Source organism: Sinohyriopsis cumingii, chromosome 17 (genome assembly GCF_028554795.1).
Source record: "Sinohyriopsis cumingii isolate HCF-2022 chromosome 17, ASM2855479v2, whole genome shotgun sequence".
Classification (NCBI taxonomy): Eukaryota; Metazoa; Mollusca; class Bivalvia; order Unionida; family Unionidae; genus Sinohyriopsis; species Sinohyriopsis cumingii.
The window spans coordinates 23,028,397-23,152,200 of NC_142977.1; the positions used below are offsets into that span (position 1 = coordinate 23,028,397).

The 123,804-nt window shown below is 38.6% G+C and overlaps 2 protein-coding genes across 2 annotated transcripts; both read left to right on the plus strand.

Annotated features, from left to right (window-relative positions):
- The first annotated feature begins 1,489 nt into the window (after positions 1-1,489).
- LOC149777930 (uncharacterized) lies at positions 1,490-9,387 on the plus strand. The gene is made up of 4 exons (XM_089939043.1): positions 1,490-2,354; positions 5,392-5,477; positions 7,827-7,923; positions 8,433-9,387. Exons 1-4 carry the CDS (start codon positions 1,709-1,711, stop codon positions 8,684-8,686), a joined length of 1,083 nt encoding a protein of 360 aa, XP_089795169.1. The 5' UTR covers positions 1,490-1,708; the 3' UTR covers positions 8,687-9,387.
- A 29,721-nt stretch (positions 9,388-39,108) lies between these two features.
- LOC149777931 (uncharacterized) lies at positions 39,109-118,602 on the plus strand. Its single transcript, XM_089939044.1, has 4 exons — positions 39,109-40,446; positions 115,283-115,398; positions 116,814-116,910; positions 117,379-118,602. The coding sequence occupies exons 1-4, from the start codon at positions 39,186-39,188 to the stop codon at positions 117,627-117,629; spliced, it is 1,725 nt and encodes a 574-aa protein (XP_089795170.1). The 5' UTR covers positions 39,109-39,185; the 3' UTR covers positions 117,630-118,602.
- Positions 118,603-123,804: the final 5,202 nt, after the last annotated feature.

The window sequence follows — 123,804 nt, forward strand, 5'->3', positions numbered from 1 at the left end:
ATAGGTTTGACACATAAAACATTTGGCGTTCCATATTAAAGGTCAAGGTCACAAACAAAAGTTTAAGATTCTTTTAATTCTTTCGTTTCTGACATGTTAGAGCTACCGGAGATTAAAGAGTGAAGCTTCATGTACTTGTATATTATCATTACATGATTGTAATGTAGTCTACTACTTCAAGAGCAATATGTTCAAGGTCAAGGTCACGTTCAATTTTACTCTGGAATGAAACTTGGTACTCTTGTCATCAGTGACGGGGTGTGGGTCCTATCTTCAAGACTAACATTTTCGGTTTTCCATACATTTATTTTCCTTTCTATAACATTGGAGTCATTTGAAATCAAGAGAAAAGCAAATCTATACATTATTATTTTGTGGCTCCTACATTTATGTTCAATGTCATATCAGTATTTCAACAATTTCATGACATTTTTCTCTAGGATTTACAACCGTTTGTGATTAAGGGAAGAAACTTTAATATAAATGCATTGATCGTCCGTTGTAGGCATGTCGTGTACCGCATTAGAGTTCCTATAATTACATACAAAGTTTACGGTTCAAATATGAAGATTTATCTAATCTGTTGTTTAACTTAACAGGCTAAATGATGAATTTTGCTATACTGGTATATTTTCACAAGCATATGTGTTGCATTTCACATTTTGTGTTCTATTTTCAAGGTCATTATCACAGTCTCCTTGTTTGGTTTCTTTTATTTCTACCTGACATGAGTAACACTAAGTTTACCACAGGTCTTCTCTATTACATGTATAGTAGCAAGCTTTGACATAGCTCTATGCACAGATATTACGATTACTATCTTTGGCCCTATCTTAATATAGAACTTTTTCTTATTCTCGAACTGAGAAAAATCGGAATGACCTCTGGCCCTCCCGCAAATGATCGGAAATGCACATCGGAAATACTATATTGGCCGCAATTGCATATTCATGTAACTTTCTTGTTAAATGAAGTATTGCGACGGTACGCATCACTTTAACATTCATCGATTCAAAATATGCTATCTTAGCCGAAACATGCAAATGTCTCTGTTTTCAGCTTTCACGTTTTTAGATAAAGTTCTGTTATAAAAATCTTGACATTAAAAGGACTTAGTTTTGGTAGAGGTCATCAGATACTATTCCCATGTTAAGACTTGGCACAAAATTTTGTATAAAGTTTTCCGTAGGACTTTTAATTTTAGTACGGTAGTTTTCTTATTCGCCGTACATAAGCATTTCTGAAATAATCTGCTATTTTACAGGGAAATCCTCCTACTCACCCCTCTTATTTCTACTTTGCATCAATATTTCGACATGTTTCCGACTGTTCAGCATTCCTCGTTTAGGTCATTGATACACTTTGGTAGTTAAGAGGATGTAAAGGAAATAGCAGAAGTAATCACTTTCCTGCAGGCATGACATTGCCTCTTGATATGTTCGACGTATACGACAAGAGATATGAACGATAACGTATCATAGTTCAAGTTTATATACGCCAGAGATTAATCCCAGCAGAATGTAAAGTAGTAAGCATAGCTGTGAAATCGAACAAGTAAAACGTCAAGTAGGCATTAGCTGTACAAAGGTTTGTGCGTGTGTGATATCTAAAATACTCACAAAATACTATGGGAGTCTGTAAAAGACATAGCATCATAGTATCGACAAATCATTGAGTATAGTGCTGCCGACATTAAACGAATTTGAACATGCAGTATTTGCCGCCTATTGCTGCATTTGTATGCTTTATATCTTTCTTCGATAATGGGTATTTAACAGAGAATAATCTCCAGATGCAAGTGTCTCAGATAATGGAGGAACTGCTTGATCTGAAAGAAGGTTTTGCGGATTTACAGAAAGACATTGTATACGTGCGTAGAGTTTTGAACCAAGATCGTTTAGAGATACAAACACTAATTGGAAATCGCAACAAAACTAGTTGCCATTGTTCAAGAAGAGGTGGCATTGGACATCAATATGAACTCTCCACTCCTATCGCCGATGAAAAGTATGGATCATCATTTTCAAACTACGAAGTCGTTAAGAAACTCGACATGACTTTAAAAGGATTGGCGAAAGAAAAAGCCACTCGAATTAACTTTATGAAAACAATAGAAGCTATGGAAGAGACATATGGGCAAAACCTTTCAGATTTAGCGACAAAACTTGAAAATGTTGAAAACAATGTTGACAATAAAATCAGTGAAACCAATGACAATGTAGTAGCTTTCGGAATTAAACTCGAGGAAAAAGTCAGTACAATTGAGCAGAAATTTAAAGAAACTATGTCAAAACTTAACCAAACCTGTGAGAATCTGTACGAACAGGTCCAGACGTGGCATCTTGACCAAGAAGGTATGTAGGACGTGTTTGTCCTTCACATGCAAAAGGACGTTGTTATATACTTGCGTTTTTTGTCTTCAGATTTAAATACAAATTAACTAAACACGATGAAACATTAAAAGTTAGAAATGTAAACTTTATGTCCGATATCAGTGTATTTTTCACTGAAAGATATAAAAGTCTTTTTTATGTTTGATTCAGATTAGTAAACATACTGAATTCCCTCTATCATACTAATATTAAAAATGGACAATATTATTTACATATTTAAATATGATATACGTTGGAAAATCCCTTTTGCCATTGCACGTTCACGCGACGCCGTTCATCATTAGTCAGACAATATATACGAGATATGTTCTATACCGTTAGTTTCGTTCAACTAGACACTCGCGTGGCTTCCACGATGTACGACAATCAAGAATCTAGCTGACTCATTACCATTAGGTTTCACACGTCAGTTTGTATTACAGTTGCGCAGTGTCTTGTATACTTGTTACGTATCAAACGTCAAGATATATGAGCTAACCATCCGGCCTTTCAAAAGATTATTAATTAATCTCTAATCCTCTCGAACGGTGTGTGATGTTGTACGCGTACACCGAGCACTACTCTACAATACCAACTATCGCGTTCATCACCAACATGAATTATGCATGCACACAAACTATGCCTTTCTCTGAAATGACCTAAGCTGCACTGGTTGTTATAATCACGGGTGTTTGTCATAGGATTTTCCAGATTTTTGGTCACCCTCATTTTCACTGTTAGACGTACAATAATTTGCATAGACCGCTACTGATTCTAGCTCGATGTCGATCATTCGGAGTCACGTAAGAGTCCGATTGAACGAGACTACTACAACGTAATGTATGTAACGTGAAGCAAATGAATAGTTATATGTATTCTAGTCCGACTGTTACTGCTATATATTCCAAGTGTACTGTAACAATAAGTGTGACAATGTGAATCATGAATAGTTAATTATGCTGTATATTTTAAGTTAATATTTCAATAGATTTCTTGGAGATTTAATGTTACTGGGTTAAAAGTCATTAATTCTAGGTTAGGAAGTAATTTATTAAGCAGATATAACATTGCTTGTCTGCTATCAAACACAAACACACACCTATGTATGTATGTATGTATGTATTTATGTATGTATCTATTTATGTATGTATGTATGTATGTATGTATGTATGTATGTATGTATGTATGTATGTATGTATGTATCTATCTTGGGGTTTTGAGAAGTTTTGGTTTTAGTGTAGTTTACTCATTTTGTAAAACAAAATTTACTTTACAAAGCGCTTATGTAACAAGATAGAAAGGGTATATAATTATGGGAGAATATTGGTATCTGCGTGTTGAAAATTGCACAGTTAGGAAACCTATTATTGTTTATAAATACGTGTATTTAATGACATATTAGTTGAACACCATACATTCCTCTTGAAAGTCACGTTCTATCACATACATAAATACAGTTATTCCACATTCAAAATACAGTACTATCACAAGCAACATTTGAGCATTTGAGGAATTATAACTTAACGACAAGTCCATTAGAAACATGACTGATACTTCATACTGTTTAAATACTCAGTGATTTTCACATTTCAAGAGGCCGTTGGATGAATCTAACTTTTAAATTACCGCGTTGTCTGTTTCTGTAGGCAAAGTAAACTAAAGAAAGGCAAAATGCCCGCCTTTAAAATCCTTGATATTCAGTTGGAAACCTAAAAGCCGAAACGACAACGTTCTATTGATCATGTATACAAATGAATAAGTTTAATAATAATTACTACGTAGATAAACACCATATTTTAAATCTACTGATTTTTAATTAATAATAATTCGCCTTAAAGACTGGGCTTTACATGGAGGGAAGACGTCAGATTAGTCTATTGTGAGCATTCATATGTGTGTCATATTGTTTTAACATCGCCTTTCCAAGTTTGAGCTGCGTTTTGGTTATCTTATTTTCTTGCGTAAAATTGAAATTTGGGAACGAAATCTGTTGGAGCTGGAGGAAATAAATGATGATGGTAAAGAAGCAAATATTCAGGACACCATGCACATTTCGGTCTTAACAGGATTGAATTATAATGAGAGTTCGATTTTAGGTATTTCTCTCTCTCTCTCTCTCTCTCTCTCTCTCTCTCTCTCTATATATATATATATATATATATATATATATATATATATGCGACACAAGTTGAGTTATGATACAGAACATAGAATAGAGGATAGAGAATTTTAAATTCGTACTCTACGGAGATTCGAAGCCAGGTCCAAAAATTAACAGCATCCATCGCCTGGCCTGTAACCACTGACTCCTAAGCCAGCACAACCATGACACATCACCAAAAGGTGATGACACACTGTCGGTGGTATACGGACCTAGTAATTAACTCTCATATGTGCACACAGTTATTCTGGATTCTTAAAGACAGACATTAAGCTGTGGAAGAAAGATGGCGTAATGGAAATGTACACAAGAAAGAACAGACAGCGGTAACCCTGGATTCTACAAGTCAATGTTTGATATTACTAACGAAGTTTGTTTCATATATATATATATATATATATATATATATATATATATATATATATATATATATATATATATATATATATATATATATATATATATTCATAAGATACAAATAACATTATCAGTTAGAGGATATTAAATTCCTACTCCACGTAGATGCTATTTGTATAGTATTTATTATAGCTAATATTATAAATATGAAGTATTCTTTTGTAGTATTCAGGTATAGCACTTCCTATTCTGCCTGCTGTTTTGTCTAATGTATATATGTTGTATGTATGTATGTATGGTTGTATGTATGTATGTATGTATGTATGTATGTATGTATGTATGTATGTGTGTGTGTGTGTGTGTGTATGTGTGTGTGTGTTTTGTATGCATGTATGTATGGTTGTATGTATGTACATACGACAACCTAGAAACGGCTTCGTCCGTTTAGTCAGTTCACTATACTTAATCTGATGCATCTATTTTCACATGGGTATGCATCAGTGCCACACTGTGAGGATGGATGGAGAGAATTTCAAGCCTCGTGCTACTCTTTCATTCACAGTAACATGTCATGGTTTGCTGCTGAGGTTAGTAAGCAATCATAGCAATATTTCAAAGGAAGATCAATAGATTTTTCATTGGATTAAACAATGAATTTTTTTCGTAGAACAAATATGTTGATCACGATTAAAAACTATGACATTTCAAAATTCATACTTCTAGTACAACGAAATCCACCTAAGTTATTGGAATATGTGCTTTACATGTAATATTTAACTAGAAATTATTTGATAAAAATGGATTGATATATATTTATATTGGTCTCTCTCATCTACGATAAAAACCAATAATTGTATTTAGAGGACCAATAAACATAACCTTATCATCACAATATACCAAGGTTTAACTTTTTTTGACTTCGTCATCTTATTTTGAACCAATTCCTTTGGTATGTCATAAAAATCAATTCACACAGAGATTCAAAGGTACGTCATAGAAGAACAAACTAAAATGACAATATCTGAGCGATCAAACTCTTAACTGTTATAGTTGCTCATACCATCGGAAACGACAAGTTCTAAGACCAACGTTTATTCCATTTAATGTATCTACTTCGACATTGTATCATTAAATACATGAATAGTATTTATAGGTTACTGCATTTGTATGGGAAAATATGAACGAGTTTTGTGGCTGGAATACTGCACAACCTTGCGAGTGCCGTATATCCATCCGACAAAACGAGTTCATATTTTCCCATACAAATGCAGTAACCTTTTTATTAGATGCTCATTTTCTTATTCTACCTAAGGCTTACTTATATAAACAAAATACACTACAAGAAACAACGTAAATAAAGGTATGCCGTATTCCAAACTAAGTACACAAGCGGAGATTTATCATTACACAACATTATTACTACGCACATAACTCCGTCCAGATAAATTTGAACTTAGTCGGGCGCTCGACATAACTTTCGAAAGAAAATGGCTTGTCTAGTTAAAATTGAAATTTGCAGTCATATTGTGAATGAATGCGCATTGCAACAACTTTTCCATTTGATTTGGAATGAATATATTTTGGTATTTTGTTTCGATTCGACGAAAGTTTGTGGTTTTGGACTGGATTCATCTGTGCAAATTATAGATGAAATACATCGGATTGAAGCGGCGCGGGAGAAGCGTGTTTACATCTGCAGATGTGTTTCTGTTTCTGTCATTGAATGTTTGAAATCATAATGTGTGAAAAATATGAAGTCTTTCAATTGCAGTTATCAAAAAGACGCTATGGAATTTAATGCTTATTTCATTTTGGTGCAGTAAGAGGATGCAATTGCACTTATCATCGAAATTACAGCACAATTTCGAAATGTGTAATCCACATTGAAAACCTATGACATAGCTCATGTAATTCGGATTTGAAGAATTAAGAAAATACATTTTGAGGAAATTCAGGATATAAAACTGTAAGTATATTTTATTTTGCCATTCTTATCACCAGCTAAAGAAGAGAGTATATGACTTGTCACTTGTATGTTATTTGTAAGGACCTTATCTTGCGTTTGTTATATACTGTAGCTAGCCTAAATCCGTAACATTGTATCAACGCTGAAAGTGCCAAAGCAGCTGGCATGTGGCAGTCCACGAAATATCTGTTTTAGTTCATTCAGAAAGAAATTTAAACAACCACAACGTAAAGAGCCTCTTACGCGAGTGCACATGATCTGTGTACAAATCAAAAGTGGTAACGTCTGCGTCCATTGTTTGTTTACAATAGAAAGTAGTTCCTTTATGCACGTGAATGCTATATGTGTATTGTCGCGCGGATTCAATATCGGGTAATACTGCACGATTCTGACAATGTAAAGTTAACGGGGGAAAAAATGAGCATATAGTATGCAATATTGGTATACAAGACAATGGTACTTTAAGAAAGGTTAGAAAAGTGAATTCAAATCGATATAAAACTTATTTGTGTTGTGTTCATTTCAAAGAATTTGGTACACAGTTACTTAGTATAAATAGAAAAAGCAGAGAGATAATAATTATAATCCATCAGACCACAACAGTTTGAAAATTGAAAAACATAGAAGGAATGTCTGCGATATAAATCTTTTATATTCTGGATCTACGGAATGGATTTGAACTGCTTTATCTCCATTCCGGAAGAGCAGAAATATCATTCTTAGCTATTATCATTTAATACCTCTTCTAGATATTTTGCAAGCCTAGTTTGTTAGTTTGCATGCAACACTTTGAATAGTCTTGTCTAATAATTAAAATCTTTATTTTTATTGAAACTCAATGATTCTGCAAAAAGACACAATATACATAGTCTGTTGCACGAACAGAAAAGATCAAACGTCAAAGCTCGGAAGAAGTCTTTGAATCTAAAACGGAATTGTATTGCTGTCACTCTGATTTCTCTTTACACAGCAATACTGTCAAGTTTTCAGTTCCCACCTGATCCGGATAGACGATCCCACCGAGTTCCAGTTCATTCTAGGAGTACTTAATGAGTTGCATCAGACAAGTAAGTAGACAGAAAACTAACTCTCCTGTTTAAATATCAGTCATGGAAATCATAACAAAATGTCCACGATTCATTGTAAACATCACTTCCATAGATACCGAGTTTTGTGAGGTAATTTCCTTGGTAACTACCTAATGAACTTAACAAGCGTGAACGTTTCTGATGTTCGCGTTGTTGAATGTTTAGCATAAGCAATAGTGTTAAAGATAGTAATAGCACTATAAAACATCATATCGTATTATTGCTATTATTATTAGTATTATTAGTATAATAATAACATATAGCATTTTATCTTATATGCAATAGACAAATATCGGAATACTATTATTTATTAATATATGAATATCTCACCCTAATGGTATTATATAAGATACTATTTAATAGTACGAACTAAATAACAGTTTATAAGAATGCATTATAATATGCTGCAAACAGATTATATAAGATGGTAATATATTATAATATGCTAAAATAATACAATTACAATTTACATGTATTTCTGCATCAAGAACTGGAAAAGGGTACTCAAACTATCTCTATTTATTGGACGGCTGGAAATGACATTATGAAGGAGGGCCATTGGGTGTGGACCCCATGGAATGTGCCAATGAGATACACGGTCTGGTGGGAGATGGAACCTAACAACGTCTCAGGGCAAGAAAATTGTGCTGAACTATCATCTCATAGACAGTTCAAAATGAACGACTTGAATTGTGAACACAAAACTTTTTTCATATGTGAGATTGACAGAAAAAAAGGATAAGTATTTGCCATTCTACTGATAGATAGATAGATAGATTAGATAGATAGATAGATTATATTAGAACCGCTTATGTCCTCGATTCTTACCCGATTCTATTGTGAAGATGTTTGCAAACTTTGCAGATTTATATTTTGATACATAATCTTTTTGCCAAAAGTGAATAATTGAAATCTGACTGACAAATGTATGTGAAGATTTTATTAAAGCCACCTGCGCACAGTTCTCAAAAACGCATGTCTTAATAGATTGTAGATTAGTATCATAATTACATTTCAAAATACAAATATTTTTCCTCATTTCGATGCGAAACTATGTACATCCAATGTCAAGGTAGTATAAATTAAAATCGTAATTAGCTCTGACTGTTCTCGTTTTCTATGGTTGGGTAACTTTAATATCCCTCGAGTTATCAATTTGTTTCATTCATTTTAGCTGACTTTGTTTTCGCTTAGAACCTTGCACCAGTCTCATGAAATGCAACATTTTTATATTTCTTTATTCGAATTAATTTGAATTTCATCTTTCGTTTATATCGCAATGACAGCAAACGTTTATTGCTCTATGTTTCATTCCTAAATGTTCATGAATCTTTAATTGGAAGTAGGAAATGAATACAAAACAGCACACTATTTAAACAAGAGGATATTTATACAGGACATTCATGAATATAACACATTTAACCAAATAAAGGATCAAATGAATTGACTGGACATTGTATATTAGTCCACTTAATATGATTTATGTATATGATAGGGTTTAGAGTGTTTCTTCTTCTCTCAAATCGTGAAAATATCCAGATCCTTTCATTCTGACAGACGAGACGCTTGCTTAAAGGAGACCAGAAACCAATGGAAATATAGAATAATAATAAAAGTACTATAGCAGAAAACCTTATTCTGAAGTATCATCTGCGACTGTAATGCCAATATTTAAATATTGGCCTATCTTCTAGGAGCTGAATTTCCGTGACCTCGTATGCAAAATTTCAGCGCCTATTCGGTTACTTTCGGGATGTGACGTCATAGTAGCGACTCCAGCAGCCCAAGTGGGAGTTGCCAGAGTAAAAGACAATACCGTTTTGCGTTGCTTACGGGTGTAATAGAACATTAAGAAAAGCCTGTGGACATATTTTTTTTCCGAAAGAAAAAGGCATCATGAAAGAATGGGTACATTATTACAAACGAGTCGATTTCAAAGCAACACCATACAGCACTATGTGCTCGTTACATTTCTCAAAGGAATGTTACGAGAGGGATCATGAAAAAATAGCAGCTCAAAGATACGCAAATGCTAGGCCTAGACTAAAAGTTGGCGCTGTTCCAGACATACCTTTGGACATTTTAAATCCTGGGAAAAGAGTCAAACGTGTGAGTTACGAAAATAGGCAGAAGGACGAGTAAGTGACCGCAAAATGCAACAATCAATCCACATATCTTTTATCTAAAATAGCAGTGCTAAAAACAAATCTGATAGCCCTACACCCTGGGCCCCTTCTGGTTTTAGTTCCGGCCCATCCTGTATTCAAAGTGAGGTGCCCGTCAGGCTTGTCGAAACAAAAATTGCTTGCCTGAGGAAACTTTGATCGCGCTGGTGAAATGAGTAAATTTATTTTCAAGATGTCGACATACATGCCTTAACACGGCACAATCTAAATCAAATCACCACTGTCGTAGGTGAAATTTAGATTTGATTTTAATCAAATGGAAGCTTTGCTAAAAATAAGATTCTAAACCTGTCGTGTTTCGAGAAAACACAATTTTCAGTAATCTTATAAAAATTAAATTTAAAAAAAAAATGCATTGTATACATGTAGTATGCATAAACGGTAATCTGTATTAATTGGAACTGATATAAAACTATTCCTTGGGCAGCTTAAAAAGGAGCGATTTAAAGAAAAGGTCAAAGTTTCACATTAACTGTCTGTGAATAGAACGGGGGAGGGACTATTGACCCCCCCCCCCTTGCCCCAATGTGCGACCGCCCATTTGACGTGCCTTTTCTCGCTGTGATACGCCTTATTATTCCCCCATGGCAAGCCCCTTTTGCATATTCTGGTCAGTTCTGGCTAAATTGCAAAATAGCTAAAGTTTTGATTTAAGTACGCAAACAATAAAGCCAGTGTGACTAATGAACAGAATCCTTATCCTTGCATTGATCTTGTGAAAAGGACTGCCCTTCGGACATACTTCAAAGAAACCATGTTCGACAGTGTGTGTATGTGTAAGCACCAGCAATTGATTACCAAATAAACGGTGCCTATTTTGTTGTTACTTACGATGCCATGGACTTAATTTTAACAGTTCAAATCTGCAGTCACAAGTTACCGTACATGTGACAACTGTTTTTCTCACGTTTTATGCCCCACCTTATTTTCTTAGGTTTAAGTCTTAATGCATGTAACAGTGTTTGCTGATTAAAATATTTACTCAGAATTAGTTCTTTAGGGCCACATATACTGCATGGTATATTTTGTTTTATTCCTTGTAAGTTAATCATGGTAATTACACTTTTCATATACGGTAGAGGAATGTCAGGTGTTAACTGGCCGAGTTTCTTTGGCGGAAATGGAGATGCGATTTTGTTTGCAGAGAAAATTTCAGCGTGATCATTCATTTAAGCTAATTGGTGACAATTTTATTCTTTTAATTATTTTTTTTTTTACTATAGTACTGTTGTAGTTGTTTAAAAAATCTGAAATTTACTTGAATAATGTTTAATCTTCACGTTCTATTTACTGAAGAAGAAAAACAGAAGAAAAAAACTGTTGTATGATATTAATTATTTCGTCCAGTGCCGGGTTTAGACGTGTGTGCGTGTGATTTGAATTTTTAACGTAGCTTTAACAATTTTTCAGTCATATCGCTACGATGTCAGCAGTGTGGCAGTTTAGACTGTGGATTGCATACGTTATATTTAAAAATGGTTTGGGGTTGGGTTTTTTCTTCTGACAAATGAAAATTGACAGACATAATGTAATAATCGGGACTTCGCTGCGCAAAATTGAGAGATATTACGAGATCGGGATGTAGATGAGGAAATACCCCCAAAATCGGGAGGTTTTTCTCCCGGCTTGAGAGTTGACAGGTATGAACTGTCCGGGCTTGTGGAATTTCATTCAGGACTTTAGTTTATTTAAGTCACCAGCCCGGGGCCTGTGCCTAACAAATTTCTTTTAGTACTTACCAGTACAGTACATAAACTATTATATCAGACTGCAGATTCAACTTTTGAATGTGCAACCCAAATGTGGTCTCCTGTCTGCCTCGCTCGCCAATGTTTATGTTTGTATTCGAGGACTCGCTAGTATAGCGTCACGGTACCACGTGATCTGTCGTCTCATTAAAACTCGGGAAAACTCGGCAATTTACGGAATCGTGGTATCTTCCACGCAATATAATCACTACCCGCTTACAATATTTAATTTATAAACATTGCAGTCGAATTAAAATCTGTAGAGAATTACATACGTAAAAGGAAAATTTTGATTTCTAGTCTCCTTTAAGGTCACATTTTATCGGGCATAATAGCGATTTCATGTATATTGTAAAATGGTGATATGTTTGTTTAAATGTACATAGGGAAGTCTCTTAATATGTTGATAATACTTAAAAAATCTTTAATGGTATTGAAATATCTCTTATAGCTACATTAGATTAGTTACAAAAGTTCATAGAATGTCGGGACAACACAAACTCAACGTGGAAAAGACTAGGGCCGTTTTGATTGGGACATTATCAAAAATTATACTTCAATTATACTTCATTCCAATACATATAGACATTTAGTAATGGAACCTAATAATACTACAATTACATGAGTGAATAAAGAATATAATAATATACATGTGATGACATCAAACTTTCAAGTTTGCATACGATTTTCAGTATAAGATATAGCTATTAACTGTAGCTTAGTCTTTCTACATATTACTTAAGCACATATATGCGAATATAATGTGGTCTGCTGCAATGTATTTAGATGGTCTATAATAGTAACTTTATATTGTTCTTTCATATTTAAAAGCCATGAGCCAGACGATCCGGATATTTTATATATTGCGTTTGTATCTGCTCAGTATTTCTACATATACCTCAAGTTCAAAAGGAAATATGGTCCGATGCAAAGTCATGATTTGGTATGAAATAGTATCTTTACAGTGTACTTTCATATTGTAAACCAGGAGCCAGAGGGGCAAAGACGAACTTTGGAGACAAAAGAATTCAAAAGGACAGTCATAAAGTCCTAAAACGCACCTAATCAGTTGTATGGGCAGGGCACAGAGAACATGACCAGTCTGCAACCTGATAGAAAGCGTCAGTTACAGATCATATCACGACTACTACCACGACAATGAAAAAAGGTCATTTTTTTTATGTTAGATGCAGGATCAGACTACTCCTTCATCAACGCTGGGCATTTGGCATTCCCGATTATTATTTTTTTTAAGGACATACAAAAAATCGTTTTTCTCTTATTCAAAATTATATGACATGGTTTCCTATAAATAAAGTAGAAAAAAAAGGAAAAAAATCATTTATTGAGCCATATACATTTCTGGATGAGGGGAATTGACTCAGTGGACATGCATTAGCTGACGGTTCCATGGTTGAAACGATCAAGCACAATTCAAACGTCATGTTGGTTGACAGGTGGTCAAACGATTAACTATTCGTTTAGAAGTGCATTGGGTTTGGTGGAAGGAGAAGGGCTCAGTGGCGTCGCTAGGGGGGTGCGGGTGGTGCTGACCGCACTGGGTGACACCATCTCAGAGGGGTGACACCAAAATAAAAAATTGCAAATTTTACAGAGCAAACATATAAAATAACTATAACTTAACGTGGTTACAGTTCTTAAATACTTGTACCTTCTGACCTTCAATTAATTTGTTTTTGTTCTTGTCATTTTTATACTGTGGACTTATATTAAGAAGAAGAAATCCATGGTGGAACTCTGGAGGGGTGACACCATGAGTTTACCGCACTGGGTGACACCAACCCTAGCGACGCCGCTGGAAGGGCTAATATCATACACTGTTCTAGTCTGAAGCAGTCATACACAGGGTGGGGCATGATTTAATTATGATACCAATTATCACCACATTGAGGTGTCGATTTGTTTTTGATAAATGCTAGTCGACGGTAGCGCTTTTCCGGTCAATCAGCCAAGTAAGCCCAACCCACTAGACAACTGGGATAACGATTTAATTTCGCAGATCACAAGAGATAATACTTTCCTAACGTATTGGGGGCATTAGATTATGTGTTTCACCATTTTGACTTGAAATATTCAGCCAAAATAATTTATACTTACTTATCGTCTGTTTCAGAAATTAATAAGATTATGTCCAATCCAGATCCCAAGTCTCACTGTTTGGTAAACAAGTTCGTTTCAAGCGCTTACTGGTTTATTCCTTGAATTGATATGCGTTGGATTTTCACAGGTCCTTTGCTAAATTCTGATATGCGTGCCATTCCTTTTGTTATCCTATCTGGGTATTTTGAATGTTGTGCTCATGCTTCCGTTAATGCTTTGGCTAGATTGGCTAAGGCTGTCAGCACAAATATCACATTACAGCCACAAAGTCATTCATTTAGGATATCCCGATGACATGGACTGTTACAGGAGCAGTCCTGACATTTGAAATATAACAGCGGGCAGGCCCTATACTGTCTTCTTCTCGCATGGATACAGTAATAAAAAATGCCATTGCATTCTTGATGGAGTATTCCTCGATTTGGGCCCATGGATCCACAGTTAAAAAAATGTCGATTAACGGTAGTGAGACAGGTCAACTCTATTACCTTTTTCAGGACCCACGAATAATTCGCAAGGTCGTCAATGATAACTTGCAAAAGCTTGAAAATTGATGAATTGGTTAAATTTACGTGATTATGCAAAATATAAAAGGGCACGTTTGGATTGCCTGTTCCCTGAGTGTTGAAACAAAAATGCATGTTATATCCTGAAATTACGCATAGCCTTAATACGACATCTTTGTGCAGTGAAATGTATCTTAACATTTTTAATGACTGCTTAATGAAATTATCTTATTCTGTTTAGTAGAGGGAAGTAACTCACACCGGCTAATACCAAGCGCCACTTAAGCTAATATCACAGTTATCATTATGATACTATGACGTACGAATAGTGATGGGAATCGGTCAGAAATTCATAATCGATAATCGGTTCCACTTAACCAACTGATAATCGGTTACTAAGAGCAAATTTTAATTTTTGTTTGTTATACAGTTATATCTTTGATAAATAGTTCAAGATGTTAGTAAATGTACAGGAGTAATCTCTTTTAATGACATGTATACTTTAACCTGATAATATTACATTTTTGTCTATTGTGTTGTGTGTTATTTTTGTTCTACATTTTTGTTAAATGAACGCAACTTTTTAAGGCTGATAAGTCATATGACACTGAAATACTGCTACAATCCCCCAAAATCCTTTCATTCATATGTGATGTGTCTATAATTTTAAGTGTAGAAGGACATGGTTTTCTTGTTTGTCATTGTTTGCAAATACTACAAATAATGTTGCATTTAAAACTGAAACAAATCATCACAATGTGTTTAAATTTATTAACTCAACTATTTAACAACTTGATCATGTAATAATGGCTATATGTTCCTAATTATGAAACTTTGCACCTATGAAATATCATATGGTTTTATATTTGTAGTTGTGAAGGGAATTAACAAATTTCAGGTCAACTTTAGTGGTTGGGAGTTTTATTAACCTTTTGTGCTTTGCATACAACTAAAATGTAGTCTCCCTTTACATATAATCGATTATGGAGTTTCACAATCGATTATCTTATTGGTTCACTCAACCAAGTGATGATCGATTGTAATCGATAATCGGAACAACACTACGTGCGAAGCCCTTCCACGGTCAATTCTAAAATTATGAGTCAATAGAAATAGTTTAATTTTCACCTTGGATCATGTTTACCTTTCTTTCTAAAGATGTCATTTGAGTTCAATAGACTATCATGATTCAATGCTAAGAGCATTTCAAATATTAATCTGTAAAATTGTTGTATTCTTCTCTTAAATATGACTAAACTGAATGTTTTGAACATTACAATGTCATGCGTACTCTGTATCTCCGTCTTATTTGCTTTCTGCGTACTTAGCGTACTTAGCGTACTTAGCACTGTCTATTACGTAGAACAAAAAAAGTTTTTTTTTATGTACACATTGCATATCATTTCTGTGCTAAGAAATAAATTGTATAAAAATAACTATATTATGTCGTTTGTAGGGGTTTAAACTTGCTTTGATAGAAAACAACAAATGACACTAACTACAAAAACCCACTGAATGGTCTTGGTCGCGAAAAACGTGTTTAGGAAATTTGTATGAGAGAATATTAATAAGGTAATATTAATAAGCGTATTCATTTTTTATTATCCAGCTAATCTTGATACATCGCGGTTGGTACCAACAATCAGTCATTTGATATGCATCATTTTATACCAAAGTTTCCATCCAAATATTGATGCAGAAACTTAAAATATTTATATTAAAAATTTTAGAATTCATATTAAAATAACCCATTTTAAATCTGAAGCAATTATTGTTTTTTTTTTAAAATAAAGAAATGTTAAAAACTTCTAAACGAATTAATCTGCATGCATTTAAGACGGATAGTGTTTGCTCTAGAATGTTAATATATTTCAATATTATAAGAAGTTCTTCATGAGCTTGGCAAACAAACCACACACGGTTCTATTTATCAGAATTAAAGAATTGTGTTCTATGCCTTGAAAAAGAGATGCTTCGCAACCTGTTATTGAGCCTCATCATGTTATACGGGCGGGGGAACGTTAGCTCCCAGGACTGCATCGGATAACAGCTCCTCACCAAAGGTCCATATGATATTTTTTCAATAAGGAAATTAAATACGGGATTTCAAGAAAGGTAAATATTTTGTTATCAAATATAGTACATAGTTTGAAGTTTCTGAACTTAATAATGAAACAAAACTGAGCACATTTCTTAGCCAATGGCCGCATCTGGAAAGATTTAGTACACTACTTTTTGTTTCCCACCAGTAAGCTGGTTTCATGGCTGTAAAATATTTGTTGGTCCAATACTGAAATATGTGGAAATCTGTAGAGAGAGAGAGAGAGAGAGAGAGAGAGAGAGAGAGAGAATCTTTGGTGGATCAAAACCTTGAATTTGAATTTAGACTAACTAACCTAGAAGAACCAGAATCCTTATAATTACATGTATACACTTTCCATGGGATTTTTCTACTATGTTGCACGATAAAATGATATAAAGTAGATATAACCTGTGACGACGATTGACCGAATGGTAAATTCGTTGGAATACACGAATAATCATTAAGGCTCATAAACACATCTTATTTAGATAGCATATTGTCTGAATATGTCTCACCATCTCTCTCTTTCTCTCTCAGTCTTTGTTGGTAGCTCATTCAGCATGTCAGGTATACCTCAATTGTTCAAGATCTCGACCTCTCTCTGCATCTATGAAGTTACAAGTGACGGACTAATCTACACATATCTAAACAAACATATAGTCAGTCCCCATCTTTCCATTAGAACCCTCTCTCTCTCTCTCTCTCTCATAGTCGCAAGCCACATTTGAAGATTCGTGAAAAATGAATGTAGCAGTTTTTGCATATTGCATGCTACAATGTCTCTGGGTCCATATTGGCAAAACTTGCAGACAAACTTATCAACATATTAAGAGAGAGAGAGAGAGAGAGAGAGAGAGAGAGAGAGAGAGGATAAATACAATGTTATAAACAATAACATCAAAAATTATAATGACATTTGAATAACTATAAAAATATCAATGTTTGAATTACTTTTTTTAGGTTCGTCAGTGTAAATAAACTATTCCCCTCTCATTTCGATGTACACGTCTGTGACCGACCGGCAGCACATTCACTCTTTGTGTGTGAGCTCGTTTCGTCATTTAAATCAACTTTCATATTTATATCCAAAACACATCTGTCATTTATTTAGTCAAATTTATTGCAAATGGAAGCTCAAAAAAGAATAAAATTAGTAATTTCCAAAATAATTTTGAATAGTAAACATAGATGGAAAACTTCATTTTGCAGCATGTTACACTTGAATTTTAATTCAGTATCTTCAACGTTTGACTATTGCAATCAGACAAGGAAGACAAATCATTCTGTCTCAAATATGAGATAAGAAAACCTGGAGATGGATCATAGTAAGTCTCGATATGTTATGTTTGCTAGCTTAATTCCCCGTCCTAGGACGGGAGTCATGAAAGAAAAATTCAACATAAAAACAATAGAGTAAAAAACAAAAACTGGGATGTCCTAATTTAAACGAAATTTCGAAGATAAAATTATAAATGAAGTAAAATAATATAATTCAAAAAATGGGATGCGGCGAGGTTCTAACTCGCAATATCTTGTTTGGCAAATGTTACGGGACACACAAAAAGAAAGACAAATGTCGGTGTGGGTGTTTATGTATAAGATAACATGTTATTTATGTGATACAAAAAATATGGTTATCCTGTCTTTTGCTCATGTGATCGTTGTGATCTGTACGAGTCGCTCTTGAAATTTGGTGGAAGGTTTCGTTACCTCAATAGCCAGCATCTGTTTTGCATATCGTCCTACACTCGAGTGTCCGTACTTTGATTTACGACACCACCTCAAACAGGAAATAAAAGCGAAACCCTCATGATTTATTTCGATGTGATAAGCAGTTGATCCGTCCAGGTCATTTAGTAATAGGAGACAAGTATCCCCAAAGTTTATCTTGCTTAAAGCACAAGGTTTGGACGAAACAAAACCTTAGAACTTTTGAGGTAGCACAATACAACAGAGTTCGATTACACTACGATACAATGACATAGCAGAGCAAAGTATACACCATAAATACATAAATAAAAAGTCATACATTCAAAGTAGAAACTATCAGAACGCATTTTTACCTCTTCACTCAATATTTGCTTGCATTCTTTTCTTGAACTAACTTTGATACGAAATTGCTAGTACCATAACTTTATTTGTATCTCCATCTCCGAGTTAACTTAGTAATCTATATGTATTTCATCAATGTATTTAGATGTTGTTCCCTAGGTTACTACGTTAACTGCTTGCGTCATCTGCATGTGCTGAGTAACTAATGGTCAGTAACTCGGCAAAATATATCACAATCGTTCTTAATCCTGCAATGTATCCAAGATCATGTTAAATTGCAAATTCAATGTAAATTTGGCTGGAATTAATAAAAATGTAGTTGCTTAAATATTCACAATTCATTGATGTATTTTAGGTCAACGAGGGCTTATCTCTGTTGGATAATCGCACTGATCGGACATTCTATAAATCAAACTTAATACTATTTTAATTATTATAATCAAACACCGTGTTGTCTGAGTATTTTATGTGCAAGCCCGTTATACGTTGATCACGACCCATTACTTAAAAGAATATGCTAATCTCGAAGCTATTTTCAACGTTTTAAGAAGGAACTTTACAGATAATTTGCTCCAATTTAAAACAAAAGGTGGTTAGAGCCTACACAGTTTGAAAGTTGTTAGGTTGTAAGAAATTTGAGTATCAAAATTCTCTAAAAGATACAAATCTGCCAATGACTAAATCAACGATCCATTAAAGATTAAACTTGAACGCACATTTCGGTGAGAAAAAAAAAATAACATTACAATGCCTGATAGCTAACACTCTGTGCGAATTCCTATTTTAGACAAATACGCCATAACTCGTAAAGATTAAACTTGAACGCACAATTGGGTGAAGAAACATTATAATGCCTGATAGCACGCTGTGCGCATGCGTATTTTGGATAAATATAGGTCATAACTCGCCAAACGTGGTATCGTGCCAATGATTAAATCTACGATCTTGTAAAAATTAAACTTGAACGCACATTTGGGTGAACAAACATTAGAATGCATGGTAGCTAACATGCCGTGCGAATGCCTATTTTAGACAAATATAGGCCATAACTCGTAAAGATGAAATTTGAACGCACATTTGGGTGAAGACACATTAGAATGTATGATAGTGAACACATCGTGCGAATGCCTATTTTAGATAAATATAGGTCATAACTCGCAAAACGTGGTCTCAATTGAATGATTATGAAATTCATATAAATCCATGTTTACAAATCATTTGGTGCTGATGAAGTGTCATAACTGTATGAAATGAAAGGTTAGGTTTCATTCTGCGGGCTATAAGACGATATGGTTATTAATAATTACAAGAATAATAAAGCAGGACGCTGTAATGGTTTCTGGTTTTCTCATTTACGGACATATGGAGGAATAGGCTTAATAATGGATTTAGTAATTTCGCTTAAGCAATTACAAAAGGTGGAACAATTGGAAACTAACTAAACATCCCCAGCCCCCCCCCCAAAAAAAACCATACATTGTTTAAATACTCGCTCCACTACCCTGTGGACGACGAAATGCAAACGATAGCCAGGCACACGTAATGTAAAGAAGATACTTCATTCGAAATTAGGCATGAGGCAAATTTATTTTACCGGAAAAAAAACACGGATTCGAGAAATTCAGTTTTAAATAAAATATATATTTTCGATAAGACTATGATCTCTTTGACTCTTAGTGTATGCCTGACTAATTGTCTGTGGGCGTCTGTATGTCTTCATAGAACCACATGTATACTTACATGACCTATTGAGATCAGTATTAAACAGTTGGAAGTATTTGCATTTGTAAATTGGGAAAATTGTATTGCTCAGAGGTGCAACTGTTTCCATAATTTGATTACTACATATATAAGAAAAACTAAATCCGAATATTTAATAAATACCAAGCCTCCATTTAGTATGAATACTGTTATCTAATTTAATAGCGAACACAGTGAAGAATTAATAGTGATATATGTCACAGTCAGATGTGATTATATTCAACATATTCAAGTTTATTTACAGTAGCTGAAACTGAGTGCAAATTATTTGTTAATTAAATCGCTTTACTCGATATTGCCGACCATTTAGAGCAGTGTCTGCCCGTTTGAAGTTTAGCGCATATCACGTGACCTTGTTAAATGCTGCTTTAAAGTGTTTAAGTTGTTAAAACGTCTTCAAGGATTTTGTACTGTTCATATGCTTGTACTATTCATATTCTGTACTATTCATATTCTGTACTATTCATATTCTAAACAATTAAAGACTGACTAAATGTACTAGCCATTCGTTTGAGCATAATATAAAATGAAAATTTGCTAACGTAAAGCGAATAATGAATATTTCTTTAAGTATTTTCATCAACACGTTATACACCCGTTTCAAGGAAATATCACATTTTGGTCATTTCCGTAAGGGGAATGGGAGAAGAAAACATTTAATTGAGCTATTCATGGGTCCTAAAGATACTATGATTACACGCTTCCTGAAAGAGTTAAATAATCATTATGGCTTACAAATAATAGTGCAGCTGCTGTCTTCCATCTACACCGTTCCATATGACATTTTGTAAAACAGTTCAACATAAAAAGGTTTGCTAATCGATGTACTACAGTTTTAAAAGGCATATATTTACGATTCTGATCATCTTAAAATATAATTATATTTTCCTGTTTTGTTTGATATGGCAATAGAAGCCTTATAAACGATCTCATCTTAATGATGATTTAGACTGAATATTTGTGAAGATTCGGTCGCCATAAGGATGTTTTGATCGGCACAGTTGTATGCAAGCATTATGGCGACGTAGTATTACGGCAACAAACGTGTGTTTACGTTTAAAATTAAGCTTTATTGAATCAAACATTGTAATATGAATTAGAGCACATTTTGATGAATTCATATACAAATATTTTACAGTTACATAACACAACATGACGTCATTATGTCACCATAATAATGCTCTGTGAGCTAATGTTAGTTAGTTATGTACTCGTGTGTGTGTGTGTGTGTGTGTGTGTGCATTTTTTCTTCCCTTTAATTTTTAAAAGCATCCAATTCTCAACGCCATCATTATTGAAAGAAGTGCTCTTATCCTTTTTGAAGCTCCACTCTTCACACCGTTATTTCTCATATACTGTCAAAGACAGAATTATCGGTCTCATCGCGAGTTTACCTTTGTGATTATTTTCAAGGTGTATACAAGACTTCATTAAAAATGCTACAGATGCAAGTTCTCATCGGTTCGAAAACTAGAGGACTGCTTATCATACTAAACAATATATAAATCTCTGCAACACTACAGTTTATATTGCAATAAATTTGCTTATGAAAATCTGTCTTAATGGTATTCGGCTCTTCTAAATTTATTTTTAGTGATGAATCCAATATTTTACACTAAATAATATTTCTAAAAGAGAGGAATATGTAGAAGACACAGTCGACAAATATCTTCTTTGGAATGGTGTAATTTTCTTCTGCAATATGAACAAAGTTATCAAACGAGTGGGAATAGTACTTGGTTTCCATTATGAGTGCAATTGTATTCTCTTACAGACCTTTGAAGGATCGTGCAAGATCATTTTCATCAAGTCTTTGCATAATACTATTTGCTTCTACAACGATGAATGTTGCTTGTTTGTTGTTTAGTTGCTTAATAAGTGTCTAACGGTATGCACACACACAAAAGATCACTGCGGCCGACCAGGCCCAATATTTAAAGATTTTGAAAGCGCACCATTCTGATGTGTATTATTATTATTATTATTATTATTATTATTATTATATAGTGAATGCGCCTTGGAGTTTCAAGAGGATTGCGAGAAAAATAGATACGAATCAATATGGGGTTGTTATAAAATATCATCGAAAACTTGAGTATCGACTGCCAATAATGTTTCATAACTTAACGGCGTATGCCTGTGCATGTGGGTAAGAATGTTTTTTTGATTCAAATGAGCGATTGTAAATATCACGCTGATTTTGCAATGCAACAATCAGAATACTATGTCCTGATACTATCTTCAACCCAAATAATAATAATAATAATAATAATAATAATAATAATAACAAGGAAAAGGATGTTGTTGCTGATTTTCCTTTGCACTGATAATGTATGTTATACTGAGCATAAGTCATCTACTATAATAAACGAGAAAATTACGACATCACGAGCAAACTCTATATTAAGAGCAATGTTATGTATATTTAATTTCCATTGTTAGGTGGTTAGTTTTGTATTTATGTATTTATATTTTATTTTATGCTATTGATAACGTGGCATTATTTGTTAAACTTGACCTTTTCCAAACTTAAGTTTATTTTGCATCTGGCCTGAATTTCATTTTGATTTTGTAGTAAACATGTTTATCTCAATCTGTGTCTTGAATTTTAGAAATTACTTATAAATTGCTGGGTCTAAATGTTGTTTAATACACATTTTATATTATCACTTTAGTAATGGACTGCTAATTATAACTAAGATTTTATTTTATAACCATTATGAACCTTCCAGAATGTTATTTTCAATTAGGTAATGTTTTTAGAAAATAATAATTGTGACCCGAGGTCAGGCAGAAGACTATATAATCTTGGTACTGGAAAAAATATTAATTCGTGCTATAAGATCTTGAGGCAGAATCAGTTGTATTATATTGTGTCCAGTAATTAATTTGGGCTTTAATTTATTTCTTCAAAGTCTTTAATTCAAGTAGTTTTTCTCTCATAAACGTATTATTCATGGACAGAGACATTCACTAGGATTTATAATGACTTCAAACCTGGATATATACGTTTTAATAACGTTCTCGCCTCCTCCGTTTCGGGCATGTTGGATCCATTTCTCTTTACTTTTCGCACAAGTAATGTAGCCAGCGCAGAGCTTTGACCGAATATCGACGTTTGATATACTCCGTAGCTTGAGGGAGTATGACAGCCATGGTCTTCTGGGGCATGAATTGCTTGCGATACACTAAGGAGCACACTTTGGCAATGATACGGTGTTCTTTCAATGAATCTATCGCGCCGTGTTACATGAGCAGTTCTCGAAATGTTCCACAGCAACGCCGTAAAACGTCCACGTCGGAGCGACAATACTTTAACATTTCTTCATGAAAGTCGAAGAGGTCTGAAGCGTGAGCGGGGTTTCAGGCGTACAAAGCTTCCCGGAGTTCGGTGCCGTGTAGTCGGGGTCGTATTAGTCAGCTTCAGAGTGTGATTTGTATTGGATTATGATTTTTAGCATGGCATCAAAATGGTTTCAGTCATATCGCTACGATGTCTGCAGTTGCAGTTTATAGCAATGTCTAGCACTGCGGTATCATGCCGCAGCCATGTAGCATCATGTCCCATCCAGTCAAATTCCTTTTCTTCTTGTCATCCTGTTTCGATTGGTATTTTTAAATGTAGCATTCATGTGCCAAGTCCACGATTTGACGACAAATGTGTGCTTTGGAACTATTGGTACGTATGACTTGTCCGCAAGTCGAGCACAGTCTCTGGAGTTGGCAAGAACTTTTCTGCTGTGAACCGTGTGTCATGAGATATTGTTGTTAACACGTAGTGCTACCAAACATTCGCGGACAAGCCGAGCAATGCATTCATTCTTGTCCTTCGTGAAGACACTGTTTAGAGGCTAAACATCTCCGACATTCAGGGTCGCAATGAATGTGTTGCTCACGACTGTTATACACAAATATACATTTCTCAATATAATAACCAAATCCGAGGTATCCGGTGATACTTGTAATGGCATCGAACTGTTCTTCGTGATGATAGACGTGAATGCATCTTTCGTCTGGGAAATCGTTGCCTTGAAAAAGGAGAGGACCTCACACTTCCTATGGGTGCACTTTCAAGGTGTAACGTGGAGTCAAGATGTCTTGCAGTATTTTTCATTTCAGGAATATCACAGGTGTCTTGTAACAGACGTTCAGTTTGGCTTGGTCCGATTTCCAAATGTTCTTCCTATCTCTTTTCAGTTCTGAGGTATCGTTCTCCTCGGCACACGTTCGTCCCACCACAATATCTAGGAGTAAACACAACTTGTCCTGAATGTTGTTAATTTGGACGAAGCTGCGCTTGAGTATGCGATGGTCATCCTCAAATAACGTCCTTTTTCGGAGGAGAAACGCGGGTCACGTAAAGTGTAACTGTTCCATCGGTGATGTGAAATTGATTGCTGAATTGCCGAAAGTGTTGAATTTTGTGGATGACATTGGAAGGTGTCAGTTATGCAGGGCTGCTGAACTCGTTCCAAACGGGCGACTGCAAACTGTGTGACAAATGGAGAGTCTCATGCGATCTTCTTTGCATTGGCATTGCCGTTTCAGTGTGGTTAACAAGTAATCCCATACATCGGTGATGAACCCTTCTGCTTTCTCCATATGTACTTTGGAATTGAAATCTTCAAACTTCACGGTGTAAGTGTAATCCATAGTTCTACATTTTCTGGAGGAGCGTTTTCCGCCTCTTGAATGTGGTAGTACTTTTGGGGTGCTACTGGTTGACTTTCGTTTGGAGTAGACTCTCTAGGTCTGGGTGAAGACGTAGAAGGTGTCTATTCAGGCTCACCCATCATGTCTCCAAAATAATTGGCATGGATTTGAGCTAAGACTTCAGCTACTGTGAAAGGCGATATGTAACGTCGTGGCCTCTTACTTTCCTTCCCTTTCTCGTTGAAATCGTCTGGTTGTTTCAAATCTTAAAAAATGGAAGAGAGAGAGAGAGAGAGAGAGAGAGAGAGAGAGAGAGAGAGAGAGTGAAAAAAGGAAGAAAAAAATGGATTTTTGCTGATCTGTTGTGAACTTTTATTGTAGCTTCTACAAGAGAATATACCAGAAAGAAAACATATGTGTCTCTTGGTTTTGATGTTGATAAAAATAGGGACCTATACTCACGCATTCACAAACGTACAGCATTCATTAAATCATCATGAGAAAAAATGGATTTAAGTTTTACTTGATTTGGCAAACTTTGAGTAGTCACTCTCTTTTAGAAAGGTACCACGACCAAGTCCTACTTCTTTACCGGCTACTGTGGACAATTTGGTAGAGATCACTGATGCTGGTATCTCAGAGGTAGTCAGTGTAGAAGATGTACTATCTGGGATGGAATGTTTGGCTCGGGAAGGTCTTTTTCTCTTTGGTCGGGTTAAAGATGTCTGATACTTTGTTCTCAGACAACTTGACTCTCTCAAAATGTCTAGTATCACCGTGACAGTTTGTCTTGCACCGTCCTTCCTCTCTCCTTGGCACTTTCTCTTCTCTTCTTCTTTTTCCTCTTCTTCGTCTTCGTCTTCTTCTCCTTCTTCTTCTTCTTTTCCCTCCTTTCGTTTCCTTCCTGCCTTTTCTTCCCGCTGTTGCTGTGGAATGACAAAGGCTTTTTCTGCTCCTTTCTGCTGTTGTAAACATTTATCCGATTCTTTTTTCTGCCTCTGTATAAGATGTTCGAATTGAGATTAGTAAGGAGACTGTGGTGAAAGTGGTGGTATCTGTACAAAGTCTTGCGAAGAAGAGAGAAAATCAAGTAAATCCCAATTAGAATCATTCTGGAAGTATCACCGTGGTTGCGTTGGAAGCCACCATGCAATCACTCCTCATCTCCACAGCAGGCATACCCCAATTCATCGTCCTCATAGTTTCAGTCATGATCCAACAATGTCGCGTCGATTCACTGCACACAGACGTTAGCTCGCATATATAGGGTATGTACCGTCACACGTAGCTCTCTTCTGATTGGAAGAAAGACTGCGCGCTGTAACTGAATTTTGTAACGCGTGTTTGGATTGGTAAAATATGTCAATCCGTTTCGATCCGCCCTTAGACTATAATTACCCGTATCTTACCTAATTGAATTCGCTTGTTCTCATGACAAAATGTGGATAAACGTAGAGTTGGTTACCCTCATTTTGGGGATGCTGTTCAACGCAAACGATCCCGTGTATGTTACATCATCATGGCCTATCACAAAGATCACATATACTGCTTTTTAGGAAACGAAGGATTTATGTGGAGAGGCAAGGCTGTCTGAAGCGAGTCTTGATATACGGTCCGGATAGATAAGAACAGACTTAAAGACTTAATATTATTTATTTTCTTGGTTGTTCTCAGCGCATTTTTCGTGGTTTCGTGATGTTTGTTTTTGTGGTCTTGTCGTTTTGCATGTGTTGTAAAGTTTTGTGTTATCTAGAATTGTAAAGCGTATAGAGCTGTACTCCACATATTATCACTCTCTCTTTATATATATATATATATATATATATATATATATATATATATATATATATATATATATATATAGTTCTCGGTAGCTTTCACAGGTGAGAGTCTTTTGACCCATGACACCAAATCTTAAGATCTCAAGTTTCAAAATGAAAATGTCATGATTCAAAACTTAAATAACAAGGGGCATTTGTCCTTGAGTCATTCTCTTATAGCTGAGATAGTTTCTTATTTGTGGCAAAACTTATCCTCAAGATTTCCGGCCTCGTGATATTTTGTAACTGACACTTAAGATCTCTTAAAACTTTATGAGATTTGTTTTCCTTCTCTTCATAATTGTTACGAACTTTACGTTTTTTTGGAGTCTGAGGGTCGGAATGATTGTCACTGACAAGTCCTTTCTGAAACCGAGAATGTAAAGAAAATATATTTCATGAGGCGATGTGATTTAATTAATACGAGCCAGTGTATGAAAGTTTTATGACAGAAGATGTGTATATCACCTTCGTGTATATCACCTTCTTCCCTGCCAATATGTTCTAAAAACAAAATACATAAGAATTTTTAGTTTTCGTTAGAAGATCATTGAGGGGAGGCTAGTTATAGGATTCATTCTGGTTATTTATATTAAATTCCTTCATGGTTTGCTGTCCAGATATCCCCTTGTATAATTTTATGTTTGAGAGGAATAGAAAATGTCTCTTTTCTATGAGCAATATAATGCGTTAATGACAAAACAACCACGCTCAGTCCGCAAACAAATATCAAACTTCATTTATTCTCTTACTGGGCCTTAAAGTTGTTTTCTGCTCCCCAACACTCCTTAAACTCAGAGCCAAGTCATAAGTAGACAGTTTTAGAGCTAGTATTCCCGCATTTGATTTTTCTTAGTCAGGTTTTGCTTTAGTATTGGTGTCGGGAGAAACGTATGTGCCAGCAGTTTGACAAGTTTCCTTAATTATCCATCTGCAACGGTTTTGATGGACTCGAGATCAAACAAAATAATCAAATACAGAATTTCATTTTACTACCTCAAGTGGTGTTTTTCTTAATTTGGCTAGCCGTGTGTTAGCATAAATAAAAACCCCACAACTGAAAGGTTTACGTGAACGCATGGAAATCAAATCAGGTCATTTGCGTATTCATAAAAGTATCATAGCCAAATGACAGTTGTCAAACTTTAGTGCTTTGACGCAGTTTCTTCTCGGGCTAAAATGAATGTTATAAAGGTGGACATACGGAAGTATGTACGTATAAAAGGGTGGACATACAGTAGTATAGACGTGTAGACGGGCAGGATCAAATCAAAATCCACCCCCCCCCCCCCGCATTCAGTGCAGGTATAATGAAAAGAATTGACGATGTAAATGCAATTTAGTATGCGTGTTTCTATCTATATGTACCCTACCTTGTCTAATTACATTGTCATTTAGGTATTTTTTTTGATCAAGTTTGATCAGTAAATGACATGCTTGTTTTACAAACACAAATCTATTGTTTAGTCTTCTTGTGAACTTGTACAAATTTATACAGAACTGAGGATAAATAAATTGTAAGACATGCCGACTCGCTGTCTGTTTAAATGGATGTAACCATGTGAGTTGCAGACTTTAATCATAAATCCCAGTAGATTGTGATGAAACACAAATATGCATGGCGCATGTCTCACAATTACAAAAAATGGAATTTTTGAAGACTGATTTCCGGTACTCTAAAAAGTTTGACAACTATTCTTAATCTGATTTACTGCATCCCTGTCCTCAAAGAATAACTCTTAACAAAAACTTATAAAGAAGGAAAAGAATAATATGTCCTGGCTCAGCAAGAAGTGCCCGAAATCTAATAGTTGGTCCTTTATACACGCACTGTTCCACTGTGTATCAGAGCCCCAGAATGCATATGGATGATAAATGCTGGGATATATTTAACGTTTTGGTATTAGAGACAGTCATTAACAAAGATGCTATCCTGGAATTGGACGCAACTTGGCAAGTCATTGAAGTACACCAAACAGGTATGAATATAACTACTGATTTTGGAGTACACCGGAGGAAAGATATCGGTATGTTCATTCCTTTCCGTCAATCGCTACTTCTTGTGCTCTGCATGACAGAACATTTCGAATCCAGGATAGAATATTGTCCCATACTTTAAAAGTGGCAAAGATTAATTCGGACAAATTGCATGGTGTCATGTGGAAGGCTTTGGAGAAATCTGATAGTAGCATCAAACACATCACCAGAATTGAATCCTATGGCTAGGTCTTGGATATACAGGATGAGCTCTCTTTCAGTTGATTGTTCTTTGCTGAGCCATGTTGTTGTTTATATAGGAATTATGGAAAATTTGGTTTTCAGATGTGTGATAATGAGCTGTGAATTATATATTTAAATCCTTCGCATGCGACAAATTATCAGAGAAATTAAACGGCAGTTGGATGGGTTTCCTCTGACATACTTCTTATATTCCCAGGCAACCTGTGCATTATTCCGGTCATTTAATACCTGTCTTGGGTGATGGATCATTGCAGGATATGTGTGGATACGAGCTGCATGAATTGCCGTTCCACGCATATGTCAGTTGGGAGTATTGTCTGGACCAGTGACTTTATTAGGATATATATTCATGAAGAGCTCGTTAATACCATCTATGGATGCATAATATGAGGCATATCCTTTTGTGTCTGTGAAGATCGAGGCGAACAATCTTTGTAGTTTTTGTTTCATTATGCAGGGTTTAACACCATTATTCAGCAAGTACAGCTGGAATATTTGGTGTAAGTCATGTCGATTACAAATGTGTCATGTGCCAGATTGTACTACTTTTGCGCCCTGTGCTACAAGATTTTGTTATGAATTTCAGGCCTTTTTAGTGGAGGCCTCGCGTTTTAGCCAATTTTCTTTGCTTCTGCTCAGTTGGTGTAACTCTACTGATCCACGACTGGTTAATTCGTTAGGTTGTTGCTCTAGTATGGATCTGATATTTGTAATGTTCGTCCATCGTTAGTTAAGTAGTAATTGCAAAAAGAGCGAAATATTGTAATGCTTCAAGACTATATAAATAAGATAAACGTGCCAAGAACAGAAGAGAGGAGGCAGATGGGCATTTTATAATAATGCATCATAATCCAGAGAGAAAGGTTAGGAGACCAGCCAGTTTTTATTTAATAACTCCTGCAGAAACTAGAGTTCATTTTGACAATTCAGAACATAGACAGCAAGAACTGAAGAACATTATAAAGGATGCAATAACGGTATCTGATCCTAATGCAACTGATGTTCGTTACAAGGTTTGCAAGCACTTACAAGACTTACAGAAGACTTTGGAATCTGACAAAGGTTACACGGAGAAAAGACAGTTGGACAGAAAGCTGGTTGATTTTTCAGGGTCGCATCATTCCGACACTATCACTCCTGAACTGGGAAAGGAATATATGTCAAGGCATCATTGCCAGGCGTCTCACAAACCATGCTGGAGAAGAAGTACATCAATATTTCTGTTCAGAAATGTATAGTTCCAGGAGTATTTAGCTGCTTGGATCGTACAAGTGTTTTAACCAAGATCATCCGGGATGCCATGGAAAACAAAGACGTTCTCAAACCGTTGTGGTTCAGTCTCGCTAGTTCATATGTCAGTATTCCACACAAGCTGGTGACTCTGTAGAAATATAATTTACCTGGTAAATATAGGACATCCGTCAACTCTATCTCGATAAAAATGCCCTTCGCTGTTCTGAAAATACATCAGCATGATCGAGATTAGAAGTTGGTATTATAACATGCTGTACCATTTCAGTGGTTCTGTTTTCAGCCTCAGTCAGTCACCTTGTGGAGGCAGCCGTGAAGATAAGCCAATGACCGATTATTTGATATCATCTATGATATAAGAATTACATCCAAGTACGTTCCAGAATATAAGTGGATATTAGAAGATCTTGGACACCTGATGGGCCAGGAAATGAAACTCTAGCGATCGAGCGATCAAGGTCAAGAAGACTGGTTCGGAAGAAAGGAAAAATATAGATAAAGATTGAAGAAAGAAGAGGAAGTGATGCCATCGCTAAATAAACAATCATTTAAGACCCTTTTTAGTGTCTTAAAAACCTTCTGATATTGTGGGTGCGGCAGACATGAAGAGGCAAGCCAAATCTCGATGGAACCAGTTGGAAGAACAATGTCATGTATTACCAACAATGTATTGTACCAACTATCCTTTGAATATTTCTAGTGTACCAAATCGCACTGATGACCTTTGAAGCAGTTCAGAGAATGTTCAATATCTGTCCGTCCCAACGAATAGGACTGCCAACGATCAAAGATAGTATAAATTGTACACTGCAGGCAGCAAGCTTCAGTTGTCACTATCATTAGTAACAGATAAGATCAAGGTAACAAATGCCAGGCAGCTGATGATGTGATAAGATAATGCAGATAAGAAGGTGAGAGAGGCAGCAGTGGGAGTACGGATAGGAAGAATTGGGATGACAACAAAGTCAGAGTAACCTCTAATGAGAAACGGTGACATATTAGGCAAAGTAGCAACAATGGGACTGCAGCTGGAAAGTGTGAAAAGAACTACGTGGCAAGCAGCAATCATCAATGGGAAGCGTTCCTTGGTCAAGGAACAAGGAATTGTTTCAGAAGAGAAAACCGCTCATTTACGCTGGGAAACTGCGAGATCCAGGTTACATATTATATCTACATCTGGAGAGTTGATACTCGGTTTTGAATTAAGTTGAATGTATGCGGTTCTCCCTTCACCAGTAAGTCTCAAGGAACGATGACAAACCGTGGTCGCTAAACTGCAAACTTTGTGCGATACTAGCAGCTTTTGTGTACATGAGGGCAACATGCAATTAAGCTTGGACACATTGTCGGTATCGTTGACGTCATAATCATGTGTTTGAAGAGATTGCTACCAAGATCGATCTAGCCGGAAGAAATAAACGTCAAGTTGGAAGCGGACACAATTTCAACAACTTTTTAAGAAGCGACGAGATATAGAGGCAGGCGGCTTTAGCAAGAGGCATTTGGACAACAGCGCATGATTGGGAAATGCAGGCAGATCTAAACTGATAGGCGTGTTTCCCAAGGGACATCCGCGATACTAACTTCATACCTATTATTGTGCTGCGGGTCAAAGGTGCCAAGATGGTGATTTTATTACAACTGATAGTACCAGGGAAGTAAGGATATGTGAGACGAATGAGGGAAAACTGGCCCAGTATCCGCCAGTTATCAATGTGTTATAGCAGAAAAAGAAGGCATCGAATCTACCACTGGATATAGGATCTCATGGCACATACCGTTTGGCCAGTAATGGGAGGTATCTCAGTTACATGACCTAGCATCAGGAACATAGTTGGTAAACAGTCAACGTATGTATAATTGTTGATTGCTTAGATTCAAGTCGTAGAGAGCTTTTGGCGACTGGTAATGAAAGTGTGAGATTATTTATGCATAGTAAATGTGTGGTTACCACCTTCGTTTTGTGTGGTTAAAAGGTTTATTAACTACCATCGATATCGGCCATGATAGCTATGACAATTATCCCACCTCAATTGAAGGCACAATACCATTGCAACAATTAAGCATGGTTCGTTGGGGAACGAATACCTGTGCGTGTCTGAATCTCAGTTAAAAAAGAGTTGTGTGGAAAAAGGTTTAGTGACATATATTGCTTGGTCCACGCTTCAGAGAGCAGGATAGTAATGACAATACCACATGTTGAGCAAATAAACCAGCTTTTCCAGGAGGGGCAGATAAGAGATTGAATGTGGCGGTATGCTTGAAAGAATACTAGCCACCAAAGTCTGGCAGCCATACCTGTCAAACTAAGTCCTGAATACCGGCGACAGGTCGGACCCACCAGGGCAGACCACTGCCAAAGCTATCCCTAAGCGCCAGGCCGGGCTTCCAACCGTACTAGTGAAGCGGAAGTATGGTGGCACGGAGTCTTTGAAAGACTACCTCTCCGTGTTGACCATCGTGAATAATCTTAGAGCATGATCCACCACCTTCCTTAATGCCATGGTAACATAGCTCGCAGGGGAGCCTTAGCATGGAGATCAGCAACTACAGTGGCATCAAGTTTAGCAATGAGGTCTCATCTCGATAAAACTGCGCCAGAATAGAATGAAAATGTCTGGTCACAACTTATTTTTGTAGCCTGTCCACTACCGCCAGTCCTAGCTCATTCTCTCTAAAACCATCACCACGATAAAGCGCATCAAATATTACCTGTGGGAGGGTTACGGCTGATGATTTGTGAGGTGTGTAGAGGGTTGTGCTACATACAGTCGCCAGAATGCATCCTGGCGTGTTCTATCATCAGTGTAAAGAATACTGACAACCGATGTTTCAAGTTATTCCTCCTATTTTCCATACTCCCCATTACAAGGTAATTACATCCAGCAAATGGGCGACTTCAAGTTCGATGGGATCGTCTTCTCAGTTAAAATAAAAAGTGAGTTGTGTCAGTAATTTCGCGCTCCTCATCCCGGGTATCTCAGTGGGTAATTTTGGTTGCGGAAAAGATCTCTACTAATCGCGCATTAGAGAGAGCAAGGTCGCACACAGTAGACGTACTTTTATTATCTATAATGGATGTTGAAGCCGCCAAAAAGCCATTACCTCTCGATCAAGTAAGAGGGTCGGGTTGTGCTGTTAGGTGTTTAAGCTCTAATAAACAGTAACACAGGAAAAGTGAATACAACAGGCTTTGTAAAATTTAACAAATAATTTTTTCTCTAGAAAAAGATCATTGTAAAAATGAAAAAATAAGAACTTACGGTTTTAAGAATCAAATCCGAAAAATAATCTAAGAATAATCCACGAATTAAATTTTAGAAGTCATTATAATAAAATGTTCTAATGAACTCAAGTTCGAGTCCTATGCGAAGAATCCAAGATGGAAGGCGATGATGTATGCTGTAGTCAGTACTGTGCTTATCTACAGTTCCTTGTAGAAATACAAATAATGAAATTCCGGTGTTGGAAATCCGAATTAAATTTGTACGAAATGTCTTTCCAAAATTTCTATATGAGCACATCAAATATTCCAGAGAAAAATAATTATCTTTTAGAATCCAAATAATCTGAAGACAATTTAAAATAAAACTCAACTCAAATCTAGTCACAAACAAAACGCCTTTCTGTGTAAAGGTAAAAGCCCAAAACTGAGATCTCTCTCTAAGCATCGCTATTAATACTAAATAATGCGCAATTCTGGAAATTCCTGAATTGAGAAATAGAGGGTCACGAGATCATATTTACATATTAAATAAATCAAGTAGCCCTAGTATGACCTTGATAACAACCAATCAGTTTACTCCGAGAATAAAAATAAAATAAGCTGTTTACTTCACTAAACCTATATACAATTCTAGGGTTACGTATACAATACGGCCTCGATTCCACGATACCCATTAAAAATGAATTTAAAAATGTTGTTGTTTACTTGATCCCCAATCAAGGCCAGAAACTAGGTCGAAAATTAAAACAGTATTTCCAATATTAGACATTGATGAAAAGACTCAGGTCAAACTGAATTTTCTGGAAAATATCAAATTCCTAGTAAACAAAATTACATTACACTGACATATAATGAAATTAAAAAAATAAATAAAAAGATTTTAAAACTTACGAACAATTAAATTAAATCAAATATACATAACAGTGCAGAATACAGCAAGTATGAAGGCGAGAAACACGTATGCCAGAGCTATCTGATAGAGACAAACGCAAAAGATTGCGCCGGCATAGGCGAAATTTCATGCAGATAGCTGGACAAATCACCATATGGCCCAAGCACGGCTATCGTACACTACTTACGCACACTTAGGCTAATTCCGTGCACCACGATTGTTAAATGCACAAAAATCACAACATCCCCATGTATCAGATGGGTATTCTGCTCTATAGGCTACAACTCGAGGATGAAGCATTGAAGATGATATTACACAATGGGCTGGCCGGGGATGTAAATCCCTGCTGCCTATCGCGTTTGTTCTCTTGAAACGTTCGGACTGACCGATCGCTTTTACATCCCCGAGACTTCCGAAGGCAAAGGATGGCGCTAGTTTGATTTGCTGTTGTAAACAGTTAACCTAGCCCTATATAATAGCTATCACGCAAGTAGAAACCGAACTCATTCGAGTATGCGCCGAGCAACTCCACTCTTGCAAAATAATGGTACCAAAACAGTTGCTTAGCCTATGCGCGTTTTATCCGACCCTCAACGTTCTGTTCCCTGTGGATGCAGGCCTGGCCTAGACGCACGCAAACACTGCATTTGGCTAAACGGATCCGTCAAGGTTATTGGAAGACATTACTAACTTGCAACTTTCAAAATGGGGTTGAAATAAAAATGATCAAGGGCACGCGCATGGACAGTTTTCAATGCAATATTTATAATGTGTGTAACTGTTATCCACACAGACCCTCCTATTTCTGCTACTACTAAAAAATAACTTCTTCAATGCTTTCTTGTGAAGAGTCTGTCTACGTTCATTTATTTCCCCCATTTGCAAGGAATTGATGTGAGCAATCGTTTATCAACAGAAGGAATTTTAAACGCGGCAATACTACAAATAAGTTCCTTTTATCACATAATGACCACACATCCCGACAATGTAATGTCGTACTGTAGATATTTTATCCCGTTTCACACTTTATTGACAAAGTGAAAAGCCTTTCAAAGGCGACTGTTAGCACTTTACAAATCATTATTTATATCTTAAATTACTACACGTGTACCTAAAAATATCCAGAGAATGTACTAAGTTAAGAAAGTAAGGAAGGTTAAAGTGTACGAAATTAATACATTGCCATTGCTTCATGAATAGTTAGATTACGACGTCCATTTCTATAAACTGGCGAATTACTCAGTTTGAGAAATATCCTTCCACGACCAACTCCATATAATCCAATAAATAACCATGAACGTCTAACAAAGCAATAAATGGAGATGTGAATACAAATTGGAAATAGCTCATTGTTAAGTACCTTTAAGGGGGTATCCAGCCATATGTGAAATTAAGAGGTAATTTCACTATGAGTCTTCATATAGTTCGTGTATGTTTAAATACCTGTTTATCAACGACTGTTCCGTAAACCAAAGGACATGTCGTGTCATTGTGTCTGTGTACGTATATATGTATATGATGCGTTACTTACGAAGATGATGCTAATATTCCTATTCCACGGGAATAATATTATAATAACATTTGGGTTATAAATCTACCGGTCAGGTCCCGAAACGATATCCGGATCATATACTAACTTGCTTTCAGGTACCACAGTTCCTAAGGTGGCAGAACATTGGAATATTAATCCAAGACTCGGGCATTGATTACCAGCAAACGTCAGTCCAGTTAGGCCGCCTAAGTGTGCCCGTTGAAAAGCTCCTATTTTCCTGAATATGATATAGTCAATAATAGCATTGAAATGTCGTTAAAAGTAACCAGCCAGCATATTCATATATATGTCGTTTCGGTAGATGCAATAACAAGGTTGATACCATGGTGTTCTTTTATGTAATAATATCCAGGTCAAGTCACAAGCGTTACCCTCTTATATTTATCCTGGCATAAGTTTTCATGTTACAACCCAATTTGACTGGTTACAGATCTATGTGTGTGCTACAGAACAATACATTAAATATACACGGTCGATATGAATTTACTTATCCCACCTTTCTAAGTTCAGTGACGCGTAGGTGAGATATAGGTATTATTTTCGTTAAACTCAGAGCATTCAAAAGTTAAACATTTACTTCACATCTGATTCAACGGATAAAAACTATCTCTCAATTATGGAGATGGATAAGTTTATTTATGTGCTGCTATATTTAAAGCTAAATTCTTAACTAAATATCGGGCTTGTGTTAGGTACATCCCATTTCAACGGTATGATTGATTGAAGATATTTAAATACAATGACCACGCATTGAAGAAAAATTTGATGAAATAATAACTAGCGTTAGCACTGTGCATCTCCCAGTCACGTTATCGACCTAAATGGTTATCACTAAGTGAATTTGAACATAACAATAAACCTTATGATGCACGAACGCCGCACAAACATCAATTCAGAGCTTACAGAAAGACACCAATACATTTTCACATCCAGATGTCATTCAGAACATTGTATCTATACTTTTCGTAAGGCGAGTAAACTAAAAGTCACAGACGATGTTCAGTTAATGAGATTTGGAATAAAGAGACAACTAAATATCTGGGTATCGAACACGTCAGGTGTACAGTTCATCCTCAAATTCCTCTCATATTAACTAAAGGCGGTCACATGATTCCAAATCACCGATCAATTGAAACTTTCTATTGACTCTTCTTTGAAAAACCTGTCGTAGCCCTTTGCTGTCGTATCAGTTAAACGTCACATGAATAGGTGAGGAAGGCATTTATAAAGCAGATGTAAGATTCTTTGTCTAGTGTCATACATACATACATACATACATACATACATACATCACCAAGAAACAAAACAGACACATTTATGCGTGTTTGCAGTAATCCTGTATTGTCTCAAAATATACCCACAAAAGGTGTTTTAATTATACTGTAAAGCAATAAAATAGGATTGATGTCAAGGGCGGATCCAAATGCTGTTTAAGAATAAAAAACGCTAATTGCTACTGATAACAAACATTGGTGTGTTTTCTCTTATGTTTTGATGTTGCATACTTCATTTTGGTTCATTTTGTTAGAAACAATAAAATGATTCTCAGAATAATGCATGACAGGTAATGTTTTTCACTATTACGTCGGAAGTTAGAACAGACAGTCTCTAGATTGGCGATGATTTTGTTTAAGGTAATGTATAATCACAACCATTTAAAATCAAACGAGTAATAAAACACAATCGAAAATTAAATAAATTGCCACATACACATACTGCTGTATAACGATTCTAGTCAGATCCCTGACTGACCGCTGACTAATAACAGAAAAGAAGTGTTGTGAAATCTGCAATAAATATAACGCATATGACCTTGTTGTTATCATACGTATTTGTTTTTTCTACTTTCACGGATCAAAGACCTACGAATAGAAACTGAATAGCGCTATTGACGTAATGTTGAATGACCTCAGATTCATCTGATAGTTGTTGACGATCATTGGCACGGCATGACTATTAGGTACATTTAAGTAGCTGTATCACGTCATGGTATAAATAAGGTCTTGTTCTTACAAAATGAACTGCTCTATTTTCTGTTATATTTCTGGTTAAAATATAAGGATTCATTTTCTTGTGTAACGTATAGGCTCTTAAGTATTAATGGTTGAAATGTTCTATACTGGTATACCGTCGTTGACAGATGTGCTGCATTCCACATATTGTGTCCTATCTGCAAGGTCACAGTCTCTATGATATGGTTTCTTTTGTTTCTACATTATATTAGTAAAAGTAAGTTTGTCTCTATTACCTATATATTATCAATCTTTGAAAAAGTTCTATTCACAAATTTCAATCTTAGGTTCTGCCTTTCTCTAGTTCTTCTTTTTTCTTATTCTCACGGAATACGCTCGGATCCTGCCGCAAATGATCGGAAATACTACAGTCTCCGCCAATGCATATTCATGTACATTATTTATTAAGTGATATATTGTGACGGTACGCATCAATGACAATTTCATGGATTCAAACTATGCCATCTTAGCCTAAACATTCAAATGAGTCTGTTTTCAGTTTATTGTTTTTTAGATACGATACTTTTCTCATCGCATGGAGCATTCAAAGGAATATATTTTGTTTATCGGTAATTAGAAAACCTTGCAATATTAACATTGCACATAATATTTTATAAAGTTCTTGTGATAATTTTAGTGCGGTTCTATTATATGGGCAGTACTAAGGCATTTGCGAATGTTTTCCGCCATTTTTCAGGGAAAATCCTGCTACTGACCCCACGTTATTCTACTATTTCGGTATCTCTCGGCATGTTTCCGACTGTTCAGAATACTTTTCATAGGTTCTTTATACACTTAAATAACTAAGAAGGTGTAAAGCAAATAGCAAAAATAAAAGCTTTGCTACAATGAAGACCTAATAAAGCACCTGTTTCGTTTTCTACGCAAGACGTATATGAAAAGGGATATGAGCAATCGCAATTCAAGTGTGCTTTCACCAGAGACCAGTCTCTAAAGAACCGACAGAAGTAGGAACAAACTGTGACATCAACGCTACAATTCAAAAAGTAGTCCTTAAGTGTATAAATTATTACGCGGTCATGCTATATAGATTGCTCGCAACACACCACGGCAGTAAGAGTTATTACATCGGCAAATCGTTGAGTATAGTGCAGCCGGCATTTCATTAATTGTAAAATGCATTTTTTTTGGCCGATGACTACAGTTGTACTCTTTATATCGTTCTTCAATAACGGAAATGTGAAAGGTAATACTCTTGAAATACAAGAGTCTCAGATGCTGCAAGAAAAAATTCATCCCACAGAACACTTTGAAGTTTTAGGGAAAGACATTTTGAACAATGAAGACCTTATAAAGCACCTAGAAGATTTAGCGTCAAGAATTGAAAATATTGAGAGGCATATTGAAAATAGATTACTTGCCAAGATCAATGCCAATGAAGTAACATTCCGGACTACACTTGAAGAAAAAGTCAGCAGGATTGAACAGAAATTTGAAGAGAGCATTATACTTTTTATTGAAAAAAGTATCGAAAATAAGTTTATTGCAAAACTCAATTACTGTGAAGTAGCTTTCCACACCAAGCTCGAAGAAAAAGTCAACACGATTGAACAGAAGTTTAAAGAAAGCATTGAAAATTCTGAACAATTTACTGAAAATAGTCTGATTGCAAGGATCAACGCCAGTGAAGAAACATTCGGGACTAAACTCGAAGAAAACGTCAACTCGATTGAACAGATGTTTAACGAAAGCATTGGAAATACGGCAAAACAGATTGAAAAAAGACTGATTGCAAAGATCAACGCCACTGATGTAACATTCGGGTCTAAACTCGAAGAAAAGATCAACTCAATTGAACAGAAGTTTAACGAAAGCATTGCAAATACTGAAAAACATATTGAAAATAGACTATTTGCAAAGATCAATGACAGTGAAGTAGCTTTCGAGACAAAACTCGAAGAAAAAGTCAGCACGATTGAACAGAAAGTTAAAGAAAGCATTGGAAATTATGAAAAGCTTACCGACAATAGACTGATTGCAAGGATCAATACCAGTGAAGAATCATTCGGGACTAAACTCAAAGAAAAAGTCAACACGTTTGAACAGAAGTTTAAAGAAAGCATTAAAAACACTGAAAAAGATATCGAAAATAGGCTTATTGCTAGGATCAATGCGACAGAAGTAACATTCGGATCTAAACTCGAAGAACAAGTCAGCACGATTAAACAGACGTTTAAAGAAAGCATTGAAAATTTTGAACAATTTACTGAAAAAAGTCTGATTGCAAGGATTAACGCCATTGAAGAAATATTCGGGACTAAACTCGAAGAAAAAGTCAACACGACTGAACAGATGTTCAAAGGAAGTATGTCAAAACTAAATCAGGAGTTTGGGTATCTATCTGAACAGATCTATCAGTTGAGTGTCAAGCAGAAAGGTAAGTAGGAAATGCACATGCTTCACATTAAAATCTTTTAATATACCTGGATTGTGTAGACATCAGATGTAAGAATAATCACTAAACACGATAGATGATTGAACGTTAGAAATGTAAACTTTATTACCTTTATGACAAATAGCAGAGTCTTGTTAACTGCAGGATATACATGGCATATTCATGGTTCATTCATATAAGTAAAGTCGTAGGGTTCCCTCCAAGGTACTATTCCTTTCAACATAAGCTATTTATGTGAAAATATAAATATATGTACACCTTGTCTAATAATAGATTTGTTGTTGTTGTTATAGGGCTTAACGCCATTTTTCAGCACAAGATAGGCTATACATGGCGGCCAGTATTAATGGTGGAGGAAGAACCCGGAAAACCCCCTGGAAGAACCACCGACCCAAGAGAAGCTACTGGCAAGCTTTCTCACATAACCACATTAGCCGAATGCGAGACTCGACGCAGACAGAGGTGAGATGGCAGTGATCCGTAACGGTGAGCGATTTAGACCACTCGGCCAACTCGGGGCCCCGTTAAATAATAGATAAGTGAAAAAATAAAAATCAAGGAAAATAATAGCAGATGAAACTCGCCATACAACATTTCCTGGGACTTTATAATGTGTTCAGTGAGAGGTACAACGTGCAAATGTTTTGCATGTTTATCAAATATCACTCTAGCAATATATGACAACATACGGTATTATGATCTAATTTACAACGTAAGTTCTAAATGTGCCGTTTTCAATAGACAAAAGATGTAAATTTGTCACGGAATAAATATTTATATCAAAATGAATTGTTTGGAAACCAAAAGAAGTTCTATATCTCTCCGCTAATCAGCCTATGTTCCACAACATTTGATAGTTTATCCCAGATTTGTACCAATAAATATCTAAATGTTAATTTAGAAATGCACAAAGACAACTGATAAGCAATTATATCAGCATTTGCGTTTACTTATGAGAAGAAACAAACGCAAATTCCTTACGTTATATATATATATATATATATATATATATATATATATATATATATATATATATATATATATATATATATATATATTGAAAATTACGTAGGCCTTTTGACTTATGAAAGGTTATTGCATACACATGATGATTACGAGTCGCATTAAAATAGCGTTTCTTTCGTCATGAAAATAATTGTCGCACACTCGTAGAAGAAAGCTTTTGGACTTTTTATAAAATCAAAACAACAAAGCACCTACTGGCTTTGTTGCTTTCTAGATATTATTAGTACATGATGAACAATATATTTGCAAATTTAAATATGAATTACGTTTTTATAAACTCTTTGTCACTCTTCAAAGTATAAATCGTCAAATGTCTTTAAGTCATTTGTAAGTTCACACGACGCCATCAATAGTAAATCAATTTGTTATTAGATTTATACAAAATCGTCCCACAATTAGACTTTTAATTTATTTTTTTCAAATATTTTTTTGGAGAATCCAGGAACAGTAAGTATTAAACACATGCGATTACTCAAGGTTATAAACATTGAGGTATGTGATGTGTGTGTTATGTGATTTGGATATTTAACGTAGATTTAACAAGTGTTCAGTCTTACAATGTCTGCAGTGTGGCAGTTTATAGTGATGTCTAGCACTTTGGCATCATGCCGCAGACATGTAGCATGATGTCCCACCCAATCACATTATCCTGACAAAAGACCGACCAGTCCTAACACTAACCTCTTATTGCTGAGCGCCTAGCGAGGCAGCTGTTAGTACCATTTTTGTAAGTCTTTGGTATGACTCGGTCGGGGATCGAACCCACGACCTCTCGAATCCGAGGCGGACGCTCTAACCACTAGGCCACCGGAGCGGTCTACGTTGAGGTGTAAAGGATTGTTAAAGTTTAAGATTTCATGAAGGGAACATGTATATCATGGTGAAAAAAGGTCACTGCACACAAAATATAACTTTTTCGAGTATTTATTTCAAAAAGTATTTACCTTTTAATCACATATTAATCACTTATTACTTATTCAAATGTTACGACAAAGGTTATTTAACAATGTAATAGAAATTTAAATAGAAATAGAATTTAAATAGAAACAAATTTATTTAAACAACGTAATAGAAGCTCAATAAGAAGTTTCAAGTAGGCTGAAAATTGATGCAATTGATAAAGTTTTATCTTCATCAATATGGTATCACTCCATTATTTTTGGGCACATAACACTTTTTTTAATAAACGATTGACTTGAAGAAGGCATCGATATATTGTAGATATAATTGCACGGTCTGATTTCTTCTGGTATTATGATCAATTAAAGAAATCCACGAATTGAAAATAACATTATTAGCTTGCATGTCAGTGATAAGGACAATTCATCCAAATTGGACAGATTTAGTTAGAACAAAACGATACCTTGCACAATGTGTGTGTATAATTCTTAAAAAGGGCCATTGTCGTCTCCTACTTGATTGGTAAACTCGTCACAAGTTAATTACTCTGTATGCTTCACTGCTACTACTTAGCGTATTACTTGTACATCCATATATATATTTACTATACGATTGTTAGAATAACATGAGGTTTCCGGAAGTTGCCCCATCTTTCTACAAATACTTCAAGTTCAAATTTAACATGGTCTTGTGCAATGTCATTATCTATTATCTAACAGCATCTTTAAAGTTTAATTTTATATTATAAATCACGGGCCAGAAGGACCGGAGACGGCCTCTGTAGGTAAACGAAGTCAAGGGCGCAACCATACGTTCCAAAACGTACAAACGTATTTGTAGGGGTCTGACACAGAGCACATGACCAGTCTAAATTGATGAGGTCGAGAACTAGCAAGTACCTACTTCAGTCGATATCCCTATTACCGCGACAATTACAACAGGTCATTGATTTATCTTAAAATGCGGGTTCAGACTCTTTGTTCCTTAATGCTGGGGATCTGGAGTACCATCTATTGATCTATGGACAGTAATGGATAAGGGAATCGGCACACTGAGCACGCATTACCTGATGGTTCTCTTGTACAAAGGATCAAACACAATTCAAAAGACATGTCAGTTAGTAGATGGTCAGACGATTTTTATTATTTGTTACGAATTATATTCGCAATGATATTCAGTGAAAGCAATAGGGGTGATTTCCTACACGGCGGTAGTCAAAAAGCAATTCTATTCAGGTTGTCCAATGATGTTATTATGATACAAATTGTCGACAGTTCGAGATGTCGAGTTGTTTTGATAGCATTGAGTACACATCAACCCTTTCGTGGCCAATCAGCCAAGCATGTACAACCCACTAAACAGTCGGGATAACGATGTCTGACCTCTATGACATTTGGTTGTGACGTTTCCTGCTCAGACGCTTTAGGGCGGCTGTCACACTAAATGCCAAGGGTAGCATTTCAAAGGTTTACATATGAAAAGCTCTAGAACGCAACCTGTATAAAATCATTTAAAGGACTCATACTTAATGAACAACCTGAAACATCTAATGCAGAAGTTGATGGAAAAATAAAATCATATTTCCCAAACTCCAATTAACGGAAAAGTGCTTCAAACGTTTGTGACGGATATTCACATGCAAAAGTGTTTTTGGGCTTCAATTGCCTGATTGCCCTGGATGTGAAACATTGTGGTGAAATTACAGATAATCATAGTTTAATACATTTTCACCGATAATATGGCCATATTTTCAATTGCCAATAAGAACTATTCGAAGGAAAAGCATATTAACTTCTGGTAAGGTTTAAAGTCCTTTAATAAAAGAACAAAAAAACATGCTAAACGTTTCTCTGCGTTTCAAAATAGTGCTTACACGTCCAGCAATTGTGAACCACCCATTCATGCTCAAAAGATATCCCCTTATCTTGCAATCTATCAACATTTCCATTCCTTGGACAACTTATTTAATGCCGTCCTGTTACCTTTAACTACTGACAAAAATAGGCTTGCATATACAGTTTTGACGATTTCTGTTTGCAGCTCACAAGGGATATTATTTCCTTTCGTACTGCGTACATCATATTAGCTTATTTGTTCATCACCTGTTTCACATGAAATAATCAGCCAAAAGAATTTATGCTTGTTATCGTCTGTTTCACACATTCATGAGATTATCTCCTATCCAGATCGCATGTCCTTTTTCATAGAAAACTAGCTAGTTTCAAACGCTTACAGATTGATTTCTTCAACAGATGAGCGTTTACCTATCACAGATCCTGTGGTAAATTTAGATATGAGTGCCAATCCTTTTGTAATCCTGTCTTGGTATTTTGCCTGTTTCACTCATTCTTCCGTTTGCCTTTAATGCTTTGGCTAGAATGAGTGAGGATGACAACATAAATATCACATTACAGCCACAATGTCATTCACTTAGGAGATAACATTGACAGGAAAATTTCCTGGGCAGTTGCTGTAACTTCCCGGAATTTCAAATATAACAGCGAGCAGACTGTATATTGTCTCCTCCTCCCATGGATCCAGTGACAAAAAAATGTCATTGCTACGATTGCACGTTTGAAGAGGAAGAGCTGGTTAGTATTTTTTTCCTTCTACTGTGTGGAGATAACACCTTTCCTAATATTTTGCTAGTAGATATTTTAAAGCCCAATTTTTCTGCCAATGTTCTGATGTATTTAGACTTGTTTGTACTTCGCTGATTCTGGTTTCACTTTAGGATTTCCTGGTTTCCATATTCCACTATCGTCAGCAAATTGTAAGAGATCTAATTTACTGGGATTGGCAAATTGTTTTTAGATCGTTAATCATGATGTTAAGTAACGTGGGGCTAAGCACACTTCCTTGTGGTGTGCCATTGTCTCTGCTGTAAATTTCTGAATATTGGTCTCCTAATTTTGTCTTTATTTGTTTTCGTGTTAGGAGATTTGAGATCCAGCGGTCCATTGGCCTGTAATCCCATATTATTTCAGTTTTGCGATAAGGCCATTGTCCAAAACTAGATCAAGTGCTTTTAATAAATCCAGGAAGATTTCAATCAAATGTCAATCCCCTTTACACTTTTTTTTAATGCTAGTCTGATGATGGATTCTAGCCTCATTAGTTTATCCACTGTTGACCTCTTCTTTCTGAGACAGCTCTGATTTTGAGATATGAAGTTGTTACGTTCGAAGTCGTACTTGTTTATGTTGAACTTGTTGCCTCTATCTCTCTCTTATATCGAACCATATTTTATTTTGGTCACAAGGTGCAAGAAGAAACATGAGATGGAATACATATGCATCCTTCACTCTGTATCCCTCCCAAACCCCAACCCACCAACAAACAAACTGGAAAAAACATTTTAGTTTTAATGATTCGATTTCCCTATTGCCGGTAATATGAAAGAGCATACGTCGATACTTTAAATAATTCTATGTAGCTAAAAGTTAAGTATATATTTAAACACTTCCTGTGAAACAAATTAGGTAATTTTAGTTACATTTAATGATCCTGACTGGAAAGGTTACCGAGTTACAGATAGGATAAAATTTGCGATGCTATGTGGAACGAAGTGAAAACACAGTCGGATGTAATTAACTGACCTCGTCTTATACTCAGCATCGACTTATCTATTAATGAAGGATGGAAAATGTGCCAAATTTGCTGATTTGTCTTACACTCCGCTTCGACTCATAGGCCGGCAAATATGGCACTCGTTGACAAAATACTTTGTTTTTATGTTGTATAGGCATTTGTGTTTGTGTTTGTGTGTGTGTGTGTGTGCGTTGGTGTGTGTGTATATATTTGTCCAATTCAACACCTTTATAAAACCTTTGTCCATCTTTCCCCATTTTCAATTTCCCCTTTCTCCCTCTATATTTTTTTCAGGTTCCTTGTCCCTTTCAATTCAGCTCCTTATCGTCCCTATATAAACACATATTGCCCAAAAGATTGTATATCCTATAAAATTTCTTTGCCCTTTAAATTTTCCCACCATTTTCCTTATATAAACTCATATTACCCCCGATAGTCCCCATTTACCTTTGATTAAAATTAAGTCTTTAAGTATGTTCTGAAGAGTCTTTTGACCCTTGACACCAAATCTTAAGATCTTAACTGCCAAAATAAAAATCTCAAAATTAAAAACTGAAATCTCAATGGCTATTTGTTTCTGAGTCATTCTATTATAGCTGTGATAGTGTATTATTCTTGTTAAAACTTATCCTCAAGTTTTCCGGTCTCGTGTTATTTTCTTACTGACGCTTAAGCTTTTACCACTTTAGGAGATTTCTTATCCTTCTCTTCATAATGGTTACTAGCTTTCCGTTTCTTTGGGTCTGAGGGTCGGAATGATCGTTACCGGCAAGTCGTTTCCGAAACCGAGACTTTAAAGAAAATATATTTCTTGAGGCAATGTGATTTAATTAATATACCAGTGTTTGAAACCTAAGCGAATGAAGAGGTGTAGCTCGCCTAATTTCCTGACAATATGTTTTAAAAATAAAATCATATTTAGTTTCTTTTACAAGATCACTGCGGAGTGGCCACTTATAGGATTAATTCTGATTATTCATAATAAGTTCCACACTTAACTCTCCTTCGTGATTGTTTGTCCAGATATCCCTTATATGATTTTCAGTTTGAGAGGAATGGAGAACGTCTCCTTTCTATCAGCAACACAATGTGTTAATGACAAAACAACCACGCTCAGCCCGCAAAAATATCAAACTTCATTTATTCTGTGGCTGGGCCTTTAAAGTTGCTGTCTGCTCTCCAACACTCCTCAAAGTCAAAGCCGAGTTCGCCATAAATATATATATATTCCCTCATTTGATTGTTTTGTTGCTATGTTGTACTTTAGTACTGGTACTAGGAGAAGCGATTGTTTCAGCAGATTGACAAGTTTCTTTAATTATCCCGCTGTACAAGTCTTGATGAACTCGAGATCATTTAAATAATAAAACAATCAAATGTCCTTTGATGTTTATTACATGACTTGAAAGTCATCATGGACCACATTTGATATCTTTATTTCTGATTACACCACACAAAACACCCTGCATTGTGACATTCAGTACTTCAGATTACAACAGTGAAGTAGTCAATTAACAGATTTTTGCGTACACGTGTCAGCATTCGTAACGTAATTAACGCACATCATTTATGCAATATTACATTTCCGGTCTCTGATGACTGGTTCTCACTAGTTATTTTCAAGAGTGGAGAATATGCACACATACACTGTCTTAAAAATTAAATGACTTTTTTTCATTTACAACGATATAGTGCAGTTATGTAAGGTATGTGCAGTAAACATTCTTTAAAATTGTATTTTTGCTCTACCCTATCGCAGGTAGAATCACGTGCATGTTGATGGGCAATAAAACAATCGATTATATTTGATTCAAAGTTAAACCGATTAAGGCATAAGTGATTTCCTCCTCCTCCGGTCCTTAACACTGATATAACTATGTCCACCTAAGCATGACAACAGTGATCTGTTTGTTCTGTTCACTTTATGTCGATTGTGCATCGGGGCCTCTACGTAGTACGCGCGTGTCTTTGTGTGTGTGTTTGATTATTAACGTAGCTTTAACAATTTTTCAGTCATATCCCTACGATGTCTGCAGTGTGGCAGTTTATAGTGATGTCCAGCAATGTCGCATCATGCCGTAGACATGCTGAATCATGTCCCACCCAGTCATTATTCCGACACCAGGCCGACCAGTCCTAAAACTAACCTTTTAATGCTGAGCGCCAAACCAGTCTGCTGTTATTACCAATCGTTTAATTCTATGTTATGACTCGACCGGGGTTAGAACCCGCGACCAAACGCATACGAAGAGGACACTTTAGCCAATTAGGCCAGAGTGCGGTCCGATAAGTAGTAAATAGTCGAGTAAATGGCGATCACTGGCACATATAGCAAAATTCTTATAAAAACAGTTCATGCTCAGTAGAAAGTTACGCCTGAAACGAATCAAGGGAAGTTAAAACTGATTGCCCGGCTGAACTTAACGTGCGTCATGAAAGCTCACAGGTTTAAATTTCGATGCGTCAGAAATGGGTACAATTAAAATCACCACGCTTCAAACCCGAGGCTACATGGAGATCCCTGTGTGTGTGTATCTCTCTCTCTCTCTCTCTCTCTCTCTCTCTCTCTCTCTCTCTATATATATATATATATATATATATATAACTTGATATAATGATTTCGTGATTTAATTCGCTCATCGACATTTTTGCATTCATACATGCATACTAAATTGCATTTGTCGACCTTATATGGTTATGTTATATCGTGCTGAAACGGTTTTCGTCGAAAATATTCCAAATTTGTTTTCAATCAGGAAACTTGTTCTAATCTAAAGCTGTTCGATTCATCTACTAAAGAATATAAATACACCCTCAGAATTTCAATTTGCTACCTCAAGTTGTGTTTTCTTACTTTTGCTAACAAGGTTTTAGCATAAATAACAATCCAACAATTGAAACATTTATTAAGTGCTTTTACTCAGTTTCTGCTCTTGATAAAACGACGTATATACGGGTGGACATACAGAAGAATGGACGTGTAGACGGGCAGGATCAAATCAAAATGCCGCCTACCCCTGCAAGCTGTACAGGTATAAGGAAAATGACTGACAATATAAATGTAATTTAGTATGCGTGTTTCTATCATATGTACCTAACCTGGACAAGCTATATGGTCATTCAGATATTTTGGTAAGTCTGATCAGTGAAGGACACGCTTGTCTTACAAAAACAAATCTAGCTGAACTCTTGTTGTGAACTTGTACAAATTAATACAAAATCGAGAATGAATCAAGTAGTAAGATAAACTGACCTGATGTCTGTTTAAATGGATGTAGATATGTGAGTTGTAGACTTTAACCCCAAATTGTACAGAACTTATTTCTTTCAAATTACGTACCTTAGAGTACGAAAACCCTAGCCAAAAAAAATGCATACATTTCTTTTTCCAACCCCAGCAAAAAAAATGCATACGTTTCTTTTTCCATTGTATAGAATACATAACATTGCAATGATGAATAATACAGATTGATAATTTTAACTTAATTCAGTCGTTGAATATATATGCAACTTTAGATGCGTCACGTACGTGGGAAGTTATAGCTGATCTTACACATAAAAGTTGAAGCTAAAGTGAAATAAAAACCCAAATAACATTCGTGCCTTAGCCTTTTACAAGCCCTTAACAATCTTCAAAATGTCGTTGATGGTGAAGAGGATTGTAACAATGACCACATACAACTTACCTTGTGTAATAGTGTACCTTTCTGGATTGTTTTTTGGAAACAACAAGTAGACGAACACAAGCATGATAATGTTTTTTGGAAGGAAATAACAGTTGATAAAACTTCGAATTGATTAAATAAACTTTTCAAATAGAGAAATAATAAAATCAATATTAGCAAGTTTCAAATCTGTACATTCATCTACTTCTTGCTAACAGTATTATTCTCTCTCTCTCTCTCTCTCTCTCTCTCTCTCTCTCTCTCACACACACACACACACACACACACACACACACACACACACGCACACACACACCTGTTTTAATCAGAAATAATATTTGTGAACCTGTTTTAATTCAATATGGCCTATACATCAGGCATTTCCTTCCTCAAATTATTTTGTAATAATCGTATTGTCGTCGTCACTTTTGTCATCAGTTTCGTCGTCCAAGTTTTATTCAATATGGCCTATTCAAGTGTCTTATGACATTTTACTTAGTAATTGCGTATTAATTAGATAAAAGAAGATCTTAGGCAAAATATTATCCTGTTGACTGAATGGGTTGTGAAGCGCACATGCACATTAGCACAGGATCAGTGTTGTGGAACGTCATTTAAAATGGTATTAAACAAACAGCAAGACTCTCTTCTTTAAAGAACGTAACTCAAAAATGTCATCTTTTTGATTATGCCAAAACATAAACAAACTGAGATAAATAACTTGGATACATACACAATGTTCCCATTTCCCAAACCTACATCTTTATTTTGTGTTTAAAATCTCTTGCGCATGCATATAGTGTGTATGTTTATTTTATGATTGCATATGTCAAAAACAGATATAAATAAGAGTTTACGTGTATATACTTTGAATTTATAGATCTAGTATTCTATTATTGAGGACCACTTATAAGATTGTTTGATTCAGAACGAATGTGGTATCTATATTAAATAAATATATTATTATTACAACCACAACCACATACACACATACAAATAGAAAAATAAACAAACTAAACGAATATGTTTCTGTAATTGTTAAACATGTACAGAACTATCACACGAAATTTGAAGCTGCTGTTCCTATAGATCGAGTTTTTATATTAGAAAAGAACGTAGATTGACAAATATTGGGCTTTCGGTACTTTTCAGGAAACTAGATCACTCCAAGATTTCCAAATAGGCGTCACAGCAGAATATTGATGAAACATAAATGTGCATGCTGTATGTCTCACAATTACATAAAATTAGGATTTCTCATGACTAATTTCATAAAAGCTTAACAGCTGTTTTTGCTCTGATTTACAGTACCACTGTCCTCAAAAACAACTCTTAACAATAAAGCATATAGAAGGAAAAGAATAATATATCCTAGATAAGTAGAAAGTGTCCGAAATCTAATTGTCGGTCCCTTATAATCGTAGTGTTGCACTGTGTATAAGAGTCCCAGAATGCATCTGGATGATAAATGCTTTGTATGATTTAAGCTTTCGGTATTAGAGACAGACATGACTATCAGATATCTGATGTCACAGGTATGTAGACTGGGAGACTTATGTGGTCGTGTGATTAGCAATGCAAATAGCGAGTACCAAGTTAAATTTTATCAACGCTGTAGTTTGGTCTCATCTATTAGTGGAATAAAATATAATGAGTATAATTCTTGCAATTTCGTGGACATAGCTCATTTTTCTATCGATGTAATACAGGTATAATTCACTGTAAGATCGTTTAGGTTTACTGGGCCGCTGTTAAGCGGCTGCCATATGCCACCGCATGGTAGCGGCGAATTCCAACTATTCTATATGCAATTGACTCTGACCCTTCATCCTAACATAAATATCCAAATAGCAAACGTATTGTGTCCAGTGTCAGTGGAAACTCGAGCTATTATTATAGTTGAGTAAATAATGAGTCAAATGGATTAATTCTGTAAATGAAGAAGACAGTTATTTTATAGTCTTCTTGGTTTACGTCGAGCAGCAGGGAGGGCGAACAACCTCTAATTGGTTCACCGTATTTTCACAAATTAAGACTTCCAGGGGGATCGCAAAAATCGTAAAAAAAAAAATGCGCGATTGTCGGTGACGCGTTAAGAGCGTCGCCGTCCCTGCTGCTCAATTTAAAATTTTATCTTACCCGATTCGATATCGTGTTCGAGGATCATGTAAGTTTATTGTTATAAATCCGTGTGGGGTTATTTTATCACGACTAAAGAAATTTTTTAATTTATTTATGTCCATATCACCACTACACCAGGTCTGATGAATATTTCGTAACGTCTGAGTATCAACTCCGTTAAAGACAGTAAGAATATTACAGTTATCCCTGATCACTTTAGGGATCTGTGTATACCGCTGGTTACACAAATGACATCTGTGCTTTTGTGTCTACCTCTGGAAAATATCTTAGTTGGATTTGATTGTTTATCCAACATTACGTCATCGTAAACAACTAAATTGTTAATTGACCCGTCAATGGAATCAATACCTGGTGCTTCATTAATGTCAGTTATAAATTCAACAACATCATCTCCGCTCTCATTTAACGATTTTGCGCTTTCATTATAATCTTTTATTACATCATAACAAGGCTGATCGTCCACAGATGGAGCTACCAAATACAACTTATCCCATTTCATCCATTTCATTATCAAATTAAGTAACAACTGCGTCTTGTCACTTCCAGATGGACCTATAATAATCATACGAACATAATTTGGTAGCGCTGCGTGATGCTTAACTGGTTCTCGTTTCCTTGTAACAGAAAAGAAAGTGATTTCCATTAGAAAATATATAAAAAGAATGGATTTATATTGTGTGAAATGTAGGGCGCACACACCGACAAGTGATCTAACAACCATTACAACAAAAAATAACAGATCTGTGGTTACGGACAAGTGTGAGCCATGCGGTACAAAGAAATTTAAATTTATCTCCACTGGCAAGTCAGGTGAAAAACCAAAGCCAAAGTCAAAGCCAAAATCAAAACCAAAGTCAAAATCAAGTAAAAAAACAAAAAAAAAAAAAAAAAAAAAAAACAACACGGAGGTGATATTGCAGCAAGATTAACAAAACTACCCGGGACTCCGTGGGCTAAATACCCAGGAGAAAAACATCTTCCAGGATATAGTTACCGTGGCCCTGGAACCAGACTTGATATCAGACTTGATGACCAGGATCAACCAAAACCAGGTGAGTATGCGATAAACGCTATTGATAAGGCGTGTCATGCTCATGATGTAGCTTATAAAAGTAAAAATCTACAAGAGAGGCATCTCGCAGATGTGAAATTAATTCACGCGTTAAATTCCATCACTGATAAATCTCTCAAGGAAAAATTAGCTAGTTGGTTGATAAAATCCGCAATGAAAGGTAAATTAGCGCTAGGTGCTGGTAATTAATTATAATGGAGTCGATTTATTATTCCCCAAAAGGATATTGGAGAGGTAGCGCAGCAATTAGTAAACTCGCTGAAGCAGCAAAAGTTACGCGCGTTACTGCTAAAAAGTGGTTATCCAAACAGGCAATATGGCAAATTTACCAACCACCGCCTAAACAAATTCACTTTCCACATTTCAATGTTAGTGTGCCAAATGAAGTTCACCAAGCTGATATATTATATCTGCCACACGATACCATTAAAATCCGAAGACGTCAAATTACATATTAATGCGCGTTAACTGTAGTTGATGTTGCAAGTAGATACAAAGATGCGGAACCGTTAACGACTAAAACAGCATCTGAGGTTGCTTCTGCGTTTGAACGAATTTATCAACGAGGATCTGTACAATGGCCAAATCTATTGCAAGTTGATCCTGGCAAAGAATTTCAGGGCGCAGTATCATCACTGATGAAACAACATAACGTTACCATCAGACGAGGCCATACTGAAATTCACCGTGATCAGGCAATTGTTGAGCGATTTAATCGAACACTTGCTGAGCGGTTATTTGGATATCAGTACGCGAAGGAATTTATTCAGGACAAGAGATCTCGCGAATGAGTCGCAAGATTACCAAGCGTGATAGCTGCATTAAATAATGAAATAACTCGAACAACCAATATGAAACCTATTAACGCAATTACCAAAAAACATATACCCGTACGACGTGATTTTTCAGCACAACCAATACTGGGTGATGTCACTGTGAGATATTTATATGAACCAGGTGAACTTGAAAAGGGTAAAAAAAGAGCGACTGATCCTACCTGGAGCATCACTACACATAAGATATCTAACATAACTAGATCTACTGGTAGACCAGCAATCTACAGGCTGGATTCAATTGCTCCTCAACGTGGGGTTACACGTGAACAATTGCAAGTAATTCCCGAGGACACACAATTACCACCCAAATCACTTAACTAGCGCCACGACTTCGATTACACTCAAGACAGGTCAGCATCACATTTTCTCGTGTATGACCAAGACGATTATCTTTTCTATCTACGGTAAATTGTCTTGGATTATTACTCGAATACTGCCAGAACATTACACAATTACAGCTCGCACAGTGATTATTCTGCTGTTGTTTCAGTATCATGATAAATTCAACATCAAGGTCAAAATAGCGATTATTTTTTTTGTCACTCTGTTTGTAACCGGCTAATTTTTTTCTTATTATATCACTGTTGTTTTCATTACTAATTTTTTCAGCCATTGACTCATCCAAGACAATCCTTCGCATTTGAGATATTCTTCTGACTCTGGACACAACCAAGTAAACTAAGTTTGACCACTCGATTCGATCATCAACGATCCAAACAACTGTATCAGAGATAGTTAATCCCTGAGACGAATGAATCGTCATTGCGTATCCTAGCGTCCACGGAGATTTATCGGCGCGCAGTGCATCTTCAACAACATTGACATCAACTGCAACAATATCATTTAATACTAAATTCTGCTTTCCCCCTGACTGTCCTGGTATATCAACGTCGATATTCTGTAACCGCGTATCAGCTGGTCTATAACACAATGGCACTGGTAACGTTGTGAATTTTTTTTTGTAATTGAAATAACTGTTGTTGAAGTGTGTCTCTGACTATCTTTCTACTTGCCACTATCAAATCGTTTGGTCTCCACATTTTCCAAAAGTCGTTCAAGGAAGTTTCTGAAATTATTTCACGTATAATTTCACACTGAATTTTATTCGGTTGTAGTCTGATTAATTTCTTAAATTCCTTTAATTCTGCATCTAGAGATCTGTGATCATCAACCACTTCTTTGAAGTGGTCAACAAAATTTTTCAACCAATCGTGTGGGGATGGTCAAACAAACGGAGGTGGCTGACCGTGATCGCCGTACATTATCACAGCTGTATTTTTTGTTAATAACCAATCGAGAAATGTTTTTAATGTTCCTAACGGCACTGTGCACATTTCATCCCAAATTATAACCTTTGTGATATATTTCTCCCCATTCGATCTGGAGTCCACACACCACCGCTGTATTTGAAAAAGCTGTGATAAGTACTAGAATTAACTCCTCGTTGTTTCATCTCCCTGGCAAGTCTGTGTGTTGGTGTTAGCACGATTATATCTGAAAATTTTCCACGAAATAATTCGATTACTCGAGTTGTCTTACCAGATCTTCCAGCCCCGTTCAAATAAACGGTTTTATGTCTGGATATTGGATCCTACACAGATGGTGCATTCGACATTTCTGATAATTCTGATTTGCAATAACTATCTTTAACCGCAACATCAGCGGATTCACAATAACAATTTAACATTTCCTTTTTTATTCTCCAGGAACTCCATGATTCGTCATTGCTTGTGAAACGAGTCAGTAATTCTGAATATTTTTTATTGATATAAAATGAATCCGTAGCAACTCTAACTGCAGTGTCAGGAAATCTATTTATCATCGATAGTAAATTTATAGAAACATAAGCGAGCATAGAAAATCTTAAATGGGTGTACTGAGGTGATTCTCCATTGATGTAACTAACAATTGTATCCAACCGTGTTCCGTCAGACAAGTAAGCGTCTTCCCGATTACAAAGTATATTTCTCGCAGCGGTATCATTAATTATAAAATCTAATTCAGCATCATCCATAATCAGTCGTGAGTGATGTCGTTTATGATCATATGTACCACCTTGAGTAAATTTACCGATTATTCTTATACCGAGATCCTTTGCTTTTTTTTCACTGTTGCTGAGTTTAATCTTAAGAATATTAGGAGCATCATTAACAATGACATCCGTGGGTAAGTCCGGATATTCCCGAGCATATTCTTCGATGACTTCATCGAGACTGATACGCTCCGGTGTTGGCAACTAAACCGAAGTCTGTTTTCGGTACGATATAATTGCTTCACTGACAACCAGCGATATCAGTATTCGGCTGTCAAGCATATATCGTAATAACACTATTGGTGCCCAACGTTTCTCCGAAAAATGTCTGCCAAACCAAACATAACAAATCGGATGAAGATTCATAGTAAATTCAAACGACGTTACACGAGCAAATCCTGTCAGATCAAAATCAGGTAATGGACCATTAATCGATACTCTTACCATCTCATGACAAGGATGACCAAACCTCGCTAAATATCCGGCGCACTCGCCCATCCCAAGAAAACTTCCAGGATAACACGCGGTCATGTCTACGGAAATCATCTCACCGATATTATACTTGGTGTTCCACAAACCGCCGTGTCCGTATTCGATACAACTATTCTGGACATCTTCAAGAAACTCAGCGTGTGTTGGTCTCCATGAATTTTTCTCTCTCGCGGCATGGGCAGCAAGTGACGGGACTGTAAAACAATTAGTTAATAATTGCCCAGTATTTTCTGAATATTTCTGTGCGAGTTTTCTCATTTCTTCGTGAAGAGATTCTTTACGATATAATTCGCCGTTAGGTCTTACAAATTGATCATACTCGCCTTCTTCGGAACTTTTAAACAACCACACTGACACAGGTTCGTTTTTGCTTATTCGGCTGATAGCATCATATATTCCACTCCAAAAGCTCTCTGACGAGTAATATCTCACAACACGATTTCGTGGAAATATTGTGACTGCACTGGTCTAAGCGTGAGAGTTATGGTCAATAATTTCAATTGGCGCTCCTTTTCCTTTGTTCGCTGATTCATATAAATCCTCCCCCGTTAACGTTTTTACTACCATTGGAAATTTTAATTTACTTGATAACTCAGCGACATCGTTTATTGACGCTCCTGTATCCTTAACCGATTCAGTCCATTTGTTTATTTTTTCACGTCGCAGATCAGTTAAACCGTTTCCACGCTTCGAAATGTTCTATTACTCGCTCGGCTACACAATTCAGCTTTGAAAATCTCATCGGGGTAACATCAATAATGTTGTCTTTTTTTTTTTTATCGGATAGATTACATAAATGACCACGGTCACAGGATACGCTCGAGCGTAATATGGTTTGTCAATCCCAGTCAGCATTCCTGGTTTGGAATCTTTACTTAACAGAGCGGTTTTTCCATAGGCAAAGACAGGGTCACGTTTGTCACGGATAATCGAAGTATCATCATCCGAGCGCACACTAAACTTTATTCTAAAATGGTATTTCTGATTGAGGTAATCTATAATTGTTTTCACTCGTGTGTCGTTCATTGTAGCATCAATGACTTCGTCGACATTGACTTCGTCAATATTGCGTATAATTTTGAATGTGGACCTCACGTGAGATGCTCCATCATTACGAAATTCGTTTTTGGCGTCTCTGATAATATCAGACAGATCAGTCAGGGCTCGCCTTCGCGAATCAGTGGTTAATCTGTCGAGATCACATTTAGAAGCTTTCCGGGGTTTGATTGCAGATAATCTCTCAAACTCCTCCACATTATATTTAAGACAAACATTTAAATAAGAAATATTATATAATATATAATGAATCAATGCAAGTGGTTCAAAGTAGGATCTGTAACTGTTTGTAATAAATTCTGCAGAAAGGAATTCTGCGGGGAACATTCCCAAAGCATCCGAAGGAGGAGTTCAGGACCAATACCGTGTCTGCAATGTGGTATTGGGGTCAGGGGTAAAACACAATTGTGCTCGGGTTGCGGGGGTAAGCGATACCGCGAACTTAAGCGATATTATAACAAAAAAAATAATCATGACGGGTTGAAATGTGAGCGCGATTATATAACTAGGTTTCAGACAAATTATAAATTAGACAAATGACATTTTATATAAAATGATCCAGGAATTTGTCCGACACCCCATCATCAAGAATTACGAAGCGTCACGTAATGGTGAAATTAGAAATTGCAGGTTGAAAAAAAAAAACAGTTGGTTTTGTTGATAATTCTGGATATCTTAGAATTACCGCTGGGAAGAAAAGAGATCTATGTCATCGTTTCATGTTTGAGGTTTATCACGGAGTGATCGAAGACGGTCTTGTGATCGATCATAAAGATAATAATAAATTTAACAATAATTTATCTAACCTACAAGCCATCTCACAGAGCGAAAATTCTGCACGGGGGTGGGGAGGGCTGGTAAATTTAAGAGTGTTACAAGGAAAGTTGTCAGATCTCTCAACATAAGCACCGGTGAGAAAAAATATTTCATTCGATGTATGCAGCTGGCAAGTATTTCGGTATTCAGTCGCATTCAGTCCAATTTGTTGCAGAAAATAGAATCAAATCAACGTTTTCATATAAATTTAATAGCTGGAGATTGCACAACAAAAACCATTACCTGTAAAGGTGCATTATCCAGCGGCGGGCAAAACTGCATACAGTTTTTCACAGCCAATTGTAACCGTCTTATTTAATGCACACTAGCAGCAGTCTATTTTCACATTAACACTTCCGCGTTTGATAAAATCAACAATTGTCAGTACAGGTAAATGTTTTTTTTCACAAAATCTTAAATCCAGAAGGTGGCCATATTGGTCTGTTAGTTTGAAATTTATTCTTGATAACAGTGGATTATAGCACTGCAAATAAACCTGATTGATCGGCTCTTGCACAATCAGATATCCAGGTGGTATATCTTTCGGGGTGAATGAATAAAGAACAAATCCTTGCTGGGCTTGATTTGATACTGTGGTATCCGTGCTGTAGCTGCCATCCATTACATCACACACATTGGTTATATTTATGATGCCCGGGATACATGTCGGCCTGTCCCTTCGGGGTCATTGTTGTGCCGGAGAATAATTGCCGGTGGTAGTGCTTTTCTCCATGCAGCGAGTATATCAGGAAAAAAACTCATCAATGAGATCGCTGACTGATTTTTTTAGTTCGTCTGCGTTATACCCGGGAAATTTAAAATTCGGCAGATCTGCTTCTGTTATTTTATATATAGCTAAAAACTGTTGTTTATCCCATCCAACTGCTGTTTGTATAATAGCTTCCATGTCGAATACAAGCTGATTTAGTATTTCAATTTGCTTAATAATTTCATTTTTGTCGACGACGTGTCAAGGAGATACTCGGTAAATAATTGACGTAATTTTTTTTGTTGCGTCTCATACTCGCAGCTAATATCCTCGAGAGTAATTTTGATATATTGCTCGAGATACGGTCGTAGCAGTGATCCATAATACCACCCCCAACGTTGAGTACCACCCGATGTGATAGTAAATGTGCTATTATCCGGTTTAATATTTACACCTTTCCATAACGGATTATTCTCATATTTTGGAATATAACCATGATACGATCTTTTGTCAGTGACATAGTCAGACTGTTTTGGTTCTGGTGGTATTGGTGGTGCTTCAGGTGGAATTTCAGGCCATCCTAATAATGTTCTGATCGAACTCTGATATATATCTACGGCGTAGTCTGGGGTGCTTGTTTCGATCGTAGAAGACAGGGTTGGTTCATGAACAATTATTTTAATTTTGGATTTTTTTCCTGTGATATTTTTTATTCGACGTTGTAATTCCTCATCGATTTCTTCGATTTGATAAGACCCGGTTGGTAACCCAATGACGTTCCAGTCGGGTGTACCATCTGGTTGGTTTTCATGTGCAAACACAAACGAATTATTTGCTGGTAATCCACCGAACGATTTTGATCTGATATTGGGTCAACTGTGATATACTCGTAATTGTGCTAGTGCGATCTCTTTCACGGGAACTGCAGTTGGAAAATTAATACTAAATTCAGGGTTAGTCGAACTTATCGTTATCATTGAAATTCTCTTGGGGCTTGTATTTTCGACTATGTCGAGTAGAGCTCGATGAATTAATTCTGTCATTATTTATCTTTGTTGTTTTTAAATGGAGGGTGCAGTCTTCGTATATCTTAACCATTAGAGCGAATTCGGAATCTGATATTGTGTATCATCGATGCTTGATGATATCAACGACGATAATTTTGAGTATGCGGCTGTGGCTGTGTTTAGTTGTATGATATAGTCGTGGTATTTTGTGCTCGTGCACAAGGATATTTTTTTTTCGCGATTATATTAAAACCCCAGCCGCGGCAGTTGATGAAGAGACGATTGTTACTACGATTGTTACTGGTGTTAACGCTGATAATACTATTCCGGTGGATGCAACTAACGCGGATACCGAGTACACTAACGCATCCAGGATGACTGCTTGTCGTTTGTATTTTTTTACTTTTAGGTTGTATTTGTCGACGAGAGTTTTTAACTCTGATTGCCATTAGCGTACTTGATCGTATCTATATTGTTGCGCATCCAATGTTGTCGTTGATGCTGTCGTCGTTGACTTCGTCAAGAGGGTCATTTATTATCTTACGCAGTAAACAATTGAGGTGTTTCAGCTACAAATTCCAAACACCACCTGTATGATGTTGCGTTTAATGTCTTATCGGCTGCTTCCAGTATAAATTCCTCTTCGGTTCCGCTATTTAATATTACAGTCACAACCCCGGAAAACCTGTCGGTGGAATGTCGCCAAGGATATTTTGTAAAAATCTCAAATCTCGCAGCACTGAACACAGACAGTCTATACACACCAGTAACCGTTGCGGTGTATTTGATAGTTTTTTTTTTGTTTAGACCATGTTTCGAATCCAGGTGATACTGTGTATACTATGTTGTCAAAATGCCCGGGAGTAACTCCAGGTGGGATTTTAATTAGATTGGTTTTGTTAACGATCTCAGGAATCCCACTTACGATATCTTGCTGTGTTTGTTTGATCGTGTCAAGGTTGGTTTTGATATCAGACAGTTTTATGTCAACAGTGTGCGGAGCGCCGAAGAATTTATCTATGACCTCATCAGTTTTTTGATAATTTCTGCGAAATCTTGCAAAAGCGCCCACGTGAACGTCATACTCGGCCCGCAGCATGGATAATTTACTGTCTACGTTGTCGACGTATAATTTGTTTGCGACGTCGTTGTCAGATTTTGGAGTTGTTACAGCTAATATTTTGTTCCCGTTCATGTTGAGTTCACCTGTCATTGTGTCACCGGTACTTTTTAGGCGATTATTCACACTTGCTGAGATTTGATCTCTGATGGTTGTAAACGATATACTTGAGTCTCTGATTTTTCCGCTGTCAGTAAACACAGGAATTTTATCCGGGACAGCTCCAAGAACCCTGCGAACTATGTCATTCCATTTGATATTACTGGTTTTTAGTTTTCCGTATCGGTCCTGAAAAATAACAACCTCATCTGGGTCTATCCCGGTTAACGTTAAAAGATTGTCGATTTCATCTTTGGTCGCATATTTTGATAAATCTATATCAGTGCGCTTCACTTTTCTGTTGAGAAGAGATCTTCCGTAAATATCTACCATTATTTGATAGGAAACTGTTTAAATCGATCCGCGGTATACTCATGCACGACTTTGTGAGGTGGTTTGGTTGATTTTGATATCACATCAAGAACAATTAATACCTCACTGCCACATATCGGTGGATCGGTTAGTGTTTGTGTTGGTAGCGTTGAATACCAGATTGGAGTACTTCGTTCTCTTGGAGTACATTGCACATATTTGAGGAATTCAACTGACGAATCGAAATAGATAATTCCACGTTTATCGATCGCGTAAGCAACCCAGTGAGTTCCTGGACCATCACTTTTATCAAGATTAATAATTCCGATTTCTGGATTATTCGGTTGTTGTGGTAATTGATCTCGCATAAAGACGCCTTTGAAATTTTTTATATTTAATTGTTTAGCAGCATCGAGCAAATTAAAATTTGACATCGGTGAAATACTTCGTATTTTTAAAACCGTTTTGGGTACCATGAAGGCGGAGTTCCTGGAAGTCTTAGACCCCGTGCTTTTTTGTATCCTTTTCTAGCTGCTTTCTTTAATGCCATTGCAGCAGCTGTTACAACAGCTCCCAACGCGGCTGCTTTTGCGACAGCTGGGGTAGCAGCAGCTATCAGCGCTGGTATTGCTGCGAGAAGAGGAAATATACCACCGGTTTTAACCATATCCTTGATAGCTTTTGGAGCGAAATCAAATTGAACTCCGGTTTTTGCCTGTTTTGCTTTATTGAAATGTTTTAGTTGGGTTTTAGTCAGCGATAACTTTTTTGGACCACCGCTAGTGATTTGATCATTTTGTAGTGTTATGGCCGCCCCACATACTTTTGCGTTTTTCGATTGTAATTTCTTTTTCTGACCGGAAGGAAAGTGACATTAACGTGACTATATGACATTTTATTAATTAACTTTTGATCTAATTGTGAACTACATGTTTTCCACTGGTACATCAACGAGTCTCATTCGGCCACTAATACCTTCAAGTGACATTGTTTTATCACTGAGTATAACAGCAATTGCTTTGCAGTGGTCATCAACAACTGGCGAACCATCCGCGAGTATTGGTAAGGCTCCGATATGAGCTCGAAAGTATATATCGACGACAGACTGCTTGGATAAATCGAGATGCTCCAGCGAAAAGTAATAAATTGGATACAAATTTGTAAAATCAAATTGTGATATCTGCGTCCTAGTATCTATATTTGTGTTACGCGCTAAGAATGTCAGCCAACGATGATACGCACGCGCTACATGGTTTTGTGTAAAATTTAGTGATATATCTTCAGATGGTTCTTGTTGCCCATTTATTCTCAACGAGACATCACTAACATCAAATTTGTCAAATATCATATGAGATCGTTTTTGGTTATTTTCCCGACTCTTTCCTTGCAATGCAATAAAAATATGTCGTGGCGCAGAAATACTCTGCTGTGATGCTATATGCCAAGTAAACAAACCCGCGGAAGAAGTTTGAGCGGAATCTGTGGTCACTGTTAACGACGATAACAATGATTTACCGCCCTGATTCATAAAAGAAAGTAATCGGGGTTCTTCCGTGATCGATGCAGTTAATAGCGGCACCCACAGCGAAAGTTTTGTTATCTTTACCTTGCCAGCAAGAATAGCATCAGCAGCTGCATCAGCATCAACAATACCAGCTCCTCGCCAGATCGCATCATTATCACTTTCTTTTCGGTAAAGCACAACTGTGTGTTTAACTCCAAAGATAACCCTTCTAATATCCCTGCAAAATCCAAAGATGTGGGCTAGTGGAATTGCACATGAAAAAATTTTATTGATTCCTTACAACATTGCTCGGCGTGTTGCAAATCCTATATTGTATTGGAGGCTAATACTTGCAACCACCGGTCCCATATCCGCGTCTTGAGCAGCGTTAGAGTTTTTTTGGGTGTTCCTATAACATACTGAATATGGTCAGCGTTGTCGGTGATATCTTTAGCAAACATCATTGATGGACCAGCCGATCTTGTGTGATCGTCAGAGTATCTTGCTAGACCAATTATTGTTGTAGCAATATCAACATCACTTTGAATGTATTCGATATTTTGTCCATCAATCATGTAAGTGACGCTACTGAACAATGCCATAATTCCATTATTGACAAAACCAACTCGGTCATTGGCGCCGTAGTTAGCACCACTCGCCAACATAAGTTCACCTTCTACTTCAATAAAAGCCTCATGGGGTAGAAAATATCTACTTGTATCATGAACTAGAAGTTCGACACGCCCTCGCTGATTTATTCTTTTGCATCATAGGAATAAAATTGATAATCACGCACTGAGTAATCTCGCTCGACCGGTTCATCTATATTAAATGCTGGGTCGGATATGCATTTGAACATTTTATACTATTGCGCGTATTTCCAAATGGTGATTATTTTCGTCGAACACGAAGTCCACTTCCTGTTATCAAATTCGCTGTTATATTTTTTTTTGTGCGTCAGATTCTAACGCTGCTAGTCTCTGATTTGCAGCTTGATTTATCACCTTACTGACATCCGCGGGCATAATTTCGGTACTCGGTAATTTCACCGGTGCTGATTTTCGTCTTATTAATCGCGCTAGTCTTTCTTTGATTACCAAGAGCCCTTACCAGCAGCACTAACAATTGCACCAGGAGCTTTTTCACTAACAACATTAATGGCTTTCATCGATAGTTGTTTTGCAAGAGGACCCAACTTTGGCGCTAAGCCTGCAAATTATCGTTGAGTGACATCACCAAGTCCGTCTCCGTAAGCTGCTCTATAAATTGGTAATCGTGAGTTTACTGCTCTGATCTGCACAGGTGTATATCTGTTATATATGACCATGTTATGCTATTTACTATTGTTTAATCGCTGTAATCATCAACTGGCTCGTCAACGAGTTCTCGGTAAATATCAGCATCCATGACACCACCTTGAAACAATCGCCGACAGATATAAGCTGCTTCATTAATTATTTCTGGTGAGTTGTTTCCGGCTCGTTTTCCTCCTATGAGAACTTCTAACCGCGAAACGTCATTGAAGATACTATCAGGGCAAGGAATACTTCCCAATCCACTGTCAGTAGCACCGCGTGGTTTTCGTCGTCGTTCTTCCTCTTTGACTTCTTTTACAAATTTCAAGTAATTGGGATCAGTTAGGTTATCAGGTAATCCTTCAGAAGTAAAATATACTGCAGCAGGCCACTGCTCACGTGTTACTTTTTTAGCATACTCAGGTTTTAAATAAAGATGAGTTTTGTAATTCAAAGCAATACTGACTAAACGATCTTTTAAAAGTCCTTGAAAATTTTTCATGGGAAGTTCGTTAAACATCTCTGCGGGATTCTCTGGTAATCCAACCCAGAATTGTTCTTGCTCTGTTTGCTGCGGAGACGAAGGAAGATATAAAGAAGAATCATCTTCTTCTTCAGGTGTGGGAGAAGGTATATGAAGGTGCGGAACAACAAGAAAATCAGATTTTCCTTTTTTTCTGTCTTCCCTTTCTTTTTTCTTTTGTTTTCGTACTTCTTGTTGATATTTCTTCTTTTCTTCCAGTGATATTTGTCGAATTTCCCTTTTTTTCTGATTCTTTTTCTTTTGTTCTCTTTCTTCTTTTTTCGTTCTTTTTGATACTTATTATAATCCTCTATCCCCTGCGATTAAATTTTATAATCAGTACTATCCTTGTCTATTTGATCATCGCCTTGTTTTATTTTATACAACCAATCAATCCACGTTTTTTTTTAATCTACTTTTAATATGTTCGGGTTTTAAGATATCACCTCTGGTATTAAATCTTTCGGCAGCAGACTCACTAAATTTGATTAATTCCCGGTGGGTTTTTGTCTTAAAAGTTTGAATTTCTTCTAAACCCGCTTCAGTAAATTTCTCCCTAAAATCAACCTTCCTTTTTTTTCTCTTTGGGTTCTCCAACAGCACCTTCAAGTTGAGGTTGCACGGCAGCCATTTTTTCAGCAGTTTCTTTTAATACTTGAATAAGATTTTCTTGTTTTTCACCTGGTTCCTTTTTAGACCCCCTGATAGCAGTTAAAACATCTCCAGTAACCGCGGTAATAGGTTTAAACAACTGTTCCGTTTCCGCTGCGTACTCAGCTTGTGCTTCCTGTCCTGATTGCACATTTTTTTGAAATCCTCTTTTACAGGGATTTTTTTAAAGTGCTTTTCCTCGCTCTCTAGCTAGTCTAGCTGTGTAGAATTCCGAGTGTACCATTATTTGGTATATCAATTTTTAATTCATAGCAGCAGGGAGGGCGACGCTCTTAACGCGTCAGCGACAATCGCGCATTTTTTTATACGATTTTTGCTATCCCCAGGAATTCTTAATTTGCGAAAATACGGGTGAACCAATTAGAAATTGTTCGCCCTCTCTGCTGCTCGTAGCTTATGTTCGGTGTCCTAGGGCTGCATATCTAGTAAGATTCCTCTCATTCCTGCTTTCCTGTTGTGTAGCTAACGAAGGCCTTAACCTTACTTGTGATGGCAAAATGTACATACTCTGGTTTGCACGTTCTGTTTGGACCATGTATGTTCTATTTGTCGCTCTTCGACGTACTAGAGAATGTGCTGGTCTCGATCATATGTTGATGCGTTTTATACCCTTTTATTATCTTAGTACCCAGGATGATCCTGGCTTGTGAATGGCTTGCATTTCACACCTATTAGGATGTCTTTTGAGATTTTTTGGTCTGCGATAGGCTATTAATGGTTTCTTCGGAATTATTAACTTTACTGTGTCAAAAGATTCCATGATTGGCCATTGTTACTGACTATTTTACGTACATTAAGGTTGACAGGATGGTAGGTCAGAATTAACTTTATTCGACCAACTTTTGCCTTTTCTCTGATTAAAGTAGGCCATTGGGTTTAATTTGCTTCGTCCTTTCTGTTTATCAAACGTTCAGAAAATCCTTCAGACTTTTAATGGGATGTTTTATTGTCGGAGCGAATTCTGTGTATCCCCGGTGCAAATTATGCGGCATGTTCTGATTGAAATGATTTGGAGGACAGGTGGATGAGAGAAGATGCTGATGTTTTGAGTACATATGTTTGTGGTCCTGTGTTCTACAAGTTTGTTTGTTGTGTCCGCCTTTGGATAGGAATCGGTGAGATTCTAAAGCTCTGAGATTAGTAAATAATGGGGTCGCACTGATTTCAGTTTGCTGCATTTACTTTTGGAAATGGCCAGCTATTTGGTACTCGAAGTGCGAGCTTAATTGGATATACTAAAGTGTCAGAATCATTGTAGTTAGATATTCACAATATGGGCAAGGTGCTACTTCATTTACACATACCCTACTTCAAGCTCGATGGGTAGTCATGGCTTGCAGACGGTGTGGGCTCATTTTTGAAAAGAACATTGTCATCTACTGTGTGATTAGATAGATACTCGTGTCACTCTGTGGTTGTATAATCCATGTAGTTCTGAAGTCGTATACAGTATAGTCGAGTCTTCCAAGATTTATCTTATAAGGCGAACTAGCCGAGTATTTACTTCTCTGAATTCTTCAGTGACATTAAGTATATTACTTGTTTGTCCATGCATTTCATATATTTGAAGACAAAAAGGTATGGCGTACTATTTCGTTAGCTTATTTTCGTTCCTTTTAAGTTGCTTATCAGAAGAAAATAGTTCAAAAATGCTTTAGCTAACGCGGTAGTAAATCCTAGTTTATAATAATATTTATACACATGTACACATTTTTTATATTAAAATCTTACACGCAATTCACGCTGTAAATTTATTTAGTGTTTGTACTTCTTTTGTCTCTTGTTATATCATGTAACATTATATGACCAATACATTGAAATGTTCAATCCATTGTAATGTTCAATCCATTGTAATGTTAAGTCCATTGTAATGTTCAATCCATTGTAATGTTCAATCCATTGTAATGTTCAATCTGTTGTGGTCAATATATGCATACTGAATAGATCTTGATTTGTAAAATGATGACAAAAATCAAATTTGTGGCAAATCTTCTATACTGCCGAAAAAAAGGAATTTTTAAAACAGTTCTATGCTACATTTCTCTTGTTTTCCATTTTGTCTAATTTTTGTGCAGAGAAAACCGGAAATAGTTACGACATTCCAGCAAACGTGTGAATTACATCACGGACAAAATATAATATTCCCCATTGCATATACATCCACATTATTTGTTAAGTGTTAGGCATAGACGTTAAGCATCACCTAAACCTGTATTATTTTAGATTATGCCATTTTGACTTGGACATTCCAAAATAATAATTTTTCAGATAAAGATATCGTGATGATCTTAGTACGGTTGGTTAGCATTTGATAAAGTTCACTGATATTTTCCTGGTTCTTCCTGAAATAATTTCTGGTTATTACTCCACCAAATATACTGGCAGCCATGTATGCTCTATCGTCTTCTGACAAATGAGCACAAAACCAAATGAAACCAACATATGCGGATGAATCACAACCCTTACCACTCTGTTTTATTTTTCTACGCTGTATCATTGTATCAAATTATTATCCACGCGTCAGCACAAATTACGTGCGATGTTTTATTCAGTTGGATAATGAAATGGAGGTAATGGTGGCAGAAGTAAGTTCTTCTCTACAGGAATGACAACGCTGTTTTCATACACTCTGTGCATAAGAAAATGGATTTGAGCGATAATACAACATGTGTGTACACTATAGACTAGTTTCCTCAAAACAAAAATGAATAACTACAAGATGTGAATTGACACTTGAAAGTCGTTTCAAGAGGTCCTTAACATGTTAACTGTGTAAAATACCAAGGCATTCTGTAAGTGCCATACAATTGACAAATTGTTAAATATACTACAGCCGTCATGTCATCAATTAAAAAATTCAGTATTTTCCGCCGATGTGTGCCTTTTTTTGCACTCATATCGCTTTTCGATAACGGATGTGTATTAGGGAATAATCTCCAGATGCAAGTATCTCGGATGATGTAAAAAATGCTTGATCTGAGAGAAGATTTTATGGATTTTCAGAAGGACATTGTACACGTGGATAGAAATTTGAACCAGGATTGTTTGGAAAAACAAATACTAATTGGAAAAAAATAAACGAAACCATTTACCATTGCTATAAGGATCATGTTGCTGGGCATCAAAATGAACTATTAAGCCCAGATGCCGATCAAAATGTTCTAAAATCATCCCTTCATCCCTTTTAATCTACTTCGACCGTACGAAACGCAACATGCGTCACCGATGGCCGACCTACTTTCCACTTATCCACTTAGATTATCCCCAATATATTCCATTAATCATACAAATGTTACATTAGTATTACAGCTATATAGTTTTTATACAATTATGTCAGCATTTACTGTTACTTAAGGGACAAAAATACAATTCTCCTGATTCATATATAATTTGTGTAACCTTTGAAAATCACGATGTTTATATTTACATATACACCTTTGTTACATGATACTGAATATAATATTTTTGACTGCACAGTATCGATTTCTTCATTTAAAGAATGTTTGCACACTGCGAGAATAAACACTGTTGAGTTGTTCTTTTCAATGAAAACACCAAGGACTTGCTGATTTTGTCTTTCATTAATTGGTGACACGATATTTGCATAATTAAAGTCTATGAACCTTTGATAATCCTTGATCTTTTAGCTGATTGTTACCATTTTGTTTCGCAGTACTGTTTTTATCACAGCTGTATGGTTGCAAGATACGTTTTACGAAGTATAACAATAATCAGAGCATTGCACATGATTATTAAGCTGAACTGTAAGACATAACCCAATAGCATTTCAAAAGAATATAATTATTAGGCTGTAATCCTCTCCAAGATTATATTACTATAGATGATTTATGCTTGCTACTGTGCAGTATGAGCAATATCGACCATCTCTAACATGCACTGTGAATGTATAATTCTATACCTTTCTCTGAAGTGAACAAAGCCATATTCGATAGAATAATCAAAGTTGTGTATTATCCGAAAGACGACTTCACTAGATTCTGTGTCAAAATCTTTGTGACCACTACAAACATTTATATAGGCCGCGTCAATTTCCTAAAGCAAGTCAGATTAAACGAGACTAATACCTCATGAAGTAAATAGAGGATGCTTAAGTTTGGAAGTAGATATTATGAAATATTTCACGAGCGAATTAGAAACAGTGAATTATCATGAATGGTAAACAAATGTATATAGTTCGCTAGTGAAATGTGTCCTTATATCTACTCAAAACATTTATTTCTTTTTACTAAACATTTTTAAAGGAAAATGCGTTCAGTTTGTTTGGATGTGTTTCTCCATTATATGTAAATGCGAATAATGGCTGCATTTCTGCATCAATTAAAAAAAGTTCAGGAATTTTACAATAATTTTTAGACAGCGAATTGTTACAAATGTAGATTGAACATATAATGCTTCAAATTGTGTACTTTGCACGATTATTGAATGCTTGAGCAGATAGGAAGAGATTTTAATTTCGTTAACACGTGTCTTGCGCGGATTGATACAGTAAATACTGTTGGGATGGGGGTTTAAAGCAACAAGGTACGCTGCAACAGGCTTCAACGCGTAACATTATTAAACAATATATTTTAAGGATTGTGAGTTTACTTCTTTTGATTTTTGCTCCTGCTTTTGTTTATTTCGTTTATTTTGGATCTAAGACCTGCCGTTTGTGTGTTTGAGGGCTTGTAGTTCATTTCGGTACAAGGCCCTTCACCTTCATTTCAATTGTCACTTCATTTCGATGTGGAATGTACACATAATAATGGCTAATTTCTGAATAGGTTTCAGATATGAACATGATCATGATGACAGTTACAATCGCCATTTTAACAGTTTTATTACTATATGTGATCATGCATCTTTCTTAAACAAGTGTACCATTTGTCTTTCAGTGTAACAGGTGTAACAAATATAAATTACTGTATGGGTGACACGGAATATATAGCAAGAGGTCGAATAAGTTGCTGATTCATGTGGAAAAATAATTACAAGATAAGTTAATAGCAGAAACCTACATTTTGCTGTTTGGGGATCATAATTATGTACTTTTGATGGCGCCTTTACATTGATTGCATAAATGTATAACAGAGTTGACAGTATTTTCACCATTTAAGATCTATTAATTCCGGTGAGGACAGAAGAACGAAATATAAAAGGAACAGAAAAAGACAAAATAAATAGGAACACAAATTAGGGCAGATATAAGTAGTGAAGTGGGGCACCCTAGGGACAATGGGACTTACCATTAAAAACAGGGTCCCGGCACTCTGGGGACTATGTAAATTTAACATGGGGAAAACTTGCCCGGCGCTCTGGTGACAATGGGAATTAACATGGGAATCTATTTTGGGTTAGTCTAGGGACAAGGGAAATTTAACATGGGAGAAAAAAAGCAATTCTAGGGACAAGGGGAATTGAACATGGGATTTGTTTTTTGTTTTTTTTTTAAATAAAATAAAAATAAAAAAGGGTAGGCAATTGAAAGTCTATCTCTTTTCGAGAGATGTGGGTGGCCCTGAAAAGGGCCTTTGGGTTTCTTCTTCTTTTAATTTCTTCTATTTCTCCACCAGCTTATTATTTTCTGTCCTAAACTCTTTCTCTTCTTTTCTTTCTTTTCTTCCTTCTTTTTCTCTTCTTTCTTCTTCCCCTCCTCTTCTTTCTTCCTCTTCTCATTTTCTTCTTCCTTTTCAATTTTTTCGTTCCATACTCTCATCCTTATCCTTTCCTCTTCATCCTCCTTCTCCTCCTTTATTTCTTTCATCAGAGCACTGATCATTTCCTTTACTTTTCTTAAATTGTTGATCTCCATCTTCACTCGATGGGGTCTATAAGAATAGTGATCCTCGTTTAACCTCACTAACATTTGCTCCATCATACCCAAATTGTCCAGGACGTCTTGCAATGTTTTCATTTTATCAAGTTAGTTTGAAGCCATCTTCTTTTTTATTCTTTGTAGAATGGTTTGAACGACGAATACTGTGGGTTCTTATAGTGAAAGCGCGGACGTGATGGAAAACATCCCCCTAAAACATAAAATTGATATTACCTCGATTATCACTTAAAACGCGCGGACGTGAAGGAAAACATTCCGCTACTTTTCTCATTTCATATGATCTACTATTCACATACGTGAAGCAGCAATAAACAAACCCCAAATCTACTATCCACACACGCAAAGCATTAAAATGAAACCCCAAATCTACTATCCACACAAACGTACGTGAGCGCTTACACACACACACACACACACACACACACACACAGAGACACACACACACACACGAGGAAAAAAGAGTCAGTGTTTATATTCACACTACTCTACCTACACACATTGGCAAATCGATTACTATTTCTTTTCTAAAGGTTTGGGTAGCCCTGAAAAAGGCTGTTTTTTTTTAAAACTCCATGGCACCTGGTTAATGATGGCACCTTCCAGGCCTGGCACCACACACAGATCTTCCCCAGTCTCTTTTCACTCTTTTTTTGGGGGAGAGCAGAGGCGGGATAAGTGGCTTCAGAATCCCAATTTTCTGTCTCTGGGATTCCGAAATTTTCTTCTTGTGGTTGTGGTACAGCCATTCCTCTCTCCTTTTCCTCCTCTTCTTTTTTTCTTCTCTCCTCCTCTTCTTTGTTTCTTCCCTCCTCCTCTTTCATCCTTCCCTCTTCTACAATGGCTTCCGCGGCCAGTTCATTTAGTATGAGCCTGGCATATTCCAGGTGCACATGAAGTTCCAACAGTTTTGCTAGCCTTCTGCTCATTCTCAAGTGTTGATCAATCAACAAGGGTAGCCAGACTGTTGTTGTTGTTGTTGAGTTGAATTATAGTGGCGTGCGCTTCGCATTGAGCATGTACTACTGGTTTATGATGCCACAGGCACCTAATTGATTACTCCTTGGAGGAAGGAATGGAGCCACTTCCTCCAGGCATTTCTGTGTTCACAGAACACTAATTGATTGGGCCGTCAGGTCGAGGTACTTTTGTGTACACATCGATCTGATTGTAAGGCCTATGTTTTTTGTATGAGTGGGATTGGACCCAGCACACACTCTGTCATTTATTTGCATTGATTTTGCGACTAGTGGGATTGGACCTGATCTAGTTCGTATTTTTAATTTATGATGCGTGCACTGCACGTATGTGTTTTGATGTCTGTCCGTGGTAAAGGGTGAAAGTGGTCGGGCTCGGACGGAGTTGTCTTGCCACAGGTCAGTAGGGTTTTTCCGATCCAGGATATTTTGTTCTAAATTTCCGTCTTTTGGAATTTGAATAATAAGAAACTCTGTGCTGTTTTTAAGAGAGATAGAGTCTATTGAGGTCGATGTTAGCTAATAGGTGACAGCATTTTGGTCGGTTGGTTTTGCAGCATTGTGCTGCTGGCTCTGGATGGAATTGGTGTTTTTTCCATCTTATCGAGTAATTATTTTGGGTCCTATTTTTCTATTTGCAGTTTTTGGTTGCAGCCTTGTGCTGCTGGCCCTGATAGTCATTGGGTTTTTTTGACTACCTTATACAAGTAATTTTTGGGGTGGTGTTCTATATATTTGTTATATTTGCAGCATTGTGCCGCCGGGCCTGATAGTCGTTGGGTTTTTTCGACTACCTTATATGTGTAAGTTTAGGGTCTTGATACGGGGGATCCCTGATGGTCTATTCTTGCGACCACCTTATACGTTCTATTTTGGGACTATATGGTTATATCTAGTTTTTGTCATATCTGTCACCTATAGATAGACTTTTGGTGCTGTTAGTTAGGGTGTTAGGTGAGTATTAAGTTAGGAGAAGTGGAGAAGGATTATTTTGTTTTTCCCACCACCCACCCCCTGTATATTTCTTCCTGGTATTTGGACAAAGTGTTTTTTAATTTAATGATATTTGTTTGTAGGTTTTTATCAGTCAGTGGGCTAGTTTTGATAAAATGAGTTTTTCTATTGTATTTATTTTGTAATACTTTTGGTTAGATTCGGATTAGATTCCCTCGTCGATCACACTCGCCTCTCATAAATGGAGAGTTCGGGGAGACCGAATCCTTGTCTTCGCCATTGGTCCAAATTTTATATATATATATATATACATATATATATATATATATATATATATATATATATATATATATATATATATATATATATATATATATATATATATATATATATATATATATATATATTTTTTTTGTAAGTATTTATTAGTGTAATTTAAATAATTTCGTTGCTTAGCTGGTTTCGGATTAGATTCTCTCGTCGATCACACTCGCCTCTCATAACTGGAGAGATCGAGAGAACCGAATCCTAGTCCTTGCTATTGGTCTAAAAGGGTATATCGCTTAATTAATTATTTATGGTTTGTGTTTAAATTTTCGTATATGTTTCAGTTTTTTAAGGAAAGTAATGATATTGTTGTAAGTGGTGTTTAAATTGGGGTTTGTGCTATTGAGGAATTCTGGATATGTACTCGGCGATCCTATTTTATTCTGTTCCGTTTTGAAAATTTCCCTTTCTTTCCGTAATTTGTAACATATGTTGAATATGTGGTGTAGGTCTTCAGGCTCCCGGCAGTAGAAGCAATTTGGGTTGTGAGGTTTTGGTCCTAAATGTTTTCCGTAGCTGTTAGCCAACTTGGTTTTTCCTGTGTAAATTCTATTTATTACTTTTTGTTCTTTCCATTTAAGTAATGGTGGTTTTCTATTTCGGATGGTTTCTTTAAGTGTGATATGTAGTTTTTTTACCTGCCTTGTTATTGTCCCAAAAATCCTGCCATTTCTGATTGATCATGATTGTTATTTGGCTATATATTTCACTAACACTGTATGCCAGTGGTACGTGGTTTAGTTCGCTTAGCTTTAGTTTGGCTAATTCGTCTGCTAGGTTGTTTCCTATTATGTTTATGTGGGATGGGACCCATAGCAATTCTACTTGTTGTTTTTTTTTTTCAGTTGTTTTAGTATTAAATTGGTTCGATTTAGGAAATTTTCTCTACTGTTGGTATTGTTATTTTGAATAGTTGTAAGGACGCTTAGCGAGTCGCTTATTATTACTGTTAGGGGTGGTTTGTTTTTCTCCACCCATTCTAGTGCTTGTAATATTGCCCAGAATTCTGCTGTGTAGATTGAACAGTGGTCCGGTAGTCGGTGACCAACTTGTATTTTAAGTTTGGGGATTACATATGCAGCTGCCGTTTTTGCGGGTTTAGTGGTTTTTGAACCATCTGTGTATATTTGTAGATGGTTTGTATACTTAGTTGCTAAAATTTCTGATGTTAGAGAGTGCAGCTGCAGTTCTTGATTTAATTTATTTCCATGTTTGGTAATAGAGGTATTGATGTTTGGATCTTCGTTATACCAAGGTTCAGGATCGAAGTTATTGTATTTTTCTTTTTGGTTTATATCTATGGGAAGTAGTTTTGTTAGTTCGTGCACTATTTTTCCTGCTGGTACATGGTGCTTTTGGGTGTTACTGAAGGAGATGTTGCATTTCTCTATTGCTAGTAGGGTGGGGTGAGTGTTTGATTGTGTTCGTAATCGGGCTGCATAGCTCAGTATTAATTCCTGTCTTCTTAGATAGAGCGGTAGGTCACCTGTTAGTACTTGGAGCTCTGCTAGTGAAGTTGATGGCAATGCTCCGGTGATTGTAATTAGGGCTTTTCGTTGTACTTGCTTTAATTTTTTTAGTTGTTTTGTTGGTGCTAGGTTGTAAACTTGGCACCCATAATCAAGTTTGGATCTTATCAGTGCCCGATATATTGCTAGCAATGTTTCCTGATTGGATCCCCAGTTCGATCCTTTAAGGCTTCTTATTAGATTGATGTCTTTATCGCATCTTTGTACTACTTCAGCAGCAGGGGGGGGGGGCGAATCCTACAAGGTTTCCAGACCAAACAGACAATTCCTCCAGCCCGTTTACAAACGTATCTTGCATTTACGGAAACCAACCCTTCTCGCCAAGAAGGCTGAGATCCACAGCATTTTAACGTTAACAAACTCTTCCTCCAACCGTTGTCCGAAGTGCGATCTCACAGGTTTCCCCGTTTTCGCGATCAATTCACGGGGACTCACGCGTCGGTGCTGCCCGGCCGGGTCGACGTCGTCGAGAACGTTGGGTCCGTCGCGCGATTTGGACTCCCTGCTGCTCGCGAATTGTTAACTAAGGAATTAAAAATTCGGGTTAACAATAATGGCCAACATCGGAGAAGCACATTCCGCTAGACTAGCTCGAGAGCGACTAGAAGCAATAAAAATATTTCTTCCTGTGCAAGATAGTGTCAGAGAAAAATTACAGCAACGACAGCAAATTCAGGAAGGCTTTGCGACGACCAGAGCGGAACTATTTAAACCTATCACTGCAGTCACTGGAAAAGTTTTAACTGCAATCAAAGGACGAACTAAAGAAGATGCTGCAATTGAGGGTGGGGAACCAGAGCAGGGTTTGCTTCAGGCAATAAAACAACAAGCAGCAGCCGCAGCTGATCCCGGTGCAGTAGGTCCACTTGCAACTGTCAAGGAAACATTTATAAACAAATTTACCAAAGACGGCGTCGACGAAATAAAAAATATTCCATTGAGTAGCGTAGATGAGCTTGAACAGTTTTCTGTTTGGATCGTCAACAATTATCATCGCAGACACGAATTTTTAAAACCAGAAGCTGCAAAGGGTATGTCTCAATCCGAGTGGGCTGATTACGTGTACAAAATAAATCGAGATATTCCCCGTATATCAAAAGATGATAACCTTTATACTTTTATGAAAACGGGTATAGCTGGGTATAATAAAGAGTTAAAAGATCGAGCGGAAAAAATAAAGGAAGAAAAAAAGATCTCGAAACTACAAGAGAAGGAGCCAAAGAAAGCTGCGGCACAGGCATCTAAACCACCTAAACAGCGTGGAAAACCTAAAAAAGAGAGTCAAGCGCCGTCTTACTCTGATCCAGAGGGAGATGTTTTTGAAGAATCGAGGTTGCCGGAACCTAAAACCGGGTCTGGTTTTATTGCTTGCCCTGATAATATCGTCAATGATGTATCTCGGTTAGAAGTACTCATCGGAGGAAAAAGTGCCGGAAATAACTAGCCAGAAATAATTAATGAAGCCGCAGATATCTGTCAGCGACTATTTCGTAGTGGCATCATGGACGCGCCCATCTATCGCGAACTTATTGATGAGCTTATCGACGATTAGAGAAATAGCAAATAAATAAAATGTTAGTACACGATTCCGAGCGCAGACCAGTCATGGTCCACGTGGTAAATTCACGACTGCCCGTATACAGGATGACTTACGGAGATGGTTTCGGCGATACCGTCACGAAATTATTTGCTGGAGTGGCACCTAAAGCAATTCCGCTAGTAAAACAATTAGGAGCAAAAGCTTTTGACGTTGTTAAAGATAGCGCTCTTAGCGCTGCTGGTAGCGCCACCGGCAAGGCAGTCTCGTGGGTCAAGGACAAACTATCACGATTGGTACGCAGAAAAAAACCTCCAAAGGTGGCATTACCAGCCACCGCAGATATGTCAGCGAGTGTCAGTAAAGTAATAAACGAGGCCGCAAATCAAAGGCTGGCCGCGCTAGTCAACGAAATCCCCGAGCAAATAAATACGAGTTTGGTCGCGGGTAGCGGCCTTCGTTTTAGACGATAACTTTTACAATAAATGTACAAATATGAGTCTGACACCGCATTCGACGTAGATGCGCCAGTCTCCAAGAACGAGTCGGTACGTGATTATCAGTATTATTCGTATGACGCAAGAGAACCAAATAGGCGGGGGCGAATTGAACTTCAGGTTCAGGATACCAGCAGATATTTCCTGCCCGCTGAAGCATTTATCGAGGTAGAAGGGAAAATTACAAAAGACGACGGCACAGACTACGGAGCCGACGTTAGGGTCGGTTTTGTCAACAACGGAATTATGGCGTTGTTTGATAGCGCTATTTACATGATTGATGGAAAAAACATCGAAGCGATTCAGAAGGATGTCGACGTTGCCACAACAATAATTGGTTTAGCAAGATATTCCGACGATTACACAAGATCATCTGGCCCATCAATGATGTTTGCCAAGGACACTTCTAATCATCCTAATCCGGATCAATTTCGTTATGTACAGGTGCCGCGTAATACTGCAACTGATCCACAACCAGCTGGAGCTATAGCAAGACCTGCTGCTGAATTTTTGATGCCGCACAGCCACAACCCTGAATATAACCTAGGTTTTGCGACGCGTAAATTGTCGCTAACAGGTGCTAGCAGAAATTTTTCGTGTGCGATTCCGCTGTCTCATATCTTTGGATTTTGCCGCGGGGTCAGAAAGGTAATTTTCGGGGCAAAGCATACAGTCGTGCTTGTTAGAAAAGGCGACGACCGTGATGCGATATGGCGACCTATAGGTGATAATGGTAGCGTAGAAATAACAAAACTGTCACTGTGGATGCCAGTGTTGTCTCCTGCACTTGCCCAGGAACAGCGACTGCTTTCCTTCATGGATCAAGGTGGCAAAACGCTGATACATTGGCTCACAACAATCACAGATAGTATTCAAAGTGCCATCAATGGTATATTCACGTGGAATATAGCAACACAGCAGGGGGTTTCAGCGCCGCGGCATATTTTCATTGCTTTTCAGAATATTTTGCGATTAGGTGATCAAACACGGTCGCATATGATATTTGATCAGCTTGGTGTCACTGACGTTTCTCTGAGGATAAACGGTCATCAAGAACCAGCTGAAAATATACAATTAAATTTCGCTAACAGCCATGTTGCACGTGCATATCACCGATTGACAAAGTATTTAGCACGTGATCTAAATATCGACACTGGTTTGCAAATATCACAGCTGGATTTTATATCTCAGTATCCAATCTACTACTTCTCGCTGGAGCATCTTGATTTAACCAGACAGTCTGTCGTTGATATTCACTTCAAGGCTACCGTGAATAAAGGAACTATAGATAATTACAGAGCCGTCGCGGTTGTACTTTCCGATAAAGCAATGTTGCTTGAAGGTACTGGCGGCAGGATGAGAGTCATTGATGCACCAGTGGAAAATCTGTAAATTTCAATTAGACCAACCCCTGTTAAATAAAATGTCATATCATCACGCCAACGTCGCGCTGACTCCTGGTCAGATCAGCAAACTGAAATCCAAGCAAGCATCAGCGTCTGGAGCGTCAATAACACTTAAACACGCACAACTTAGTGGTGGTCAAAATAAGTTGTCGGTCACTCAAACACAGCTTAATCAAATCAATCGCGCAAGAGCATCAGGAACCGGAATCAGACTTGATATTACCGCCACGGCTGTCCGTGACATGGTTAATTCCGGTGGAATCTTTCCAATTATTCCAATACTTGCCGCAGCAATAGCACCAGCAGCAGCCGCAGCAGCAAAGGCCGCAGCGTTAGGAGCAGTTGGAACCGCAGCAGGAATCGGTCTCAAAAAGGCACTTGGACAGGGATATAACAAACGAGGTGGAAATATATTACGTATAGCACCATTGTTGGCAATGGGACCATTACTTGCTTCTAGAGCACTTCAACACAGAACTCCTGCTAACCCAGTTATGGCAGCGGTAGCGCCAGTTATAGCAAGGGCAATAGCGGCATCAGCACAACGACAAGGATCGGGTTATAAAAAAACAGGCCGCGGTCTCAGACTACCGGGAACTCCCGCGTCATGGTACCCAAAGCGGTTTTAAAAACGCTTCCCGCGTCCAACTTTGATTTACTCGACGCTGTCAAGCAACTGCGCATAAAAAAATTTCGCGGTGTATTTATGCGAGATGAGTTACCGGCACGACCAGAACGCGTCGAGACGGGAATTATTAATCTTGATAACCAAGAAGGTCCTGGAACTCACTGGGTTGCTTACGCGATCGATCCACGTGGAATCATCTATTTCGATTCGTACGGGTTAGCACCGCCAGTTGAGTTTCTCAGGTATGTCCAAAGATTTCCCAACATTCCCGTGTGGCAGTCAACGCTGCCAACCCAAACGATGACGGATCCGCCCATCTGTGGGCAGCAGGTGCTAAACGTCCTTGATGCGATATCAAAAAACACATCAATGCCTCCTCACAAAGTCGTGCACGAATACAACACATTTGAAAACGGCGGTAACAAATAATGGTTGACATTTACGGAAGATCAAGCAGATCCAAGGAGCGCCGCGAAGACGTCGATTTATCAAAGTATGCGACTAAAGATGATCTTGATGATCTTTTAAATCTGACCGGGATAGACCCGGATGAGGTTGTTATTTTTCAGGACAGGCACGGCAAACTAAGAACCGGTAACATTAAGTGGAATGACATAATTCGCAGGGTTATTGGAGCTGTCACGGACAACATTGTTGTATTCACTGACAGCGGCAGAATCAGAGATTCGTCGATATGAATTGCGATGCTGCGAGATGATGCACGAAAAGTCGCCGGGGAACGTGTAGCGAAGACCGGTGATACAATGACAGGTGAACTCAGCATGAACGGCAACAAAATAACCGTTCTAAAAAATCCGGAAGGTCCCCAAGATGCCGCAAACAAACAATACGTAGACACCGTTGACGGTAAACTAGCCACGTTGCGGGCAGAGTATGATGTTCACGTGACTGCGTTTACAAGATTTCGAAGAAACTTCGCAAAAACTGGAGAGACCGTAGATAAGTTCTTTGGGGCTCCTCCAGTCGTCGATATAAAGCTTTCCGAAATCAAAACCAACATTGACACGATCAAACAAACACAGCAGGATATCGTATCGGGAATTCCTGATATCGTTAACAAAACCAGTTTGATTAAGGTCCCCGTTACAGTTACTCCCGGGCACATCACCAACATCGTGTTCACGGTATCATCTGGATTCGCAACATGGTCCCGACAAAATAACACTATCAAATACACAGCAACAGCCACCGGCGTTTACAGGTTGTCTGTGTTTTCCGCTGCTAAGTTTGAAATATTCACAACATATCCTTGGAGACACTCCACTGATAAGTATTCCGGGGTTTGCACTGTAATACTAAACAGCAGAACCGAGGAAACATTTATGCTTGAAGCCGAGGACGATAGTTTAACAGCAACATCCTACTGGTGGTGCTTGGAATTTGTTGCAACAACTCCTCAATTGGTTACCGCGTAATTGAATAATGTCAGCGACACCAGATGCTCAACAGTATCGATACAATCAGGTACGCGAATGGCAATCAACGTTGAAAGCTACCATTGACAGATGCGCAACAAAAATAAAAAAATATCGACGCCGCATAACAGTGCTGGACATCGCAGTGTACTCGGTATCCGCGGTGGTTGCGTCCGCGGGTGTTATACTATCTGCGCTGACTCCGGTAACCGCCGCCGTAGCAATTCCGATCACTATCTCGGCGTCAACGACGCTCGCAGGTGTCGCTAATATCATTGCGAAAAAAATATCGTCGTGCGCGATGACAAAACTACACGAACACCAACAACTGTCCAACGCGGCTAACAGCGCTTACCAGAGGCTGTCTTCGCTGATATCATCCAGCGTCGACGACAACAACATATCAGATTCCGAGTTCGCGCTGATGTCTGCGTGCTACAGCGACTATTGTTTTCATTTGAAAACCAACTACAATAATAACAATGGAACGACAAGCGCTGCTCGACATAGCCGCAAATACAACTCCGACAAGGACCACAATGATATCTGTGTCCTCGACGCAGCCAGAGTTCAACATTAATTTTCCAACTGCAATTCCAGTTACCGAAATCGCGTTGGCACAATTACGAGTATATCACAGTTGGCCCAATATCCGGTCGACATCATTTCACAGACAATTGCCAAATAATTCGTTTGTTTTTTCGTATCAGAATAACGCTGATGGAACCCCGGATTGGAATACTATTACACTTCCCACTGGGAGTTATCAGATAGAAGAAATCAACAAAGAAATACAGCGTCAAATAAAACGTGTCACTGGAAGCGAAGCAAAGATTAGTGTGTCAGCACACGAGCCAACGCTGTCAACGATCATCGAAATCTCAACGCCGGGTCACGCCGTTGATATCTATAACAGCTCAATCAGAACCGTGCTAGGGTGGCCAGCGGAGAAACCACCAGCGATACCACTTCCGCCAGAACCTGTAAAGGAAAATTATGTCACCGATGAATCGGAGATCGAAAAACATCCCCTTGCTGATTTATTCAGCGCCGAGGAACAAATTATTCCGGTGATGATTGATCCATTCGGTTTTAATCCGGGGTTTATATTTGCATATGTGGAATCGGTGGGACCGGTGGGGTGGATAATAACTTGGGGGGGGGGGGGCGTTGAGCACCGTATACCCACCTAACAGGCGGCGGGATCTGTGGACGGTAGATGATATCGCCGACTTATTTAATCATCACCGTAAAGTATACAATCAGCGACTAGCGATTCTCCGCTCTCATATTCAATCACACATCAGCGACATAACAACTTCCCACGATAATATCATCAGCGAGATCAAAAAATTAAACAAAATTGCAAATTACATGGACACACTAAAGCAAAGAGTAGTCAACTCCATGGTTGAAGCTAACACCGCCTTGCGAGAGCAGATGAGACATGACGAGGAGGAGGTGGCACGGATAAGGAAAAAGTATGAGGATAAACCCGGTCTCTCTATAGCCCCCCCCCCCCCCCAGCAAAATATCATAGATAGAGTAAAAGAAGAGTGGAAGTTGAATAACCTTCGAAGATCACTAGCTAAAATTGGTATCAACAACGAAAATGAAATTGCAGCCTATATACCACCCGGATACGTTCCCACGGCTGAGTTAAAAAAATTAGTCACCGATCTCATCGATGAATCTTTCCCGGATATTCTCGCCGCGTATGAGCGAGCACTACCAGAGCCTAACATCCTAAAATATGATAACAGCACATCCAGTGATGGCAGGCACATCTCTCCGGGAATTGTGAACATCACCGACGTGGTCGCGGTCAATCTTGTGTGTGACGTCATCGATGGCAGTTACAGCGTAAACGTTGGTGAATCAAATCAAGCCCAGCAAGGGTTTATACTATACTCGTTTACCCCTACACAACCGCCTGGGTTTTTGATTGTGCAGGAGCCAATCAATCCGGTGTTTCTTCGGTGTCATAACCCGACGCTGACAAGAATAAATTTTAAAGTCACTGACCAACAACAGCGACTGTTGGACCTGCGCGGGGAAACGATCAGCATAAACCTGCTGGTGAAATCGTGAAACGATTTCCATCCTAGAGGATTTTCATCGTAAAAAATCTTCGATTTTCAATTAGCAATATCGCGTGCGTAACATATAATGTCATCGTGCAGCGATACCGACTTCACCGACAGCGATTGGGAATCTAGCTGTGATTCCGGTTACGAATCTGAATTTGAATCGCAGCGCGATTCCACACAAAGTGACTCCAGTGACGAATCGCTGAGCGATTCTGAATCACTTTGTGATTCCAGCGATTCCGACGATAGCCCGGTGGGAAGAAACGCCGGAATAATAATTAACGACAGCCACGTCGTGATAAATTATATTAAATAAACTACTATGTGATAATGAGTGAAGGATTTTACCAGCATGTCCGCGTGACAATACTTGACCGGCGAGAACTCGCAGATGCAATCAGGGCTGCATTTGCACGAAACTATGATGGAACCGCATACCCGCTGAAAGACACTCGAATACGAATATCTGATGGCGGCACCGATAGCATGCTGCTGCGTCACGATGATATCGCGCGGCTGCGTGACCACGGCGACGTCGTCGTGTTCTTCAGCGATGATGAAATTTTGAACTACGCACATTCGTGTTTGTCGTTGGCGCAGTTGACGGACGTTCTCGCGGGGGGTAATATACCATGATATAGCATTTAAACAAATATGTTTGCCTCGATATAGCATGAGAATATGCTACTTTTACGACGGATACCGCGGTGAAGAATTTTTATCCATCATCGTACCGGGGCGCAAACACAAGTCGATCTTTGACCGCGCTAAATTAGTCCGCGAGGGCGCGTTGACGCTACAAGGGTGCGAAAAAAATGTGTTTTTGAGATAATCCTCGCTGACAGTTACCGTAGCGTGTGGGAGTTTTCAGATTACCGCGAAACCAAATCTAAAACACGAAGTGTTTCCGGCGGTGTCGACGCGCTCAAATTCCTCGAGCGAATTATGACGACGCTGATATGTTGTTGATATCTCATCGGAAAACTTCGTTGAGTTGTTGCTTCCAATCGCCGTCGCGTTGTGTGGAATCGCGCTGCGTGGAAACACTTTGTGTTTCAGATTTTGATTTTTTCTCCTTCTTCTTCGCTAGTCGTTGTTTTAACTTGCGAACCCTCTCGACGAGTTCGGTATTATTTTTTTTCAGCTGTGTTAGCGCCGCAAGCAATTCGTGACACTTTGTGTCATACAATGATATCCACGATGATAGCTTTGCTGATTCCCCGCGGGCCACCAAGAAGACATTCACGAGCTGGTTATTAGAGTCAGTTAACTGCGCTGTTTTCTCTTCAAGTTGCTTGTAGCGCTGTTCAGCTGAATCTCGCTGGCGTGTCAACGACGCTATCTCGGTTTGGTTTGGTTTCGTCGTAACCTTTACCCGGATCGACTCTGGGTCTTGCTGACGCCATATCTCATAAATTCGGTTGTATCCAACGTGAAATTGTTTGGCGATGACAGCGATCGGGACAACGCCGCGTTGAAGCTGAATTTGTTTGACCTGCTCCGGATCTAAGGTGTTTTTCGTCTTATACAACAGCGAATAAAAATTACTGCGGTAAAAATAATTACTTGATTTATTAGCGGCGTTAAAAAAAAATGTTGTGTAAATTTTTTTTGTCAAAACGCAGCAAATTTACATAAAATAATTGTTATCGTAATTGTTGCCGAGAAATTATTTCCAAGAATTGTTGCCGAGAATTGTTTTCAGCAATTATTGGTCACCGATAAGTAATTTATCGAGTTTATCGGAGAGCGTCTTTGACAGTTTCTCCTGCTCAAATATTTTTCCGATGTCGTCAAGGATTTTTTTCAGCGCGCGAGCTATTGGTACGAAGACTTTGATCTGATCCCGATGCTGGCAGATAATGTTGTACCTGAGTTCGTTATCAAGCATCTTCGCTGTTCTGTACTCACGTCGGTGTGTTTTGTAACCTTGAGCGCGAGATTCCGAGATAGCATCGTACTGATCCTGCAGCCAGTCAGCGTTAAAGATCTCACTTGATGTGGTATATTTTTTCACTGCGTTGATTTCATCGATAAGTGCTGCAACTGTTGTCTGATCCATATATCTATAGCTGATTTGTTTCTCTAATATAATGTTAAGGCTGATCGGGCTCATAAAAGGATAACAGCGCGTCATACTTCTTCGAGTAGACAAATTTTGTCACCAGATTAATATTCCGGCGGATTGATGCCCCGGCTATCTCAAAGTATTTAGCAGCAGAGTACATCGATGGGAATTCTATCTCATCCGAGTCCATTACGGCAACGACAGGTCTTGGAGGAAGCTTTTGAGCGACTCTTGTTGTGTTACGGAGGTTTTCGCTCTGGGTAACTGCTCTTAGATTTGTTATACGATTATCTAGTTTGTCTCGGTTTATGTGGTCGATAACTAGCCCCGTAGGAATCGGGCCGTGATGACATTCAAAAACAAATCGATGGAGACGATAATATTTTACCTTGCCGGATTTCCGGATCGTAACATATTTGTATCCGTGTTTGCCAATATTTTCGAGTGGTTTTTTCAATCTGCAGTTTCTAACTGTTCCGTCTGCGGAGGATTCGCAGTTTTCGTAGATTGGATGTCTTCTAAACTCCATTTGCTTATATTAGATGGCATTTGTTTGTCTAAATAGTGTATCGGGTGACTAGTAATATATTCCTGTTCCGTGTATACGCGGTTGTATTTACGCAGATAATATCTGGCGAGTTCACGAAATCGTTTACCGCCACATCCTAAACATAACTTTGTTTTTCCGCGGACCGTAATGCCGCATATCGCGCAGATAACTCCGCCGTTGGATCCTCGCTTGAAACTTTGATTATGAGAAAAACAATACTCGCCGACACATTTTCGCTGACACCGCTGGTTAGTTCCAATGACTTTCCACGCGCAATAGTTTTTAGGCATATTTATATGATTTTTTTTAATTAAACAATATTTGTCTTACTATTATATATGAATGATTTCGATCGGCTGTCATCGACGAGGTCAACCAGGGAGAGATTTGATCTTGACAAGTTAACCGAGGATCCACAACGGCGAAGACTGGCCGAGCTAAACAGGATCATCCAACAGGCGAAAAAAGAATTTCGTGACGATGGTGCGTCTCATGTGTTCTCGACGTATAAAATTCTCGGCGAGTACTCGTCGGAAGGATTACTCGGCGACGATGTCATCGACGGCACGATGACCGATGATCGCGCCAGAGACATCGTTGATCATCTCGGCAGCGCCAGATACACGATGATGATAAAATTTATAACCGGAGTTATCGACGAAGACGGCGAGGAAAAATGGATCATCCGTGATAAACTCGATCCTATCCTTGCTAACGGTAAAACAGTTTTGTTAAGTCGCGATAGCAGACCGGGTATGCTTGTTGGAATTGACGAGCCATACTACAACATAGCGTATCCCAAGACCGCGGCCGTGTATGGGTTGCATGAGATGACGAAGCCAGAAATCGGTAAACTTTCTCCGATGAGAATGTCAACGATGTTGAACTGCGTAGCCGAGCGAGTAATAGAACATTTCAGCAACGCTATGCGAGGCAACGGTTTAACCGCGGCAAGAAAAGCAGCGATAACAGCGTGGGCCGATAAAGTCGGCGATGGCGGGGCAACAATAGCTGATGTTGCCGCGTTAGAAAAATCACTAAAATTTCCAATAACCGTGAAGTCGTTGACGGGAGAGCAACTATACAAATCAAAATATAACTGCAATGGATCTCCCATCGAAATTATTGATCACAACAGCCATGCATGGACTAAATCAGTTATGACGTTTCCCCGGGATCGTGTTGTGCGCGTCTACGACGGAAACATATTTGATCACATCGCTGAAACAAGTAAAACAGATCCTGTGTCGGTGTGGTTGTTTCGCAGCAACGAAGACTCCGAGTATGATCAATTTGTGAGACCAAACGGAGAAGTGTACAGACCAGCGTCGTTGCAGCGTTGCATGAAAAAGCTCGCAGAAAATTATTCAGTTCCAGTTGACTCGATAAATCAGTTACTGGAGCGCTGTTTTACTGTGCCCAGTGTTGCCGCGCACATAGCCAGAGATAGAAACGCGTGGAAACCAACCAGTGAGAGATTCCTCGAGGATGTCAAGCTGAGTTGTGTTGAATACGGTCACGGCGGACTGTGGAATACCAGGTATGATTACCGTGACATGATATCCGTAGATATGGCCGCGTGTTACCCAGGGAGTTTTCTTGGATACGGAGAGTTCAATGAATACTTTAACAGATTTGGCCATCCCACCGCGTTGATGACAAGAGTATCCATAGATGGGCCGCTGCCAGAATTTGACTTGACTGGATTCGCCAAGGTTACCTCGTTTCGATTTGATACGGGGCTGCATCCGATCAATTATGTATGGATTGGGAAACATCTCGCCGAGAAAGCGTGGGCACCTATTATGTTGTTGCGATACATGCTTGACAGCGGAATACTAACATCGTTGACTGTCGGCGAAGCAATCATATGTTATCGAAAACAAACTCAAGTTTGGTTACCAACACCAATAATTAAGAAAGATGTCCTGGATAAATTGCCCCCGGAAATGGTTGGCAAACACACAGCTGCGTGGGAGAGCGAGGCAAAAGATCTTGGACGAAGACTAATAGGGAAGTTTACCCAGGGTGCAGCATTTGATCATAAAATACATCACAGCAGATTAATCCTTGATGAGGCCGAACTGAATTTTATAATAGCTGATGCTGCCACCAGAGATGTGTTTTGTCATCGAGAAGATGCGTTATTGTCAAACGGGGAAAAACTGGGCACAATTGTTAGTTACCTTGACGGGGAATCGCGTCAGTATACCCATTTGAGATCGTCAATGCTGGCTTATGTCACTGTGAATTTGCTGTCGATGGTAAACAGATTTTCACGGACCGCGGTGAGAGTTGCCACGGATTCATTTTATATATCACGGGAGCATCTGCCGCTGGTAAAGAGCATCGTCGGAGAGTCGGCGGAATGGGGTCGCTGGCGTGTGAAACAGGAACGGTTACACGAATACTGTGAAACAGCTGATGTTACAATCAAAGACTGTTATGTTGAATTAGCGATGGCAGAAATCCCTTTCAGCAAGTTGTTACCGTCGGTGCATGATCCTGTTGCCAGACACAGAACTGTATATCTGAGCGGACCAGGCGGCTGTGGAAAGACAACCAGAGTAATTGAATTGTTTCGAAACTCTGATATGATCGTGTTAACTCCCACACACCGACTTGCCAGGGAAATGAAACAGCGCGGCGTTAACGCGTGTACGTATCACAGTTTCTTCAAGTACAGCGGAGGCATGTGGACACCTGAGCGAATGGGCACAAAGTATGTCCCTGAAAAGGTTTTGTGGGATGAAGTAGCCACGGTGCCACTGGATACGTTAAAGCGATTTCTCGAGTGGTTGTTGACGAAGAATACTGCAGTCGTTATGTGCGGCGATCACGGACAGCCACCGCCGTTTGTTGGCGAATCTCCGCATGACTGGCTAAAAAATTTTGTTGACTATTACGAAGAGATCGACGACGACATCAGAGCGATTGATGACCGACTAAAGAAGTTTAAGAAGCTGATCCGGCTACAGAATAATAAAACCCAATGTTATTGCATGCGCAAGATAATTCCTAAGACACCCGTGAAAGACTTCCTGGCGACGTGGACTCCAAATGATATTGTGGTGGCGAGTAGAAAAGCGGTCAGGGACGCACTTCAGCGGCGATTGTTTCAGTTGCATCGAGAAAAGTTTTCCATGATGCCGGTACCGTTGTGTTATAGACCAACTGATACACGACAGCAAAATATCGATGTGGTCATACCAGGGAAATCTGAGCGACAACAGTTAGTGTTAAACGATATTGTGCTGGTCGATATTGATGTTGTCGACGCCGCACTTGCCGCTGATAAATCTCCGTGGATGCTAGGTTACGCTATGACAATTCACTCCGCGCAGGGATTAACCATAGAAGACACAAAAGTTTGGATTGTTGATGATCGCATCGAGTGGTCCAATTTAGTTTACCTGGCAGTGTCGCGAGTGCGAAGAATGTCTCAGTTGGGAAGAATTGTGCTAGATACGTCAACGACATCGGTCGTCGACGAGTCAGAGATGATTAACACGATAAGAAAAAAATTAACCGATTACAAACACAGCGACAAAAAAAAATAATCGGAAGTTTGATCTTGATGCTGAATTTGTTATTGCGTTGAAACAACAGCAGAATAATCACTGCGCGAGCTGTAATTGTATAATGCTGTGGAAATACCCGAAAAATGACCCAAGACAATTCACGGTAGACAGAAAGAATAGCACCCTCGGCCACACACGCGAAAATATCATGTTAACCTGTCTTGTGTGTAATAGACGCAGAGGCGCAGCTACGATAACGGAATCACCTTAGTGATCGAAATCACTTTAGCGATCGAAATCACCTCTGTGATTTTGGCGGCAATTGTGTATCGTCGGGAATCACCTGAAGCTGCTCACGGGTAAATCCGCGTTGAGGAGCAGTTGAATCTAATCTGTAGATTGCTGGTCTGCCAGTGGATCTTGTCACGGTGGATATCTTGTGTGTGGTAACACTCCAAATGGGATCAGTCGCTCTTCGTTTGCCACCTTCAAGTTCGCCCGGTTCGTATAAATATCGAACTGTAACATTACCCAACACTGGCTGCGTTAAAATATTATTACGTTGTAATTGTATATATTTTTTTGTGATTGCGATGGCGGGTTTCATGTTGGTTGTTCGGGTGATCTCGTTATTTAGTGCAGTTATCACACTTGGTAATCTTGCAACCCATTCGCGCGATCTCGCATCCTGAATAAATTCCTTCGCGTATTGATACCCAAATAATCTTTCGGCAAGTGTTCGATTAAATCTTTCAACGATTGCCTGATCACGATGAATTTCAGTGTGTCCACGTCGTATGGTAACGTTATGTTGCTTCATCAGCGATGATACTGCACCCTGAAACTCCCTGCCAGGATCAACCTGTAGCAAATGTGGCCATCGTAGAGGTCCTCGCTGATAAATTCATTTAAACGCATCGGCCACTTCAGATGCTGTCTTTGTTGTTAACGGCGTTGCTTCCTTGTATCTGCTTGCAACATCAACTACTGTTAACGCGTATTTGTACGTTTTCCGCCGAACTGTATCATGTGGCAGGAATAGTATGTCGGCCTGGTGAACCTCGTTGGGCACACTAACGTCGAAATGTGCAAAGTTGATTCGGCTAGGCGGCGGTAAATAAATTTGCCACACTGCCTGTTTTGATAGCCAATTTTTGGCAGTAACCGCCGTAACCCCTGCTGCGCTAGCGAGTTTATTAATTGCTGCGTTGCCTCTCCAGTATCCGATCGGTGAATAATAAATCGCCTCCATTATTAATTACTAGCGTCTAATACTAGTTTAGATTTCATTGCAGATCTTATTAACCAATTAGCGAGTGATTCTTTGAGAGATTTATTTTTGATGGCGTTTAGCGCGTGAATTAATTTCACGTCTGCGATATGTCGCTGCTGCAAATCAGGATTTTTATAAGCTACGTCATGAACATGACAAGCCGCATCGATAGCATTTACGGGGTACTCACCAGGTTTAGGCTGATTGTCGCTGTCAAGTCTTATGTCAAGTCTGGTTCCGGGGCCACAGTAGTTGTATCCGGGGAGATGTTTTTCTCCGGGATATTTTGCCCAGGGAGCTCCAGGGAACTTTCCAAGTTGGGCTGTGATGTCGCCTCCGCTAAACTTTTTTTTTGGAATCTAAATTTTTTTGTGCCACATCGAGCACATCTTCCTGTGAGCGCTTGTCGATTATTTTTTGTTGTAATTGTTGTTAGATCATTCGTGGTGGTTCGTGCCCGGCACTTCACACAATATAAATCCATAATATTATTTATTTGTATACAAATGGAAGTTACCGACTTTTCTGCAACAAAGCAGCGAGAACCAATTAAACATAACAGTGTACTGCCCAACTCGATACGGATGATTATCATTGGGCCATCTGGGTCAGGCAAAACACAACTGTTGTTGAATATGATAATGAAGTGGATGAAGTGGGACAAACTGTATTTGATTGCCCCGTCTGTTGACGATCAGCGGTGTTATCAAGTGTTAAAAGATTTCAACGAGAGCGCAAAAGCGGCTGTAGGAACCGACGAAGACATAATTGAGTTCATAACTGATATCGGTGATGCACCTGGCGTCGAAGACATCAATGGCGAGATTAACAATCTGGTTGTGTACGATGATGTCATGCTGGATAAACAGACAAACCCGGCAAGAATATTTTCCCGTGGGCGTGATCGAAACACAGATGTGATTTATGTGACTCAACGATATACACAAATTCCAAAAGTGATCAGAGATAATTGCAATCTACTTGCGGTGTTCAACGGTGTTGACGTTCACACGCTGAGAAATATTCACCAAACCTGGTGCAGCGGAGACATCGATTTAGTCAAATTCAGGAACTTCTTTAGTCGTGCACAGCAGCGCCAGCACGGGTTTGTAACGATAAATTTACACGACCCTGCGACGAGGTATCGAGTCGGACTTGATACACTTTTTAGTTAACAATTCGCGAGCAGCAGGGAGTCCAAATCGCGCGACGGACCCAACGTTCTCGACGACGTCGACCCGGCCGGGCAGCACCGACGCGTGAGTCCCTGTGAATTGATCGCGAAAACGGGGAAACCTGTGAGATCGCACTTCGGACAACGGTTGGCGGAAGAGTTTGTTAACGTTAAAATGCTGTGGATCTCAGCCTTCTTGGCGAGAAGGGTTGGTTTCCGTAAATGCAAGATACGTTTGTAAACGGGCTGGAGGAATTGTCTGTTTGGTCTGGAAACCTTGTAGGATTCGCCCCCCCTGCTGCTACTTCCTGTATGTGTTTTCCCCAATTTAGGTGTTCGTCGAAGTACATACCCAGAAACTTCTTAAATTTGACATATTTAATTACTTGGTTGTTTATTGTAAAGGTCGGTTGTGGTTTATTTATTTTGCGTGTGGGTAAAAAAATTATGACTTCTGTTTTGTCCTGTGATAATTTGAACCCCCATTTGTCAGCCCATTTTCCTATGTTATTTAGACTGTCTTGTATAGTTTGTATGGTTTTTTGACTGCTGGGGTTGCCAGCGTTCCATATTCCGCTGTCGTCCGCAAATTGCGAAATTTCAATTTGTGTAGTTGCCAGATTTTTATCTAGGTCGTTGATCATTAAGTTGAAAAGAGTGGGACTGAGTACACTGCCTTGTGGGGTTCCGTTTTCAAAGGAGTGTATTTCAGAGTGTGTGTCTCCAACTCTAGCTATCATTTTGCGGTCTGTTAAAATGTTTTCGATGAAATTGAACATTTGACCAGTAATTCCGTAGTGATTTAATTTGGCTAGTAAGCCTTTGGTCCATACTAGGTCAAATGCTTTTTCTAAGTCTAAGAATACCGCTATTAGATTCCTATCTGCTTTCCTTTTTGAGTTAAAGGCTAATTTGATCGCTGTTTCCAGTCTTATTAGTTGATCCGTAGTGGATCATTTATTTCTAAATCCGCATTGGTTTTCGGATATTAAATTATTTTGCTCTAGGTGGCATTTCAGGCGATTAGTTATTATTGTTTCCATGATCTTGCAGTTTTCCATTTATCAGGTAGTATTCCTGTTTTCCAGATTTTATTTAAGAAATTAATTATTGATTTTTTGATGTTATTTGGAATATTTTTATACATTATATAACCTATTTTATCCTCTCCAGGGGAAGTTTCTTTCTTGGTGCTCAGTGCTTTATCCCATTCGGCAGTTGTAATATCCTTGTTTAAATAGGAATTTTTATTGCCAATGTCAGTAAATAGTTTACTATGGGTTCTTTCTACCTTCTTTCTATGTTGTTGGAATGAGTTGGTGTGGTTTTTATTACTACTCATTTCTGCAAAGTGTTTGGCTAGTGCTTCTGCTTTATCTTTATTTGTTTTTGCTCCTGGTATTTTAGGGGTGCTATTTGATGTTTTCCCTCTAATTGCTTTAATTTTATCCCAGACCTGTTTGGTGTTGGTTTTGATATTAATACTTTTGCAGCATTTTTGCCAAGTAGTTTCTTTGGCTTGCTTAATGACTTTCCTAAGTTCTTGTACTTTTATTTTATAGTTAGTGAAATCTGCTGTATTCCCTGTTCGTCTAAATTTCCTAAGTGCTTGTTTCTTATCTATGTGTGTTTGTTTACATAGTTCGCTCCACCACGGGACTGGTTGTTTGTTTGGGCGGCCACTAGTTTTAGGTATGCTAGTTTCTGCAGCTAGATTGATTGTGTTAATCAGGTTGTAATAGTATTTGTTTATGTTTTCATTTTCTATGTCCTTATGGTCTGTTGTGCTGAGTAGGAGTTTATAAGTTTCCCAATCTGCTTTTTCGAATCTCCACTTAGGTTGCGTTTGTTGCGAGTTGAACTGAGTGGTCATCTGCAGGGTGGTTATCAATGGAAAGTGGTCACTGCCGATGGTATTAGTTTGATCCACTCTCCATTCCGCCACCTGTGCTATTGTTGTGGAGCATATGGTGAGATCGACGGCGGTAAGTGTACCATTCTCGGGGTTTAGTCGAGTTCTGTTACCATTGTTTAGTATGGTCAGGTTGGATTCTGCTATCCAAGTTTCAACCAACCTGCCTCTTTTATCCGTTCGATCACTTCCCCATAGCTCGTTATCCGCATTAAAATCTCCGCATATGACCACTCGGTCCACCTGTTTGGTGTCGTTAATTTGTCGGTAGTTATCTATTGTTATATATTTAGTACTTCCTCCTGGATCGTATAGGTTGAATAATTGTATATCTTCTATTCCTGTATTTACAATTAATGATTGAATTTCCACTGACTGACTATTTTCTACTTAGAATGTTATGGGTACTGTTGTTATAGTGGGCATGTTATTTATAATAAAGGTGGCTAGCCCCCCTCCTTGCCCTTTGATTCTATTCTGAAAGTACCCTGGGGCATAGCCCTGAATTTTTGGTAGGGCCCTTATTTTGTTGGTAATTTTTGTTTCTTGGATGCAGATTATGTCAGGTTTTACAGCTGAGTTTTGAAGTTTAAGTCTCAACTCATCTATATTGCATGACAGGCCCCTTGCATTCCATTGCCATATTGTTATGTTCCTATTAGTTGTACTATTCATGTTGGTGTTGTTCGTTTATTGCCCTATGATGTTGTGTAGGTTCATGTCCTGTTTTTTCCAATAGGAGTTGTAGTATGGCTTCCATTTTCTTGATCCTACTTTCTAGTGCGGCTAGTTTGTTATTTATTGTGATTGTCGGATCCTTTATTTGAGCGGTGTTGATGATAGTAGACCTTGATGGGGAGGGTGGGTGTGGATTGATTGGTGTTTTTTGAATTAGTAGGTTTCGTGTTTATTGTTGTTGTGTTTTCGTTTACAGTTGGTTTCGACTTTTTAGATGTGATTTCCTGTTTTGCTAATTGATAACTCATGTTTTTAGAGTTCATTAATTGGATGATTTGTTCTTCCCTAATAGCATGGGGGCAGATTGGTGAATCGGGGAGGTGGTTTCCTTTGCAGTTGATACAAAAAGGGGTTTTCCTTGTGCATGGCCAAGGGTGTCCTCCCCGCACTGTTTACATACGGTTCGATATTTACATTTGGAGCCATAGTGACCCCAGCGTTGACAGTTGTTACATAGCCTGGTTTTATTGATAAAGGTTTCGAGTTTGTATCGGATACCTGTTGGATTAAATTTGATTATTGTTGTAGGGGTGAGTTTGACTCAATTATTGCTGTATTTGTTTCATATCCATGGTGGTTTCTTAGCCTGAAAGCCCTATTAATTTCAGTTCCACCTTCCTTGATCTGTGTTGTAATTTGTTAATTACTGAGTTTTTGTAAATTTTTCGTTAATTTCAAGACTGATTTGAATACTGTTTTTTTTGTGGTTCTACTTTTTCCTGTGCTAAGTTGTTAATTTTATTTGAGCTTTTTGTGTTGGGTAGTGTGGGTTTTGACATCTGATGATGTTTTTCTACCTGTACTGGTATCTAGTTGATATCATTTATTTCTAAATATTTGGCCATTTGCCTTTGAGTGCCGCAGTGCACTATTATGTAGTCTGTGTTTGGTCTGATTATTTTGAACTGCCCTGAGTGGTATCTTTGAAGGGCTCCTACAATGCTGTTTGTGGTCATGTTTAGAAATCTAGGGTTTCTGCTTTTGATATATAATGTTAGTTCTAATTGGTGGTATTTCGTTTTTGGTGTTTGTTTGCGATTAATTTGGGGGTAGGTGGTTTTCTCTAGTTTGGTAATATCTTCTATTTGTGGTATGTATCTAGACTGCCAAGCGAGTTTCAATTTATAATAAAAGCGCGGACGTGAAGGAAAACATCCCCCAAAACAAAAGTTATATTACCTAGATCATGACCAAACAACGCGCGGACCTAAAAGAAACACTCATTTACTTTTTTAAAAATTTTCATTAATCACTTCAATATACTATCCACATACGCAAAGTAATCAAATCAAACCCCTAATCTACTCTCCCCACACGTCAAATAGCAAAAAACATCATCATAATCTACTATCCACACAAACGTACGTGGGCACTTACAAACACAATCATATACACAAACACGTACACTCACACTATAAAAAAGAGTCAGTGTTTATATTCACACTACTCTACCTACACACATTGGCAAATCGATTACTATTTCTTTTCTAGAGTATTGGGTAGCCCTGAAAAGGGCTGTTTTTTTTTTGTTTGCTATGGCAATCTTTTAGTTTCTAAGAAAGCGACGTCCTCTGACGATAGACTTTCTGACGATAGGTCTGCTTCTTCGGAAAGAGAAGAAGAACTCTTTGGTGTCGATATGACAATCGACAAAGCCTCTGTCAGGTTCAGGTTTCTCCTGCTGCTGTTGTTGCTGCTGTTGCTGCTCTCTCTGCTGTTTCTGAAGTCTGTACTTCTCTGTCCATTCTTCTTTCTCCCTGTTCACTTCTTCTCTGAAGAGCTCTTCTATCAGGTCTTCAGTGACTTTTAACATTCTCACATTCTCTATCTCTTCTGGCTTCGGTATCAGACTGTGTCTGACCCTATGCAAATTCACGTAGGCTTCGTTTAGCTTAGCTAGTTTGGAGCACATCTTCGTAGGAGGATGAATCGACAATGGATGGTTAGACTGATTGATTTTTTTGATTGATTAGTTGAATTATAGTGGCGTTCGCTACATAATGAGCATGTACCACTGGTTTATGTGCACACGGTGCGCTAATTGATTACTCCTGAGGGAGAGGAATGGTGCCACACCCCTCAGGCATTTATGTACTCACAGAGTACTAATTGATTGGGCCGTTAGTTCGTAGACGGTAGTTGCGTGCCCAACCGAACTAAATGTAAGGCCTAAGATTTGAGTAGGAGTAGTACAAACCCACACTCATGTATTCAGTTTGCTATTGAGAGCCCCAGGTGTCAACCCAAGCAGTATGTAACGGCAGCTGTCACTGGCCAGCTTTTGCCGTCACATTAGGACACCTGGGCTTGTGGCAAGTAGAAATCGTTCCACATCTTGCCACTTTTGTACGAAATCCGAGCGTGGTAAAGGAGGAAAGGTGCTCAGCAAGCCAGCCCTGGATGTTGTTGTACTTCCCGAAACGCCAGCCCGTACTTATTTCAAATTGAGTCCAGTTGTACTAATGGACAATGATAATACCAATATTGTGTAAGCAACCTGTGCAATTAGTTCAAATCCTGCTAGTCTCTTGAATTTCCTATCCCTTAACGTTCTATCTAATCTAGTACAGAAGTGTACATAAACGAACTCCCTATTGTTCCTTATTTAAAGTAATGTCTAAGCGGCATTTAAGAGTTTTGTCACTGGTAGTTTTTTCGACAGTTTTGAATTTTGAGCGGTGGTCCAATGGTTCAAATTTGTAGTTTTTTTGGCAAATTCAAAGAGGGAAACCAAGCCAATTTAGGTTTCCCTATTAAATAAAGAGGCAATTTGATAGCCCTTAAAAGGACTGTTTTGGTGGTGCGTCCCGGTATGTTACTCTACTCATATCGACGAATCTTGATGGTGGTGTATAACGTATCCGGGGGCGGTCTACCGGTGGGCCTGGTTCCGTTATGTCTTTCAGGATCCAGTCGTGCATTCTAACCTGGTATGATATATCCGCTGCTGTTTCCAACCCGTGGTGAAATTTCACTATGGTGGCGATCATAACTGCTAGGTTGAGTGGGCACTCTCGGAGTAGTTCACCTCTCTTTTTAAAAGCCGTCAGCGATTTTGTTGCTTTTTTCTTACTCGACTTGTTGGCGGTGGCGATGGTGGGATCGTCTTCTACCCATTTGTGTAGTATCAGGGTATTAAGTTCGTCCATGAAGTGAAAGGCTTCTTCGCTATTGTGCCAGATATTTGAAATTCCATAATCTTGAGAGTATCCCCAGGCAATGTGTCTGTTTGCCTCGTACAGACTACGTTTGCCAACCCTAGGGTCTGCTGGGTTAGCTGGTTTAGGTGGAGATGTAATTTGTTTAGCAGACTCCACATCTTCATCTAGGTTTGGTGAAGTTTCGGGAGATATGGTTTGTGGTGGTGGGGGTGGCGGCGATATAGATATCTTTAACCTCTTTTTTTTCTTCGCAGTTTGGAGAAATGGTGTTTCAGTCATATCCCTGATGTTCTTCAACATCGGTGAAATTTGTGGTGGTAGTGGTGGTGATGGTAATTTCATGACTGTTTCCAACTGCTGCGGTTCTGTAGTTGTAGTAGTTGTAGAGGTTTCCCAGTTGTTCGCCGCCCTTTGGATTGGTTGTATATCGCTGGTTTGAGTAGAGATGGTGGTGGTGGTGGTCATAGTTGACCTTGCAGCTTGTTCAGAGTCCTGGGCCCTATTAATGTTGACCAAAGGTTGATCATTCAGGACTGTCGGCTGCTGTCTTATGGTTGTGGTACTCGTTGTAGTGGGACTGCTAGCATACTGGGTCTGCAATTTCTGCTCCCTCTGTAGTTGCTGCTGTTTCTTTCCTCTACGTCGATACCTGGGCCTAATTCTTTTTTCTTGTAATTCTTTATCTTCCCATATCAATAAGAGTGTCGTTCTCTTATGTTGAGCTCGTAAGCTCCAGCCGGAGGCTATCTTCAGACCAAGTCCGTGGATTGCGCTCAACGCCTGCTGTGGGATTAAGATTTCCGTCGCTAGGTTCAGTGTTACTTCTTCTGTGTTCGCTGCAAACTATGGTTAGATATGAAACTACCCCGGTTCTTAAAGTCAAAGCGCGGACGTGAAGGAAAACATCCCTCTACGGTTTTCGAGCCAGAACGATCAATGAGTGTCATGAGAGAGATAGAGAGAAGTCAAAGAGCATGAATCAACATTCTTATAGCCAAACAAAAGACAAAGGCATTTTTTTCAAAACACAACATTTTTTATTCAAAAATCACTTAACACTAACCAACAACTCTAACAGTTTTAACAATAATCCAACAATATAACATCAAACATTTTTTTTCAAATCACAAACATTTTTTTTCAATTTACACATTATTTTGGACAAGGCTGACAACGTTGTGAATGAAATTGTGATTTCCACTGTTGGAAGTCATTTGGCCATTGATGGACACTACGTTTCCTAGCTTGAGACAAAAGATAAGCATAATGGTCACAAAACCATTGATCTACTTTCACATCGTTTCTAGAAGAAGAACGAGGATCAAAATGAGTCACTAAATGTTCTAAGGAATAGCCCAGGCTGCGATGATGCAGAAAATACACACAATATTGTCCACACACCAAGGAATCTGTGCCTTGTAATTTCACATTATTGAATCGGGTGGTCTGAGCATTTCTTCTCATAAAGTCAATGATATCGTCTTCCAAAGGGGGCAATCCATACGAATCAAAATATTCCACACATCTTTCTTGAGGAAAGTAGACGGCTACCCAGTGGGTTCCTGGGAGATGACTGTCGTCCGTGTTGATGACATAAGCTAGATGGTCTTGAGGTTTGCGATGAGGGAGTTCATCTTTAGCACATACGACAGGATTCCAAGAAGCCGTGTACGAACTGTGGTTCAAAAGGTAATAAAGTTCCCAGGTATCCATGTTTTGTGTGGTTTTTTTTTCTTTCTTCACAGGTAATAATAAGTCATCAATTCGATCCTGACTTTTTGCTTGAAAATGTCTGACAAATAACGTTTCTTCGCTTCGTCTCCCCACTCTGATTCAGGAGAGCTTCGATACGATCGATCTCTTGAGTGGTTAATGGTGGACAAGAATGTTCACGCAAGTCTTTATACCACTGGTGCAACACGACTTCGTCCGAGATGAGACTCCAAGCTTTGTCCAGATACTCGTCCAATTTTTCTTCTTGACTCAGCATCAGGCATTTATCGTGTTGAATTTTACTGGGATGATCGTTTTGACATCCATAGCAATTTTTCTTGATCAATTCCGTCATTTTTTCGACCAAGTGTTTGGCAAAACAGGAGACTAAATGGGCTTCTTGTTCTGGCCATCTCGACTTCATCATGACAACTTCTTCGTCTTTGTCTTGGGATTCTTCCACGGTCTCCTCACATTCCATGTCCAAAGTTTCTCCACTAGGTAAAGAGGGATAACAGTCTTCCATAGCTTCTAATAATCTAGAATGACTTCTCTCAAACTGTTGATTTCTATAGTATTATCAAATTCTGCATACATGAGGACGTTCACCGTCTCTTTTAGATTTGTAGTAAACTGAATTTCCACAAGAATCTGGCCAGATTTTATAGGGTGGAAATGTCCCTCGTCACTGCCTTGGTCTGGAGTGAAATCAAAAGCCCACAAAGCGTAGCCTCCTGCATAATCGTCGTACGTAATCCCGTGACTGGTGTTGGTTCCTAACTGTCCGGTGGCTTCGTACAGGGACAAGTAAGATCTCAAGTAATTCTTCTTGTCAAAGTTAGGTTCGAAAGGTCGGGTACACAAGGTCTTGCCATCGCGATTGACTTCGATCTTGGACACGCCAAAGTGTTCAAAGTAGAAAGGATTTTTAGCCAAAGCACCGTTGAAGGCTGCATTCTCGACGATACCAAGGATCAAACGTTTGGGTAGCTATCCTTGGAACAGATGATCTTCGACCATGGATCGTTGCCCCGTAGGAATGGTGAAGGTTTTCACTTCCACGCGTCGTATCGGATACTTAGCGGTCGTTCTGCTCAACGTCTGACTGATGTCGTTACCCACTTTAGGTAACACTTCCACGCGTCGTACGTAGAGCCTGGCTTCCTCGATGACAGTTCTGCAAGCAGTAGTACCTATCAAATGGAAGGCGGCACTGCTACGATTCAGTCTCAGGCGAACATTCACCCCATTCAGCAAATATTTCTCTTGCAACCACATGGCCAAATGCAAACGATCCATCAGTTCTAAACTCTGTCCGTCTTTGATTTTGTCTCTTCGTTCTACAAATCCCGCACTGTGTGTTTTATTTTTTGTATCAGTTTCGAATGTTTCAAATTCGCCCGCATCGTCAGCTTCCCATACCACACAGGCATCGAGATGGGTGTTCTTGGCGTCTCTTCCGTACGTCAAGAGATTTTCCAGGTAGGCACGATAAGGGTAAGTATCCATGTTGCTACTGACTAGTTTGTTATTCAAGTACAAGTCCACTCCACTGAACAAGGAATGCATGAAATTGATGACGGGAGCTATTACCTCATCGCCATCTAGGGGCGAATTGTCCTCATCGACAACTTTGACTTTCAGGTACAAGTAACTGCTATTCATCGATGTAATTTTCGGGCTGTCACAGAGGAGACGGGGTGAAATTCCACCTACTGGGATTCTTGCATGGTCATCATGGTGGGGGGGCATGGCAAACAGATCCAGTTCCGACTTGGAACAAGCGCAAGATTATCGGTGCATCATTTTTTTCTGTGTCTCAATACTTTAATAATCGAAAACGTCTAAGTCTCGAACGGTTCTTCTTTTCTTTGTCTTTCTAGCTTTAGAAGTGTGAAGTCTGGTGAAAGGGTGTTTTCTTTGTCGTCTCTTTCTGCCATGTCCTTGCTGAATGCCTGACACTGTAGCGTGCAGGGCATTTATAGGTGTTTCTCGTCGGCCCAAAAGGTCTTTGCCCGTTTGCAGCAAGACATTTTTGCCAGCCCTCATGAAGGCTTCTTCAGGGTTTTGTTTGTCGATGATGACATTTTGGAGAAATTCCTTGCCTTGCGTCAATGCCGCATCTTTCAAGGCGTGCAATCCGCGTGTCACCATCGGTTTCAAGACTGGGGCCACCGAACCAAAGGCCGATTTTAACATATCTCCTAAACCGTGTCCTCGCTGCCGAGCAACCCCTCGGTACACTGGATACATGACTTACGAGTCGTGAGAGAACCGTTTTCGAAAATGGAGTTTCACCGTGAATTTTCCTTTGGTGAATGGAATATTTTGTCCCAGATCTCCTTTTATAGCAATGTTGACCGTGTTCAAATAAGACTTACTGACGGGCAAATAGTGAGGATTTACAAATTCGCTGTGGACGTGATAAGTGTTTCCACCTTCCTCGTCAGTGGTCGTGGCAGAATCCATTTTGAAAGGAATGACACGCAGTAACGGTACGGAGGTTTGTCCCACCACGTTGTACTCCACCACATCGGAGTACACAAACATCAAACTCAGTCCTTGGTTCAGTTCTACCGGGGCAAGAAATAACTTGCTAAAAGACTCGTTGTCGTAAACGGCTGGCAATTCGTTTTTCTTGAGCATGGCCATTCTCATGTCCATGTCTCCGCCCAACATGTCAAACAATTCAGGACAAAATAAAATGGACACGATTTTACTCCCGTCAAATTTCATCAAGAAGCGACGAGCTGCTTTGTGGTATTCCATGGTGACACTTTTTTTGACACTTTCCAAACCTTTCAGAAGCTTTAAACCTGGAGGCTATGGTGCTCACCAAATGTTGACCACTAAAATAATAGCCTGGGGGAATGAACAAGTGATAGGTGGTGTACTTTTGATTTTTTGTGCCAGGGTTTTCTTGTCATATTTGCCATGGGTGTCCAAGTACTGTTGCATTTGCTCGTCATAAACTTCCACATCAAAAAAGTTTTGATTGGGAAGGACATTGAGGACTTGGGTCGGGTGAATGATTTCTACTAAAGCCACTTCCCAATGGGCTTCGTGATCTAATGGGATGACCTGAGGTAATTTGGCCGTGTAACAGCACAACGTGTTCTTGGGAAACACCTCCATGGAACTGTCACTGGGTAAGGTTAAGTAAAAATTGGTTTTGGTGACTCATAATTCCAGAGTTCTATGGCTGTCCGAGGGTTACTGGACGTCAGAGGCGTGTCTCCGCTCAAAATGGGGTTATTGTTGTTGTTGGAGTGGTGACTGACACTGGCACTGGACACAAGGTTCCCGTTGTTCCCGTTCGAGGAGAATTTCAGGGAGGGATTGGGAAGCAGGTAACCGATGCAACTGCTCAATAAAATGGTCCACAATTGTTTGTCTCCTTGTTGCAAACTCAAATTGGCAATGGCTGCCCCGATGACACAATACACCACGAAGATTTGGCAGAAAAAGACGATTTGCGTTTTAGGCACACGTTCTCCACACCACACCCACAAGGGTTGTTTTTGTAAATCTTGCAGAGAAGAACTGGGTGAAGGAGTGGTCGACGTAGCTGCGTCTGTGTGAAAGGGCATGATGGTCACTTCTTTTCATAGTCGATGACTTGCGAAGCGTCGATCCAAGAATCAAAACTGGGTGGATATCCTTTCCAACGTACTTTGACTTCTTTGACACGTCGTTTGCCCACTTTAAGGGTTCTGCGTTCGAGAATACTTTCGATGTCGTACACGTCGTCTTCTTTTTTGGTGACACGTTGTAACTCGGGCAAATAAAACGTTCCTTTGAGCACTTCTCCGTTCATGTCTTCCAATTTAGAGACGGCAGGATGACGGCCATGCACTCGTCCAGTGAAACGAAACAATTCGGTCGTCCAGTTAGGTAAGTAACCTTTCTCGAAAGTGCGTTTGGTTTTGCCAATGCGCACCCAATCTCCTACATCCAACACTCCACTTTTCTTGGGGACAGCCCTCGTCGGGGACGTACCAAGCAGGAGCTCAAACACCAGCACTTCGTTGTCGGGAGTCACTTCTTGCGGGGCACGTCCAATGCTTCGATGGTAAGATTGATTGTAAGCTTGCACCAGGTGCGGTAAGATGTCGATGTACTTCAGAGTGTGGTGATGCGTAAAATATTTCCACATGCGTTCTTTCAAAGTGTGTTGAAAACGTTCCAAGATGCTGGCTTTGGTTTCGGGATTCTCGGTGGTAAAAAAATGAATGTCACGTTTCTTTAATTCTTTTTGGAAAGCTTGGTTCAGAAATTCGGTACCTTTGTCCGTTTGCCATCGAAGAGGGTGACGACCGCTTTGTTTCAACACCCGTTGCAGGGCTCGCACTAACTCGCCGCTCGATTTGGAAGTCAAGGGTACGACCCAGGCAAATTTGGAAAAGACGTCGTTGACACAAAACAAATATTTGTAGCCACGATTGTAGCTGGCCAAATGAGAGACATCGGCTAAATTGGCTTGCCATTGATGATCGATGCCTTCTACTCGGGTGCGACTTCTGGCAAACTTGCGTCGAATGGGTTTGTGTAAAGTGTAGGTAGCTTGTTCTTGTAACCATCGTTGCACTTGAGGTAAACGGAGACTTTTCAGTCGAGTTTTGGCAGTACGATACAATTTTTGAACTCCTGCGTAACCTGCAGGATGCGAGGGATCGTAGTAAATGCTGGCTAACACCTTCTCCATTTTTTTGGTGTGTTAATAAGTCACCCACTCTTCCGTGATGCTACATTGGGTGGGACGAAAGGGTGGTTTAGAAACGGATTTACGTGTCCGATGGGCTACGGCAGTAGAAGTCGAAGGTAGTGGTGGTGGAGGTGGCAATGGAATGGCTTTGGTCTTCTTTTCTTTTTTCACTTCTGGTTTCCCTTCTTTCTTTTTCACTTCTGTCGAAGGAGGAGTGGACATCATCCTTTTAACCCAAGCTTTCATTTCTTCTCGTTGGGGTGTGGGGGACGGGGTCAACAAGGATGCTGCAATCTTACTTGAAATGGGAGGTGCTGACGGTGTTTGAAACACTTCTCGCATCTCTTCTTCCTCAGGTCTTCGTGGGGTAGCATCTCTGGTGACCCCTGGGGATGGTAGTAGTGGTGGTGGTGGTAGTGATGATGGTGCTGGACTTTTCATCAAGGTCTTAAAATCTTTCAGAGTGGGAAGAGCTGTTTCGTCTGAGGCTTTCTGGTGAAAGAGCTGCAGTCGTTGCAAGAGTTGACCGTACTTTTGCGATTTTTCTGTTTCGGACAAATCTTGGCGATCCATCAAGGACTGCAATTCGTGTTGTAACTGGGACATCTCGCTCAAATTGGGATTGGGAGGTAAATGCGGGGTGCGTTTTTTCTTGCCAACTATGGTATTCCATCCATCGTTTGTAAGGCAGTAAAGCTAGTTTTCGTCCTTCCATGGTGTTGTCAGGGGTCGATTCTGAGATCTTGGGACTCCAGAGGGCCTTTTTATCTTGCTCCCACCAGTCCTCCCAACATGGTTCCCAAGACTCCTTTCAGTAAGGGGCCTAACAAGAGGGGTAAAATGCCTCCACGTTGGACCAACATCTTCTTTTGACGAAGGGGAATTTTCTTTTGAACCATTTGGCGAAGAACGTGACGATGTTTGCCTAAGCATTGTTTCTGGTGTTTGGACAAAGGGATCGTGCCTTTCAAGACGTTCAAACAACATTCGCACACGGTATCGATGACCTCTTTGGAGGCCGATTGAATGAGTTTTTTTCGTAGGGGTGGGGAAGCTTTGGACAGGACAGATAACATGTCCCCATGTTTGACTAAACGAGGAGGCAGTCCTTTCCTTTTCTTTCCTTGGGGCTGTTTAGAAGAGGGATGTTTTCTGGAGGGTGACATCTTTGAGTCTTCAGCACCAAAAACACTGATACCCTACTTGATCACAGGCCTTTTTTATACTGGAACGCGTCGCCACTGATTGTCTTTACGGCGTATCAATTTGAGGACAGGCATGACACGTCGTGCAGGGGTACGCAACGGGCTAAATCGAGCCAGTTCTTGCTTGGACAAATCCAGTAAACTTTGTAACATGCCCGATCTTTCTTGAACTTTGATTTTGGGAGCAGGTACTTTGTGAGCAGCAGCCACTGCCACTAAATTGGAGGGTACTGCCACTGGGGAAGTTCTTGGGGTCATCAACGGAGAAGTTCTTGGTGTGATCAACGTCTCCAAGTACTCTTCAGTTCTTGGTGTCATCAACGGAGAAGTGGATGAACTTGAGGCTGCCGGAGACGCAGTCACCGCCGTGGCAGGTCGTGGTTTGCGAGTGTAAGGTTGCGTCCGGGCCGAAGTGCCTCTCTTGCGACTAGTTTTCTTCTGTGGACTTTTCTTTTTCTGGGGACTTTTTCCTCTGTTTCTTTTTCTCGGGGCTTCTTTTCTTTTTTTGGGGTGGTGTCTGGTAAGAGGAGGGTCCCGCCACTGGAGAAGTTCTCCTTGGGGACCTGGTCTTTTTCTTCTTCTTGGAACTTCGTTTGACTTTTTTCTTGGGGAGAACTTTGGGGGCATTAGGATCCCATCTTAAGAGAGAGCGAATGATGACCCCTCCTAGAGTACCGCTCCCTCCAGGTTTCAAAATGATTTGTTTTTTGCTTTGAGTGTCGATGCGAGGAACGGCCAGTTGGGTCAAAGCGACTTTGTTTCGATCAAAAAGCGTTTGGTTTGATGAGGAATCTAAATGGTCCCTTGGAGTAATTGACGTGCTGTCACCGTGAACCACGGTAAGACTTCTTTGACACTAGCTTCAAAGGCACGAATCAATTTGACGGGAAGATGCGACTGAAGGGACGTCATGTTGACGTTGTGTGAGACAGACGAAAAGTGTCTGAGGTTTTTATAGATTTTTTTGTGGAATGAAGTTAAGTCGAGGACGGAGACGTGTACAGGACAGGCCCTCCGTCTTGGCACCAGTGGTGAAACAAGTGGGTACGAAATCGCAAATCATCGGGGGTCGTAGGTTTCAATTCGACGAGTAAATAGGCGTGTGGAGTTTGAGTGGCATCGTCGTACGCCCGAGTCAGCCAAGGCGTTCCTAACTGTTTGGCTAAGACCTGCACTTGCGATTTATCTCAAGGGCATTTTTAAACAAGACCACGTAATGCGACTTGAGACTGATGGTGCGATGGGCTTTACTTTGTTGAAACAAATTTTGAGTGATTAAAACAACACTGGCATTACGATGATGCCCTTTGCGCGTGAACGACAGTTTAATTTCTTCTTCGTTTTCTCCTAATATGTCGTCGAAAATGACCAAATGGGTTTGACGGGAGTCAGAGACGATGCCGTCGTCTTCTTTAGGAATGCCTTCCACAAACACGATGGAATCGCCTTGACTTTCTCGCAAGAGGCTGTACGCCGATTGCCACTCTTTGTAACACCACACGATGCGCTGAGGTGGTCGATCGATCAAATGATGTTTATGTTCGATCAAACGTTTGACGAATTCGGTTTTGCCTGAACCGCTAGGTCCAGCAATGAGCATGTTAAAGGGATGGCGAAGATACAAAGCCTCCCAACTGGCACGATCTAAGTGTTCGTCGATGACTTTGACAGTAGAGGAAGAGGGAGCAGAGACAGCAGAGGTAGCCATAGTGTTAGGAATGTCACTTGTGCCACGAAAACAGACGAGACAAGAGTTTATATACTTTTTTCAGGACACGTTTATTGAATGTTTTAAACATGAATACGAAAGACAAAAATACATAAAAGCCAAAGGCTTAAGTACAACAATAAAAGGCACATGATAACCATCAACGTGGAATAAACACAAGTGTCTGTACAACATGTTTTGGGCAATGTTCTGACCAGTTCTATAGGGGGTAAGGTCACACAAGTGTCCTCCTGGAATGACCTTTCAGGCATGTCCACGACAGTCCTGTCCTGGGTGATGGGTTCTTCTGGCACCGTCACTAACACAGGTTGAAAAGTAACTTTTTTCTTTGGACGTTGAAAGGAAGGATCACAACTCTCGAGCATACTGGGTCACTTCTTGGGTCCAAGCCTCAAAATCCCATTCTTTCCAGGCACGGACATCTGTCCAGTGGGGGTGTAAGTCACAAGCTACACACACATCGTCATACACGTCTTGGGTAGCTAAAAGTTGACGAATCTTTTTTTCACGTGGAGGTCGAGAAGTATCCAGATGAAAACGTAAGGCTTTGAACAAAAGGAGTCTCTCGTGAAGATTTAAAAGCACCACTTTCATGTTGAATGGGGTGGTAAATACTGGTCGTAAAGAGTCCACAAAGAATCGGCTGGTAAACGAAATCCCAGAAAACAAGTCACTAAGACACACACCACTTGTCGACCCAAATTGAATGGATACAGTTCTCGTAATAATTGATGGTAATGATCCACGGTTTGAATATGGTCATTGAGTTTCTTCCACGGAATCTGTTCAATCACATGTGATAAAAACCTCGGCATGACAGCCTGTTTTTATATTCTCTTTTTTTTTCGGATGCAATACACGTACTTTCTAGCCAGACATCTTCGTTCTCCAGTAGGAATCTTAAATGCTCCAAACTGTAACCTAAACTTCAAACTTCGTTTAGGAGTTTCCTATTCCGCTAAGTAGATTCCACGTAAAATATGTTTGTAATCCTTTAACTTGTCTTCCTCAATGCGTTGCACTAGGTGAATCTCGAAGTAACCAAAATTATGAACATGTCGATCATTGGCGACCTCAAAATTTTGAACAATGTCTGACCACTGAAACAATTTCTGACGAATCAGTTCTTTTATACCATTCAGGTACCAGTGGTTAATGATCTGGTGACGTAGCGGATGCAACTGTTCTTTACGTTTGACTTGCATTTTGACCAGCTCTCGGTAAATGCGTTCTCTCAACTCCACAGGCAAAGCACGAATGTTCTCTTGTAAAGTATCCATGAATAGGTCATACTAAATCCTCTTTTGTCTGACACAATAAATGTACCTTTTGCACAGACATGATTTTAATTCATTGTCGAATCTAAATCGTTTCATCACTAATCTAGACATTAAAATTCGTTCAGAAGTTTCCTCTTTCACTAAGTTGACATTGCGTAAAAGATGTTGGTAATTCGTTAACTCTTCCTCTGGAATTGGATCCAGTAAGTTTACAATGTAGTAGATAGAATCATCCATACCAAACCAATTCTTTTTATAACCAGGGGGTCGTTGATCAATGTCTGTCCAATGGAACACTTTCAACTGAATCAGTCCTTGTATAGAATTCAGGTACCAGTGGTTCAAACACCGGTGACGTAACGGATGCAATTGTTCTTTACGTTTCACTTGTATTTTGACCAGCTCTCGGTAAATGAGTTCTCTCAACTCCACAGGCAAAGCACGAATGTTCTCTTGTAAAGTATCCATAAACAGATTATGGTAAGTTACTTCAAAGTCTCGTCCCACTAAGGGTAAGTAATGACAATTCGGTGACCATCGAGCATGTTCTACGTAGGCCGAATCTTGCGGTTCCCAGTGGTGAAGTGACACACCGCAACTGAAGCACTTGACTTTATCTCCTTCGCCCAAGTAGAAAAATCCGGCTCTGGCTAATTCTTCGGGGGTCGGTCCTCCCAGATACTTAGGCCATTTTCCTTTGAATGATTGAAGACGATTTTCAAAGTCGCAGTATTCCGACAAACGCACAGGAAACGAATATTCGTCTTTCACAGGTTCGTTTCGATGAGGGTTGGGTGACATGGACAGGAGTTTGCTCAGGGCAGGATGACATCCGTAGGGAGGTAGACGTGCAGGTGAACATCCACCTTTAAAACGAAACCCAGTAAAATGTCCAAGAGGACGAGCGGCATCGTTTTCGCATCCCTCAGGTTTGACACGCACGGCATCACTTTCCATGATAGGGGTAGTGAGAACAAAGTTCCCATGATGCTTTACGGCATCGCTAAGACCACAGCGTACAGCATCGTTCCCATCGCAAGGCTCACAATCGCATTCCACTTTAGAAGCCCCAAACTTGAATTGTGCCTTTCTAAACTTGTTTTGTGTTTCTCTGAAAGTATTCATCTTGTTCGCTTGGTCTTGGTAGTCACAATGAACTATCGATCTTGCCTAGGGTTCCTTTTTATATACAGACCAATACCGACGTGTCCATACGGTAAGGTGAAAAAATGATTGGGAAGTCGCACTCGCTTCTGGTACACGATCTGATAGACTTTTTCCAAGGGTCGACTGACGGTGTGGTGAGTGGGTAAACGTACAATTTTGTTGGGTTGATAGGTGGTCACTTTAAAGTGTTCATCCTCTCCCGATTGCAAGGCTACTTTCAATACCCCAAAGTTGACCACACGACTGGTACGATAATTCAGAGTCAATCCTTTCACTTTGCACGTCGTGTGCACTTCTCCTTGTTTGTCCCGGTATTCGTAGCCGTAATTTTTTGGACCGCCACTGACGAAACTTAGAATCTTGTCGTCGGGATGCTCGTCTGTCGAGGCTCCTAAACGGTCTCCTTCGATGTCAGGGTGCTGTTGACTCGAGTGATGGATGTAAATGCAACTGTCCGTGTCAAAGTACAGGACACGTTCCCCTAACAGTTCTAAAGCTTCGTACAATTTTAAGCGAGCATGAGCTGTAACGTAAGCCGCAATGATGACATTTCCAAAAGGGTCGTCTTCTACAAAGTCCAGATCTTTTTCGCAATTGACCAAGATCAAATCCTCGCGAACGACGTCCACGTGTTTCATGAATTTGGGTTTGTCGTGAATCATCTGAAAGCTGCGGGAAGGTCCTGTCAAATACTCCGTCTTGGGTAAACACGGACGTTGTGCCATTTTACCCCACAAGCAATTTAACATCACTTTGGGAAACGATCGCCTGCCTTCGTTTTTCTCGATGTGATCTAAAGTAATGCCTTCTTGTGCCCAGTATTTCTCTTTGAATGTCTTTTGGTCTTCGGGAGTGTGACACCAGGAAGGATGGCCACTGGCTTCTTGTTTCAGTTTCAAAAAGGCATCCACGTAGTCGGCGAAAATGCCTTTCTGCATGGGATCACCCTTGTGGTATTGTTGTGTCTTGGGAAAGTGACAAATATCGTACACTTCTAACAGTTGATATCCTATGTCCAGAGCTTTGAACAATTCTACGCTGACCCAGGTTCCCGTCAAGGCCCGTTCTTCCTGGGTGTGCTGACAAGGTTGGTCTTGGTTGCACGTTTCGGCACAAGTACGGCACAAAGGAAACATCAGCTTGCTTTGGCAATGGTGAGGTAAGACGGGATGGTACAAGTCCGTGGGAGGCAAAACTTTGCACTTGATCAAGCCTTCGTATTGTCGAATGTTTTTCAGGTCGATGTGTTCCGTCAACAATTGTGGGTGCCCTGCAGGAAAGCGGCAATATTTGCACACGTAGGGATACAGCGAACACACGTCCAAGTATTTGATTTCTTCTCCTTTCTCTTCGTCGGCTTGGTACATCAAACAGGTGGCATTGGTCCTTCCTCCGTACAAACTATCCCTCGGGTTCAGCGGGTCCATGAACTGGTAACTTTCCACGAGGCGTTTAAACTCGGGATCGGTTTTCAAACGGTGATCGTACTCGTGTTCCCACATTTCCACCACTTGGTATCCTTCCTGTTCTAGCTTTAGGCGTCGCTGACAGGTGGCCTGGTGCAGGTCTTCCATGGTTCGTAGTAAAAACTGATTTTTAGTGCCACGGTCAGGGTAACAGACGGGACATCCGTGAAATAAGCAACCGTTAAACTCGTACACGATCTTGGGGTTTTCTAAGTCCCAGCCATCGACCGAATGCGTTCCAATGGTCTTTTCGCCCCCTCCGTTGCGGGCATGCTGAATCCATTTGTCTTCCTTGTCGCACAAGTAATGTAACCAGCGTAGGGCTTTGACCGAGTATTGACGTTTGACATAGTTGGTCGTTTGAGGACTGATGACAGCCACGGTGTTTTCAGACATGAATCGTTGCAGGTACACTAAGGAACACGCTTTGGCAATGGTGCAAGCTTCTTTCAAAGGATCGACCCCTCCGTGTTCCATGAACAGTTCTCGAAATTTTCCACAGCAACGTCGTAAAATGTCCACGTCGAAACGACAATACTTTAACATTTCTTCCTGAAAGTCGAAAGGGTTGGAGGCGTGAACCTGGTACCAAGCGTAGAAAGCTTCTCGTTGTTCGGTACGCATGTTGTCAGGGTTGGAATAGTCAGCCTCAGGTAAATGGGATAGAACGGCGTGTTGATTGGCTTCCGTATTGAAAAAGTGTGGAAAGTACTCTTTAGCTATTTCTGTCATTCCAAACGTTTTTGGCATTCGGCTCAAAGCCATGGCCAAGTAACTCATCGAATCTTTAAACTGTACTTGTCCCACTTGCACGAAAATGATTTTGGCTCCGTTCAAAGTGACTTTAGGACGCTCGGTGCCTTGTTCCGTATAGTATCTCAAAAGAAACTGTCCATTGTATCCGGAGAAATTGTGAGCCATCACCGTGGCATGACGATGACAATCTCCGTAACGTTCGATGTCCTCTTGGCTCCACGTCTTGTCGATGGGGTCTAAGACCCACTGGGCAAAATCGGCTAACGTGTTCGGTCCTCGAAAGATTTTTTCACGCCCTCCGGGAATCTTACTGCAGTGAGGGCAATGACTGAAGATAGGTTCCTGAATGCACTTCTCGTACGCTCGATGAGTCACGCAGAAATTAGGAATGTGAATACCGGTCTCTTGCATGCATTCGAAATCAAAAAATCTTGTGACCGTCCTCTTTCTCTGGTGGGGGTTGGTATTTTTGCACGTAGCATTGGTGTTCCAAGTCCACGATGTGGTTACAAATGTGACATTTTTTCTTTCCTGAACATACGTTGCCTTGGCATTATTGGTACGTATGCCTTATCCACACGTAGGGCACAATCTCAGCAGTTGACAAGCACATTTCTGCTGTGAACCTTGCGTCTTCAGATGTTGTTGGTAACAGGCAGGGCTGACAAACGTGCGCAGACAAGCAGGACAATGCAATGGTTCTTGCCCTTCGCTCAGACAGGGTGGAGAGGCCAAACATCCTGAGCTTTTCAATCCGCAATGTTTGTGTTGCTCTCGATTTTTATAGCCATAGTCACATTTCTCACAGTAATAACCGTATCCCAAGAATGAAGTGATAGTGGTAATGGTATCGAAATGGTCATCGTGATGATAAAGGTGAATGTATTTTCCATCCTTAAAGTCTTTCCCTCGGAACAACAGAGGCCCGCTCACTTCTTGAGGGTGCACTTTCAAGGTGTAGAATGGAGCTAGGACATCTTGTAATTTTTGCATTTCAGGAATGCCGCAGGTGTGTCTTTGGACAGGCCAGCTTGTTGTAACAGGAGTTCTGCTTCACTTCGTTGTTTGGCTCGGTTCGATTTTCGAATGTTCTCCCAGGCTCTTTTCCATTCTGCCGTGTCGTTTTTGTTGGCATAGGTTCGTCCCACCACGATAGCCCTGGCTAAACACATCTGGTCTTGAGGGTTGTGAATTTGGACGAGGCTCGTTTTGGTGATGCGAAGGTCGTTCACCAATAACACCTGATTGCGTTGTCCGGTCCCTTGAGGAGGAGAGACGTGGGTCATGTCGAGTGTGGATTTTCCATCGGTGATGTCAAACTGGTCATTGGATTGTTGTACGTGTTGAATCTTGTCCATGACTTTGGAAGCAGTCAATTCTGCAGGGCTGCTAAACTCGATCCAAACAGGGGATTTCAAACCGTCGTGTTGTATGGAAAGTCTCAAGCGATCGTCTTCTTTGGGTTGACATTGTTGCTTGAGTGTGGTGAGCAAAGAATCCCACACCCCGGTGATGAACCCTTCTTCTTTCTCTAACGGTACTTCAGCCTTGAAATCTTTAAACTTCACCGTGTATTTGTAAGCCGTCGTTCTAAATTTTCTAGAGGAGCGCTTTTCCGTCTCTCGAATGGAATAATACTTTTCAGGGTTGACTGAGGGTGGTGAACTTTGTTTAGAGGGTTCGTATTCTGGTTCGCTCATGTCCTATTCAAAATCACTGGCATGAATTTGTGCCAAGACTTCAGCCCTGGTACGAGGCGATAGATCACGTTTCTGCCTCTTACTTTCTTCTTCTTTCTTCTCAAATGAATTGGATCGTTTCATCTTGAGTGAAAAACGTCAAATGACTCAAGTTTAAACACCATGGACTAATTTATAGTCATGGCAAACCAGCGTATATAAAAGGGTGTTTGTCTTGTCCTTTCACTATTCATTTCACTCTCAAACCGAGCACAACAATGGAAGAGACTACCCAGATGGAACGTTTCATCAGAGCTTTGCGAGGGGTCATTAGAAAATTATCTTCATACCAGCCGACGGACTACTCTCCTTCTTTTCGAGATAAAAGTGAAGATACTTGCTATATCTGTCAAAAGAAAGGGCATTGGTCTTCAGAGTGTCCAGACCGTCAAAAAAGAAAAACAGGGGTTAAAAGAGACAAAAGTCAAGATACCTGTTATTATTGTCAAGAAAAAGGACATTGGTCTCCAGATTGCCCAAAAAAGAAACAAGAGGAGTGAGAGGAAGAGAGGGATTCTTCAGAGGAAGAAGAGGAGGAAGATAGCAGACAGGTGAAGAAAAAGAAACAGGAGAAAAAAAGAAGGGAAGAAAGTGAGGAGGAAGAGGAGGAAAAGACTGTGACGGTGATGAAATTTAAAAAACAGAGAGACTAAACAGTGAGACAGAAGAAGTGAATGTACTTTTTAAAGTGCTCTCTTGTGAATTGTGAATTGGATTGTAACTATTGATAAAAGAATAAATTAGGTATAAAAAGGTAAGTGTCTTTGAGTTTTGATTTTAAATAAGAAGCTACACTCACGCACTCATATACACGTACTATAGGGGTAAAATGTTTTTTTGTTTTTTTTTTTTGAGTTATTGGCAATTGAAAGTCTATCTCTTTTCGAGAGAAGTGAGTGGCCCTGAAAAGGGCCTTTGGGTTTTGGTGGAGGGGTGAGTTTAAGCAATCAACTTTAACTGCCTTAAGCCTTTGCCACGGTCGAGGCCTACTTCTGATGATGATGATTGGGTTGAAATCACTAAGGGTGGTACGGTAGGCTTAGTCACAGGGTTGGCGTGTTTAGCTCGGGAAGGTCGTATTCTCTTCGGTCGTGATAAAGAAGTCTGATACATTTGTTTCAGACTTCTTAACTCCGCTAAAATGTCTAACAGTACCGTGACCGTTTGATTTTCACCCTCTTCTTTCTTTGCTGCTGCTTCTTCTTGTTGTTGTTTTTTTTTCTTATCTCTTCTTGCCGTTGCTGCTGTAAAAGAAAAGCTTGTTCCGCTTCCTTTTGTCGTTGTATAAATTTCTCCAGTTCTTCTTTCTGTCTGTGTCTAAAATTCTCCACGTGTGGTAATGAAGGATCCGGAACAAATTCTTGCGAGGTAAGAAAATCTACAAAATCCCAATGTACCTCTTCTGAAAGTAAGTCCGGGTTCCCTTGGGTGGTCTCCACTGCTGGTGCATCCCAATTGATCGTTTTCTGAGTTTCCGTCATGTTGAATAACTGTCACATAGATTGACTGCACACAGGCGCTAGCGAATCTATATAGACCACGTGACGTCACAGACTGTTCTCTTCGGATTGGATGCGGGCTGACTGAATTTTGTAATGCGTGTTTGGATTGGTCAATGAATTCAATCCGTTTCAATCCTTCCTCTACCTATAAATAAGCGCAGTTCACAGCATTGATTCACCTGTTCTCGTCGCCTCAAGATGTGGACCACAGTCGAATCATCCACCCTTGTTTCTTCAGTGATGTTCAGGACGGACATGCTAATGTATGTCCGATCCAAGTGGACAGTTGTCCACAGGTCAGACACCAGTCTGTGGATACGAAGAGTGTACGTGGAGAGACAAGGTTGCCTCAAGAGGACTCTAATTTATGGCCCTGTAGTAAGACGCAGCTTGAGGACAAGAAGATGCCGCAGATGCCCTTTATGTTAAGGGCATATTAACATAAATCCAAAGGCCCTTTTCAGGGCCACCCACATCTCTCGAAAAGAGATAGACTTTCAATTGCCTACCCCTTTTTTATTTTTATTTCATTTTGAAAAAACAAAAAAACAAATCCCATGTTCAATTCCCCTTGTCCCTAGAATTGCTTTTTTTCTCCCATGTTAAATTTCCCTTGTTTCTAGACTAACCCAAAATAGATTCCCATGTTAATTCCCATTGTCCCCAGAGTGCCGGGCAAGTTTTCCCCATGTTAAATTTACATAGTCCCCAGAGTGTCGGGACCGTGTTTTTAATGGTAAGTCCCATTGTCCCTAGGGTGCCCTACTTCACTACTGATATACTTCCGAAATGGAAATAAAACCCAGTAGTTTCAAGAGTGGTATTGATACTATGGCAATAAAGTGGTTTCACCACTGTGACAGTATCTTTTTCCCCACTGATATGTGTCAATATATTATTATGAAATATAAAATAAATGAATAGTAATACATTCATATATATATATATATATATATATATATATATATATATATATATATATATATATATATATATATTGTTAAACACCATGTGATATAATCAACAGAATCCGTTGAACCAATTCAGTATGTTTAATTTGATCTACATGTTTTAAGATGGCCATACACATAGAGCATTGCCGCACTGTGAGGATTATTGGGAAGAATACCAAGGCTCGTGCTACTACTTTGTCGACTGGATCTCCGACAGCAGGTCATGGACTAATGCTGGGGTTAGTACACATTCATTGCAATATCTGAGTAGAAATCAGACTTTACATAGACTAAAAACGGCATTTTAGCCAAGAGCAAACTCTTTTCGCACGAATAAAAACCAGAGTAATCATCACATTTAAAAATTCATACTTTTGGAGTACTGAAATATATCTGAATCTTCCAAAGCTATATCTTTACTCGCAAAATCCTTGGAAATTGTACTTGCATTTGTACTTTGAAAATAAGTTGATATCGGATAATCTACCCCCCCCCCCCCTTGTGCACCACACTTATTAAGATACGTATTTAGAGGAGCAATAAACGTGATTCCATTATCATATTACCCCAGTATCGTCTCATCGGAACCATCATAATATAGCAACTTCAAGTTATACCAGAATTATATTATCTCACAGTCATATACCATCTTCATATTATCTCATGATCATCTCATACAATCATCGCCATCCCATCATAATATTGTTCAACCATCATATCTTCCAACGATCATACGGTACTGTCATAATCTTGTGCCTTCATCATATCAAGTCTTTTTCATAGCTTTCTTTAAACTTGATATTTATAATGGATATTGGACCATCATTTTATAAAAGATTCCTGTCGTATGCCATAGAATGAATATCACGTGCAATTTTCAAATGTAAAAATATAAATTAAAATCTAAAAATATGAGATACACCACAACTATTGATATTTTTCTATTAGTAAGGAAACACTCGATGCTAATACTTATGTTTATTTCAATTTATTGGATTTGTGCATTGTCAAGGAACACTAAAATACACCAATGTTATTGCTACACAAATAAAACTAAAGCTTGAACCCGTCATTATCAGGTGCAATTGGAAAAGACGACAATTGTACTGCATGAAACAACAGAAAAGTGAATTGAAATCAATACAAAACATGACTGTGCTGTGGTCGTCTCAAAGAATGTGAGACTTTGCAAGATAATTGTATACATAATTCTAATTTTCATCGCACATTTCGTTTCAAGAAGTCAGCTATATAATTTAAATCGAAGCACAGAAAGAGTAATTGTAATCAGGGTGACACGAAAGCTCTAAAAACTGCAAAATATTTGAAGGACTATCAAGGATCTCAGTCTTTTATATTTTATGGAGAGGATTTGAAATACAATATCTCCATATCGTTGTAGTAGTAGTAGTGTTACAGTAATTGTCAGGATTGACTGATGTCCTTAACCAGTTTACATCCTCCACTGCCAAAAGTATTATTCTCAGATTTGAAATCATTATCTGAATCGAAGCGGGGTGAAATAGCAACATCTCATAATACTCAAGTTGTGATTGATGCATTTAAATGACAAAATAGTCATGGATTGTAAGACGTCCTTGATTCTTAAAAGAAATCGTATTGATATCACTCTCTATATTTTTTCGTCACAAAGATATACTGTCAAAACAGAGACTCCCATCTGCTCCGTATAGACAATCAAATGGAGTTCCAGTTCATTCAAGGAGTACTTTATGAGCTGCATTACAAACGTAAGTCGACTGAAAGAATAATTCTTATATTCAAATAAGAAGCATGGTAAAAAAGTGAAACTCACATGATAAATTATGAAGAACCTCAAGCACATTGATGTTGAATATTTTCGTCGTTTGATCTTGTGGAAAAAATATTAATCAGTTTAATAATGTAAATATTTCCGCTACTTTTCTTATTAAATGCTCCTTATCACCAACATTATTAAACACACAATATAAAAGGCAGTATCAGTATTATATCAGAGGGATATTTATACAACATATAGTATACAAAACATCAATATATAAATAATATATTACAATAATTTTATGTAAGGCAGCACTATTTAATATTAGGATACAGAAATAATAGTTTATAATGATTGCGTATGGAAAGCTAGATAAATCTAGTATACAATGGCAATATATAATATGATATTTTAATAATATAATTATATAGGAATCTCTATGTATTTATTAATAAAGACCTGAAGAATGGTATCACACCTTTATCTGGATACTGGACGGGTGCAAATGACCTTTCGAATGAGGGGCAGTGGGTTTGGTCCCTAAGACGAGTGCCAATGAGATACAAGATCTGGGCGGCGACGGAACCTAACGACCATAAAGGGGCAGAAGATTGTGGTGAACTATCGCGTCATCACGATTTTAAAATGAACGATTTAAATTGTAAGACGGAAATATATTTCATATGTGAGAAACTGATATTTAGATAGGTTGATGTTCTGGTACACGTCCTTGTCTGCAACATGTTATTAGCACTGACTGTCACATATTTTTCAATATAATCCTGCCGTAGTAAAACGTAAACTAATATAATTATTATGTCTTAATATAATGATATTTTTGCTCATTCGAAGAGAAACAAAGTTCACTCAATATCTATGTAGTACTGAATAAATGAAACATTACTGCAAACATTCTCATTGACTCATATTTCGTAGTTTTATCCTATCATTCCAAATGTCAATGGGGTCTATTTCATTTGAACTGCTTTTGCCTTTTGCTTAAGGCACGATCAGTCTAAAAAATCTTATTCCGTAACTATTCCCTGTTATCTCTATATAACTATTTGATATCAAGACCAACAATAGCGTTATCTGACATGTTGGCTTTTCAAGCACTCTCAGATAGTACTACTAATAATGACGAGGACTTTGTATAGCGCCTAATTATATATAAGTGAACTTTGTGATTTGACTCTATTTATACGCTTTTCTGCATGAAGTGCTGAAGGAGGGTATTCACGCTATCTCTGCGTACTGGACGGCTGCAAATGACATTATGAAGGAGGGGCACTGGGTGTGGTCTCCAATAAATGTGCCAATGAGCTACACTGGTTGACCGGAGGGGGAACATAACAACCACGAAGGGCAAGAAGATTGTACTGAACTAAGCCATGGTAGACAGTTCAAAATGAACGACTCAAATTGTGAACGGAAAAAAATTTCATATGTGAGATCGGCAGAACAATGGTTAGATAGATCTGTAGACGATTCGGTACACGTCCTCGTCTGCAACAAGTTATTATCACTGATTGCCACACATTTCCCAATATGATCCAGCCATAGTAAAACGTAAACTAATATCATTATTATGTTTAAATATAATGATATATTTGCTCATTTCGAAGAGAAACAAAGTTCAGCCAATATCTACGTAATACTGAATAAATTAAATATTACTGCATATATCTCTCCTTGACTCATTTATTATATCGTAATTTTTCATATCATTCCAAATGTCAATGGGGTCTGTATCATTTCAACTGCTTTTGCCTTTTGCTTCAAACACGATAAGTCTAAGATACCCAATTCTGTAATTATTCCCTGTTAACTCTATATAAGTACTTGTTATCCAGTCCAATAACAGTGTTATCTGACATGGTGGAGGATCTGTACATCTGAGCTTATGATGGGTAGAACAAAATAGGAAAACATAGCGCTTCATCAGAGATTAAAGTATGATAGAAAAGTATCATAAGTTTAGAAAATAGTTACATATCAAAAACAAGTTTTAATTTGTGTAAAGTCAACAGGGCTGGCGAAGCACATGATCAAGTTTTACAAATGTGAACATAATCATTAGGCTGCTGAGGTTTTGAAATTTGAAATGCCAATTTGACTCACTTATGTCTGGAGTTACAAAGGAAAATGGCATGACGTTTTGACTCATTTATTCCTGGTATTTTATTTAAAGGTGACATACCGTTTTGACTCGTTCATGGTTGAATATCTACTGAAAGTTGACATGCTGTGCATTCGTGGTTTAAAATGCTAAAGCGCTACTATCGACACAATACTGAAATCGTGAACACACTTGACGATAGAAATGGACGAAAACCTAATGTTGAAAAGAACAAATGGAGTGAAAACAAAGCCGTTATATTGATACCAAGAATTATAATGCCCCATAAGGAAAACCTGTATATTATTATCAGCACATACTTTGGTGACATAAATAAATATTTATTGTTAAATATCAAAAGATGGCACACCCATGTATGCATATATGTGTTGTATCACATGATTTAAAGTCGAATCCTCCTGCAACAAGATGACCTCTGGTCTGCTATCGTATAAAGCGCTGGTTGATCAAAGAGAATGTTGTTTGTTCAACTGATTACTCCAATACACAAGTATATGGGATATGCATTCATGTTTGTGTACGTGAATAACCTGTAAGTATATACGTGTTTATAGCAAGAAAATTTCTTTCCTGGTGTTCATCTCCAGGTAACTTGTCAAAGCGAATATGCAGGTCTTATTAACATTCTGTTCCAAAAATACGATCTCGATAGCCTTTGTGATGGCGTTAACGTTTTGAGTGTTAATTTTTGTCAGCCTTTAATATACGAAAGTGAACTTTGTGATTTTACTCTATCTAAATCTTTGAGGAGAAGACCCGAAAATTGGAAATGTGACTTGGCATACAAAGTTTGAGCAAAAACTAAAACATATGATTAACCGGTGCTATATTAACTACACCGCGATCCTAAAATCAGATGTTTCCATTAAAAGAAACATGAAAATGAAATTAATATGCAAACAAATTAAATTATGTGTTTGGGACGCAAATGCGTACATACATATATCAACTGCTTTGGAGGTACCTGCTCTCTACCCAGGCACGTTATGAAACAAATGTGATATTTAGGGACGAGTGTGCTAGCTAATATGCATTTGTTTATGTTTATAATTAACACCTTTATTAAGTTCATTCATTCTGTGTGAACCTTAAGTTGCCAAGCCCGCACCCATTATCGTTGGAAAAAGAGGAACAACCTACAATGTTCGTGAAGTCATATTGGCAGTATGAAATAATTACATGCATACTCTTCCATTATATATGACAATAGGCCATGTACGCAGATAAAGCGCACAACATAATATCGAACATGTCATGACCAGATTAGTGTGCGCCCACCACCACCATAGTCAAGTAAGTTCCAATAGATGTGTAGACAAGCTCAACAGTCATATTGAGTCACATGCCTGAAACTCCTTATGAGGTAAAGAAATAATATCTTCATTTCAATGCAATATTTAGCCACGTCACGTGGTGAGTTATGTTGGATGTATCTAAACACTAAGCACTCACACCAAGCAAAGAAACTAATTACGGCATAGCATTTTCCTAGAGTGACCAGAACACCACTATCTTGCGCATGCTTGATTTATGTATCCTGGCCTAGTATTAACACAATGGAATCAAAGTTTCATCCATGTGTTGTACAAGATTTGTCTTCATCTTTAGTTCTACTTAAGCTTTGGCCTCACAATGTTAGTTGCTGACGTAAAGTAAATTAGTTCACAATATCAGTGACCTAAAAGATTTATCGGGGTTTAAAATGCTAAACTATCGACACAATACTGAAATCGTGCACACTCTTGACGATAGAAATGGACGAAAACCTAATGTTGCAAAGAAACAATGGAGTGAAAACAAAGCCGTAAGATTCATTCATCAGGTTACACACACACACACACACACACACACACACACACATATATATATATATATATTTTAAGAGAGTTATATTTGACTATCATTGCACACCTGTGACATATATGTATTCCTGCTGAGATGCTGAACAATGTAGATACCAACGCGTTTTTGGTATTTTCTCACGAAACACGTCTAAGTCATTTTGAGTTAGAATCAAACACACGTTAGTAGATGCACGCTACCTTGTTCCAATTGTCATACATTTCATTTTAGAAACATTATATGCATTATGTTTTATTAACACCAAGCTGATATAATGCTGACGTCGATTTGAAGTATATTTTAAATGGAATCAAGATATTTACCAGATGAATGCAATATCAGATTCGTATGCAAAACAATTTGTGTTAGAGTGTACTGGATACAAAGCTTAGTCGTCGCTAAATAGTAGAAAAGAAGAGGCTTAATAAAAGGGAACACCATTTAAAAAATGACTTCATTGGGAAGTATAATTACGCCTCAGTCTAGTCTTGAAAACTGAATAACAACCTTTTCTGGTAAATATTTTGGATTTCAAGGGAGAATAATTTAACACTTTGAAAATAAATAATTTTAAAGCTCCCAGAAGTTTGCATTATCGGAGAATATCTGATATCGCTATCTAATTCTAACATTAAAAAATTGTAACATGAGCCAATGTCGTCTCCCTATATAAAGAAACAAAAGGAATACGTTGTAATTATTTTGCACAGTATACATCTTTTTCTTAGGCCTGCAGGTGTCGCCAACATAAACGTTGTATGTGATGTAACATTGTAACTGTATCACAAGTATGCTACTCGAAACGCCCGTATGTTTCACGTAACTTACAGTTAAATATCTCTGCCAAAAACAGCTGACGATATAATTATCGAAAGATTATGTTGAAATAATGCATCTTTTTGAACATGATGCATCATTTCAAGATAATCTTTTGATAAATTTGTCGTCATATGTTTTGGCAGAGGTTTTAATCTGTAAGTTAAGTTAGTATATATCTGTTTACAATGTCTCAATGGTATCCTTAGAGCTGTGGCGCTAGGGGATTATATAAAACTGCAGTACTAAAATAAGGTATTTGTCTATTGAAATATATACCATTGTTCAATGTAGTTTCCCTGACTGCAATAACAAACCTATACAAGGGTTAAATTGTATATGTAATTGCTTCAACAACCGATATTGAAGATCATGTTTTAGGTTTCCAATACTAAAGTTTGTGTCAGATTGATATAAACGTGCCAGTTACTAATATTAATTAACAATAAACATCGATGGTTCAATATAATAATTAATATATTGACATTACAGGATACTTTTAGATGTACAAAATATCGTATTTAAACGTGTACGTTAGGAAAACGATATATGAGGCGTATTTTCTTATGACCTATGGTAGGATTTGAAGTTTCTATTTTGTTAATTTCTTGCATGCATGTTATAGCGAGTTAATCTGTCAAACAAAGTATAAAGGTCTTGTTCTCATACCATCGTAGCCGAGCTAGGCAATGACATTTTATACTCTTGGCTATAAGTCTTTTAATATATGTATTTTCAGGCATTTGTTACAAAAAATATTTTACAGTATAATACTCCAAAATAAGCATATTCTTGCATGTTATAATTTTTATCTTGCCATGCCAACATTCAGTAGCTTTAGTATTGAAATGTATGCTTGTGCCTACCCATATAGGATGGATTTACAAGCCTGCAATACAGTAAAGATCCTTTTGTTCAACTCGATACAAATTATTGTTATTGTGTTCGATTTCCAGTAAATAAATAGGTGATTATTTGGTTACCTGGAGTTATCAAGTCAACTTTGTGAGTTGAACCTATTTAAATCTTTGCGGAGCAGACCCCCGAAATTGGAAATTTGCCTTGACTTACAAAGTTTGAGCAAAAATGAACATATATGGCATTATGTTAACTACAGCGTTATCCTAAAATCAGATTTTCCCAATAATAGGAACATGAAAATGAAATTAATATGCTACAAAATTAAATTCTGTGTTTGGGACGCAAATGCGTACATACATATCTAAACTACTTTGGAAGTACCTGCTCTCTAACCAGACACGTTATGAAACAAATTTGGTATTTAGAGACGAGTGTGCAAGCTAGTATGCATTTGTTAATGTTTGTAATTAAGACCTTTATTAAATTCATTCATTCTGTGTAAAACTTAAATTGCCAAGCCCGCACCTATTATCGCTAGACAAAGAGGAGAGGAGCAAGCCACAAAGTTGTTGAGGTAATATTGGCAGTATGAAATAGTCACTTGCACACTCTTCCATTATATGAGACAATAGGTCACGTACACAGAAAAAGCGCACACCGGCATGTCGAACATGTCATGACCAGATTAGTGTGTGCCCATCACCACCATAGTCAAGTAAGTTCCGATAGACGTGTAGTCAATTCATGGTGGACTGAGCTCTACACGCCATATTCAGTCAAACATTTCATCCCTGGAACTCCTTATAAGATAAATACTATCTTCACTGCATTACAATATTTTAGCCACGTCACGTGGCATATTATGCTGGATGTATGTAAACACGAAGCACTCAAATCAAGCAAAGAAACCAATTACGCCATGGCACATGAAAAACCTTCTCATGGACACTATTCCTAATGTAGAGGAAATCTGAAAAAAGGACGTCACTTACTGCAGGAAAAGTAACAATTTTCTTGCACATTAGAATAGTGGGTATCACAGGTACACAATTACGTCGACAACGCTATTGTATTGTTCCTTTATACGAGAAAATACTGGAAAATTTAATTTCATGATGAAAACGTTACTAATAGGCATTCAACAAATGTTACATGCAGCATACAAGAGAGAGAGAGAGAGAGAGAGAGGAGTCTGCCTTTAATGTCATGGTGATAGACTGCAGA

What these genes read in the sequence shown, in the direction of transcription:
- LOC149777930 (XM_089939043.1), top strand. Translation starts at nt 1,709, where the DNA reads ATGCAGTATTTGCCGCCTATTGCTGCATTTGTATGCTTTATATCTTTC. An exon ending in TGTCATGGTTTGCTGCTGAG is followed by an intron (nt 5,478 to 7,826) that starts GTTAGTAAGCAA and finishes CTCTTTACACAG; the next exon opens with CAATACTGTCAAGTTTTCAG. An exon ending in TAATGAGTTGCATCAGACAA is followed by an intron (nt 7,924 to 8,432) that starts GTAAGTAGACAG and finishes TTCTGCATCAAG; the next exon opens with AACTGGAAAAGGGTACTCAA.
- LOC149777931 (XM_089939044.1), top strand. Translation starts at nt 39,186, where the DNA reads ATGCATTTTTTTTGGCCGATGACTACAGTTGTACTCTTTATATCGTTC. An exon ending in GTTGAGTGTCAAGCAGAAAG is followed by an intron (nt 40,447 to 115,282) that starts GTAAGTAGGAAA and finishes ACATGTTTTAAG; the next exon opens with ATGGCCATACACATAGAGCA. An exon ending in GGTCATGGACTAATGCTGGG is followed by an intron (nt 115,399 to 116,813) that starts GTTAGTACACAT and finishes TTCGTCACAAAG; the next exon opens with ATATACTGTCAAAACAGAGA.